Here is a 144179-nt window from a genome sequence, read left to right as displayed (position 1 = left end):
TTTTAAAAACAATCAGAAATTAAAGTCCCTTTCAAATGACAGTGTCCTGAGCAGAATAGAATTGTCAGAAAGAAGTTCTCCCCCGACAAAAGGGGTAGGCGAGGGGCATTTTTAGTGAGAAGAACTTTCTATGGAGGTTTTTTCCGTGGGACAGGGAAGAATTTTTAATTTAGGAGGGGCCAGATTTTCAGAACTATTTAAAGATGATCGTAAATTAAATAATAAAAATAGCTTAAATAAATTTTCCAGGAGGAATTTTCAGCTAGAATAAAATTGTCAGAAGGGAATTTTCCTGGTAGGCGAGTGGTATTTTGAGTGAGAAGAACTTTCTACGGAGGTAATTTCCGTGGGATAGGGAAGAATTTTTAACTGAGGAGGGGCCGAATATCTCGGCACTATTCAAACATGATCGGTAATTAAATAAAAAAATAAGTATTCTCAACCAAAATTAGGGAACAACATCAATATAAGCAAAAAATATTATGTATATGAAGGGGATCGCTCCTTCCGCAATACCTCACTCTTTACAATAAAGTTTACATATTTGTCCCCATTCTCAAAGAACGACTCCTAAAACACAGTAATCGTTTAATTAGAATAATAAGCTTTTTTAAAACTTCTAAAAACAGTTTTGTCGTAAAGAACGAGGTATTGAGGATGGGGAATTCTTAATTCTATTTTAAAGAAGTGACCTTCAGTAATGATTCTCTAAAAAATGAAATAAACTCTATCAAAATGTGCTAATATTTCATACCTCTGTTAACAGTTAATCGTTATTTTCCTATACTATAACCCAGAAAATCTATACTATTTTACTATCTTAGCAGGGCCTACTATTGTCTATATTTGTGTGCCAACTAGTCTACAGGGTTGTGAACAGTTACAATAAGATACAAAACGTTCAGAGCACGTTTATTTTAATTAAATTATTTTGAATAACTTTTATTTTCATAAATGATAGCCAGTTACGTTCAAGAAAATTTTACTCCCCATTTGATTCAAAGTATGATGCAGACAATTGGGGATAGAAAACGAACCTGCTTCAATCCTGATTTGAGAGGAAACTAGGTGATAACCTCAGTTTCTACCTTAACTGCAGCAGTGTTTTTATGGCACTTAGTATCTACCAAGTAACATATTGCTATCGCAAATTCTCTCGGTCGGTCGGTCTGTCTGTCCCAGTTCTGCCAATTTATGCATTTCTAGGTAAGCTAGGACGATGAAATTTGGCAGCGTATCAGGAACCAGACCAGATTAAATTAGAAACTGTCGTTTATCTGATTCGATCATCTGGGGGGAGTGGGAGCACGGTTAAATCGGAAAAATTAGAAAAAAGAGGTACTTTTAACTTGGGAACGGGTGATTGGATCTTAATGACATTTAATGTTTGGAAGGATATCATGTCTCAGAGCTCTTATTTTAAATCCTAACCGGATCTGGTGAGATTCGGGGAAGTTGGGCGGGGGGGACCTAAAATCTCGGAAAACGCTTCGAGTGGAGGGATCGGGATGAAACTTGGTGCGAAAAATAAGCAAAAGTCCTAGATACGTGATTAAAATAACTGGAACGGATCCGCTCTCTTTAGGGTAGTGGGAGGGGAGGGTTAGTTCCGAAAAATTAGAAAAAATGAGGTATTTTTAACTTACGAAGGAGTGATTGGATTTTAATGAAATTTGATGTTTGGAAGGATATTGTGTCTTAGAGCTCTTATTTTAAATCCCGACTGGATCCGGTGACAGTGGGGGGTGGAACCGGAAATCTTGGAAAACGCTTAAAGCGAAGAGATCGGGATAAAACTTGGTTGGAAGAATAAAAACAAGTCCAAGATATGGCACTGACACAACTGGACCGGATCCGCTCTCTTTGGTGGAGTTGGAGGGAGGGGGCAGTAATTCTGAAAAATTGGAAAAAATGAGGCATTTGTAACTTACGAACGGGAGATAAGATCTTAATGAAATTTGACATTTAGAAGGATATTGTGCTTTAAAACTCTCATTAAAAATCTCGATCAGATCCGGAGACGTTCGGGGGTGTTGGAGGGGGAAACCAGAATTCTTTGAAAACGTGAAAATCGAGGTATATTACGAATGGGTGATCGGATCTTAATGAAAATTTATATATAGGAGAATCTTATGTCCCAGATGCTCTATTTTCACGTCAAATCTGGGATCTGGGGACAGAGAGGGTTGGGGGGGGACATAAATCTTGGAAAACACTTAGAATGGAGAGATCGAAATGAAAATTGATGGGAAGAGTAAGCACAAGTCCAAGATAAATGACTGACATAATCGGATAGGAGCAATTCTCTTTGGGGGAGCTTGCGGTTGTTAGTTTGAAAAAATTAGAAAAATTGAAGTATTTTTAACTTAAGAAGGGGTGACCGGATCTTAATTAAATTTGATATTTAGAAGAAACTTATGGCTCAGATCTCTTTTTTTGAAATCCCGATCAAATCTGTTGACATTAGTGGAAGTTGGAGGGGGAAACCGGAAATCTTGGAAAACGCTTAGAGTGGAGTGATCGGGATGAAACTTCGTGGGTAGAATAAGCAAATGTTGTAGATACGTGAATGACGTAACCGGACCGGATTTGCTTTCCTTGGGGGAGTTAAGGGCAGGGGTTCAGTGCTTTGGGGCGTTCAGTACTTCTGGACGTGCTAGGACGATAAAAATTGGTAGGCGTGTCATGGAGCTGTACAATTTGACTTGATAAAGTTGTTTTCCCTGATTTGACCACCTGAGGGGCAGAAGGGAGAGGAAAAATTAGAAAAAATTAGGTATTTTTAACTTACGAGTGGGTGATCGGATCTTAATGAATTTTGATATCTAGAAAGACCTCGTGACTTAGGGTTCTTATTTTAAAGCCCAACCGGCATTAAGCCTCTGATTTTTCTATTAAATCAATCTATATATTTTTAGAATTTTGCTAGAGCTCATACCATATGAGCTCTTGGCTCTTAGAACCTCGTCACAAGTGCCATAAAAGCTCTTAGCTCTTGTTCTTGTATTTAGCAATAATCACTTTAGTGTATCTGTCTGGTACACTACACAAGAATAGGACATTCACTAAAGCTTTTCTTTCATCTGAATCAAAGCCTTTGTCATAGTCTATGAAACTGAGGACAAAAGGTTTCAATGACTAAAATACTTCTCAATTATTATTCTAAGAGTAAAACTTGGTAAACATATCCTCTACAATTACTAAACTGCACTATTCTTCTCTTAAATTGTCCATTATTCAGAATCTAGTCTAAGTGCTATTTCTTTTTCTGGGCTATAACTTCCTCGAAAGGTGCCACTGTGGGGTTACCCCGCACTGCATTATCCATTATCTTTTTTGATATGAAACTTAGCCTAGCTTACACCCCTTCACCTGTTGGTGTGCGCTGACGGATTTTCTAAGCTTCCTAGCGACAGAGGAGCAAGCTTCGTTTTCTAGAACTCTACCAGCAACAAAGCAATTTACAGTCTTATCATGTTCCCTGCTCCCATCCGAGTCAACTTTAGAAAAAAAAAATCTAAATGATATTCAAATATCTGTCTGAGGAATGGGGTCTGAGATTTCAAGTCCCAAAAAGCCGATGAATAGTGCTACAAATGCGCAAAAAGACAATTAAAATAAAAGCCAATAAAGGTAAGAAAAAAAATTTATATTAGGGAATGAATGGGTTGACTCCCTTAAACTGAGCTACTAGCAGTGTTTCAATGTTCCATATCAGATTCTGTATTTTAGTGTTCTTTTTTTTGCTAGTTTTTAGCTGCATTAATGTTTCTTTCTTTTATTTTAATGGGTTTTTCAATAGATGAGAAATAAACAAAATGAGACTTTGAAAATTTCTTATTTTATTTATGAATAAAATAGAAAGCCGCAAAATTGTGTTTTTCCAAATTTTCAAGAAACAGTCAATACATATCTGGGAAAAGAAACATGATGAAAAGTTGAACCATTCCGGCTGACAAACTTTATTAGCAGGAGCCCAGCCACCAGCTGAAGAAAAACATTTATTTTTGGCTTAACACAGCTTTTAAAAAAGAACTGACAAGTCTGATCAAATATAATGCATTATCACTATCTGTTCAAAAATAAAACCATTAAAATCACCATCTGACCTCAGGGTAGGAGTAATGTGGACGGACTTCCATGACTATGAGAAATTTCCAGAGCGAACGCACATCCGGAAAACCAATGACAAAGGTCCAGCTATTTCAGTACTGCAGAATTAAGACAAAATTTAGTATAGTGTCGGGACCTGTGGTTTCGGTCACATCAGGAAGCTGCAAAATTCGAAGGATATTAAGAGCAGAAAAGTTCATGCTATCCAGGTCACATTTTTGACGTAACAATTTAAACTAGGCATTTTTTTCTTAGACCATAATGCCGTTATATGATGAATAAAAAATTTTTTAAATGGGGATAAATCCATTTATTTAGGACAGTGAAAAAAATATATACATAAGTTCATTTATTTTGATCACATATATTGATAATACAATACTAAAATAATATAATTGAAGCTAGAATTTTTATACACAAAACATAATAACTTTTTTGGTCATTCAGAAAATAATAAACTTTCTGATTATGCACTAGTTTATTTTCAGAGAGAATACATAGACTAAGTTCATTATAAGTCCTGATTTAAGTTTTCTTCTTTAATCTGGCCCAAAAGTAAAACAAATTTCCAATGAAAGTGGCAAAGCCTTCTGTGTCTTCTAATTGAAAAACAAAATGTTGAGTTTATAGTTGTTCCCTTGGAGGGTCTCATTTCCTCATATATACGACGCATTTTCGACGTAATACCCTAAACTAAGTGTTCTTATCTTAGAGCACACTGCCTTTCTATAACGAACAAGTAAATTTTCAATTGGGGATAAATCCATTTATTTAGAATGTGAAAAAAAACTGGTACAAAAGTCCAGATATTTCGATATTTTTCAATTTTTTTTTTACTGTCTAAAAAAATGGATTTATCCCCATTTGAATATTTATTTGTTTGATCCAAGAGAGCATTGGTTCAGTCGGAAAAATTCGGAAATTCTCCGCCGTCACTGTCCAAAATTCAAGAAGACGTCCTCTTCGCTCTTTGAAAGTAGCCAACGCTTGTGCAGCTTTTGCTTTACTCGGATAGCATTCTTTTGCTGGGTGTTGAACCAAGATTTGTCCTTACTGGACATCTGGATTTGTTCTAAAGGGATATAAAGGGATTAAGGGCCCACTAGTACCTCTCTGTATCTATCTCTGGACCTTCTGCTGCTAAGATCAAAAAGCTGCTAAGATCAAAGAGCGTTTCTCAAACCGTCTCATTCACCTTTATTGTATTGCCAGATTTTTCATGCTTTATTGGAGAAGGAATAAGAAAGTTTCCACGTACTATGACGGAACTTATTTGGGAAGGTCACCCTAACCCACAAAGCTTTTTCTCCTGCTGAATCTAGTATATTTTGGCATGGATATAGTACATGGTTCTATATATAAACAGCAACATCTCCTCCGCCATATTTAGCGCCACTAATACTTTCATGATTTCCCCTGAGGAGCATGTATCCCTGAATGGCGATATTAAAAAAAAAGATTAAGTGAATTAACATTTACCATTCCTGGATCACCTACAAATTGTCTTTTCTTGTCACTGGAAAAATTCTTTCAAAACATTTCCTTGTAAGCTTTTGTTTACTTTGTGCTGCTCTCTGCTCTCTATTAGATTCCAGCTATTGCTGCAACCATGACTTTTCTACAAAAAAAAACAAAACAAAACAAAAACAAAAACGGTTAGCTTATGGTTTCATTTGTGCGTCTCTTCTGTCTGTATCTTTTCATTCATTTTAAACTAGCAAAACCTAGTAAATATAAACTATTGATTTTGTATTTAGTTTGATGTGCCTAGCTCTCCGCTCATACCCCTCCTTACGTTTTTGTCTAAAAAGTTATTTACTGTGGAAAGAAAATGCACCTAAGTACGCCTTTGTCCTCAAAACATTGTCAAATCATTTGTAAAAAGCAGTATATAGTACTGGGGAAGGGACAATCCCATTAATGTTTTAGATAGCCTTGAATATAAGACACAGAGAATCCCAACTGACTTTGGTTGAAATAGCATCCTGGAGAAATACTGTCTTCAGCTATTCGTTGTATAACCACGCGTGATTGGCTTTTTGTTACGAATGCTTACCAATTACATAAAGTGAGATCATTAACATGTATATATTGTATTATTCTGTTTATTCTATTAATTATCGATGTGGTTATGAACTATTTTGACAATTTTTGCATTAGATGAGTTTATTGAGTAAAAATTCGATGCAAAACATGAAACTATAAGTTCATATTTCATAAGAAAATATGTATATATAAATGAACTTACATTAAAATGTGAGAATTAAAACTAATAATATTTTTTAAAAACTTTTTTAAAAACAGCCCTAGCATTCTTACTTCAACGAAGTTCAACCAGGACTGACAAAAAGAATGAAGTGAGATCATAAATTCATTGAAACTAAAGAGAACAAAGTGATTAAATGCAATTTCTCAGAGCCAACCTTGCTTTTTTAGCAGCCTATCTCAAAGACCTTTTCGTAACTGGAACAACACTATTATAAATCGGTTTGGTAAAATATTTTGTTAGATCATTTTTAATTAAATTTGAGTAAAAAGAATTTAGTGAGTACTCCCCTAAGTCCCTGTTCAAAGAAATATTATTATTTATTTTGAGACTAATTTCGATTGATTCGCGATCCACCTGTTATATCCCCAAATCATTACTGATGAGTAAAGATTTTTCAAAAAGTATCTTGTGGGAGGGATTATTAAATATATGCCAACCTAAAGCAGAATCAAAAGAGTTGTTGGAAGTATTTGAAATTAATGCCTTGTCTATGTCTTTTTTATGCTGTTGTAACCGTTTTTCTAGATTCTGATGAGTCCTGCCAACATTGTAATTTTCACAATCACAAGGTATTTGATAGACCCTTCTTTGGCGAGTAACTGGGGTCTTATCCTTACCGGAATTTAAGAAATTAATGATTTTAAAATGATTAGTAAAAACTACGTACAGATTATTTTTGTGCAAACATTTTTTAATTTTGTTGTTATTTTTGGGATATACGGAAGATAGACAATATTAGAAGGCTTATCAGTAGCCTCACATTGTGAAATATCTTCTTCGATTTTACAAGATTGTCGTTTTATTCTACGGTTAATTATTTTATTGACAAAAGGAATAGGGTATCCGTTACCAAAAAGAATATATCTGATAAAGTTTATTTCTGCATTTTTTATACGAAGTGGAGCAAATATTCAGGGCACGATCAATGAGGGAATTTACAACTGCTCTTTTAACTTGTGGGAGGTGATTTGAATTAAAGTAAAGATATCAATTGTTTTGTGTTGGCTATCGATAGATAGTAAAATCCAGTTTATCAGAATTACGAATAATTAACACATCCAAAAACGGTAGTTTATTTTCAATTTCGGCTTCTTGGGTGAACTACAAATTTCGATCAGACGTGTTAAGGTGACCTAAGAAGCCCCGAAGTTCAGCTTCCCCATAATTCCAAAGTTAAATTACGTCATCCATATAACGACCCCAATAGACGTGTTTTAAAAAATAAGAATTTAATGCCCAATTTTCAAGGTTCTCGACATAAATATTTGCCAGTAGCCCGGATAAAGGTGCCCCCATGGGTAACCCGTTTTTTTGGTGATAAAAAGAGTCGCAAAATTGAAAATACATAGAAAACTTATTACAACTTTTAACCATAGTCATTAAAGCTTCACAATCAATTCCCGTAGCTGAAACCTCGATTAAGTGGTAATTTTCTTCTATTTTGTTTTTTAATAATTCCTCAGAAATAGTTAAATCTATATTTGTATACATGGAAACAATGTCAAAACTACTTTGTGTTTTCTGAAATACTTGTGTTACTAAGTTTTTCAACCAAATCTGCCGAATTACAAATAAAGTAATTTTGGAAATACAATAAAGGTTTGAATGCTATGCAAAGCCATTTCCCAATATTGGCAGCGGGGGCTTTAGTACACGCTACGATAGGTCTTAAGGGAATAACCTGTTTATGTATTTTTGGTAAACCGTAGAGTTTGGGACAGAAACTTCCACGGGAAAAAAATTATTGTATAATTGTAGGGTGATTTTACCATTTTGTTTTAGCTGCTTTAATTAATTTATAATATTATTAACAAACTGATCAGTAGGATCATGAGTTACTGTTTTATATGTAATTGTGTCATTTAAATGCGAAGGAATTTTGTTGTCATAGTCTGGCGTATTCATGACAACAAATAAATTGCTTTTGTCTACTTTAGTTATTATAATAGAAGGGTCTTTTCGGAGATTAGATAGTATTTTTATGTCGTGCAAATTTTTCGGTGTGGAAGTGGTAGGAGGCTTAACCTTTTTTTGGCTTTTATAAAGGGTATCAAGCAGTTCGCGGTAACGAACTGTAGTTAGGAGCGACCCGGCTCAATAGTAACCAAAACTCTAAAAAATTGAATTTTGATATCAATAGCTACATCAGAAGAATTGCATTTTAATGCTGATTTTAAATATATAAGTTTCATCAAGTTTAATCTTAACCATTAAAAGTTACGAGCCTGAGAAAATTTGACTTATTTAGGAAAATAGGGGGAAACACCCCCTAAAAGGAGTAGGATCTTAACGAAAATGACACCATCAGATTCAGCGTATCAGAGAACCCTACTGTAGAAGTTTCAAGTTCCTATCTACAAAAATGTGGAATTTTGTATTTTTTGCCAGAAGACAAATCACGGGTGCGTGTTTATTTGTTTGTTTTTTTTTTCCAGGGGTCATCGTATCGACCAAGTGGTCCTAGAATGTCGCAAGAGGGCTCATTATAACGGAAATGAAAAGTTCTAGTGCCCTTTTTAAGTGACCAAAAAGATTGGAGGGCATCTAGGCCCCCTCCCAAGCTCATTTTTTTCCCAAAGTCAACGGATCAAAATCTTGAGATAGCCATTTTGTTCAGCATAGTCGAAAACCATAATAACTATGTCTTTGGGGATGACTTACTCCCCCACAATCCCTGGGGGAGGGGCTGCAAGTTATAAACTTTGACCAGTGTTTACATATAGTAATGGTTATTGGGAAGTGTACAGACATTTTCAGGGGGATTTTATTTTGTTTGGGGGTGGGGCTGAGGAGAGGGGGCTATGTTGGAGGATCTTTCCTTGGAGGAACTGTCATGGGGGAAGAAAAATTCAATGAAAAGGGCGCAGGATTCTCTAGTATTACTATAAGAAAACAATGAAAAATAAACATGAAAACGTTTTTTCAAATGAAAGGAAGAAGTAGCATTGAAACTTAAAACGAACAGAGATTATTACGCATATGAGGGGTTCTAAAAATACTTTAGCATAAAGAGCGAGGTATTTAGGAGGAGATAAATACCTTGCTCTTTATGCTAAAGTATTTTTAGTAATTTCAACTATTTATTCTATGGCTTTTCTGATTCAGGGGTCATTCTTAAAGAATTGGGACAAAACTTACGATTTAGTTTAAAGAGCGAGGTATTAACGAGGGTACAAACCCCCTCGTATACATAATAAAAATATAAGGTTATGAAAGTGTGTTACGAAAGTTAATTCTCAAATTACGTATATTTTTTACTAATAAAAACGTTCGTTAAAAATTAAAAGTTTTAGTTGCCTTTTTAAGGAACCGAAAAATTGGAGGGCAACTAGGCCTCCTTCTCCACCCCTTATTTCTCAAAATCGTCTGATCAAAACTAAGAGAAAGCCATTTAGCCAAAAAAAGAATTAATATACAAATTTCATTTTAATAATTTATGTGCGGAGAGCCAAAACCAAACATGCATTAATTCTAAAACGTTCAGAAACTAAATAAAAAAAAACTAATTTTTTTAGCTGAAAGTAAGGAGCGACATTAAAACTTAAAACGAACAGAAATTACTCCGTATTTGAAATGGGTTGTCCCCTCCGCAATCCCTCGCTCTTTACGCTAAAGTTTGACTCTTTGCCACAATTCTACTTTTTAAAACAATTAAAAGCCTTAGCATAAAGAGCGAAGGATTGCGGAGGGGACAACCCATTTCATATACGGAGTAATTTCTGTTCGTTTTAAGTTTTAATGTCGCTCCTTACTTTCAGCTAAAAAATTTTTTTTTTTTTATTTAATTTATAAGACCAGATCCAACTTCATCAGGGTTAGAAATAGATGGATAGTGTTTATGCAAAGCGGACTCTAGAGAAAAAACTATATCTGCCACAGGAACCTGTTTCGGTAGAAAGGAGAATTTAGGACCTTTTTCCAGTGTTTCGATTTCCTGGGGCTCCAATGTCTTAGAAGACAGGTTAACAATAGCATGTCCAGGAGTGAATCCTGGAGAATAAATATGGTTTCTCATTGAAGATTCATTTCTCAAGCCTTCCAATTTTTTATAGAGGCGTTCCATGGACAAGCGAAAATCATGGCTAAACAAATTCCTTTCTAATCTAACAACTTGAGCAAAATCAACAGTGGACAGGTTTTCCAGCAAAAAAGTTTCCAAGGATTTTCTCTCTGAAGAAATTATATGTCTAGACTATTTTCGTCTAGCCTATGGGGAACAGTTGACATATGATATCTTTTATTTTATTAGTCTAGGTAAAAAACATGCTAATATTATGAATCAACAAAAATTTCTAGAATCCTGTAGAAATGAAAACCTTATTCCCAAGTCTTTAAGATATAAATATAATGTCTTATATAGTCTTAATATAATATAGTCTTAAGATATAAGTAAATGTAAATGAAATTATAAGTTACTGAAATTTACGAATATGATTTTTGAAAAAGAGGAAGTACCTAGCATTTTTAGGAAATTCTTAATTAAAGCACTGAATAAGAAAAGTGATAAGAGTGATTTTCGTAATTATCGAGGCATTAATCTGGTCTCTGTAAGTAGCAAATTACTTAGTAATATGATACCTTTTAGACTGAAAGATGCTGTAGACAAACTCTTAAGAGAAGAACAGTGCAGCTATAGAAAAGGTAGAGGATGTGTCGACCAAATTTTCACTTTTTAGGTTAATAATTAAGAAGTGCCTCAGTTGTCAAACGCCGTTGGTCCTCAGTTTTATAGATTATGAGCAAGCGTTCGATTCTGCTGATAGATGAGCTTTAGAATAGGTCTTATCCTTATATGGTATACGAGACAAATACATTAAAGTGATTAGTATTGTGTACAAGAATAATACTGCTGCGGTTAAGGTAGGAAGTGAAGTTAGCAGCCGGTTTTGTATTAGATCAGAAGTTAAGCAGAGTTGTGTTCTATCCCCTTTTATATAGATGATTTTGACGTACTTTGTCCTAAGAAGTGCAGGAAAAGCAATGGAAGACAACGGAATCAAATGGGGAGGAAAGTGGACTTAGATTATGCTGACGATTTAAGCATACCAGATGAAAGTGTAAGGGAAACGATTGAACTTTTAGAGGTTTTGCGAGTTCAGGGTACTAGAATAGGGTTGAACATTAATGTTAACAAGACTCAATCACAATGGCTAAAAATAAGTTAAGACGAAAAGTGGACATTGGGTACCGATTAGATTGATCTAGTGGGCAGTTTCACTTACCTTGGTAGTATTATTAGTAAAGACGTTGGGATCAGTGAAGATATTAAAAATAGAATAACCGAGACTCAGGATTTTTTTCTTAGTTAAAAAATAGTTTGAAAGAATAGGAAGATAAGTCTGCAAACATAGTTTAGAATACTGGAAGGTATTCTAATACTGGAAGGTAGTGGTCAAATATGGCTCTGAAAAATGGGCGCTCTGAAAAGCGTATGAAGATTTACAATACGTTTTCCAGAGAAATTGCCTACGGATTGTTCTGGGTACCCGTCTTACTGACCGTAGTTCAAACAGTAGGCCTTGCAAAGAATGTGGTTCAATCTCGCTTTCTATGGCTATAATAAAAGAAAGGTTGAGATGGCTAGGCCACGGTCTGCGGATAAAGGATGACAGATTGCCGAAGATTTTCCTTTTCTGCCAACCATATAGGGTTAAACGGAAAGCAGGTCGTCTGCGTCTGGGGTGGGGTGTCATAAAGAAGAATTTAAAGGAAACAGGAGCTTCCTTGAAGGGTTTAAATAGGGACACTTTAAATTAATTAGGATTGAGGAGGAGCGTACATAACTGGGTTTGCCTCAGGCGACTTGGTGCGGCGGTGAGTTGTTAGCAGTAGTAGCAGTACTTTTAGTTTACCTTCTAACAAATTTGCTGCCTTTACCATGAAAAACGCGTTCCTCATCAGGCAACAAGCTCCTAATTATTTGAGTTTGAGGTTTGAAATGAATTTATCTGGAGATTGCCTGTCTGATTTGCGTTTTGTGTGACGATATTGCTCTGATTCTGTTGTTACACGTCTTTGGGAATCTATATTGCAGAGTTGCCAATTATCGCAATTTTTTGCTTTTATCGCACTTTTTGGTCATTATTGTACTGTAGTATCTACGACACAGAAAACCGTAATTTTCCTTGAAAAGCCAGAAAGTGTCGCACAAAAGTGCTACGGTTTCTTCGTCTATTAGAAAATTAACTTTAATATGCGTAAGAAAATATAAATTGGCAACAACGACTTTTTTGTGGTCGAAATTTGACTAGAATATAGCGTCACCTCTAATTTTTTGCTCCTAAGTAAGGAGAGACCCGGCTCAATAGTAACCGAAAATTTAAAAAAAAGGAATTTTGATACAAATAGACACATCAAAAGAATCGAATTTTTATACTGATTTCAATTATATAAGTATCATCAAGTGTAGTCCAACCTTTCAAAAATTACCAGCCTAAGAAAATTTGCTTTATTTTCGAAAAAAAGAAGGAAAAACCCCTAAAAGTCACAGAATCTTAATGAAATGACAAAGTTCAATCCAGCGTATCAGAGAACCTTGTTATAGAGGTTTCAAGCTCCTATCTGCAAAAATGAGGAATTTTGTATTTTTTGCAAGAAGAAAGATCCTTGTTTTTTTTTTTTTTTTTTTTTTTTTTTTTTTTCAGGAGATCTTCCCATGGAGGAATTTTTCACGGAGGAAGAGAATTACAAAGAAAGGGGCGCTGGATTTCTCAGCATTATTTAAAAGACAGTCAGAAATGAAATTGAAAAAAAAAAACAATTTATTTTTTCAACTGAAAATAGGCATTCACATTAAAACTTAAAACGAACAGAAATGATTACGCATATGAGAAGGTTTGTCCCCTCGTCAATACCTCGCTCTTTCTTCTGAGGTATTTTAGTAATTTCAAAAGAGCTATTTAATCTAATTAAATTGCTTATGGGATTCAGGGAGCATTCTTAAAGAATTGGAAAAAAAAATTTCAAACTTCAGCGTAAAGGGCGAGGTATTGACGAGAAGCAGAATTTATTTGTAAATTATACAAACAATACTTTGTCTATGTCTATTTTTCGCACCTTCTTAACTAGATTTTTTGACTAGCTTCTTAACTAGATTCTTAACTAGATTTTTAACTAGATTTTTATGTGATATTAAACCAAAGATATTGCATGTCTTAACCTTGTGGTTTTTTTTTCCAACTGCCCCATTCTCAATACCTCATGCTTTGCGTTAATGTTTGACTTTTTGTTCCTATTATTTAAGAATTAATCCTGACATACACAAGAACCGTTGAATAAGATTAATAGGCTTTTTACTAATTCACAAAAACTTTTGCGTAAACTGCAAGGTACTAAGGAGGGGGCAACTCCCTCATATAAGTAATAACAACCAAAAGATAAATTTGAGAAAATTATGGTTCAAACAGTTCGTGGTAACGAACTGTAAGTAAGGGGCGACCTGGCTCAATAATAACCGAAAGTCTAAAAACAGTTTTAAAAAACGGATCTTGATACCAATAGATATGTTTAAAGAATCGACTTTGTATGCTTATTCCAAAATTTCATTAAGATTAGTTCTACCCATCAAAGGCTACGAGCCTGAGAAAGTTTTCCCGATTTTCGAAAAAAGTGGGAAACACCCCCTGTAGTGTAGGAAAAGTTAAATGATCTTATTGAGAATAAACACCGTCATATTCAACGTATCAGAGAACCCTTTTGTATAGGCTTCAAGCTCATATCTCTAAATATGTGAAATTTGTGTTTTTTGCCAGAAGAAAAATCACGGATGCGTGTTTATTTGTTGTTTTTCTTTTGTTTTTTTTTGTTGGTTTTCGTCAGGGGTGATCATATTGATCAAGTGATCCTAGAAAATCAGAAGAGGGTTCATTCGAACAGAAGAAGTTCTAGTGCCGTTTTTAAGTGACAAAAATTTGGAGGGCAACTAGCCACATTCCTTGCCACTTTTTTCCAGAAATTGTCCAATAAAAATTTTGAAATATCCATTTTGTTTATCATAGTTGAAAGGCCTAATAACTATGCCTTTGGGTGTAACATGACCCTCTCCCCCACATCCCCAGGAGAAAGGTCTTTAAGTTATAAAATTTGCCCATTGTTTACACATAGAATTTTTTATTGGGATGCATGCATACATTTTCTTGTCGGGGAAGAGAGCACATTTTTCTATTGTTTTTTTTCACGGAGGAATTTTTAATGAGGAGGGAATTTTCCAGGGAGTAAGTTTCTCAGAGGAAATCGTATACTGCGGGAATTTGCCAGAATTCTTTTTATGTATCTTGCTTTTTCCTTTCCGTTTCAGTTTTACGTGCGGAGTGGTTAAGAGTATTTGTCCGGGGTAAATTTTCACAAGGATAGAATTGTATAGAGAACATTTCCGTGGAGAGGGAGTTTCTCCGTGGAAGTGGGTTCAGATATCCTGGCATTATTTAAAAAACGATCAGAAATTCAATAAATAAACAAGTTTTTTCAGCTGAAAGTAAGGAGAAACGTTAAAACTTAAAACGAACAGAAATTATTACGTATATGAAGGGGATTTCCACCTCTCAAAACCTTGCTCTTTACGCAAAAGTTTGAATTTTGTCCCAATTCTTCAAGAATGACTTCTTAAACAAAAGAGCCGTTTAATTAGAGCAATAAGATGCTTTTTCAAAAGTACTTGAATTCTGTTTTCGTTTTAAGTTTTAATGTTGCTCCTTACTATCATTTGAAAGAACTAGTGTTTTATATAATATAAAATGAAAAAACAAGTTTTTTAGCTGAAAGTAAGGAGCGACATTAAAACTTAAAACGAACAGAAATTACTCCGTATATTAAAGGGGCTTTTACCTCCTCAACGCCCCACTCTTTACGCTAAAGTTCAACCCTTTCTGTCAACTTTACTTTTTAAAACAGTAAATAACTTTAGCATAAAGAGCGGGGCGTTGAGGAGGGAAAAGCCTCTTTAGTATACGGAGTAATTTCTGTTCGTTTAAGTTTTAATGTCACTCCTTACTTTCAGTTAAAAGACTCCTTTTTTTCATTTTATTTCTGAACATTTTTGAATTAATATATATTTTTTTATTTTGGTTGTCCACAAAATGAATAATTAAAACAAAATTTACATATTAATTTTTTTTGGGTAAATGGGTTTCTCTTCTCTTAGTTTTGATTGGAAAATTTTGAGAAAAGAAGGGGCGGGGGGGGAGGCCTAGTTGCCCTCCAATCTTTTTATGTGCAAAGAGTATGGAAATTTGCAAGTAAGTCAACCTGCGTGTGTTCCCCAGCGAGAACCTCCAACAGGTACGACTCTAGTTTGGCATTTGTGAAGGGACACGAATGCACGGAGAGGTGTAGCATAAATGGGAGACAGCAACAACGGCAATCAAAGGGATAAAATTAACCTTGACTGGGCTGCCCACTTAATTGAACAATCTGTCTTGGCTTTTTTCTACAATTGGCCACGACTTTGACTTTTCCCACAACTATTCCCTTTTTTTGTTAAATTCAAAAATCAACTTGCTTTTTTTCCATAATTATTTTTTCATTGTTTTTTTTTTGTAAATAGAAATTTTAATTTCTTACGAACGTTTTTATTAGTAGAAAATATATGTAACTTACGTAACAAAATTCTTTATTTGTATATTTTTTTTACGTAATATGAGGGGGTTTGCCCCCTCTTTAATACCTCGCTCTTTACATTAAAGCTTAAATTTTGCCCCAATTCTTTAAGAATAACCCTTGAATCGTAAAGAGCGAGGTATTTAGGAGGAGATGAACCCCGCATATGTGTAATAATTTCTGTTTGTTTTAAGTTTTAATCCATACTTTCATAATTATTTTTTCATTGTTTTTTTTTTGTTTTAAATAGTGCTAGAATATCCTGCGCCCCTTCATGGAAATTATCTTCTGCCATGAAAAATTCCTCCATAGAAAGATCTCCCCATTTAAACCCCTCCTCTACCCCTCCATAACCAAAAAAAATCCCTCTGAAAATGTCTGTACACTTTCCAATAACCGTTACTATACGTAAACATTGGTCAAATTTTGTAACTTGCAGTCCCTTCCCTTGGACTGTGAGTGAGTAAGTCGTCCCCAAAGACATTGTTATCAGGTTTTTTGACCATGTTGAACAAAATGGCAATCTCAAAATTGTGATCTGTTGACTTTGGGAAAAATTTAAGCGTGGGAGGAGACCTAAGTGCCTTCCAATTTTTTTGGTCACTTAAAAATGGCACTAGAACTTTTAATTTCCGTTTTAATCAGCCCCCTCACAACATTCTAGCACCACTGAGTCGATACGATCACCCCTAAGAAAAAATAATAAGAAAAAAAACTGGAGCTAAGGGCTCATATGGCACTTGTGACGAGGCCAGAAGAGCTAAGAGCCAAGAGCTCATATGGTATGAGCTCTAACAAAATTTTAAGAATCTATAGATTGATTTAAAAGGAAAATCAGAGGCTTAATGCATCTTGGGATTTAAATTAAGAGCTCTAAGTCACGATGTCCATCTAAATATCAAAATTCATTAAAATCTGATCACCCACTCAAGTTATAAATAAGTTATAAATACCTCATTTTTTCTCATTTTCCTTTCCCTTTTGCCCCCCAGATGGTTGAATCTGGGATAACGACTTTATCAAGTCAATTTGTGCAGCTCCCTGACACGCCTACCAATTTTAATCGTCCTAGCACGTCCAGAAGCACCAAACTCGCCAAAGCACTGAACTCGTCCCCTTGACTCCCCCAAAGAGAGTGAATGCAGTACGGTTAGGTCAAGCACGTATATACGACATTTGCTTATTCTATCCACCAAGCTTCATCCCCGATTACTCCACTCTAAGCGTTTTCCAAGATTTCTAATTCCCCCTCCAACTCCCCCCAATGTCAACTAATCTAGTAGGGAATTGAAATAAGAGCTCTGGGACGTGAATTACTTCTTAATATCAAATTTTATTAAGATCCAGTCACCCATTCTTAAGTTAAAAATACTTCAATTTTTCTAATTTTTCCAAATTAACACCCCCTAGCTCCTCCAAAGAAAACGGATCCCTTCCAATTATGTCAATCATTTATCTAGAACTTGGGCTTATTCTTCCCATCAAGTTTCATTCTGATCTCTCCACTCTAAACGTTTTCCAAGATTTCTGTTTCCCTCCTCCAGCCCCCTATGTCCCTGGATCCAATCCGAGTCAAAAATGAAGCATCTGAGACATAAGATCCTTGTATATATCAAGTTTCATTAAGAGCCGATCAACTATTCGTAAGATAAAAATACCCCAATTTTCACGTTTTCCAAGAATTCTCCCTCCAACTCCCCGTTTTCCGGTTTCCCCTCCAAATCCCCCCAATGTCACAGGATCTGGTCAGAATTTAAAATAAAGAGCTTTAAAGCACAAGATCCTTCTAAATATCAAATTTCATTAAGATCTGATCATCTGTTCGTAACTTACAAACACCTCATTTTTCCGCATTACCCCTCCCCCCTTCCAGCTCCACCAAAGAGAGCAGATCTGGTCCGGTTACGTAAGTCACGTATCTTAGACTTGTTTTTATTCTTCCCATCCAGTTCCATCCTGATCTCTCCGCTTAAATATTTTCTAGGACCCACCCACCCCCCCCCCCCCAATGACGCTGGATCCGGTTGAGATTTCAAATAAAAGATCTGAGTGACGAGATTCTTCTAAATATGAAGTTTCATGATGATCCGATCACTTCTTCGTAAGTTAAAAATACGTCATTTTTTCTATTTTTCGGAATTAACCCTCCCCTCCAATTCCCCCAAACAGAGCGGATCTTTTCCAGTTATTTCAATTACGTATATTAGATTTCTGCTTTTTTCCCACCAAATTTCATCTGGATCCCTCCACTGTAAGCGTTTTCCATGATTTTGGGCTCCTCCCAAACTCCTCCCATGTCACCAGATCCGGTCGGGATTTACAATAAGAGCTTTGAGACACGATATCCTTCTAAATATAAAATTTCATTGATATCCGATCACCCGTTCGTAAGTTAAAAATACGTCATTTTTTCAAAATTTTCAGAAATAACTCCCCCCAGCTATCCCAAAGACAGCGTATCCGTTCCAGTTATGTCAATCATGTATCTAGGACTTGTGCTCATTTTCCCCACCAATTTTCATCCCGGTCCCTCAACTCTAAGTGTTTTCCAAGATTTTGGGATTCCCCCTCCGAATTCCCCCCCCCCCAATGTCACCAGATATGGGTGGGATTTAAAACAAGAGCTCTGTGACACAATATCCTTCCAAACATCAAATTTCATTAAGATCAGATCAACCGTTCGTAAGTTAAAAATACTTCATTTTTTCTATTTTTTCCGAATTAACCAGCCCCACCACTCCCCCCCAGATGGTCAAATTGGGAAAATGAATATTTCTAATTTAATCTGGTCGGGTTCCTAATACTCCTGCCAAATTTCATCGTCCTAGCCTACCTTGAAGTGCCTAAAGTAGCAAACCCGGGACCGACAGACAGACCGACAGACGGACAGACCGACAAAATTTGCGATTGTTATATGTCACTTGGTTAATACCAAGTGCCATAATAAATACGCACCTGTGATCAGTCTTCTGGCAAAAGAAAATACGAAATTCCACAATTTTGTAGATAGGAGCTTGAAGCTTCTACAGTAGGGTTCTCCTATACGCATAATGGATTGTAGGAGTTTTAGGGGGTTTGTATTTCCCAAAATAAGGCAAATTTTTTCAGGTTCCTAACTTTTGATGGGTAAGACTAAATTTGGTTAAACTTATATATATATTTAAAACCATCATAAAAATCTGATTCTTTTGATCTATCCATTAGTTTCAAAATTCCGTTTCTCAGAGTTTCGTTTACTATTGAGCCGGATCGCTCCTTACTTCAGTTCGTTACCACGAACTGTTTGAAAGAACATAGAATCCTCGCCAAAAAGAAAAGAACCTGAATGTTTGGAATTTAGTTTAATCAGTGCTCAGTGAACTTCGTCCAATTTTAACTTTCTGTTGAGTCATGAAACGACATAAGCACCACCAAAAAATATAAGCTAAGCAACTAGTGTTTCGTGTTAGCTGCGGGGAGTTGAGTTTTTTTTTTTTTTACTAGGCAAACATACTAACAAAGGGCTGATACTTCCGGTAAGTATGCAGTCTTCGGCATAAACTAACTAGAAGGAAATTGAAACAATCACTTGATCCTCTTTATTCTTCATAATCGTTTTTTGAGGAAATTACAGTTTGAGCGTTAAAGGGACTAAGAAGATTCAAAATAGCGCATGGTAACCACAAGTCTAAAAAGAAGTCTTTTAAAGAAAACTCTCGGGGCAGAAAAGTGTTTTAGTACTTTTAAAATGTGTTTTATTGTTCTAATTAAACGGCCCTTGTGTTTCAGGAGTCATTTTTAAAGAATTGGACAACATTAAAAACTTTACTGTAAAGAGTGACGTGTTGAAGAGGGGAAAACCCCCTTTATACGTAATAATATCTGTTCGTTTTAAGTTTTAATTGTAACTCCTTACTTTCAGTCGAAAAAACATGTTTTCTTATTCAATTTCTGATCGTTTTTTGAATAATGCCAGGAAATCTGATCCCACCTCCACGGAGAAACCCCCTCACAATGGAAATAGTCTCTAGACAATTCTATCCTGGTGAAGTTTACCCACGACAATTACTCTCAACCACTCCGCGCCTAAAATTGAGACGGAAAAGAGAAAGCAAGACATAGAAAAAAGAATTTATTATAAGAATTCTAGCAAAGTCCCCCAGTGTGTAATTTCCCCTGACAAGTTCACTCCTTGAAAACTCCCTCTATGGAAAAACTCCCATCAGAAAATTAGGGAGGCTTAGTTGCTTTCCAATTATTTTGGTCACATAAAAGGGGCATTAGAACTGTTAATTTCCGTTCGAATGAGCTCTCTTCCTATATTACAAGACCACTGGGTCAGTACGATCACCCCTAAAAAAAAACAAAAAAAAACACACGTATCCGTGATCTTTGTTCAGGCGAAAACTACAAAATTCCACATCTTTGTAGATACGAGCTTGAAACCTGTAAACAAGGGTTCTCTGATATGCTGAATCTCATGGTCTGATATTCGTTAAGATCGCTTGATTTTTAAGTTGTGTCTTCCAATTTTTTTGAAAGCCAGAAAAATCTTCTAAGGCTCGTAATGTTCGATGGATAAGACTAACGTCAGACTTTGAAATATACCTTATAAGGCAGTTGTGATGATTAGGACAGGATAGACACGAGGAAACAATGTTACTGTGTTACCGAGGAAACCTATTACGTTTATCAGGTACATAAGCAGAAAGAGAAGAGGGGTACTTTGAGTCCATCTCATAATCTAAATCGAGAGACTGAATTTCACTTTCCATATAAGGAGTTAGTTTGCCATTTTTTTGCTATTTTTCGAAAATGCCGAATTCAGTTTCGGTAATTCTTAGTACGCATAGTCCAATAAAGACAAATGACTTCTTGTCAGATAGTTATGGGCAAGGTAATGGCACTTGGTATTTACCAAGTGACATATAGCCATCGCAAATTCTGACGGTCTGTCGGTCCTGGTTCTGGTTTAGGCACTTCCAGTTAAGCTAGGATGATGAAATTTGGCAGCCATATCAGGGACCAGACCAAATTAAATTAAAAATAGTTGTTTTCTCAATTCGACTATCTGGGGGGGGGGGGATTGGGGGCACATTTAATTCGGGAAAATTGGATAAAATGAGGTATTTTTAACTTAGGAACGGGTGATGGGGTCTTAATGAAATGTGAATTTTAGAAGGGTATCTTGTCACAAAGCTTTTTTTAATCTCGACAGGATCCGGTGACATTGGGGGGGGGAATTGGAGGGGGAAACCTAAAATCTTGGAAAACGCTTAGAGTGGAGGGAGCGGGATGAAACTTGGTGAAAAAAATAAGCACAAGTCTTAGATACGTGATTGACATAACTAGAACGGATCCGCTCTTTTTAGGGGAGTTGGGGGGGGGAGGGTTAATTCTGAAACGTTAGAAAAATGAGGTATTTTTTGCTTACGAAGGAGTGATCGGATCTTAATTAAATTTCATATTTACAAGGACCTCGTAAATAAGATCTCTTATTTTAAATCCCGACCTGATCCAGTGTCATTGGGGGGGAGTTGAGAGGGGGGAATCCTGTAAGAGGCTGAGAGTGGAGAGATCAGGATTAAACTTGATGGAAAGAATGAGCAAAAGTCCAAAATACGTGACTGAAATAACCGGACTGGATCCACTCTCTTTGGGGGAGATGGGGAAAGGGTGTAGTTCGGAAAAATTACAAAAAATGAGGTATTTGTAACTTAGCCTACAAACGTAGATAACTTCGAAGACCACACTGCCTTTCCATGACGAAAGTAAAACAGTTCAAAATAGGGATGATACCTTTTTATTGACAGTGAATAGATATAAAATTATATAACTGGATATTTCGAACACATATACAGTGTTCATCATCACTAGTAAAACTCTGGTGTCTGATGTCTTCATCATCAGAGTTTTACTGCTGATGATGAACACTGTATACGTGTTCGAAATATCCAGTTAAATAATTTTATATCTATTCACTGTCAATAAAAAGGTATCATCCCTATTTTGAAATGTTTTACTTTAGCCTACAAACGGGTCATATCTTAATGAAATTTCATATTTAGAAGAATCAAGTGCTTCAAAACTCTCATTTTAAATCTCGACCAGATCCAATGACATGGGGGGAGTTGGATGGAGGAAACCGAAAATTTTGAAAACGTGAGAATTGAGGTATCTTTTTCTTACGAATGGGCAATCGGACCTTAATTAAACTTGATATATAGAAAGATCTTATGTTTCAGATGCTCCATTTTCAATTTGAATCGGATCCGGGACATAGGGGGCTGGAAGAGGGAAACAGAGATCTTGGAAACCGAAAATCTTGGAAAACGCTTAGAGTGGAGAGATTCAGACGACACTTGATGCGAAGAATAAGCACAAGTTCTAGATACGTGATTGATATAATTGGAACAGATTTGATCTCTTTGGGGGAGTTGGAAGGGGATGTTAATTCGGAAAAATTAGAAAAATTGAGGTATTTTTAACTTGAGAACAGGTGACCAGATCTTAATGAAATTTGATATTTAGAAGGGGTCATGTCTCAGAGCTCTTATTTTCAATCCCGACCAGATCCGGTGACAGTGTAGGAAGGGGGAAGGGAAACCGGAAATCTTGGAAAAACGCTTAGAGTGGAGAGATCGGGATGAAATTTTGTGGGTAGAATAAGCAAATATTGTAGATACGTGATTGACGTAATCGGACTGGATCCACTGTCTTTGGGGGAATTGTAGGGGGTCCAGTGCTTTGGCAAGTTTGGTGCCTCTGGACGTGCTAGGACGATGAAAATTGGTAGGTGTGTCAGGGAACTCCACAAATTGACTTGATAAAGTCGTTTTCTTCGATTCAGCTAAACTGGACTGAAGGGAGAGGAAAAATTAGAAAAAATTGGGCATTCTTAACTTACGTGTGGGTGATCGGATCAGAGTGAATTTTGATATTTAGAGGGACTTCGTGTCTCAGAGTTCTTATTTTAAATCCCAACCGGCATTAAGCCTCTGATTTTCCTTTTAAATCAACCTATTGATTCTGAGGATTTTGCTAGAGCTCATGCCATATGAACTCTTGGCTCTTCCGACTTCGTCACAAGTGCCATATGAGCTCTTAGCTCTTGTTCACTATAAGAATCCAGATTTTGGTTTACTTAAGGTCAATCTCCGAGGTTTGAAGCCAATGCTATTTTCCTATAGCAGTGAAATGCGTATTAACAACAGACACGAGCAGATTCTTTGATGAAAAAATTCCTGTGGCTTCATTGAAAGCTTTACCATGAATAGGTCTAACAAATTTGCATTTTTTTTTTCTTTAGAGCTTCATAAAAAATTAATTAGTGGGGACACCTCTAATTTTTAAAAGTAGTAATAAAATTAATTTTAGAAGACGTAGAGAATTGTAAAGTAGCCTCTCGATTTGCCACGAGATTTCAAAATTTTTGGCCGTGAATTTTTTTTTTTTATCATCAGTTTCCTTTAAAATTTGCCATTTAAGATATTCTTCCTTTACTATTTAAAAGGGTTGTACTAATCATACAGCCTTGATTTTTGTGTCGTTTTGTAGATCTTATACCGATAAATAATCCCAAAGATTCTCAAGTTTGTAGTTATGTGGAATGATTTTTAGCAATAATTCTTAGTATTCCTCCTTTCTCATTGGCTTAACCACTCCTTGAGGGGTTTGCCAGAATATCATTAAGAATTTTGACATTTCCTTAGCATTGCGACCAGATTTAAAAGGAAGTTGAAAACATGTATAATTGGCAACAACACCTTGAGGCAATATCATATTTAACACTTCATATGAATTGGTATTTTTTAGGTTACAAAGCTGTTACAAAGCAGATAACATTATTGGCCTTTAAAAGTAAAGAAACACCGATTGTAGGCCTATAAAATGTATGAACATTATTTTTAAAAAGAACATTATTCTTAAAAACACATCATTTTAAATATTATTGACCTTTAAAAGTAAAGAAACACCGATTGTAGACCTATAAAATGTATGAACCTTATTTTAAAAAAGAAAATTATTCTTAAAAGCACATCATTTTAAACATTATTGGCCTTTAAAAGTAAAGAAACACCGATTGAAGACCTATAAAATGTATGAACGTTATTTTTAAAAAGAAAATTATTCTTAAAAACAAATTATTTTAATTATTATTGGGCTTTAAAAGTAAAGAAACACCGATTGTACGCCTATAAAATGTATGAACGTTATTTTTAAAAAGAACAATAACCTTAAAGACACGTTATTTTAAACATTATTGGCCTTTAAAAGTAAAGAAACACAGATTGTAGGCCTATAAAATGTATGCACATTATTTTAAAAAAGAATATTATTCTTAAAAAGAATATTATTCTTAAAAACACGTTATTTTAAACATTATTGGCCTTTAAAAGTTAAGAAACATGGATTTTAGGCCTATAGAATGTATGAATATCATTTTTAAAAAGAACATTATTCTTTAAAACACATTACTTTAAACATTATTGGCTCTTAAAAGTAAAGAAACGCCGATTGTAGGCCTATAAAATATACGAACATTATTTTTTTTTAATCTAAAGTTGTAGGATATTCGTCCATTTTAGTTCCACGGGATCTCATTTCATTCCTAATAGTGCTGTATCTTAGAATATTTTGGTTTTTCCCCATCATCTCATACAGTTGACGATTTATAGGCTCGTTCATAAATGATTGATTACCCCGGTTTGGAACCGGGGTAATCATATACTTTGCTTTACGGAGTAATGCATATACTACTAAATTAATGTCATTTAAAGTAATATATTCGTGAAGGTACATAATAAACATTGGGCACATTTGCCCTGGGGTCATAAATACAAGTAAGAGAGGAAGGAAACCCCTAGGGGTGTTTTATAAATTTTTGAAGCTACTTATATTTATATACTATTCGTCAAAAACAAAAGCTAAGAGCTCATATTGCACTTGTGACGAGGTCAAGAGGAGCCAAGAGCTCATATGATATGACCTGTAGTAACATTCTAAGAATCAATAGATTGATTTAAAAGGAAAATCAGAGGCTTAATGCCAGTCAGGATTTAAAATAAGAGCTCTGAGTCAAGAGGTCCTTCTAAATATCAAAATTCATTAAGATCCGATCACCCACTCGTAAGTTAAAAATACCTCAATTTTTCTAATTTTTCCTTTCCCTTCAGCCCCCCAGATGGTCGAATCGGGGAAAACAACTGTAACGAGTCAATTAGTGGAGCTCCCTGACATGCCTAACAATTTCCATCGTCCTAGTCGTCCAGAAGCACTAAACTCACCAAAGCGCTGAACCACACCACCTAACTCCCCCAAAGAAAGTGGATCCAGTCCGGTTACGTCAATTACGTGTCTACTGCGTTTATAAGCGTTTTCCAAGATTTCCGTTTTACCCCTCCAACTCCCCCCCAATGTCAACAGATCTGGTCGGGATTTAAAAGAAGAGCTCTGAGACATGAGTTTCTCCTAAATATCAAATTTTATTAAGATCCGGTCACCCACTCTTAAGTTAAAAACACCTCAATTTTTCTAATTTTTCCAAATTAACAACTTCCAGCTCCCCCAAAGAGAACAGATGCGTACCAATAATGTCAATCTCGTATCTATAGCTTGTCCTTATTCTTCCCATCAAGTTTCATCTCGATCTCTCCACTCTAAGCGTTTTCTCAGATTTCCGGTTTCCGAGGTTTCTGTTTTTCCCTCAGCCCTCTATGTCCTTGGATCCAATTCTAATTGAAAACGGATTATCTGAGACATAAGATTCTTTTGCATATTAAGTTTCATTAAGATCTGATCACCCATTCGTAAGATACCTCGATTTTCACGTTTTCCAAGAATTCCAGTTTCCCCCTCCAGCTCCCTTCAATGTCATCGGATTTCGTCAGGATTTGAAATGAGAGTTTCAAAGCACAAGATCCTTCTAGATATCAAATTTCATTAAGATTTGAACAGCCGTTCGCAAGTTACAAATACCTCATTTTTTCTAATTTTACCGAATTACCCCCCCCCCCCCTCCACTCCACCAAAGAGAGCGGAACCGAGCCGGTTATGTCAGTCACCTATCTTGGACTTGTGCTTATTCTTTCCACCAAGTTTCATCCTGATCTTTCCGCTTTAAGCGTTTTCCAATATTTCCTGCCCCCCCCCCCCCCCCCAAGTGACACTGGATCTGGTAGGGATTTAAAATTAGAGATCTGGGTTTCGAGATCCTTCTAAATACGAAATTTCATTAAAGTACGATCACTCTTTCATAAGTTAAAATACTTAATTTTGTCCAATTTTTTAGAATTACCCCCCCCCCCCCCCAACTCTCCCAAAGAGAGCAGATCCGTTCTGGCTATGTAAATCCCGTTTCTAGGACTTGTACTTATTTTTAACACCAAGTTTCATCCCGATTCCTAAACTCCAAGCATTTTCCAAGATTTTAGGTCTCCCCCCAACTTCCTCTTCAACAGATCCGGTCGAGATTTAAAATAAGAGCTCCGAGACATGATATCCTTCCAAATATCAAATTTCAATAAGATCCAATCTCTCCTTCGTAAGTTGAAAATACCTTATTTTTTTAATTTTTCAGAATTAACCCTCCTCCTCCCAACTCCCCTGAAGAGAGCAGATCCGTTCTAGTTACGTCAATCTCACATCTAGGACTTAAGATTATTTTTACCACCAAGTCTCATTCCGATCCCCCCACTCTAAGCGTTTTCCATGATTTTAGGTTTCACCTCCCATCTTCCCCCCAATGTCACCAGATCCGGTCGGAATTTAAAATAAGAGCTATGAGACACGATATCCTTCCAAACATCAAATTTCATTGATATCTGATGACTCTTTCCTAAGTTAAAAATACCTCGTTTTTTTCTAATTTTTCAGAGTTAACCCTCCCCCCAACTCCCCCAAAGAGAGCGAATCCAGTCCGGTTTTGTCAATCATGTATCTGCGATATTTACTTATTCTACCCACCAAGTTTCATCCCGATCTCTTCACTCTAATCATTTTCCAAGATTTTCGGTTTCCCCCTCCACCTCCGCCTACTCTCACCAGATGTGGTTAGGATTTGTAATAAGAGTGCTGAAGCACAAGATCCTTCTAAATATTAAGTTTCATTAAGATCTGATTACCCGTCCATAAATTACAAATACCTCATTTTTAATTTTTCCGAATTACCCCCCCCCCCAACTCTCCCAAAGAGTGCGGATCCGGTCCAGTTATGTCAGTCACGTATCTTGGATGTGTGCTTGTTCTTGCCACCAAATTTCATCCTGACCTCTCCACTCTGAGCGTTTTCCAAGATTTCTGATACCCCCCCCCCACAACTCTCCCCAATGAAACTGGATTCAGCCAGATCTAAAATTAAAGATCTGAGCTGCAGGATCCTTCTAAATATGAGATTTCATTAAGATTCGATCACTCCTTCGTAACTTAAAAACACCTCATTTTTTCGAATTAACCGTCACTCCACTCCCCCCCCCCACAGACGGCCGAATCGGATAAATGACTATTTCTAATTTAATCTTGGCTGGTACTGATTTTTATCATATTTCAGAATTAACCCTCCCCCAAACTTCTCCAAAGAGAGCGGACCCGTTCCGAATATGCCAATCACGTATCTAGGATTTATGCTCATTTTTACCACCAAGTTTCATCCCGGTCTTTTTTTCGAATTAACCTTCTCCCCACTCCCCCCAGATGATCAAATTGGGGAAACGACTAGTTCTAATTTAATATAGTCTGGTTCCTGATACACCTGCCAAATCTCATCGTCCTAGCTTATCTGGAAGTGCCTAAACTAGTAAAACAGGGATAGACAGACAGACAGACCGACAGAATTTATGATCACTATATGTCACTTCGTAAATACAAAGTGCCACAAAAACTTGTTAATGCCACAGAAATTTACGAAACTTTTTCTAAGACCTTTTAAGCCCTGAAAGCAAGAGATAAATTATGGTCTAACTCGGTGTCTTCAAGTATCGCCCCGATTTACGAACAATTAGCTACAACTGAAGCCCAGCAGGAGAAAATAAAAAGTCATCTGCTGGAAAATATAACCAATCAAACAGTTCGTGGTAACAAACTGTAGTAAGAAGCGACCCGGCTCAATAGCAACCGAAACTCTATAAAATGGAATTTTGATACCAATAGTTACATCAAAAGAATTACATTTTAATGTTGATTTTAAATATATAAGTTTCATCAAGACCAGTTATACACATCGACAGTTACGAGCCTGAGAAAATTTGCCTCATTTTAGAAAATAGGGGGAAACACCCCCTAAAAGTCATAGAATCTTAACGTAGAACCTTGTTGTTACCTTATTGTTCCCGTTACCTTATTGTAGAAGTTTCAAGCTCCTATATGTGGAATCTCGCATTTTTTTTGCCAGAAGACAGATCACGGATGCGTGTTTATTTGTTTTTTTTTGTTTTTTTTTTCCCAGGGGTGATCTTATCGACTGAGTGGTCCTAGAATGTCGCAAAAAGGCTCATTCCAACGGAAATTAAAAGTTCTAGTGCCCTTTTTAAGTGACCAAAAAATTGGAGGGCACCTAGGCCCCCTCCCACGCTCATTTTTTCCCAAAAGTCTCCGGATCAAAATTCTGAGATAGCCATTTTATTCATCATAGTCGAAAAACCTAATGACTATGTCTTTAGGGACGACTCACTCTCCCGCAGTCACCGTGGGAGGGGCTGCAAGTCACAAACTTTGACCTGTGTTTACATATAGTAATGGTTAATCGGAAGTGTACAGACGTTTCAGGGAGTTTTTTTTTGTTTAGGGGGGGGGGGTTGAGAGGGGGGGTTACTTGGGAGGATATTTCCATGGAGAAACTTCTCATGGGGGAAGACAATTTCAATGAAGGGGACGCAGGATTTTCTAGCATTATTTGAAAAAACAACAAAAAAACAAATATGAAAAGTTTTTTTCTACTGAAAGTAAGGAGCAGCATTAAAACTTAAAACGAACAAAAATTATTACGCATATGAGGGGTTTACCTTCTCGTTATACCTCACTCTTTACTCTAAAGTATTTTTAGTAATTTCAACTATTTATTCTACGGCCTTTGTGATTCAGAGGTCATTCTTAAGGAATTGGGACAAAATCTAAGCTTTAGTGTAAAGAGCGAGGTATCGACGAGGGTTTAATCCCCTAATATACGCAATAAAAACATATTAATGTAGAAGTTCCTTACGTCAGTTAATTCGAAAGTTACGTATATTTTTTACCAGTGAATACGTTTGTAAAAAAATAAAAGTTCTAGTTGCTTTTTTAAGCAATCAAAAACTTGGAGGGCAACTAGGCCTCCTCCCTCGCTCCTTTTTCTCAAAATATTCCGATTAATTGCAATTAATTAATATGCAAATTTCGTTTTAATTATTTATATGCGGAGAGCCAAGATCAAAACATGCATTAATTCAAAAATGTCCTGAAATTAAATAAAAAAAAACAAGTTTTTTTAAATGAAAGTAAGGAGCAACAACAAAACTTAAAACGAACAGAAATTACTCCGTGTCCGCTCTTTACGCTAAAGTTTCTTACTGTTTTAAAATAGAGTTAAGAGAAGAGTCAAACTTTAGCGTAAAGAGCGAGGCGTTGAGGAGGAAAAGCCCCTTTCATATACGGAGTAATTTCTGTTCATTTAAATTTTAATGCTGCTCTTTACTTTCATTTACTTTCAGTTACTGAAAAGTTCAATGACCCAAATTCATTGAACAAAGAAGGTACTGAACTGATAATCAGCCAGGTTTATGATTCAATCACGCTCGAGTTTAATCCAAAGTTTGCAAAAATTGAGCAGGCTCTACTAGGTAGTCTGAGACTTCAAATTGAAAATTTGGAGGAGAGAATTGGTCGAATAGAAAAAAAGCTTGATAATTATGATCAAGGGTCCATGCTTGATAGCCTTGTATTTCATGGGGTAAAGTAGTTTCCTGGTGTAGACACTCATACGACAATATCTAACATTATCAATAGCAAAATGTATGTGCTGGACCCGTTACATTATTTAGTTTCCGTGAACCTGATGCGCGTTTATCTAAAGGATACATATATTACTAACATTATTGCTAACAAAATTTCCAAAATCCGCAGATAATTTGATAGCAAGAGCTCGTATTACTCTCAAGAGATTAGAGATGTTTACAAGTGTAAGTTTGCTGTGTGTGAATGTAAAGAAAATTTTTTACTGACATTCTGTAGAGTGGGTGATTCTGTTGATGTAAGTAGTAAAGTTCTATTTGGTGAAAAGCCTATTTTACAACTTATATCACTGCGGTACCTGGGTTTCCATAATGCTTCTAATCTATCGTAGAAGCATCATAGCGACATTATCTCCACCAAAGTTGCACGTGGAGTTGGCATCGTCAAAAGATTGAAGCATATTCTGGCGGAAAGTATTCTTCGCACGATATATTTTTCAATAGTCTACCCATATATCATACGGATGTTTAGTCTGGAGAAGCAATTTTTATGTTAATTACAAGCTAAATGGCTTTCTCATAGTTTTGATCGGACGATTTCGCTAAAAAAAGGGGGGTGGGAGAGGAGGCCTAGTTACCTCCCATTTTTTGGTTACTTAAAAAGACAACTAGATTTGTTTTATTTTTTTTTAAACGTTTTTGTTAGTAACAAATATACGTACCTTACGAATTAACTTATGTAACGAACTTATATATTTGTGTATTTTTATTACGTATATGAGGGGGTTTGCTTCCTCGTCAATACCTCGTTCTTTACACTAAAGCTTGAATTTTGTCCCAAATCTTTCAGAATGACCCTTGAATCACAAAGGTCGTAGAATAACTAGTTAGAGTTACTAAAAATACTTTAGCGTAAAGAGCAAGGTATTGTGGAAGAGACGAAACCCCTTATATAAGTAATATTTCATGTTTGTTTTTAAGTTTTAATGTTTATCATTACTTCCAGTTGAAAAAAAATCTAATTGTCTTTTTTTAAATGATGCTAGAAAGTCCTGCGACCCCTTCATGGAAATTCTCTTCCCTTATGAAAAATTGCTCCATGGAAAGATCTTCCCACGTAACCTGCCCCCCCCCCCCCCCCGACCCACCCTAACCCCAACACAAAAAAGTCCCCCTGAAAACGTCTGTACACTTCATAATTAACAACTACTATGTGTAAACAATGGTCAAAGCTTATAAGTTGCCACCCCTCCCCCGGGAACTATGGTGGATTTAGTCATCCCCAAAGACATAGTTATTAGGTTTTTGACTAAGTTAAACAGAATGGCTATCTCAAAATTTTGATCCGGTGACCTTGGAGAAACATTTGCGTTGGAGGGGGCCTCGGTGCCCTCCAATTTTTTGGGCACTTAAAAAGGACACTAGAACTTTTACTTTATGTTAGAATGAACCCTCTTGCGACATACTAGGACAACTAGGTCGATACGATCACCCCTGAGGAAAAAAACAACAACAAAAAAACAAAAAATACGTACCCGTTATCTGTTTTCTGGCAAAAATACAAAATTCCACCTTTTTTATGATAAGGGCTTGAAACTTTTACAGTAGGGTTCTCGGATACGCTGACTCTGATGGTGTGATTTTGTTAAGATTCTCTGACTTTTAGAGGGTATTTCCGCCTATTTTCTAAAATAAGGCACAGTTTCTCAGGCTCGTAACCTTTGACCGGTAAGACTAAACTTGATGAAACTTATATATTTAAAATCAGCATTAAAATGCAATTCTTTTGATGTAACTATTTGTACCAAAACTTCGGTTTTTAGAGTTTTGTGTTACTATTGAGCCTGGTTGCTCCTTACTGCAGTTTGTTACCAAGAACTGTTTGAAAATGTAACTTGTAAATGAATAAAAGTAATATGTTCTACTATAACGTTGAGATAGAACTTACTAATGTCTCAGGTTTTCCTGTCCCTTATTTGTTCTTCAAATGCTAAACTGTTATCTGACTTGTAACCAACCAAATTCCAATGGTCAGCTGTTGCCAATTAGACATGTGAAAAATTTAAATTCCCTTTAAATCCGGTCGTAATATCTCAAGGAAGTCAACAGAGTTTAAATATTCTGGTACAACCCTCAAGAGAGCAATTAAGCCAATGAGAAAGGAGGAAATCTCGGTACGTATTTCAATGCTATCTTAATAGAATTAGCTTTCAACCTAGGAAATTGACCTTAATAATGATAGATGGTAATAAGCTTACCTAGGCTATGGAAGTCAGGTGATTGATTTTTCTTCTAACGATAACTTCGACAGGACCTGTGCCTGTCATCATCAAGTTAATTCAGGTCAAGGTCAGGTTGGCCTCAGAGAATATATTTGGTTTACTTATTTTTAACAAAATTGTTTTCACTCGGTATTTACCAAGAGACATATAGCGATCGCAATTTCTGTTGGTCTGTGTGTCCCGGTTTGCTAGTTTGGGTACTTCCAGATAAGCTAGGACGATGAAATTGGGCAGGCGTATCTGGGACCATACCAGATTAAAATAGAAATAGTCGTTTCCCCAATTCGACTATCTGGGAAGGGGAGGGGGAGAGTGGGAGGACGGTTAATTCGGAAAAATTAGAAAAAATGAGATATATTTAACTTACGAACGGGTGATCGGATCTTAATAAAATTTGATATTTAGAAGAATATCTTGTCTCAGAGTTCTTATTTTAAATCCTGACCATATTTGGTGATATTGGGAAGAGTTGGATAGGGAAACCTTAAATCTTGGAAAACGCTTAGAGTGGAGGGATTGGGATGAAACTTGGTGTGTAAAAATCACAATTCCTAGATACTTGATTTACATAAGCGGAACGGATCCACTCTCTTTGGGGGAGTTGGAGGGGGAGGGTGAATTCGGCAAAATTAGAAAAAATAAGGTATTTTTAACTTACGAACGAGTGATCGGATCTTAATGAAATTTGTTATTTAGAAGGACCTCGTAAATCAGAGCTCTATTTTAATTCCTGACAGGACCCAGTAACATTGCGAGAAGTTGGAGGGAGGAAATCTTGAAATCTTGGAAAACGCTTAGAGTGGAGAAATCTAGACGAAACTAGGTGGGAAGGATCAGCACAAGTCCTAGATACATGATTAACATAACTGGATTAAATTCGCTGATTTCGGGGGAGTTGGAGGGGGGCCTAATTCGGTACTTCGGAAAAATTCGAAAAAATGAGGTATTTTTAACTTACGAACGAGTGATTGGATCCTAATGGAATTTGATATTTAGAAGAACCTCGGATCTCAGAGCTCTTATGTCAAATCCTGACTGGATCTGGTCTTATTGGGGGAGTTGGAGGAGGAAACCAGAAATCTTGGAAAACGCTTAGAGTGGAGAGAACGTGATGATACTTGGTGGGACGAATAAGCAGAACTCCTAGATAACTGATTGACATAACCAGAGTGGATTGGCTCTCTTTGAGGGATTTGGAGGGGGGGGGTTAATTTAGAAAAAACAGGTGTTTTAACTTACGAACGAGTGATCAGATCTGAGTGAAATTTGATATTTAGAAGGATCTCGTGTCTCAGAGCTCTTGTTTTAAATCCTGTCTGGATCCGGTGACATTGGGGGGGGGGGGGGGGGGAGTTGAAGGGGGAACCGGAAATCTTGGAAAACGCTTAGAGTGTAGAGATTCGGGTGAAACTTGGTGGGAAAAATAAGCACATGTCCTAGATACGTTATTCACATAGCTAGAACGGATCCACTCTCTTTGGGGGAGTTTGGGGAAATCGCTAGTTTGGGCACTTCCAGATAAGCTAGGACAATGAAAGTTGGCAGGCGCATCAGGGACCAGACGAAATTAAATTAGAAATAGTTTCTTCTCTGATTCGACCATCTTGGGGGGGGAGAGCGAGTGAACAAGATAGTTGAGAAGAATTTGTTTGCTGATAAAACAAATGATTGTTCTTCTTAAGTATGGCGTAGTCTATTGTAGTCTAGGGGGGGGGGTATGATTCTTGCTTAGAATCCAAGAGGTATCAGGTTCGAATCTCGGACCAGCCCAATTTTTACATGAAGAAGATCAGAAAATAGACACATGATCAATATAGCGATCGTTGAATGTTGGCAGGCGTTTCAGGGACACGACTAGATTAAATTAGAAATAGTAACTTCCCCGATTTGACCATCTGGGGTGGGGAGTGGAAGGTTAGAAGGACCTCGTGTCTCAGAGCTCTTGTTCTAGATCCGACCGGATCTGATGATATTGGGGGAGTTGGAGCGGGGAAACCGAATATCTTGGAAAACGCTTAGAGTTGAGAGATCGCAATGAAACTTAGTCGGAAGAAGCTCTTTGCTCTTCCAACCTCATCACAAGTGCCATATGAGCTCTTGACTCTTGTGTTTTTAATACTATTTGAACTATATACTTTTGATGCATAGGTACAGGGGAAAATATACAAATATATGGCTTGAGAATCTGTCAAATATTTGGGGTTCTATAGGGCTGACGGAGTTTTAACACTAATCTTGTTACACCCTTTAGTATAGACAAGTACTGTTTAATCCTTCCCATCTACATGCCCGACAGTTTCATCTTAATTTGCTTATCCTTTCCTAAGATATCGCAGATGCACCATTTTGACAACCTTGGATGCAAGTACTGCATTTTTATTTATTTCAATATCCCACACGTTGCCCTGTTAACCCTAATCCGTTACTGAGATTTTAAAGATTTTTTTTATGCAATAAAGAAGTGTTTCCAAACTTTTGTTGCTATTTGATTCACTCCAACCGTGTTGGTGAACCCAGGCGCCAGTCAAACTCTGATGACAGCCTAGTTGTCTTCGATGATGACAGTACGATAGGTACAGTCAGATTCGATCAAGTATAATTGGAGAAAAAATTTCTTGCTTTATTTGAGAGACCTCTTTCATGGTTTATTGTGAACTTGGCTCTTAATGTTTCAAATTCTTTTTTATTTTCTAGAATTCTACAGCGGTTCCGAGTATTTATCTGATACATACGTCATCTGGTACTCTTCTTAGATCTTAAAGTGACCATATCCTATTCCTTGGAATCTTTCTTGATGAGAATCAGTCTTACAAATTTTACATTAACGCTTTAAAGGTTAAGATTGCCAGGAATTTTGGTATATTACCTATACTGAATCGCACATCCCCTTGATCTATATACATTTTCTTTTCTTTATATTGATTCAATCATATATTTCATATTGTCCTATTAATTGGATGTTGACTTACCTATCAAATTTGCAAAGTTTAGTATCTCTATGAAAACCCCAGACTAGTTGTAAAGCTTGAAAATCCATCTACTGTTAAACCCTTCTTAAGTATTCGTTCAGTGCACACGTGCTTCGTTTACTTTTGCACTGTTACATGGGACTCTTTCAAATGTACTTCAACCTCCTATTTTCGTATCTCAAAGTTCTTCTATCTGTGATGTATGGATAATATAGGAGTCCTGGCCAGACCCTGCATTCGGTCTGATTTTAGCTCTTTCGTTGAATGGAGAGATGTATTTTTTTTTTACAGCTTATAATCTTCCGACCCTTTTCAGGAAAATACACAATCGGTTCTTTGTCCCTCTCTTTCTCTTAAATCTCTATTTTTTTTTTTGTCAATATCTTCTATTTTTCATAGAAATCACCTATTGTGTGCGTTCACTAAAATTCATACCCCTCTCCCTCCACAAAATGTCATGTGAGCCTTTTCCCCCCAGTTCGGGAAATGGCTTCTAAGTTTAAGTTTATTAAGTCACGTTTATAATGCACTAAGTACCATTAAATCTTAAAGCATGGGTGGAATCTAAGTTAAGATATAAAATCCATAAGTGATTTATTGCTCCATTAGAAGGGACACAATTTTAGGAAAAAAATCCACGGCCAAAAGAATTGATTTTCTAGTGTTTTAAAAAATGAAACTTCCTCTCCAAGCTCTTGGACCTCTCCAGAATCCTTACTTCTCCAGTCAGTGGCTGATCTGGGTGGGGCTGCCCCTCCTCCCTAACATAACGGTGGATTTGGGGATAATATCATCAAATATTAAAATTAAATTCTTTTACTGTGAAGTGTGAAGTTTTTTTTTTTTTACGGCTGGCTTGTTTTTATAACTTACCATTTATTTGTATAAATGTTTTAATATCATTTTAATTTCAACAGATTTATTATAACTTTAACCCTTCAGAAGATTTTTGATTAAATTTAAAAACATTTCTGCAACCAGTACTTGTGCACATAATGGTGGACACTCGAGAAGAAACCGGTTTAATATGTCTGTGTTAAGGGACAATTAGCTTACGCTCAGTGGAAAGCAGGTGACAGATTATATTAGATTTATATAATTTGGGCTATTTATTTGCGTATAAAGGGGTAGGGGTTAAGTGTTGGGACAACGTGAAGCTAGAAAACAAATATTACTTCGTATGCAAAATAACTGTAGCAAACGCATTTTGTGTGCGGACTCGCTATAATTTACCCCTACACCCTAACCCCCCTCCTAATGCACAAATATAAAACCCAATTTGTTTTAAAGTATTATATTTTCATCATATTTTTGTATATATCATTAGGATTAACCAAACTTCATTTTTCGTGTGTACGCCATTATGTACACAAGTACCCCACTACCTACCTTCGACGTTTAATCGTTGAATTTCACTTTAAATTGCTGGCATTTCTTTGTTCGCTAGTTTATCGGAGCGACCTATTCCCCCTTTCCAAAAAAAATAATCTTGGATCCGCCCTTGCCTCCAATCCACCACAGAAACACTTCAATGACTGGAAAATATTGATATTATTCAGTATAAGAGTCATGTAAATTTAAATACAGGCAGTTGGCATATCCAAAAAATTATAAAATCCAATGATGAATTTGTGTATTTGATTAGCCTGACAAGTATGCCAAACGACTTTTGAACTTTAAGTGAAAATAATGACGAACAAACTTTGATGGTAACCATTGAATTTCGCAATAAAAATGAACTTGACTAAAATCCCAGATCCGATTGAATGAAAAAAAAACTTGACTTGTCCTATACAATTTTCTGATTCAGTTTAGTTTGAATTTTCGTAAAGTCAACATCAGTTCAGGTACATTTTATTTCTTGATTTTCTATAATTCTGAATTTTTTGTAAGGATTTTTTCGTGGGTTTGTCGATTTAGATTGATCATTAAATGAAAAAAAAACAAGTTTTTTAACTGCAAGTAAGGAGCGACATTAAAACGAACAGAAATTATTCAATTTTCAGAGGGGTTGTCCCCTCCTCAATGCCTTTCTCTTCTGAAAAAAAAAACAAACAAAAAAAAAACAACAAATAAACACGCATCCGTGATCTGTCTTCTGGCAAAAAATACAAAATTCTACATATTTGTAGATAGGAGCTTGAAACTTCTACAGTGGGGTTCTCTGATACGCTGAATCTCATGATGTGACTTCCGTTCTTTGACTTTTACGGGGGTTTTCCTTCTATTTAACCTAGCCTAACCTAGGTATATTCTTTGACTTTTAGAGGGTGTTTCCCCCCATTTTCTAAAATAAGGCAAATTTTCTCAGGCTCGTAACTTTTGATGTGCAAAAATAAACTTGATGAAACTTATATATTTAGCATCAGCGTAAAAATGCAATTCTTTTGATGCAACTATTGGTATCAAAATTCCAGTTTTTAGAGTTTTAGTTACTATTGAGCCGGGTCGCTCCTTACTACAGTTTGTTACGAAGAACTGTTTGAATAGCATTGACATCAGTGAGTCAAAGTTGAAACTAAAATCACTGGCAGCCCTGTGTAAGTAAAGGTATAGGATAAATCTAAGTTTTTACACAGATTGTGAAACATTATATTATGACATATTCCCCACATTTAAATAGCGACCCTATCTTAAATTTGACAGTATTCAAAAAATAAAGTTAGAATTATTAACTTATCCATTTTGCATTGTTTGACAATGAATATCCAGAAAACCTGAACAATTCCTGGTAGCACGGTGGCAGAAACCTTAAATTAAAGAAAAATTGCCAGGGGCGCTAATTGGAAGGGAAAAGTGATTCCTAGAGTTTGAAAATTACAATCCCCTTTGTATCTTTCTAAAAAAATTTTGAATTCTATAAAAAATAAACTGGAGTTTTCTTTGGTAAATCAGGGTATGGGAGTATAAATTTCAGGGGGTTACACTGAATATCGTTTTTATGTCTCCAATTTCTTCACAAACAAAGTACGGTCTCCTAATGCTGCATGATGAAACTAATGACAATAGAAAAGAGAATTGATTGGTATCGTTTATGCGTGCCCATAAAATTTCTAAGTTGTGAGAAAAATATGCATATTTTGTTTAAATTCACTTTATTCTATTCTCAAGAGATATTTCATACGGTATGCAAATTCAAAGACAAATGTCCCATAAGCAGCGCTGGTGTTGTGCGAAATGCGAATAGATCCAGTCACAATTCTTAGCACATTTACGGAAGGTCTTTTTTTGGAGCCGGTTAAAAGAAATATTAAGAAAAGTGAAAATATTGACAAGTCAGCATGATATTTTACATAGAGGCAGTTCAATATTAATGCGTTATTATGTGAACCCAAAACGCAAAGAATAGGACTTTTATCAGGGCTTATTAGGAACTTCGAGACAAACTAGAGTATTGGAGTTTCAATTATAATCTGGAAATAAAGATTAAAACAATTAAATGATTCATGGAGCCGATCTCCTTCTACCAAATTCCCTGACCAAATTACAACTGATTTGGCCTGTCTTGTTATAGTGTGAAGATACGAAAAATTGAGTAAAGAAAAAACGGGTTTAATTTCTATAAAGCAGTGAACAAAAATAAAATATATAAATGAAAGACAACATATTTCAACGTATAACTCTAAACATGTCCCAGGACCAGGTGTAATTAATTTAAGCAAAAAGGAGTTAACCAAAGAACAAAAGGAAATCCTTGAAAAGGTATAAAATTTGGACTATCTCCTTAGTGTCGGTTTGTAATTTTTTTTCCATTGAGAATGGCTCCCAGACGTGGGGTCGAAATATTTGGAGTATTTCTATTTTTTATTCCGTTAATTAGAGTGTAGTTAATATATTTTATTTTTGTTCACTGTTTTATAGAAATTAAACCCGTTTTTTTACTAAATTTTTTTTTTGTAAATGGAAAAGCAGTGTTGAGTGAGAAATTATTAAGTGCGAATATCATTATTAAAAATCTCTAAAGCCTTAGTTTCTTTTTCAGTGATTTCTTTATCATTTAGAAAATTACTGTGATTGTGACAAATTTAAAAATTTTCCCGGAACTCAAGAGGGGTTAAATATTAATTTCACATATTTGGTGCGTTTCTTCGTGATTTTGTACTAATCCCCAACGCTGAAAAACATCAACAAAAATCCTGAATACGACCCTAAGAATTGCACATTAGTTTCCACCTCCACCTTCCCCTTGTTTATCTTGTAAGCCAAAATACTTTAAAGGTTTAATCAAACCTCACTATCTTAGGTATATTCTCTGCTGTTTTACCGATCCAAATATTTGCATATAAGGTCATTAAACGTCTACAATGGGGCTCTACTTCTTTCGCAGTTAGGAAGTTTGAGGCATCAGTTCTTTTGATGCCTCAAATGGTGATGGTTTATGCCCAAAGATTTCAACTCTCATTGAGCCTTCGGATAAACCCAGAATTTGTTCTAAGGGAGAGACGATGGGAGGGTGGAAGTGAAATTTACATATAATCCTCAGGGTGGTTACAAGACTTTTTCTTGTAGGTCGGGGAATTTTCTGTGGGAGGGAGTGCAAAAACTTCAAAATACGTCAAAATTATAAAATCGATATTTAACCCCTATTGGTTTCTGAGAATATTTCTGATCTACGCTGTTTCTATGAGATTAAAGAGTAACATTAAACCCAAAAAATTATCAAAATTAATTCCAAATAGGAGGGGAACTTCCCCTTCCTCGACCCCACGTCCACCTCATGGTCGTAGAAACTTAAGAGGATGCTCATTACGTCAGAAATTGAATGTTAATCTTTTTGTATGAGTCGAAACTGATTGACTGTATTCCAGGGGGAAGGATTAAACACCGGCTTCCATTTTTGATATCTTAACTTGTTTGACCATACTAAAAAAAAACTTGTTTGAGGAAGTAGGATGCTCTGACCCTAGATTTGTCGGTGGAGAGAGGAGGAATTTCTTTAAGTGTTGTGTAATATTCATTGTTTTCTTATTAATTTAAGTTGTAGAAGAAGTAAAAATTACAACAATTACAAAATACTCATTTTGATTAATTAGTAACTTTACAGTTGTCAGTTATCTTCGTCAAGAAACAAATTGCACTTTGAAAAATGGGCAGATTACAGATTAGATCTGTATGAGTTATGATACTTTTTGTAAAACCAAGTTTTACTCGAGAGAATGGGGGCTCATAAATCTCTAAGTAATTAAGTAAGTTTTCGATTAAACGGAGTTCATTCCACCCTTTAGGGTTATAATGAAACACAGGTTAAAACAGTTACACCACCTTTTACAGATGAGGGATGTTAGATTCTCTAACTGCTTTTCGTTAATTTAGATGGAATTAATTGGTGTAAGTGGTGTAAATTGGGGTATTATTGCGCCCCCCTTGACATTCCCCTTCCTAGGTTTAAAAAATACAATTTACGAGATTTTCATTGGAAATTTTCTTTTCGGTACTTTCAGTGAAAAAAAAAATTGTCACTCCCCCTAGATTTTGAAAAATGTATTTTCTACTCCAAAATCTAATTTTGAGTGATGGACATCACTGGCTTTGATTGCCAGACATATATGTACAGTCATCAGATGGAGAGGGAAGGGGTATAAAAAATATTATAAAGCAGTAGCAAAATCATTGTGCCACTCCTTAGCATTTAGGAGGGATTGGGGGAGTGGCTACCAAATGTTTTTTTGTGAGAATTTGTGTTCATTTAAATTATTGCTTCATTGTAAATTTTGTTCTTCTTATCGTCTCAATTGTAATTTAGCATATAACGACAACCTAAGAGAAATGACAAGACTTTAATATTTTGTCAAACTAATCAAAAATTGAACAAAATCAAAAATTGTAAAATAAAAAATTAAAATAAAATGGCAAAACGAGCTTTTTTTGGGAACAGCGAAGCAAGAGTTATGTACCTTTCACAATGTGTCTTAAAACCTTTGAAACTAGCATAATTTAAGAGTTTAGGCTATGCTATGTAATCTTAAGGAGCAAAAATTATCCTTACCATAAGCAGTTTTAGATAGACTCGAGCTCTAAATAGAATTTTATGCTACAGAAGTTTATATTGCGTTATGGAAAAGTAAACATATTAGTAATATAATAAGATAATATACATAGTAGCATAGTAGCAACATAATGAGTAAAAAGTAAAATATCTTGATGAGTAATTAAAAAAATTTACAGAAATGAATAGCAAAACTTTTTCTAAAATACATACACCTTTTAATCTCCATTCCATGTACCTAATTTTTTAATATAAAAGTAAGTAAGTAAGTATGGCAGAAAACCTGGATTCTTTAAAATGTTTCTCATCGTAAAAATGGTTCTTAACGTAAAAATGGGTTATTAGCGTAACCAATTAGATTAGAAAGCTACATACAAAGAGTATTTGAAGGGCTGGTGGGTGGTCACCGAATGATGCACGTAGGGAGGAGTTTTCATTCAGGGTTCTACAATATAATTGTGGGGAAAAACTTCGAGAAAACTCAGCAATAGGCGAATATACTAAATTTGTAAGGACTAAATCACAAGATTATGAGGAAATACGGAATAAAATCCTACCTACCTACGACTGCTCCCAACACTGGGCATATGTCTGAATGAAACCTTCTCTCCCTGTCATTTACTAGTTCCATGTCGATCTCCAAAATCTAGTATAAAAAGCTTATTTTTCTATTCTTGTTTAGTTTAATCATTTTTCACTCTCGTGTCCATTGGATCGCAAATTGATTTTTTCATACAAACCTCATTCATAATCAAAATTTATATAAATCCTTGTGATTTGAGATAGCAATACAATTTTAATGGTAATAAAACTTATTTATGAGTCCAAAATAAATTTTCTTCCAAACAAGGGTGTTAAATTCATAAATCCCAGGGGAAATTATACTCAAATAATTAGCTGTCAAATCATCCAAGTACTGTTTTGGAAAGTATTTTCAATAAAAGTCCGTAGGGAAAACAAATAAATAAATAATCCAAGTTTAAATATTTTCAAGTTTAAGGTAAATTATGAACTCTCCATAGCGAATCACAATTGAGTCTTACTATATAATGAGATTATATCCAGATTACATTCAATAGAGGTACTTACAGAATGAACTCTCAATCTAAACTGATCATCCAAGGCTAAGTGTGACACGTAAGCTAAACTGTAAAAATAGGTTGGAGGTATATTCAGAAGGATTGCCGGGGTTTAACCCCCCCCCCCCCAGGAACCCCCCCTGGAAAACAACCCCCCCCCCTTGGAAAATACCCCATGTGAAAAATAGGACTTTCCAAATTTGGCAATTTTATTTGAGTTTTGTTTTTCATTTTCCTCAGGCGGAAGGAATTTTGGAATTTATGTACTTTACGCTATTCACTCAAGTTTACACTGTGTAAAACTCGCGAACAAACCAGTTTCTTCGTTAGTTTCTTTCAGCTGACGGGAAATCCGGAAAAGCTGGATTTCCCGGAATTATTTAAATACGATCAGAAATTAAATTAAAAAACAAGCTTTTTCAACTGAAACTAAGGAGTAACATCAAAAATTAAAACAAACAGATATTATTACGTATATGAAAGGACTTGCCCCTCTTACAAATTCTGGTCTTTACGCTAAAGTTCCGACTTTTTTTCCTAATTCTTTAAGAACGATTCCTGCAACACAAAGACCGTTTAATTAGAACAATTAGCTTTGATCTAAAATTCTATAAAAAAAAGTTTTAGCGCAAAGAGCAAGGTCTTGAGGAGGAAGCAATCTCTTTCATATACGTAGTAATTTCGGTTTATTCTAAGGTTTGAGGTTGCTCCTTACTCTCAGTTGAAACACTTGTTGTTTTCTCGATTTAATTACTTACATATAGTACTTACTAAAGGGAAACTTACGAAATAAGTTTCTTATAGAAAAGTAGATAGCCTCATAAAACCAAAAATGAGCAGAAATTAAGTCAAATAATCTTTTTAAAGTAATAACTATGGAGTCTAATAGAAAAAAAAACAAGGGACATAAAATATTTATCTGCTAAAAAGACTGCTAAATGTCAATAAAAAATGAACAGTAATTAATTTCACAAACTTTTTCTACCAAATAAGTTTGTCAAAGAATAGTAAAGAGCATCGTTAAGCAAAAATGAGTAGAAATAAATTCAAATAATTTTTCAAGCGAATAGAAATTACAATAAATAACCGATTCAAACTCAAAACCAGTAAAAATTAATATGAGTAGAGCTGACAACCCCCACACCTTCGCAAGACCAAAAACATAATTTGCATTTTACTGAAAACGCAATACATTTTAAATGTTTTCACTTTTTTTACTTTAAAAATACAGAAGTAATAAAACTATAAAAAACATTGACTTGTCTCACGATAGGTAGACCTATTTTCTTGCACAGTAGAAACGAATAAACTGATAGTCAATATACTGAAACCAGAACAAAAAAAGGCATAGGCGAATAAATAGAAACATTAAAACAGGAAAGTTTTGTTTTTGATCAGCGGAAATCTCTAGGATGAACTGACTGAGTGATCAGCTACTGAACAATGTGATGTATGTTAGGTCGCCAACCTATTAATTGTTTTCTTGAATATGTCCTTAAGCTCTCTTTTAAAAAGAGAAAAAGGACAAAACAAGGTTAATTTCCAGCCAGTGAACAAAAATTCGGCCATTGGCTAAGGATTATTGTCGTTCTTTCGTCCTTCCGTTTCTTCATTTTCTTTCCGATTTTTTATTTTCCGTTCATCTTGTATAGCCTATGCAGCCTAAGAATCTTTTCAAAAAAAGAAGAAAAAACAAAATAAAAACGCTCCTCTTTAAAGCATGCACTGCAAAATGGCAAATGCGTATTTTTCCTTCCTATATTCTCTCATTAACTTGAACGTTTTTGTTTTGGTTTCGGGAGGTTGGGGGGGAGGCTACTGATCACTCTTAATCAAGTTTGAAGGTTGGTAATGAATTTTGTTCAAAAAATTCCTAAGTAGAGCATCGCCTTTAATGTTGGGAAAGAAAAGAGGAAAGGGCTCTGGAAATAATGCTATCAAAACTCTAAAAAAAGATTTTAGCAGCCTAATCGATTTTGGATTACTTTACTAAATTTTGAATTTATTTTATTTTTGGATTCTGGCATTTCATGTGTTGAAGAGTTATGAACTCCTTGCGTCTTCAAGTATAGTTCTCTTTAATTAGTAACAGTTATGTATTTAACGATAAAATATTTTATAAGAATGTTAATTTAGTTAATTTATATACTCAAATCATTTAAAACCTGCAAAACTATGGGGAAGCAGCTGAAGGCCCCCTCCTCACTGTCTGCTTTTGTGGGTATACTCGGAAAAGCCAAGGAAGGCTAGATTGTTTGTGACGTTAGCCAAGAGAAGAGTAATTTTTGTTATTTACCGAGATTTATCAAGTCCTCGTTCTGGTTCAAGTTTTTCGTTCTCACTAGTATGAATTCGTGGTCAGTATTAAGTTGGCAGCAATATTTTCATACTACAGTATCTAATTAGTAATTCAAGTTGTATTCTTAAAGTTTTGGTGAACATGTGACCTCAGCATTCCTATTTTCAAACCATCTTTTACAAATTTGTCATGTAGAAAGAAGAACAAGAAAAAAATATTGAAACCAGAGTTGAGATGTTAAAATAAATTTTTGAATCATAATTTCACGGTTTTCAAAGACACGTCTTGACCAGTCTTGTTCTTTTCAAGCAAAAACAAATTTTCCATTCTTTCCAGATCAGAATATGTATCTAATAGTTTCTTCTAAAGTAAAATGTCTCCGTGATCAGATGAGGATGGTCACCCACTGCATTCATGCTCCAGTCAGCATTCGTGATAGGTCCAATGGATGAAATACTGCTTGTATTTTAATTTTATAGGCTGGTCAAAAACAACGAAGAATGTTTATGACTGCAAAATACAAGCAGTTTTTTTTTCACTGAAACCAGCCGAAGAGGAGCGAATAAAAGAAGTTATATTTCCATGCTTTGTACGTGGAAGTGAGCGAGGAAGCCTAAAAATCAATTTAGATTTTTAAAATGTAGAAATTTGGCCAAAGAGAAGAGGGATTAGAAAGAAATCAAGAAGAACCTGGGGAATGCCCAAATGGGGGCAATTGTGTAATAAGAAAAAAGAGTTTTTATCGCTATTGAAGAAAGCGTAGAGTAAAATACTTACGCAACAAATGCGAATTTACTAAATGCAAATGCAATCCTCAGGTTTATCTTGATTAAGTTTATTATTTGAGTTAAATTTGTTTATTTTAAATTTATTGCTGTTTAAATAGTTTTTTTTAACTTTAACAAAATTTTGCTTATGGCAAATGCTTAGTGTTTTACTTAATGACTGTTTGAAATTTGCAACAGGATAGCTCTTTCAGGTTTATTCTACTTCAAGCTGAATTTAATAGGATTTTCTGCTTATTTACGAAAAACTTTGTGTTTTGATCCGACTCTGTTTTAAGGAGTTCCTAGCTACGGCTGCAACCCGGACATATTATCGAAAAGTCATCCATTGGAAATTTACAACGAATTTTGAATGGTTGTATATCATACCAGGAACAACATATATGATTTTTGTGCACTTTTAAATTTCTTGACTGCAGACAGGGGCTAGGATTTTTTTTTAGGTAGGTAATTTTATTCAAAAACAATACTTTCATTCATCAGCTAATTTTTTACCCAGCAAAACATCAGTTAAATTTTTAACCCCTGGTCCTGGAAAAGAAGGAATATTGGTTTCTTCAACGTTTACTATGAATCTTACTATTCATTTCTAATTCTTAACAGTTCAATTTAATGTCTTGGCTCTTTCATTTTCTTTAAAAAAATTGTCCATGTTTCTATGTTATTTGTATGTTCGAAATAAAAATGTATCTTAATTTCATGGATCTTCAATTTTCTATGGTATTCGTATGTTATTGTCTACGTTTTTATATTATTCATTTGTTTGACCAAAAATTCATTCTGATTTCTTGGCTCTTTAATTTAGTTTAAACAATTATTTTTTTAATTTCTGTTATTTTGAAGTTATGACAACAATTTCTTTTGGTTTTATGAACCGAACTTTTGAATATTCGTCTGGTATTTTAGAAAAGCATATAAAGGATCCTACTGTTTTATTTTCAATATTCCACTGCTCCAGAAAAGATACCAGTAGTTTTTCCCTACAATAGCCTTATGCAAGATCATCTCCCATGAGTTGACATTTTTCAGGCACCTTGCTTCCTGCAAGGGGCCATTGGAAAACTATCACGTAATCTCACTTTTCACTACAATTTGCAAAGTATTTATAATATTTCTGGGTTCTTGATTGGGCATTTTTTTTTAGCACTTTGAAGTTGATTTGTGAATATTCGTCTGGTATTTTAGAAACGCATATAGGGAGAAATAGGAAATAGATTAAGGGATGGGCCTTACAGTTGGCCTATGTGTGGAGAGATGGATGAGTTTTTGTATCATTTTCTAAGAGAATGTAGGGAGTTGAAGGAATTGCGCTTGGAAATTTTTGGTTGGGAGGTCAGGGGAGGATTTTATTTTAGAAATTTTGAGAAGTATCTGTTACTTAAATATAAACAATATTGGAAAGTTCGTCTGTGTAGGTATGAGGTATCCACATAATTTTCTTAAATAATTAGTTTTAGTATTTTTTCAGTATCCACATAATTTTCTTAAATAATTAGTTTTAGTGTTTTTTCAGTCTATGTTTTGTTTCTATATTTCTTCTTTTTTTTTGTGTATATCACCATGGCCTAAATGGGCTTTCGTATGAAAAAATCTATCGATTTATCTATCTATCTATAAAGGATCCTACTCTTTGTTTTTCATTGAGGTGTTTTTCATAGAGGTATGTGCTCCAGAAAAGATACCTCTAGTTTCGCCCTAAAATAGCTTTATGCAAGATTATTTACCATGAGTTGATATTTCTCAGACACTTTGTTTCCTTCAAGGGGCTAACGGAAAAATATCACACACGCTCGTACTTTTCTCTACGATCTGCAAAGTATTTATAGGATTTCTGGGTTCTTGATCGAGTTTTTTTTTATTTTTTCAAGTCGACCTGTGATTATTTGTGTGGTATTTTAGAAACGTATATAAAGCATCCTCCTGTTTTTCTTCCTGTTTCATTATTCCACTACTCCAGAAAAGATACCTCTAGTTTATCCCTAAAATAGCTTTATGCAGGATCACCTCACATGACTTGACATTATTAAGACGACTTGCTTCCTTCAAGGAGCCGACGGAAGATTTTTGTTCAAGCATCAGTCGACCTTCTAGAACCGCATGAATTAATGAAAATAAAGTTGTTAGTTTTCTAAATAACTATATAAGTAATGAGTATTAATTATTTTCTCAGGATATACCTCTCTAAACCACCTATCAAGTCAGAAATCATCAATTCATTCAAAGAGGCTATTGACAAGGTTAGAAAAAAGTTGAAAAAACTGGGATATAGTGTAAACCTAAGAATAATGGTACCTCACATATAAAGTGGTTACGGGATACTTAACAACTCCATATATCCCACTTAGGACCGTCAGATGTCTAAAACCCTAGATAGGGCAGGATATTCCATCTTGCTGAAAAGTGTAATTAAAAGAGCACAAGTGCACTCTAGCGTCGGAGCCATAAGCCGGGAGTGCACTTACAAGTTCATTTCGTAAATGGTAAAAGTAGAAAAGCTTCGGTTTGAACTTGATGTTCTTAACGGATGATTCTAGGTAGCCTAATTAATTTACCTCTTTCAGGTTTATTCTACTTCAAGCTGAATTTAACAGAATTTTCTTTTTATGTACGAAAAACTTTTCAACTGGTATTTATATAGGCTGTGCTCAGAGGACTGAAGCTTATTCTGCCGGAACGTACTCTTTGTACGATATATTTTGCAATAATCTACCCGACACCAGAAATTGAGCCCCTGTGTTCAAGGACAAAGGATTTTCAGTCTAGCGTGCTAACCACTTGGGTAATGTTAAAATTTCAACTTTATTCTAGGCAAAATGTTGCATTAGCATTTCACACCACATCTCAGTTTCAGAGCAATGAAAAGCTCCATTATTTTCCCAACTTAATAATTTGATACATAAAGCTTTTGATAGAAGTATTTTCTTGATATATATATACTTATATATATATATATATATATATATATATATATATATATATATATATATATATGTATGTATGTATATATATATGCATATATGTAATCATTTTCTTATGTATATACTTTTCTAATAAGTATTTTGAAAAAATTAAAGGCTTCAACAGCGACCCAGAACCCAAAGGCGCGAGCAAAAGTCCTGGAAAGCTGCATGGAAAAAAAAAACAAGAACAGAAACAAGCTGCCATTAAGCCACGCACAATGAGACCTTAATGCATAAAAAGATTAATATTCTTCTACAGAGTTTCTTTGAGACATTCAATTTATCTAAACAGATCAAGTAAGGTAATACAGGCGAACACTCAATGCCAAACACTCAGCACTAGAATACCAACTATTTGGGTTAACAAATTATTTCAACATCTGCCTTTCACAAATTATCATTAGCAAATTGTGCAAAATTATGCTAGTTAAAAAAAGTTAGAAATTAGGATTCGAATGTTTAAAATCGCGTGCAAATTTCTTATGTTTTCTTAGCTAATAATTTGTCAGATTTGTTTCAGTCTTGTTCAGTCATCCATCTTGCCACAATTACTCCATTTTAGCTCTAAACAATAAGACAAGGTTTCAATATTCGGCATACTACCCTGATTGCCTGGAGACCATTGGATTTTAAACTTAAAATTCTCAAAAAGTGTTAATGGTTTTAAAACAATTCTTTATAAAAAAAACTCATTTGTTTTTATAATTTTGTATGTGTGGTAATTATTAATATCAATAAGTGTAGTGCTCAGTTTTATTCTTGGCATTTGCGCATTATAAATGTTTTGTTGTTAAATTGTGTGGTAATTAAATAGTATTTATATTTTATCAAGTTATTCTTTGAAGTAGATCAAACTTGCTCAAATTATCAGTTTGAATCATACAAGAATGAATAAAATATGCTGATGAATAAACATACGTTAAAAAATATAAATTAATAAGTTATTTATGAAAATATAAATACCTTACACCTAAAGAATAAACTTAAGAATTAATAAAATATACCTCAGTATTAGCGTCGTCGATGCATTTGAAGCCTTCCATGAGCTTTCTAAAGCTATCCACAGTTTGGTAATTCCGTTCAGTGAATTTAATTTCCACATCCACAAGATTAAATTTCTTACAGAGTTCAGGAAGTTCTCCTATAAACAATCAGCAATAAATGAATGAGGTAATGAAAAATTTGATAGCCTGCAACATTAGAAGATAAGATGGTATGACAGCAACTTTTTTTTATGGTTCAAACTCTGATTAAAATATAACCCAACTGTTGAGGCGCCAAGCAAATATCTACAATAAACTGAAATTTTGTATTTTTCGCTATCAAATTAATAAATAAATCAAACGTATTGTATGCAAGTTTTTGGCATTGGCTCGGAGTCTAGGATTATTGCTGGAAGCTTTGCCCCCTTAAGCAGCCTGGCTATGGCTTGGCATATTACAATCAAAGTTCGTAAGCCAAACTGGCCAGACTTGACAACAAAGAGAGATAAGATTCAACAAAAAACCTCAAACGAGACTACGGCCAGTAGAGAGAAAAGAGATGAAAGACTAAAATAACGCGGATATTTCGGCTGTAGCTAAACTAGGCGTCCTTAGCAAAAGAAAAAAAAGAAAAAAACAGTAAACTAAAAACAAATAAAACCACCACCAATAATAATAAATACAATTGTCACTACTGATCCACGTAGGGAAAGGAAACTATTAGATTTACATCAGTGAGGACATCAAAGCAACTAAGGAAAAATTATGAAAATTGAAACTAAGTTAACTATTCTGTTGCGAAATTATCTTCTCGTTAGCTAATATTGAAGCAACTCTTTTTGTTGGGTAGTCTTGCAACTCTTTTCCAGTAGGTAATCTTGTCCCCTGGTGATTATGTAAAATTTTGATTCTCTTATTGATAATTGGTTCTTTTTTCAAAAGGCAATCATAAATTGGGTCAATATTTAAATGCTCCGTGTCTCTATTTATTGGAAGATTAGCAAACATATGTTTCTTAATCTCTATAGCCTCCCTCGCCCATTGAAAAAACCCCTATCATTATAAATAGCTGTATCCTCATCAAATTGTATAAAATGTTGAGGATGAAAGAATGTATGTTCAGCCAGTGCCAAAACAAAAGTGTCAGGAGGCTTTCTCAATTGTAGAGTTTTTTCTATTGAGTTGCGATGCTCAATAAATTGTTGGTGAGTCCTACCAATATAAAACTTTCCACAAGAACAAGGAATCTTAAACACCCCATTAACTAAATCTCCCTGGGTTAAATCCCTCCCAGAATTAAAGACACTCTAATTTTGAAGCAAGTATCAATGTTATGTTTACGCAAAATTCGTTTAAGCATTTCCCCTAAAATAGGTACATAAGACAAAGAAATGACTTTTCGGCATATTTAATTCTGTTCACTATGAAACTCCTATAACCCTATGGTTATGGTTAATGCGCATATTTTTTATTATTTTACCAATGAATTTAATCGGGTAACTTCTAAAATAAAATATTCCTTAAATACAACAATTCAGAACTTAAAAATTCCTGAGAACAAATTCTGAAAGCTATTCACCAATGCAATCACAACCCTTCGTTTCACAGAAATAGGGTGGCACAAATCAAAGTTCAAATACCTATCACTCTGTGTAGGCTTTCTATATACTGAGAACAGTAAATGGAAATTACTTAGAATCAATATGCTATCAAGAAAAGGTATTTTGTCATTATCTTCAAAGTACACTAATTTTACATTTTTATTAAAACTATCTAAATGTTTATGGAAAACGTCTAAGGACTCTAAATCGTGTTTCCAAATGCAAACCACATCCAAAAATCTGCCCCAGAAACAAGAGGAGAGCCTAAAACTGTGTATAGCGGAGGTTTTAATAGAGTCCATGAAGAGATTTGCTAACAAAGGAGAGAGAGATGCCACACATAGCCAAACCAAACACCTGTTTGTAAAATTCGCCTCTAAAGCCAAAATAAAGAGAATATTCATTTGCAAGGATGACCAACTTCATAATGACTTCAGTATCCAAACTAGCGATGGTCACATCTTCATATCAAATCAAATTGCTTTTGTCATTTAATCCTTAATATATCTTTGGATTTTTTCATATTAAAATTTGAATACATGAAAACCACATCAAAGCTAGAGAGAAATGAATTCTCCTCCAATATGAAAATTTTCAACTAATTGGTAAGATCAGTAGAGTTTTTCAAATACCATTTTTGTGTTCCTAAGAGTGGACGTAATGCCACCAATAATCACTTTCCTAATTTTGCCGATGCGTCACAGAAGACGCCTAGTTTAGATACAGGCGAAATATCCACGTTATTTTAGTCTTTCATCTCTTTTCTCTCTACTGGCGGTAGTCTCATTTGAGGTTTTTTGCTGTTGAATTTTTTCTCTCTTTGTTGTTTATTATCATGTCTGGCTAGTTCGGCTTAAGAACTTTCATTCGTCAAACTTAAGGGCAACAACTAGCCGCTTCTGTCAATTATTATTTTTCTTTGGTAAAAAAACACGCAAATTTTCTTAAAAAATTGCAAGAAGAAATCAGTGATTTCTAAATCTTTTAGAATCAATGCCCATTTTGGTATACTGAAAATGAATCAAAATTAAAAAAGAAATTCAGCCTCATGGCTTTCAATCACGTGACTTCCGAATAAAAACAAAGACGTTTTAAGATGTCCAAAAACTTAAATTTTGTCGAAAGCCTTTTTAAGAATAACCTTCGATCTGACATGTTTCTGAGAATTAAGGAAGTGGCTGTTAGATCTTTTCACCATGGTTTCTATTTCTCAAAAAGTTCGTTTGGTTCAATAGACTTTTGTCCGGGGGAGGGGCTGCAAGTTACAAACTTTGACCATTGTTTACATGTAGTAATGGTTATTGGGAAGTGTATAGACGTTAAGTGGGACTTTTTTGCGTTGAGGAGGGATCGGGAGCAGTGAGTTATATAGGAGGATATCTCCATGGATAAATTTATCACAAGGGAAGAAAATTTGCAAGAAGGGGTTGCAGGGCTTTGCACGGATAGAAAATCACAATAATATTCAAATCTGCCTGTTAAATTCTAGCGATGAGTTTCAAGGCCTTACTGAAATAATAGAACTTTGTGGAACGTATAAATGTGCATAAATCTGACGTTTCAAAGGAAAAATCTGGACTCTCTTTAGCTCTTGCTGATCCAGATCTTCCTTTAGTGTTACAAATATAATCTTTGAGGGATTTGGTAGATCTTTATTTTACAGGTATTCACTCATAAAAGTGATAAAAAACCAACTAGATCCTATCTATCACGCCCATTTATATGCATGAGTTGACACTTTTTTTTAAATCTAATTATATAAAAAGGATTTTTTTTTCTTAAATCTGTTTTTTATGAAAACCTCACGCAGTCCCGTTTGATCAGCACAGTCCTTAATATGTATTTTTAATTCAATCCCCAAAATACACAAAATCGCATTTAGCCACATTTTGATCTCCGAGGGGGGGGGGGATTTTCTGGAAAAATATTAGGCCCAGTTTTATCCTAGATCTCTCCTTTCATCCTCCATACGTGGGCTTTTACTTAAACATAACTGCATGTGGCATCTATTGTATAATTTCACGCTACTCAATTAGAGTATTCGAATAAACCGTGAGCATATTTCAATCCAAGTTAAAACTAAATCAATCATTGGTAATTTCTCATATTCGAACAAAATAATCTTCAAAAAATATTTATTCATCTATTAACAATTTTTACTAGCAATTGCTCCTCACTTTAAACTAGCGTTAAAACTATTCTAAAACATTAAAACCTATATTTAAAATGCTTCGAAATATCTAAACTGCTTTGAATGTGCTAGATCGTTAAAAAGCATTCAACCGGAGAAAAGTCTTATCAGCGCTGTTCTGTATTCTACTCTTTTGAATTCCTTAAGTGTTCAATTTTCTCTTAATATAGACTTTAAGTACAGACATGTTTTCTTTTACGTATGGAAATTTCAAATAACCCAGAACACGTATACTGTGTAATGCAACTCTTCTATTACTTCCTTAAAGGGGTTTAACGCTATATGTAATTACCGCTCTTGTGGGTATTGCTCTTGTAAGTGTTTTCCTTAATTACCTAAATCTTAATTTGCGATTACACCATTTTGTTGTTACAGCCCAATTTTTTATTACAGCACATATCACCGATCCCAAAATAATGTTGTCATTATTTTTATAGGTTATTCACTTAAAATGATCATTTCTTACTCATTTTGCTTTACTTCTGTCGAGATTAATATTAATATAATGGTCTCCAGCACTAATAATAAATTAAAAACTTAAAATATGGATTTATAACATCTCGGCACCAACATTATAAATGGAAAAACACACTCAATACTATTAGAACCAAGTATGAATTGTTTTTGTCAAATTATTATGCTTAATTATGCTGCATAATTATTTTGATCCTTGTTTTTATCATTAAAGTAATTTAACAATTGATTCGAAGTGTAGTTAAACTTGAAACACAACAAATTCAACAATCGGACGAAAATATAAGATTTCGCACTTAAATTGTCACTTTCGATTGATTTGCCTGGTATAATAACTGCTCTTTGGTTAGGGTTTAATCTTCACAATCTATTTTCAACAGATATATTCACGTCCTGATACCCTTATATAACTAATTCGATTCGAAAGTTTGTTAATTAATTGTGTACTCAATTCAGGTAATAAGTTTTATCGATATTATAATTTTTTCCCCTCTTAAGCTGTGATTGTTCTCCTTTTTTTGGCGGGGGGGGGGGCTTATTTATCAAATTATAAAGTGTGGGGTCAAGCTATAAATAAGTGTACACACAAATGGTCGTAAAACCAGAGGGAGACCCTCGGGTGGACTTGATTGCCTAGTTAAACGATCCTTGCCTGTCACTGCTGTATTGTACTACTCTAATTTTTTGGCTATTAGAATTAATAATCTTGTATTGGTAAATGTTTACTTTCCTCTTAACAAAAATTCACTGTCTTCTCTGATGAACTTTGCGACAGTGTGCTCCTCCATCAGCAGTCTGATCAAAAATATTGAAATTCATGGGTAAGATTGGGTTCTAATGGGCGACTTCAAATGTGATTTATGTAATTAGTCAACCCGCACTGAACTTATTTTAGATTCTTTACCTGCTGTTTTCTATATTGTCCCGAAAGATACTAGACACACGTACACTCATAACGGTAGAACTCTGCACAATATTGACCATAGTGTAGGCTCTGCTACAGTGTCTTCCTTGGATGTACATGTGGACGAGGATGAGCGTGATTACGACCATATCCCCATATTCTTAGCCTCTCCATTTCCTTTCACAATCCCGGTTGCCCTAGCTGGTAGCAAGCTTGATAAGAAGCGATGCTATAACAGTGAATTGAAGAAATTGACATTCCATTATACATTTCCACCTTTGCTGCTTTCCTCTTAAAGCATTTTCACTTAAATATTCTCTAAAGGCGAACTATGTAATAAGTCAAGCCGAGTCTTTACCTGCTGTTTTCTGTATTGTCGCAAAAGATGCTTGACACACGTACACTCATAACGGTGGAACTCTGCACAATATTGTTCATAGTGTAGACCTTGCTACAGTGTCTTCCTTGGATGTAAATGTGGATGAGGATAAGCGTGATTGCGACCATCTTCCGATATTCTCAAGCCTCTCCATTTCCTTTTCACAATCCCGGTCGCCCTAACTCGCAGCAAGCTTGATAAGAAGTGGTGCTATAAAAGTGAATAGTAGAAATTGATATTCCATTATACATTTCCACCCTTGCTGCTCTCCTCTCAAAGCATTTTCACTTAAAATTTTCGCTTAAAGCAACCCCCTCCCCGCCGTAGAATGATTTCCTCTTCATTTGGACTAATTTCCCATTTTCTAAGTTTAGTTGACTATTTTAAGAAATTTAATTTTTTCCCAAGGTTTGTTTATTGTTTATTAATGTTTTAAATTTACTTATATTATCCTTCACCGTGGAATTGCTATTGATTTATATCTACAGTACGATATTCTTTTATGTTCTATTATTTTTTGTTCCTGCACCCAGAACTATGGTACTTAAAGTAATATTCAATGATCATGTTAACGTTAAAGTTTATTGGGTTAAAGCGTATATTGCCACACATAAGATTAATATAATGCACTTTAACATAATTACAAATTTATACTGTGAATACCAAGTTACGATTGCGTTTTTCTAATTGAAACCTTTTTCTTATTCGTATTGTTACGATATTCTTTATAGACCACGCATCCTAGGCAGTTGATTTTTTAGTTCATTTCAACCAGATTATTCTATGCCACCCACACGAGTGACAAAACGGCACTCTAGTGACACAATTGCCCCCCTTTCGGCATTTCCCACGATCTTCTGGATTTCTTTACGGCAGGCCTGACAAAATTTTGCTTCTAGTGCTTTTCTCTCTCTAGGTAGATGTCGTTGATTATTGAAAATTATTTATTTGCCATAAACAAAATTTTATTTATGTTATGAAAAAAACATTGACAAAATGACAAATTAAAGAAAATTCAAAAATAAACTTAATCAAGAGACTGGATGAGAGACGCGAAAATAGCTGCGGAAATATATATAAACTCTAAGCAATTTATACGTTGATTTTCCAGTTCATACATTTGAAGAATTTTATGGTATGCCACCTACATGGTTGAGAAAAATGCACTCTTTAATGACACAATTGTCCCCATTTGGGCATTTTCCAGGATCATCGTTTCTAGTAGTGGCTATGTTTATTAATTGATTTTGTTTTTGTGAATTTAATAAAGCTTCTCTCTCTAGGAGTTTTAATGTTTTATATATTCTTATATTTTCTTCTTATATTTTAGAATATTTTTATATATATTTTATAAAATATATATTTTATTATATTTCTTCTTATATATTCTTATATTTATCATTCTTATATTTTCTTTCACTGCGGAATTGATTTCCGCATTGTAATTTCGCATTGATTTCCGCAGTAAGCTACTGAAATATTAGCAGGCTACCATACCATCGTCGATAGATTATAAGCTCAATTACAAGCTATTGCTTATAATTTTACAAGCTATTACAATTTTGCAAAGCTATTACAGCAATTACAAGCTATTGCTTATAATTATAATTCACTATGTTTTTTACTAATTCTACCACCTATTAGATTTCACAGATTTCAATGTCATCTAGTTTCTTTGCAGAATCATGGTTGAAGCATTAGCTACAACCTAGTAAAGAGCGAACCATTGACGACCAGAGCCCATTGTTACTAAAAGTTAAAAAACGTTAAAACGGTCTTTTTTTTCTTCTTCTTTGTTTTCCAAGCCTAGTGGGTCACTAGAACATCATAGAGAGATGCTTAAGAGCTCATTCAAAAGCTATTTCTCGTATCTACGTGGTTTATATAAATTCCACCATCCGCAAGTGTCATATGGCACGAAAAAGGGTGGGGCTAGCGGGCTGCCAGAACATCGTAGATAGATTTTTGCCAGACTGTAAAAGACATTCAACAGTCTCTGTGTGTCCTTCCTGAGCTGCAACATGAAGTGGACGTTCACCTTCTACATTTTTTATATTAAGATCAGTCCCAGACTGTAAAAGACATTCAACAGTCTCTGTGTGTCCTTCCTGAGCTGCTAAATAAAGGGGAGTTTCACCATAATTATTTCTTATATTAACATCTGCACCAGACTGTATAAGACATTCAACAGTTTGCTTGTGTCCTTTCCGAGCAGCTAAATAAAGGGGAGTTTCACCATAATTGTTTCTTATATTAACATCAGCGCCAGACTTTAAAAGACATTGAACAGTCTCTGTGTGACCTTCCTGAGCTGCAACATGAAGTGGACTTGCACCTATCTCATTTTTTATATTAAGATCAGCGCCAGACTGTATAAGACATTCAACAGTCTCTGTGTGTCCTTCCATAGCTGCTAAATAAAGGAGAGTTTCACCATAATCATTTCTTATATTACCATCAGCGCCAGACTTTAAAAGACGTTCAACAGCCTGTGTGTTTCCTTTTGAAGCTGCTAAATAAAGTAATCTTTCAAATGGAATGGGCATGTTATTTTATTATTTTTCTGTAATTTAAATGGATATGAGCCGCTATTTCATATCATTGCTAATATATAGGGATGATGACGTCATGACTCCTGCACTCGTATGATGTGCATGCCCTCCGTAATGATTTTAACTAAATTACATCATTAGCCTAGGTTACGGGTAACACAGGAGCATTACATCATACCATTTAAATTGATGAACAAACTGTTATTGTTGTATTGAGCACTATGGTCACATATCAGTATACTCATTAGAATTCCTATTAGTTTTGATAAATGTGGTAACGATTATGATCTGAAAAGTGAGGTTTTCTAATGAAGATACTCTTTCTAAAATATTTAAATTAAAGATTTTGTGATGTTGTATTTAAAATTTACTACTCTGACACCTTGCTTTAGAGTTTGGAACTAATTGTTTTGTTTGCTAATTGATTTTGTTGTTGTGAATTTAATAAAGCTTCTCTCTCTCTAGGAGTTCATTAATGTTTTATATATTCATTCTTATATTTTCTTTCACCTGCGGAATTGCTATTGATCTAAATCTACAGTACGATGTTCTTTTGTGTTCTTTTATTTTTCGTTCCTGCACCCAGAACCATGGTATTCAAAATAGTATTCACTGAGCATGTTAACGTTACAGTTTATTGAGTTAAAGCTTATATTGCTACACATAATATTAATATAATGTTCTTGAACATAATTACAAATATATAATGTGAATACCAAGTTACAATTGTGGTTTTCTTATTGAAACTTTCTTCTTTATCGTATTGGTATGATATTCTTTATAGACCACGCATCACAGGCAGTTGATTTTTTATTTCATTTTAACTTGTTTATTCTATGCCACCTACATGAGTGACCCAAATGGCACTCTCTAATGACAGAATTGTCCCCCTTTCGGCATTTCCCAGGATTTTCTGGATTTCTTTCAAGTCATTTACTGCAGTTCTGATGAAATGTGCTTCTAGTGCCTTTCTATCCTTTCCAAGGACAGAACAAGGATATATCACTATTTATTCTTTAGGATCATCTTGATTTTGTTGTTGTGATAAAGCTTCTCTAGAACCAAATCTCTGGTACGACGAGCCAAAATTTATTTCTAATTTACCTCTTTCATTTCTACATAAAATACTATAAACTTCCCATATAAGCTGCTTATATTTTGCAGTCTTCAGAATCTGCTTGATAGTATTGTTTTTGAATAAAGTTACCTACCGAAAAAAGAAACTTAGCCCCTGCTCCAGACAATGAACATTGCATGAGCATCGTATGAATGTACATTTGCTGCTTAAGAATTCCTTTCTCTGTCACCTACAATGGCGACAAAAATCTCTCTTTGATGATACAATTGTCCCAATTTGGAAATTCCCCAGGATCATTTTGATTTTGTTGCAATAAATCTTCTCTATAGCCAAATTTTTTGCAGGATACAAATTTTTTTTTATAATTTCCTCTTTCATTTCCACAAATAAAACATGGAAATACAACAAATTCCTTTTTAGGCTCCTCTTCAACTGGCTTGAGTGCCAAAAACTGCTTACATTTTGTAGTCGTCAGAATCGTTGAAAGTATTGTTTTTGAATAAAGTTATATATCTAAAAAAAAACCTAGCCCCTGTCTGCAGTCAAGAAATTTAAAATTGCTCAAAAATCCTATATGTTGTTCATGGTATGATATACTTTCGTCTACAATTCATTAGAAAATTCCAACGGATGATTTTTCGATAATATGTCAGGGTTGAAGCCGTAGCTAGCAACTCCCTAAAACTGAGTCGGATCAAAACACAAAGTTTTTCGTAAATAAACAGAAAACCCTATTAAAGTCAGCTTAAGTACCTGAAATAGCTATCCTGTTGCAAATTTAAAACAGTCATTAAGACAAATAGTAAGCATTTGCCATAAGCAAAATTTTATTAATGTTATAAAAAAACCAATTAAGCAGCAATAAATTTAACTTAAAATAAACAAATTTAACTCAAATAATAAACTTAATCAAGATGAAACTGAGGATTGCATTTGCATTTTGTAAATTCGCATTTGTTGCGTAAGTTTTTTACTCTACGCTTTCCAATAGCGACAAAAAGTCCTTTCTCTTATTACAAAACTGCCACCATTTGGGCATTCCCCAAGTTCTTCTTGATTTCTTTCTAATGCCTCTTCTCTTTAGCCAAATTTATTACAGGAATAACAAAAATTGATTTTAGGCGTCCTCACTCACTCCCACATACCAAACATGGAAATATAACTTCTTTTATTCGCTTGTCTTTGGTGGGCTTCAGTGACAAAAGCGGCTTGTATTTTGCAGTCATATAAAGTCTTCATTGTTTTTGCCCAGCCTATAAAATTAAAATGTAGGTAGTATTTAATCCATGTGACCTATTATTGGTACAGACTGGAATATGAATACAGTGAAAATGAATTTCTTCTAAAGGCACATTCCTTTGTTCTTAGCTTTTGTTTTGACTGATCCTGATTCTTTCTTGCTCGCTGCCACTCGTCTTTTAATCGCAAATATTTTGCTCTTTAATTTCCGTTTTGAATCGTAGTAACTGTTGTTTTGACAAGTATTATTTCCAAACATTAATTTATTCTTTTTTATATATTGTTACTTCAGATATTATTTTAATGCCCTTTACTCTAGCTAATCGAATTAATTTGTCACATTTCATGGTCTAGTTTGTTCATTTTCACTCGTGAAATTACGATCTTCTGGTCGTTTTTGTCCTGTCTCTTTTGCTGTTCTATTTTGTTGATTTTTAGCAATTGTTCATTTTCATTTTCGTCCTCCAGGTATTATGGAACTGCTTTAAACACCTTCCCTGTTCATCACTTCGAGTTTTGATTCGTTCTGATCCTCGTATTTGCATATCTTGTAACTGCACATTTCTTTGTTCTGCACTTCTGTTTTGGACTCGTTGTAATTTTTGCTCCCGCTTATCTAATAATCGAATATTTGAATGTTCTTCTCTTTTGCTGTGAACCCGTTGTAATTTGTGGATTTCTCAATAAATATTAATTTGTGGTTTTTTCCTCTTGTTATTATGAAACTGATGAAAATATCTTTCCTAAATATGCTCACTATGCTTAACATTTTACACTCAGATATGTTTGTTGTGAATTTCTGGCTAAATTAAAACTATTAATGAAAGCAATATTATCGTTACACAAGCATTATTAAAAATCGTCATATTTTCCCGAAAGTCGCATTGGATCCTACGATAGTTGGTTTGTTGTATATATATTCTATCAATAATTTTTTCATTCAATTTTATACAAAGATGTTATACAAGGAGATCTATGGTTTGGCGACGGTCAACTAGGAACTTCAATGCTGATTATTTTTGCGCAAAGCATTGTAGCTAGTTTTCTTTCTTTTTTTAAATTCTCTGACTTGTCGTTTTGCTTCAATTTTGTCTCGCTTTAATTCACTTGCCTCATTCTAATTACAACACCTCCTCATTCCATTTTAGTTCTTGTATGTGACATAGAAATAATCCCTTCGAAAAGCCGAATCTTGTCTTTTCAAACGTGATCCCAATACTGGGCCTTCAGGACGCTATAAGGAGTTTGATCTTTTCTCTAATAACAGAAAGCACAAAAAATAAATGAAAATTGACCTTGTAAGAAAATTGAGACAAGTAAAACTAATTTTTCATGAAAATTCAAATTTAGAACACGGCAAGCTTCAAGATTAGGGCCCGACGGTTAATATATCAGCCGGTCAATATTTAGGTCAATGTTATTATCGGATAACGGAGAAACAGGTAAACCAAATGAAGTTCTTGTCTTGACAGTAAAAATATTTTAAGCCGGTTTAGTTACATGAACAGAAATATAGAAAAGTATGATTAGAAAAGTTGAAGATATAGATAGATATTCAATATTCAAAACCATAATTTACATTGTTATTAAATGGTTTCTTACTGACAAATCCATGCTAGGCACAATGGATACAGGGATGCAGCTAGGGTTTAAAGTTTGAAGGAGGGATCTAATAATCACATATCTTTTCCCATATAATTTACTATGCCACCCTGTGAAATTATGGCTCCTGGAAATGGGAAACTAATTTTTTATTTAATAGTATTTTAGCCTGCTCTTGTATAAAGTTGTTCCTTTGGGGGTTAAAAGTGCCACTTCCATAGCTACAATTTAACTGTGTAGCATAATGTATTAATTTCACATGCCTACCGGCAAACAGACATAAAAGTTGAGGTGTGCCCTCAAGAGCCTTGGCAAGGTCTTTACTAGGGGGGGGGGGTTAAATTCTTAAATACATGACACATTTGAAAACAAATCTACAAAAAATTTAAGAATTAGCCAAAGGAATAAATGATTTTAGAATCCAGAAAACTAGAAGTTTGACTTTTGATTTTTCCTACTGAATTATTATTTTCTTTTTAAGAGAGAGAGGGAGAGAATTTATTTTAAAAAATCAGAAAGAAATACAAAGAAGAAAAATTTGCCAAAAAGCCTAATGGCTTGTGCGGCCATTCTCGAAACTACAAAACAAATTAATTATCAATGGATTCCCCTAAAAAGCAAAAATAAGCAAAACAAAAAAAGCAAAAAAAGTCACCGCTTGAGATCCTGTACTACACTAGCCTAATATAACAACACTCTTATGCACTATTTCCCTACTTTATCTATATATAAAGAAATAAGAATTATAAATCATAAATAACAAAACAATGGTCCCTAAGCAATCCACAAAAAGTCGGCCTATCAGTCTCTTAAACTACATCATAACAAAGGTGTTCCCATATAGAAGCACGAACATGTTGAATGGAAAATGTAGTTCTTGTAGAATTTTTAATCAGTTTTGAAATCGCTGACAAATTCCTTGTCTCATATTCAGGCTCATCTGTCTCAAACCTTCAAACCAAATATTCAGGTGCATTTCTGTGCAATATATCAAACATAAATAGAGCCTTATAAAAATGAAAAAGACCTGAAACTGGTAAAATACTAATTTTCTACAACCATCTCTAACTGATATACGATTATCACAACCAAAAAGAACCAGAATCGCGGAATTTTAGAAAGCACGTAATGACTTCAAATGTGTTTGAAAAGTAGATGACCAAACCGAACAAAAATCAATCAAATAAGGGTGGACAATAAAAAAATACACCAATCTAAGTATATTATCTGGGATGTAATATTTCAACCTCCTAAGAATCCCTATATTCCGAGAATTTTAGATTATATACATTTTATATACTTCACAGACGGTATTTCAAGATATTTCACAGGCGGTACACGCGCAATACGGTAAGATCTGACATTTAACTCCTTTAACCAAGGATAATAATCGGGTGGTCTAGAAAAAATTACCCAAAGAGATTTCTGATATTTTACCTTAAGGTGATTAACACTTATCTACTTTTCTTTCCTTGATATACTACCTCTATTCAGTTAATAATCCACTTTCTGTTCTTGCTGCCACCGTAAGACATGTATCATCCGCAAACCGCAATAAAGCTTGATTAGGGTTCCGTTGTATTTGGGCTCTTCCAACATCAAAATACAGTCCACCAAGTGCTAAATATAGGTCATTTACATATATCGTAAACAAAAGTGGTCCCAAGGGGAACCTCTGTGGGACTTCACATCTTAAGTTATGATATATTGATGTACCTTTGATTTCACAAAAAAGGACTCGATCATTAAGAAGCAAACAGTCGGAACACATTCCTGCGTACACAATATCTCAATCTTCTAATTTCTTCAATAAGATCAAATGGTCACAAGTATCAAACGCGTTGGGTTTATTTATAGGGGAATGTCATTTTTAAGACGGTTTATTTTATGGATGTATTAAATACGGGGGTTAAGTGAGTTATTAAGGTAGTGATAAACTGTAGATAATATCTAATATTTTTGACAAGAGAATCATATTAAAGGTGGAACGGGCCTTATTATGTTAACTTCGATGCAGATTCCCTACTGAGCGTTCTAAGGGATTACGAGAATAATACTTGGTATCTGGATACATAAACAAACGTGATATGACAAACAGTTAATTTATTTTAGTGCTTCCATACCATTTTTTCCGATAAATGCACTTCAATAGACTGAGTATACAGACTAGCATAAATTCAGGTTTAAAGATATGTCTATATATTATTTCAAAATACTCTCAAGACTAAAACTTGACTGAGTATCTAAAGCTTTCTGTCCTTACGTATATATTCCGCCCTTTTGCGTTGTATGACCTCCGTCTAAACAAGATATCACGACTCTGTAATATCGCAGGTATTTTCATCTTGATAAGATGTTGGCCTTTTATGGAATTGACAAGACATAGATTCATATATATTCAAATTTATGCAATTAATATTTGTGTTATTTCACAACATTGTTCTTTTCATCTTGATAAGATATCCCTTACTTATGGAGTGCATTTAAATTTATGCCATTCACGACTTGAGCAACAAAAAGTTGCTTAATTCTAAAAGGCTGGCTTTTTTTCATCATATTTATTAACGAATGTATTGAATACTTAAAGAAAGAATGTTTTTTTTCAATATTTCGAAATCGGATTGCAAAATAAATTTTTTGAAATCCATGGATTTTATAGAGGGAATTATAGGGCTGTATTTTACATATCCCAATTCCCGTCGTAGAATGATGTTTTCATCATTCAGACTAATCTCCAATTTTTATGATAGTTTATGTTGAAATTCATTTTTTGAAGTGTGATTTTGTTTTTAAATGTTTTAAAACTCATCCTTATATTCCCTTCATCGCGGAATGGTTATTGATCTACATCGATAGTACTATATTCCTTTGTGTCTCTTATTTTATTCTTACACCTAGAACTATGATAATTTTGGTAATATCAATGACATAATTTAACGTCCTAAAGCTTATAATCCTTCTCCTTACATAATTATGATACGCTTAAACAAAACTACAGGCTTACACTTTGAATGCCTAGTTTCAATTTCTTTTTTCTTAAGTCTTACTTATTTTTATTAAAAGGGAAGTTAATTCAACTTTCTTTTCAATTTATTCAAGGTATTAAAAAATATTAAAGCAAAATAGTCAGGTTACCTCAACAATTAAAAACTTTTATCAGTTTTATAATATTCTGCAAATCAATACTGGCACTTTTGTCATAATTCTTCACTAAGTTAGTTTTATAACATATTGCAAACCACTACTGGCATATTCCAATTATAATTTTCTCTAAGTTTGTTATGTCTTACTTTAACATCTATGCCATAATTTGTCGTGTCTCTGCCCATTTAACTTTTTCATTTGGTCAATTATTGTTTGTCCTTATTAAAGTAAGTGTTTAGTTCTTTCCTATCCCAATTTCACCTCATACCACTTCTAATATTTAAACTTTTCACTAGATTTGTTAAACTCTTCTCTAGATTTGTTAAAGGCTGTAATGTTTCTTAAAAATTCGTTAAATTATCGAAAAAGTTTCTTCCAATTTTCATCTTTGAAAGGTTGTTTGATTTAAAAAGTGATCAAAACCTTACTTGTATTTGTCGATGTATGTATTTGCATATATATTACATATATATTTACATACATATATATTTGTTTATATATATATTCGTTATAACATTGCAGCTTATGTCGAGAATTTTTTAACTTCATGATTGTTGATGATTTGGCCAATTTTAGTTTTTTTATAGTTCAAATTGCAGGCGATCTGTTGGTTTGTTCATGGTTTTTGTCAGAGCACTACCATATTTGTGGTTAGTTTCATGTGTCTTTGGGTTACTATTTCAAGTGTTACATGATATCAAATCAATTTCAGTTTTGGTGTATTTTTCAGCTTTATACCTCTTCTTCTTAGGTCGACTTGGTCTTGCTGTCCACTTATTAAAAATTTTGATTGAAGGTAGCTATTGAACAATTATAGTTGAAATTTTTCTGCTCTATGACTATAATTATGAATGAATGAATTTTATTTATAGCCCGCTAAACAACAAAAGAATGAGTGCAGTAAATTAACAACGAAAGAAAAGTAAAATTAAACTGACAAAAAAACCACATTAACGCATATTTAAAACACGAAATCAAACATTTAGCAATTTGCACAGTAGATCAAATATGTACACACACATTTAGAAAGACTGCTTAGAGCTTTTAAGCGAGCATGATCTTCAAGCTCGGGCACGTGAGCTAAAATTTTGCATAACTCACTCATTCTCCAGGTATTTATTTTTGGTATGAAGAGGGAGTCGGAGGAGAAACTTCAAGTATTTGAAAAAACGCTGTTCTAATCTTAAGTTTATCTGTAATAGATAGCCATTTCCACATTGGCAAAACATAATAAATAACTGGTAAAGCAACTGCTGAATAAATACGCGACAAAATTTTTCTATTTAAACTGAATTTGAGTGAAGCCACTTTAGAGTAACTTATCCTTAACTCCGTTGTGACTATCAATTGCCATTTTTTCGCTGTTTTTATATTAGATCCACATGTAGCACCAAGATATTTCAGAGATTGACTTGGACGTGCAACATGGGTCATCTACAACTACAACAGCACTTTTGTGTAACCCGCATATACGGAAAGGCTCATAAATGAGGAACTCCGTCTTAAAAGCTTAGACTTACAACCCAACAGATCTATACCCTCCTAAAAGTAACTTGGGATTTATTTGAAGCGTGTGAACATCCCTGCTAATCATAAGTAAGTCGTCAGTATAACATATAAGGTTTAGGTCAAAAACTAATCCTCCGGTTATTCTCTTCGTAATAGTTTGAATCAGGGTATTATAAAGCAAGGCACTCAGAACCAAACCCTGCCTTACACCTTTGAAAAGGCGTAAAGGTGATGATAAACTTCCATCTTACAGTTTTATGCGAGTTGAACTATATGTGCTAGAAAAAGTTTAAAATGTACAACGGAATCAAGAGTGGTGGTATCGACACTGCATAAAAAAAAGATTTTGAGCATGATCTTTTGCTATAATTTTTTTAATTAGCCTCTACAAAAACGCAAAACACATTCTTTTACGAAAACTGAACTGGCGTTTTCCAACTTTTCATTTAGGCACCAATTCAGAGAGTAACATGCGTTCTAAAACCTTACTTAAAGTTCCCACACTGTAATGGGGCAATAACTAGTGCACAAATTCAGGTTTTCCCCCTTTTTTCAAAGTGTTCTTAACAACATCGCAACAAAATAATTTAGTTACAGCTCCCGAATCAATACACATCTGGAGGAGCACAGTGATGTGCTCTAGGAGTAGTGAAGATGCAATGCGAAAGTGTTTGCTAACAACTCCATCAATACCAGGCACTTTTGACACATTCTGATACTCTCTTGCTCACTGCCTCTCGTAATTTCAATCAAAAATATGTTGCTCTTCAGTTTCGGCTTTGAATCGTTGTAACTATCGTTTTAACTAGTATTCTAACCTCACATTTCTTTGTTCATTTTTGTATATTGTTACTTCAGACATTTATTGAATACCCTTTACTACTGCTGCTCGAATTAATCCTGTTACATTTTTTGGTCTAGTTTGTCCATTTTCACTCGTGAATTTACAATTTTCTGGCCGTCCTCTTTATCTTGTCTCATTTGTTATTCCAATTTGTTGATTTTGGGCAATTGTTTATTTGCATTTTCGTCCTCTAGCTATTATAGAGCCGCTTTAAACACATTTGTTCTTCCCTTCGAATTTTGACTTGCTCTGATCTTCTTTTTGCAAGTCTTGTAACCGCACATTTCTTTGTTCTGCACTTTTGTTTTTGAATCGTTGTTATTTTCGCTGTCACTTATCTAATAATTGAATAATTGTATGCTCTTCTTTTTTTTGTCAACTCTTTGTTATTTGCTATTTTTGCAATAAATAATTATTAAGGTTTTTTCCTCTAGTTATTATGAAACTGTCGAAACTTTTCTTTCGTAAATAGGCTCACTATGCTTGACATTTTATGCTTAGCTATGTTTCTTGTGAAGTTCTGTATGTTTAGTTGATACCAGTGCTGCAACAAGTACTCCAATTTTTTACTTAAGTATCAAGTATTAAGTACTCATTGTTTTTTTACTTAAGTATCAAGTAATAAGTACTCTTCCAATTCTTACTTAAGTATCAAGTATCAAGTACATACCAAAATTTTACTTAAAGTATCAAGTACTTACTCTAGTATGACATAGCTATATATATATATATATATATATATATATATATATATATATATATATATATATATATATATATATATATATATATATATATATATATATATATATATATATATATATATATATATATATATATATATATATATATATATATATATATATATATATATATATATATATATATATATATATATATATATATATATATATATCAAGCCCATGCTACCTTTTTGTTAAAGCCATTCTGAAGGCTTCTTAGCCCTTTCCCTTGCCTACAACATGTCCCCCCCCGCCATTCATCTCCTGAAAATCTTAACCGAGGAACCAGACTTTCAATTTTGTCGTTTTTAACCATTTTCTTCGTTTGGCAACACACCCAACAAAGTTCAAAAATAATCTGAACCGATTTTCAACACAACGGCTTGAAATACAAAAGACTGTCAAAACAATTAAGTGTAGCCAAAAAAACTTCTGGTGATTAGTGTTCAGTCAAATCTGGCGTATTTGAAGAAATACAGGGTTATTTTGAAACGTTTGGGAGTGGTTGAAAAAATCGGGAAAATAGAAAAACAAACTTAGGATTGGCTTTAAAACAGATAAAAGGTAATAACGTAGTCCATTCTTCAATAAGCGAAAACCTTAGCAAAAAAAAACACAAATTTAAAAGTAAGGAGTCAATTGAATCAGTTGCAGACTTTTTTAATTAGAGAAATCAAAGCTCAATAAAAAAGAGCAGTGAAAGTTCACACTTTCGGCAACTAGCTGAAGGTCACTGGCTGTCAGCGTGCTGAAAGAAAAGAACAGTACGAAAATGAAGTCTTGATTCATATGACTTCAGCTTTGCTGTACATATCGAAAACGTGATTAAAAGTGCAAATGCTAGTCTACTGACTTTAAACGGTATGCTTAGGTTCAGTGCGAACACAGAGAGTATCAAGTATGCATACATAAAGTACGTCCGCCCCATTCTGGAATATACTTGCCCTGTTTGGGCGCCTTCAGCACTTAGAACAGTGTATCTTTGTCAGGAGCTTAAATTGGTTCAGAAGTGAGTGGTATCGATCATCTTGGGCCGCCGTGACATCCCGTACGAAAAGGTTCTGAAAGTGCTTGGACTGTCGTGACTCCAAAATCGGTATGAAACACTAATAATGAGTTTTGGAAAGTTCTTGCTTTCTAAATCTTAGAACCGTGACATTCTACTTGATCAACCTCTACCATCAAGAACGAGAAAGCAAATAAGTTAGCTCCCGTTAAAGCAAGAACAAACTGATATGATAATTCTTTCGTCCTGGTTTTCGTCGATATGTACAATAAGAGTCAATGTTTATAGTTTGATTTATATTGACAAGTGTAGCTTAATTTTGAATATGTTTTAAAGAAACGCAAATCATCGGTAGCTGTCAAGTTTTGCTATTGAACCTGCCTACTACTACTACTATTTCGGTGACATTTATCACCCTCGGCGCCTTTGCAAGGAAACTGCCTCAAGTTTTCAAGTTACATTTCAGACGCGCAATGAAAATGTATGGCATCTACTTCCTACATGTCTGGTTTTCAATCAAGCAAGCCGCATGCTGCGTAGTCAATTCAGATGGTCAGTAAAACTCTCTACAAACGTATATTGGTAAATCACTGGCCTGCAGCAAGCCCGCTGATTCAGACGCATTCCATACGGTTTGTCAAACTGCAGAAGTTGCAACTTATCTATTTCTAGGAGTAGTTTTCACACTACGAAGTGGCAAAAGCCATGAAATTAAATCGAAAATCTCCCGAGAAAAAAAGAATAAAAAAGTAGTCCTTCTCTGGGGATGGAATATTCGGTTGAAGGTTGGCTTCAGTATGGCTCATTTTGGAAAAGGATTATTTCTAGGCTTTGGGCAAGCCCTGGGTAGAATTAAAAGTCATGAAATTATGAGACCCAGACTAAAAAATCTTACAGCTTCGCTACAGCTTTTCAATTCTGAAAAAGGGATATTTTTTGCTTCTGATTTTCCAGATTATGGGTAAACTGTATGTAAGATAATAAGCCTTATTCTAGAAATTGGGAATCTACTGACTGAATCTTTTCTGACTAAGACAGTCTAATTTTATTGACACATCTCAGGTAATCCCCTGTTTTCTAGTAGTGCCAAGTCTTTATTGAAAGCCGGCATACAGATATTTCTTTAGTACATGTATCTGTTTTTCAGAAACTAAACACAACCCCGTGGTTAATACTTGAGCCGAGCGAATCAGGAGCTCTTCTTCAAGTTTAACCCCACCTATTTGTATAAACGAACGTAAGAGGTCAATACCACAATAGCCCCTCTGTCAACTGAGAAATCTTTAACACTGAAAAATTTTAATGCAGAAGGAATAAAAAGTTGGCACATAACATTTAAATTTTTAGGCTCCTATTAGCTTTGAGAAGAACCAGGCTTTCGAACCTGTGATCTGCCAAGGAGCTACGCCTTGGACAGAGAATCACTCTCCCCTTCGAAAAAAGACGCTCCACTGGCGCTGATGTAGGTGGTATGCAGTTGAACTTCCGAAAAACCAACTCCACCATAGGATAGTGTCTCAAAACTGACACATCTTGTCTAGAGTCACTTAGATAACGCAAGACTTCAACTCTTGTTGTTTTCATTTCATCCGACTGAATGGTGGCTTCCTCTTCGTCAGACATTTCAAAGAAATTCTGTGGAGATCTCAGTAACTCAGATCCAACTATGTCTTTGCTGGTACTCTGTTTACTTCCTAATGCCTTTGCCTCGTTCACAAGCATTCTCACAACAGTCTCCTTGTCTTCATCTCTTACAAATTTATCTTTAAAATAGGGATGAGAACTGGTGGCCAGGTGGTAGTCAGCATAAAGAGATGGAGGTCCACAGAGGAATGGAAACCTTTGCTTAAGTCCTTCTAACAGGGTCCCAGCCAGTGCCTTTGTATACTTGACAGATAGCTGGAGCTTTTGCAGCTTTCTTTCCAGTGACCGAACAGTAGGGAAAATTATCCCGAAAAAAGCTTTGTCTTCTACCTGGAGCATGTCAAGGGCTATTGCTATAGGTTCCAGTACAGAGACATATACGATTAGAAAGTCTATCTCATTTTGCTTAAATCTTGGTTTCTTTAGTACGTCGCAAACCGTGGTCAGTTTTCCAGCTTGTTGGCATTCAAGAATTCTTTTCAGTGCATCATATTCAGAGTTCCATCTTGTAGCATTAGGGCGTATCAACTTTTTCTCAAAAACATCCATGACAAGATCGTTATTCTTTGAGCTGTGGCTTAATGAATTCCACACTGACTGACACTTTGCTCTGACGTTTAACAGTGCTCTCCTGAAGTTAAGGTCTTTTTCTAAGGCGTGCTTTGCATCAGTTGTTGCCAACAGGTTCAGCGTGTGGCTGCAACAGCGAAAATGCTGTGGCAAATACATCTCCAGCTCGTACTCAGACCCTTCACCTGGAAACTTATGAACATGGTCACTGTTGTCACTCAAAGTTTCCGTTCCTGGTTTATTGTCAGAAGCTAAAGCGTGATTCACACTGCCACTATCTTCACATACAAGAGAAAAAGTTGTGGTAGCAGATTCACTTATGTTGACTGATGGTGACACTAAACCGACACGTCCATAAGTATCAAAAATTTCGTGCAAATCAGTTGTCTCGATATTATCTGGCTCTCCCTCTTGAAAATCAATGTCTGTATCCGAGTCACCTTCTTCAATCTGTGGCTCAATGGTAAGCTTTGCATTTTGTTTGAATGCTTTTACAAAATTTGATGCATTGTCCGTCACAATAGCTCTCACTTTTTCTAAATTGGTGTCCAAACCGTACTCTCGAAAAATGCTGAAGATCATTTCAGTTATTCTGTCAAACGTATGTGAACCTTTAAATCTTCTAACAGCAAGAATCATTGGCAAAAAACGATTGTTACCATCTAAGACATGAGCAGTAACACCCATGAAACTCCGGTTGCTGCTAGACCAGATATCGCAAGTCATTGTGACGTAATCGGTTTTCTCCAAAATCTCAGTAATTCTTTTCTTTGTATCGAACAGCGATTGGTCGATCTTTTTTGCTAACGTCTCTCTAGACATTATTGGGCCAACATACGGATTGAGACCTAAAATCATGCTTTTGAAAGCTTCACTATTCACAGTGCTTAATGGTCGCATATCTGTCACAACATAGTCCATGATCAACTGGTTAGCTTGTTCTTTCGTGGATCTTAGCTTCTTTCCAAAGAATTCCCCTTTTACAGTTTCATTTTCAGTTTCATCAGATACATTTTCCCGAATTTCATTTTGTTTTCGCTTCCCTGATTTTCTTGAATTTGTAGCTATAAACTCAGTGTATGCGGTGGGATGACCAGCCTGAAAATAAAAGATTCTATAGAGCAAGAACAACAGGTCTGGTGAATTCTAGCGGGACCCAATGCGGTGGTATTGTGTCAAATTCATTCCTGCAAATTCAGTTATTCAGACGAATCTGATTTCAGATTCGTCACTCCATCCATAAGTTATAGGCCCTAGTAAATTGAAGGTAAAGTCAACTTTCTTAAAACTTGAGACCGCCGCCCTCGCCCTGTCTGAAATAGGGTTTGTGATATCAGAATTCGGTATAATCCTAATCTTAGGCATCTTTGGTCTAGCTTTCATTTGGATCCGTTGCTCCATTTGCAAGTTATACTAAATTAAACAAAAACCTCAATTTTTCAGAACTTAAAAACCACTCACCCTCGTTTTATTTGCGCTAGGGTTTTCATCTCAAAACTTGATGCGTCTCATGGTTTTGGGCATCTTTGGTTCAATTTTCATTGATATCCATCATTCTATTCGCAAGTTGCACTGAATTAAATGAAAAACTCAACTTTTTTTTAGCACTTAAAGCCCCCTACCCCTCGCCCTAATTAAGCTAGGGTCTTCATCTCCAAGTACCATGTGTCTTATGGTATTTGGCATTTTGGCTTATCTTTCATTGAGATCCATTACTTCATTCGCTAGTTAAACTGAGTTAAACGAAAAATAACTTTTTTACCACTTAAAGCCCCCTCCCTCTCCTCCTATTTAAGCTAGGGTCTTCATCTTCAAACTTAATGTGTCTTATGGTCTTGGGCACCTATAGTTCAATTTTAATCCAAATCCAACTGGCGGTTCTCTTGATTTCGCTATAATCGATTGCCCAGACAGACGGACAGACGGATCCCAAAAACCTATCTTGATGGATTTTTTCCACCATCCAAAAGTTGACAAGATGACAAAAATTAAACACTAATGGACTACAGTATTTAGGCAACATTTAGCACAAAACAAGGGATTTTAGCTCACTGACGACCAGTGAACTGTGAAATAATAAAAAAAAATATTATATAACTTTTAAATAAAATTAAACTGAGTGATAATCATACTATAATTTTTCTGTCATAAACAATTACCTTATTTCACATCCAAAAATAGGACATGGAGCTATATGTGAGTTTACTCTAAATCCAGAGGCAGACTTTGGCAGTTCAGACATAATGAGGATTGATTTTATCTTAAATTTTTGTCCACAAAATCTCTTATGAGTCAAAGCTTTATTTGAACACCACCAATTCCCCATTAAGAAGTCATTATCAGATTTTTTTTTAGAAGGAAGAAGCTGAATCTTAGATATAAATAAAGATTGGATCACTGTATCATAAACACTGTATCATGAAGAAGAGTGTGAAAAAAATGTTTTATGACACAAATACCATCTGTCTGAATGCAATATTTTCAGTGTGAATCATCAGGAAATCTGCATAAACTGTTGGTGCAATTTGATAAGTTTTTACTCATAACAAGAGCTAATAGCTCATATGGCACTTGTGACGAGGCGAGAAGAGCTAAGAGCCAAGAGCTCATATGGTATGAGCTCCAGCAAAATTCTAAGAACCAATAGATTGATTTAAAAGGAAAATCAGAGGCTAAACCTCGGTCAGGATTTAAAATAAGAGCTCTGAGTCATGATATACTTCTAAATATCAAATTTATTAAGATCCGATCACCCACTCATAAGTTATAAATACCTAATTTTTTCTAATTTTTCCTCTACCTTTAGCCCCCCAGATAGTCGAATCTGGCAAAACGACTTTATCAAGTCAATTTGTGCAGCTCCCTGACACGCCTACCAATTTTCATCGTCCTAGCACGTCCAGAAGCACCAAACTCGCCAATTACTGAACCCCTCCCCCCAACTCCCCCAGAGAGAGCAAATCTGGTATGATTACGTCAATCACATATCAAGGACATTTGCTTATTCTAACCACCAAGCTTCATCCTGATTCCTCCACTCCAAGTGTTTTCCAAGATTTCCCCCTCGAACTCCCCGCAATGTAAAAAGATCTGTTCGGGATTTAAAATAAGAGCTCTGAGACATGAATTCCTTCGAAATCACCTATTCGATCACCTATTCGTAAGATAAAAATACCCCAATTTTCATGTTTTCCAAGAATTCCGGTTTCCCCCTCCAACTCCCCCCAATGTCACAGAATCTGGTCGGAATTTGAAATTTGAGCTTTAAAGCTTAAGATCCTTCTAAATATCAAATTTCATTAAGATCTGGTCACCCTTTCGTAAGTTATAAATACCTAAATTTTGAAAATTACCCCCCCCCCCCAAAAAAAAATTCCACCAAAGAGAGCAGATCCGGTCCGGTTATGTCAGTCATGTATCTTAGACAGGATTTTTTTCTTCCCATCCAGTTTCATCCTGATCTCTCGGCTTTAAGTATTTTCTAAGATTTCTGGTCCCCCCCCAACTGCCTCACCCCTATGACGCTGGATCAGGTTGAGATTTAAGGTAAGACATCTGAGTTACGAGGTTCTTCTAAATATGAAGTTTCATGAAGATCCGATCACTCCTTCGTATGCTAAAAATATATCATTTTTTAATTTTTCAGAATTAACCCCCCCCCCCAATAGAGCGGATCCGTTCCAATTATGTAAATCACGTATCTAAAACTTCTGCTTATTTTTCTTGCCAAGTTTCATCCCGATCCCTCCAATCTAAGCGTTTTCCATGATTTTAGGTTCCCCCACCCCAAACTCCCCCCAATGTCACCAAATCCGGTCGGGATTTAAAATGAGAGCTCTGAGACACAACATCATTCTAAATATCAAATTTCATTGATATCCGATCACCCGTTTGTAAGTTATAAATACCTCATTTTTTCTAATTTTTCAGAATTAACCCCCCCCCCCCAACTACCCCAAAAAGAGCGGATCCATTCTGGTTATGTCAATCATGTATCTAGGACTTGTGCGTATTTTTCCCACCAGTTTTCATCCCAATCCCTCCACTCTAAGTGTTTTCCTAGATTTTAGATTCCCCCTCCCAACTCCCCCCCCAATGTCACCAGATCCGGTCGGGATTTAAAATAACAGCTTCGAGACACGATATCCTTCCAAACATCAACTTTCATTAAGATTTGATCAACCGTTCGTAAGTTAAAAATACTTCTATTTTTCTATTTTTCTGAATTAACAGGCCCCCTACTCCCCCCCAGATGGTCAATACTGGAAAAAGACTATTTCTAATTTAATTTGTTCTGGTCCCTGAAACGCTTGCCAAATTTCATTGTCTTAGCTTACCTGGAAGTGCCTAAAGTAGCAAAACCAGGACCGACAGACAGACAGACTGACCAACTTTGCAATTGCTATATGTCACTTGGTTAACAAGTGCCACAAAAAAGGCATCGAGTGGTATGTTCATTTTATTGGTAAGTCATTTACATGAAATGTCATATTTTTTTTGAAAATTTGTCATTTTTAAGAGCTCAAAAAGCGCTTCAGTTTGAATTTATGGTAGAAGCAATTATTATATTCGTAAAGAGCATAAAAAAGGCATAGTGTGGTATGTTCACTTTATTGGTAAGTCAGTTAGGGTAAGACAACTGGTACTGGGACACTTTGATCACTCTGCCTATTCTGGGACAGAAGCTTTGATTGGATTACAACATGTCCAATACTGGGACAAAAGAATTAATCTTGGACACCCAATGTATACATTTTTCTGGGTTGCTTCCAAAAAACCTGTTGTCTTTTGTCCCAGTATTGGACATGTTGCAATCCAACCAAAGATTCTCTCCCAGAATAGGCAGAGTGATTTAAGTGTCCCAGTACTGGTCATCTTACCCTATATGAACTGCCATAAATTTACCACAAGCCTACTTTACGTATTTTTAGTTTTGTTGGAGGGGGATTTTAGAAAGCAAAAAAATGGATGCGCTTCTGTAATAATGACAAAGAAACAAAATGAGAATCTTGCTATGTGCAGTAATACACACTTTAGAGCACTTGGAACGAAAGTTGACATTTACCAATGGGCCATCAGTCCCTGGAGTGATGGAGTGGCCCATTAATTGATGGAATAAGGCTAAGTATGACACTAAAGAAAAAAGACACATGACATAAATACAAATAGGCAGCAAATAGGAGTTATTTACCTTCAAATGCTTGTGGAAGTTGGTCGTTGCATGTACGTGTCCCTTTACAGTTTTGTTGGGGCAAAACTTGCAGGATGCATTCACAGACCCGTCTTGGTCAATTTCCCTCTTCACAGTAAAGTACCTCCCTTGGAGTATAAATGGAACCTGTTTGGCCATGCTGACTTTTCAGTTAGTTTGAGATTAAAGACGCTTATAACATAAAAGGTCCTGCTTCTTCTTTAAACATGCTGTCGGGAATTCGGTTTATTCACCACCATCTGTTCTCAGCAACTTGTTACGGTTTTTAATAATAGATGTCTCTATTACGCAATGTTTTTTGTACATTGCCAAAGCACTCACACACAAAAGTATTTGAAAAGTATTTGAAAAACAAGTACATTAAAAGTATCTTAAGTAATAAGTATTTCGTAATCTTACTTAAATATCAAGTAATAAGTACACCCTAGAGTTTTTACTTAAGTACAAGTACAAGTATTGGAAAATTTTACTTAAGTAGTACTTCAAGTAAAAGTACTTCAAGTAAGTGACAGCACTGGTTGATACAAAAAACGATACAACCACTCCTGTGGTGAAAATTATGTGTCTTATCTTTCAAAATTTGCCAATATAAATAATTTCACTGTCATTATTTATTTCCCAATTTAAGCTCTTAATGAACTTTTTTTCTAATTCATGATCCATCTAGATTTTTTAGGCTCGAAAATTTAATTTAAACTTGTGAAATTTAGTGCACTTTTATATTTTTTTCTGAGTTTTGTGCCACAGTTTATTGGCGTCAAAGATTACGACTGATTCGTTGTGATTCTTGATGTTGCTTGTCTTCTAAAGGCATATTACTTTGTTGTTAGCTTTCATTTTAGACTGATTCTGATTTTTTCTTGCTCGCTACCGCCCGTCTTTTAATCACAAATATTTTGCTCTTCCATTTCTGTTTTAAATCATTGTAACTGTCGTTTTAGCCAGTATTCTTACCACACATAAATTTGTTCTTTTTGTATTTTTCTATTTCAGATATTATTTTAATGCCCTTTAATCCAGCTACTCGAATTAATTTGTCTAAAACTAAAACTACATGACCCCAAGAAAGAAAAACACTAATCTAATCTTAGTTTCAAACGAAGAAAAAAAAAGAAAATGGAGAAAAATATTACACAACGAATGATCACCGGCTACGAAATTTCTAATCTCCTAATTCTTAAAAAAAAAACAATAACAAGGTTTTTTAACCTACTTATTACTCACTATTAACTTCAAATTAAAAGGAAAGCCAAGACCTACTTCAGATAAACACAAAGACACAAACATTCTCTGGGTATAATTTAAAGGACATTTAAATAGAAGATGGCTCCAAGTTTCAGAAATTTGGCAACAATGGCAGAAGCTTGAAGGAACTTTACCAATTCTATACAGTAAACTATTAAGACGATAATGGCCGGTAATAAATTGTGTCAACTTGTATTTTGGCTCAAAAGAAGAAGCAGCAGTTAAATCAGGTGTACTTGAAAAGAAACAGCTTGGCCAATTGCTAATTGAGCTTTGAAAATCACTATACTAGATTTCATATAGCTTAAATTTAAGAAACTGACGGTTTAAAATAAGATTATTATCAAAAATACTTTGTCCAAACAATTCAGAAAGAACTTCATCTGTTAACATACTTTGAAGAGATGATCTTTGAACCAAAGGGAAAGAAGGTGGAGTAAACATCGGCCAATATTGAGCGCAGTCTTTGTGAGCATATCTTAATGTGGTCAGTTAAAAAGCTCTAATATGAATAGGTAACGTACTAGAAATTGCTGTTATTACTTCTGACTGTGCGCTACGAAAAGATTTGAAAATTGCCAACATCGAAATTCTTTGAGCTGATTTTAAATTTTTAGAATATGATTTTTCTTAAGAGCAGCAATCCAAACTTGAACAGCATTTAAGACTACTTTCCACAATCGACTTATACAATTTCCTCAATGCAAAAGGTTAAAGGCGTCAGGCTGTTTTTGTCGCACATAAGAGACGATCTGAGCATTGTTTAGCTAAATTAATTCTACCAACAACCTGGTCTGTCCACAATAATTCTCTATCCAAAATAACGCCCAAATATTTAACTTTTTCTTTCACTTCAATTATATCACCACCGAATCTTAGAGTTATTTTTGACATTTATGATTATTAATAAATAAAAAAGCTTCAATTTTATTTTTATCCAATTCAAGTTTATTTTTAACAGCCCAGTGCTTAAACTTTGTAAACGCTTTCTGAGCTATGTTTTCCAGTTGGCTAATACTTTCTGAACTTATTATCACACAAATATCATCTGCGAAAGCTTGTATAATACAATTTTTATCAATTTTCTCATTCGAAAAAAATCATTAATGTTAATTAACCATAACAATGGAGATAAAATCAATCCGGAGGACAGAATTTTTCCATAGCCCTTGAAACTTCACTTTGGTATATTACTACACGGTCATTAAAATAACTTTGAACTAATTTTATCAAATTTCCCGGACATTCTTTTTCTATCAATTTGTTAAATATTTTAGGATGCCAAGCATTTTCAAAATCCCTTTTATGTCAAAAACACATAAGGTAAATTTCTTTTTTAACTTGTTATTGTAAACAATAGTAACAACATTGTCTACTGCATCAACTGTACTTTTCCCCTTACAAAATTCAAACTGCAAAGAAGAAATCCAATTCTTTCAGAACTTAAATTATTCAATTTCTGCATTTTACTTTTTCAAACACATTATCGAAATTTGAAAGTAAACTAAAAGGGTGACAAGAGCGGGGACTCGTATTATTTTTCTTTCCTTTTATCAAAATAGTTATCACATTAGCGTTTTTCTATTCCCTAGGAAAATAACACAAGTTTAAACATGCATTTATGATTACTATAAAATCGGTGTTATTAGATTAATATTCTTTTAAACAAGATTTAAGATTCTATCTCGACCTGGAGCTTTCATTGATCTCAGAGTATTTGCAGTATCTTTTAAAACATCAGCATTAATTTTATCTTCTCCAGATTTAACATTTTGAACGAAATTTATAATTTGTTGTCTCACATCAGAATGGAACATTTTATCGTTAACACTATCATCTTTTTGAAACCATTTTCCAAAAAGTCATAGCCTGCTTCATCTAGTGATGAAGTTCTGCTACCGTTATCTTTTAACACATGCAAAGGCTGAATACATCCGTCATCTGACCGACATATGTTATGAATAGTTTAGTATGGATCTAAGCTAGCTCTTTCTTCACGAAAACCTTTTCAAATCTACTCTCTTAGCTCTTACAATTTAATGTTTATAATATCTAAGGGAATTTTTCATATTTACTTCACTTTCTGAATCATCTAAATTTTTTTTAATTCCCAAATTTCCACTATAATCTTGTCTTAATCTTGTCAATTTCAAATTCCACCACCATGCATACTTTTTTGATCTTTCATTACCAAAAACTGGGGTCAAATCAGCCGTGGCATCAGAAATCAACTTTCTAAAACTTTCAACAGCCACATCTATCTCTTGTACAGACGACAAAGGAAGCAAATAAACATTATCTATTCTGCTTAGTAAAATTGAACTAAATATTTCCCAATCTGTTTTACTATAATCATACTTTTGAGGGAAATTTTCGACGCCTTGCGTATAACCTAATACTATTACAAAAGAAATATACAAATGGTCAGACTGTGACGGGGAATCCGAAAAAAACGATCAATTTCTTACATATTTACATCACAGCTAATACATCGGCTACTGACTGCTTTGACGGGGGGCAATATTTTGACGAAACAACAACTTTATGACTTGGAAAATAAATAAACACAGTTACACATTCATTACACGAATCATCAAAATTAATATCCGCACGAAAACATTTTTTTTACTAAAACTGCTGCACTAAAAACCTCTTATCGTAATTAATTCTTGAAAAACAACCATATTCTCTTGGAATACACGGAAGCTTTCCGAACTTATTAACACAGGGTTCCTGTAGCAGAACAACATCTGGCTTTCTTTCTGCAAAGGTTTGTTGCAACTGCACCATTTCATGGAAAGAATGCTGCAAGTTAATCTGGATGAAAGACAATGATTTATTTATATCATTTACACTGCCTGATTGGAACATTATTGACCGTCGTCATACAGAATTTTATCTTTCAGTTCTCGTATGACGCATGCGGGCTTCCATTGGTCTTACTATGGTGACAGGAACATGATGGGCGATCAGAAAACGATTTTGGGAAATCATCAAATGAATAGTTACCCAGACGAAAAGAGCAGCAATGCATACCTCTGCACTCAGTTGCTATGTGGCAATAATGGCAGAATTTTGAACACTTTATGAGGAACAAATAGTCTTCACAGCGCTTCATCAAAAAGTCAAGTTTCACATGACCGTTTAACAGGATGGACTGGTGGAGTTGTGGGCTAACTTCAAGTACGACGTTAGCAAAGTTTCTATCTTTCCTCAATACTGTGACAGCTTTCAGTAGCTCAAAATAATCAACCATATCTTTAACATTATCGTTGCTTCGTAAGAATTCTGTGCGGAATGAATCGGGATCTTCACACTCCGTGACTTCATATACGATTATTCTCGGCATCTTTTTCTTCACTTGGTCAGCTTTATACTTTGCCACCTCTGCTTTCTTTCTAAATGCTTAAATGGCGTCTTCTGTATTGCACTCTGAACCCAGTTGAAGTAGAATTTCGCCATTCTTATCTGGTACTGTAATTTTCACCCCCAAATTTTCGCTGGCTTCGTCAATAGTCCGGTAAAAACTTTTGGTAAGCTTTTCTAAATCATTTCATCCTAGACATGTATCACTACTTTGTCATATTTCATTGGTTCTAGAATGACCGAATAAACGCTTGGGCCACGTACCGCTAATGCAAACGAACAGAGCGAGGTTGCAGTTGACTGTGCAACCCCAAACACAGATATCCGTGTTTTATTCAGGTCACCAATACAATCTTGCAGTTTCACCATTGTTTGCAGTTGGGGATTCTCGTTACAAAGTAGTTCTGAGTTCTCTTCCATAACATTCTGATGTAGAAGGAGGATCTGGTTGCATATTTCTTTGACATTCTCCTTCCCGCCGGGGACTTTTTACATTTCCGAAAACTTCTTTCAGCAGGCCTAATAACCCAGCGACACTTGTGCTATTCGACGGGACATAGAATCTCGTCATAATTTGGATTGGCTGCATGAATGCCCGAAGCCATTGTCACTGTCAGCAGTAACGGTGCTCATTTCTCAGATTGCCAATATTCACTAGATTGTTAACAATTTTGTTTATGATTTGTACACAGATTAGTCCGAATAATGTGACAGATCTCTAGCTATGCTGTTCTGTATTTAATTGCATACAGTGTGATATAATTCAAAACACTATTCGCTGCTGAATAACAAATGCACACGCTTTTTCTCAAATCTTGCAATGATAGCTATAACAATTATTGAGTGTCCAATGAAAACAGGTTTATCCTCAGGTTCTTGGATGTTCACCCTTTCAAGTATCAAATGAGACTCCAGGGTTATAAGGCCCATTCAGAAAATAAAGAGAAAGCTGGCCTTCACACATGGGCTATGCATGACTTTCGAAGGCAGTCTATTGTGAATCGAGATTGTCAGCATTGCACTTGTATGATGGCTGGGAGATTTTCATGACTTGAAACCGTGTTGAATTCTTTTATTTATAGTTTATTTAAAGTCCAAACACTCAAAACTCTAGTGCTAAAAAAAACTTTCAGTCGTCATATTTCAAAAATGTTCCAGTAAGATCTATTTTTATAATTATGCGCTCATTTCATGCTCTAGTTTGTTCATTTACACTCGTGAAATTATGATCTTGTGGTCTTCCTCTTTGTCCTGTCTCTTTTGTTTTTCTAGTTTGCCGATTTTGAGCGATTTTCGTCCCCCAGGTATTATGGAACTGCTTTAAATACCTTCCTTGTTTTTAGCTTCGAATTTTAGTTCTTTCTGATCCTCGTATTTGTATGTCTTGTAACCCATTGCTTTAAAATATTGACAAAAGGAGTTTGATTGAGTAATAACCAAATTTAATTTAGAAGTTACAAAAAGAATTAGTTCCTAGTAGATTTAAGCTGTGGTAAGCATAAGATACAACCAGTAAATCCTCTAATGTTCACCCATGCGGTCCCCTGTTGCTGTTTCAGTTCCCTTTTATTCCTAGAATGCCGTAATAATTTGGATCGACAACTAGCATCCAGTGATCTATCCAGTTACTTCCTGATGCAATACCAATGATGCATTTATAAGTGACATCCAACTCTCCATCTTCGTCTCTCACTTTCAATTCTTGCATCATCACTAGTGAGCCAAGAAGAAGAAGCCAAAGTACCTGAAAATAGGAGGCTGTAGTTCTTAATTTGCAATGTAAAAAACAACAGAGTTGGTGAACACAGAAGTCTTGCGTGCTTATACTTCTTTACCTAAGCTACTTAATCGTCTCAGCGAACATCTTAGAGAGTTGCAGACACCAAATTATGCTGTAAGTAACCTATATGCGTCTTTTCTTTGAGGACAGAATACATCTTATTAGACAATGTTCGCGAGCTGGCTTGTTAAGAGCCATTCACGGTGAGATATTACAAATGCCGAGATTTACCTAGCGCTAACATGAACCAATCATAATATTCCATATAATTTTGACTTTGTTTAAGAGGTTAGGTTTCAACGACTCCATACCTCTAAACAGAATACCAAATTTGCGGAAAATTGTTATCAATGCATATTAAATTTGTCTCCGTCACTATTTGGCTTTTACTTATAGCCCAGGTAAATCCTTTTACTTTTTCATCACAATGACCATGTAGTAGGATCTCTTCCTTATCGGTTTCCGAATCTTCTTCCGAATTGGTTTCCCACTCGGTTTACAAAACTTCTTTCGAATGGTTTTCCCATTCGGTTTCCGAGTCTGCTTCCGAGTTCTGTCCGCTCGGTCCTGCTGCTATAGTTTGCTGACCAATTGTCAGATATTTGCAGACCTTTGTCAACTGATTATAGCGACGAAGACCACACTGCCTTTCGATAACAAACAAATACAACGTAGAGACAATAGGGAAAATTTCAAGACAGTGGTAATTATTTCTGTAGATATTTCGGCCCTATGTCCAAGGGCCGTCTTCAGCACAATACAAGAATAAGAGAGAAACTATATATATATATATATATATATATATATATATATATATATATATATATATATATATATATATATATATATATATATATATATATATATATATATAAAAGAACTTACATCAAATTGTGAGGATTAAAACTGAATAATTAAAAACACTTTTTAAAACTTTTTTTTAAAAAATAGCCCTAGCATCCTTACTTCAACGAAGTTCAACCAGGACTGGCGAAAAGAATGAAATGAGAATATAAGCTCATTCAAACTGAAGAGAATAAAATGATTAGATGCAATTTCTTAAAGCTAATCTTGCTTGTTTAGCAGCCTGTCTCAAAGGCCTTTTCGTAGTTGGTTCAGTACTATTATAAATCGGTTTAGTAAAATATTTTGTTAGATAATTTTTAATTAAATTTGAGTATGAAGAATTTAGTGAGTATTCCCCCAAGTCCCTGTTCAAAGAAATATTATTATTTATTTTGAGTTTCGATTGATTCTCGAACCACCTGTTTTATTCCCAAATCATTACTAATGAGTGAAGTTTTCAAAAAGTATCATGTGGGACGGATTATTAAATATATGCCAACCTAAAGCAGAATCAAAGGAGTTGTTGGAACTATTTGAAATTAAGGCCTTGTCTATGTCATTTTTATGCTGTTGTAACCGTTTGTCTAGATTCTGATGGGTCCTGCCGACATAGTATTTTCCGCAATCACATGGTATTTGATAGACCCCTCTTTGGCGAGTAACTGGGGTCTTATCTCTACCCGAATTTAAGAAATTGATGATTTTAAAATTATTAGTAAAAACTACGTACAGATTATTTTTTGTGCAAATATTTTTTAATTTTGTTGTGATCTTTGGGATATGCGGAAGATAGACAATATTTGAGGGCTTATCAGTAGCCTCACATTGTGAAGTATCTTCTTCGATTTTACAAGAATGTCTTTTTATTCTACGGCTAATTATTTTATTTACAAAAGGAATGGGGTATCCATTACCAAAAAGAATATCCCTGATAAAATTTATTTCTGCATTTATATATGAATGGGAGCAAATATTTAGGGCACGATCAATGAGGGAAGTTACAACTGCTCTTTTAACTTGTGGGGGGTGATTTGAATTAAAGTGAAGATATCTATTGTTTTGTGTTGGCTTTCGATATATAGTAAAATCCAGTTCATCAGCATTGCGAATAATTAATACATCTAAAAACGGATGTTTATTTTCAACGTCTAGGGTGAACTGCAAATTTCGGTCATAAGTGTTAAGATGATCTAAGAAGCCCCGAAGCTCAGCTTCCCCATAATTCCAAAGTGAAATTACGTCATCCATGTAACGACCCCAATAGACGTGCTTAAAAAAATAAGAATTCAATGCCCAATTCTCAAGATTCTCGACGTAAATATTTGCTAGTAGCCCGGATAAAGGTGCTCCCATGGGTAACCCATTTTTTTGCTGATAAAAAGAATCGCGAAATTGAAAATACATAGAAAACTTATTACAAATTTTAACAAGAGTCATTAAAACTTCACAATCAATTCCTGTCGCTGAAGTCTCGATCAAGTGGTAATTTTCTTCTATTTTTTTTTTAATAATTCCTCTGAAATAGTTACATCTATATTTGTATACATTGAAACAATGTCGAAACTACTAACTATTGTGTTTTCTGAAATACTTGTGTTGCTAAGTTTTTTAACCAAATCTGCCGAGTTACGAATATAGGAATTTTGAGAATACAATAAAGGTTTGAAAGCTGTACAAAGCCATTTTCCAATATTGGCAGCGGGGGCTTTAGTACAAGCTACGATAGGTCTTAAGGGAATACCCTGTTTATGTATTTTTGGTAAACCGTAGAGTTTAGGACAGAAACTACCACGGGGAAAAAATTTATTGTATAGTTGTGGGGTGATTTTACCATTTTGTTTTAGCTGCTTTAATTCATTTATAATATTATTAGTGAACTGATCAGTAGGATCATGAGTTATTGTTTGATATGTAATTGTGTCATTTAAATGCGAAAGAATTTTGTTGTCATAGTCTGTCGTATTCATGACAACAAGTGAATTGCTTTTGTCTGCTTTAGTTATTATAATAGAAGGATCTTTTCGGAGAATAGATAGTATTTTTATGTCATGCAAATTTTCCGGTGTGGAATTGGTAGGAGGCTTAAACTTTTTTTGGCTGTTATAGAGGATATTTATAAGACCAGATCTAACTTCATCCGGGTTAGAGACAGAAGGATAGTGTTTATGCAAAGCGGACTCTAGAGAGGAAACTATATCTGCCACAGGAACCTGTTTCGGTAGAAAAGAAAATTTTGGACCTTTTTCTAGTGTTTCGATTTCCTGGGGTTCCAATGTTTTAGAAGAGAGGTTAACGATAGCAGGTCCAGGAGTGAATAAGATTCATTTCGTAAGCCTTCCAATTTTTTATAGAGGCGTTCTTTGGACAAGCGAAAATCGTGGCTAAACAAATTCCTTTCTAATCTAACAACTTGAGCAAAATCAACGGTGGACAGGTTTTCCAGCAAAAAAGTTTCCAACGATTTTCTCTCTGAAGAAATAATATGTCGTTTCTGTTTTTTGTCCTTAATACTATGGACTAGGGTTTTTAACTGTAGTGTGTGGGCAAATTGCGTTTCTTTCCGGGTATTTAAATGTAATTTATATCTTAAAGACTTGGGAATATTCCCTATTGTCCCTGCGTTGTATTTGTTTGCAACTGATTATGCAAAGATCTAGAAATTAAGGAACAGTTATAGAAGATTTTGTAACATTTTATCTTAACAACTAGGCTGGCTGGCATAGATGATTAAGTTAGACCTATTAATAAAAGCAATATTACCATTACACCAATAAAAATATCATTAAAAAATCGTCATATTTGCCCGAAATTCATATTGAATCTAACGATTGTTGGTTTGTTGTATGTATTTTCTATCAATATTTTTTTCATTTAATGTTATAAAAAGATGTTATACAAGAAGATCTATTGTATACTGACGGTCAAATTAGGAACCTCAATGCTGATTTTTTTTTGCACTAAGCATTGTAGCTAGTTTTCTTTCTAGTTTTCCTATTTTTTTGAAGTTCTCTTACTTGTCGTTTTGCTTCATTTTTGTCTCCTTTTAATTTTCTTGTTTTTTTGATCAACACCCTTCCTTCAGTTTTAGTTCTTGTATGCGAGCTAAAAAATAATCCATTCCAAAAGCAGGGACCTCGTCTTTTCCAAAGTTGATCCCAATACTGGGCCTTATTAACCTAACCTTATGGGGGGATGGTGGTTGACTACTAGTTCTTTGAATATGGTAGCGTGCCACCAGTAGCCGCTATACGTATAGATTCACTTCTCTATCTTGTTTTGCAACAGTCTATCTGTTTCTGAAGACCTATTAAAACTCGAGATCTCTCCAGACAAGGAATTTTGCTTTAAGAAGTGTGTAAAAAAAGTAGGTGAAAGAAATATGTAGTGAAAAGAAGTCACAATGGAGAGTTCTTCCTGGATGAAGCAATGTTGTTACTTGGGCCAAGAAGTATAAATCTGGAAATGAAAAAAATTACGTTAACTCTTGTAGACACGCACGATAGGCTGTTCCAGGTATTAATAGAAATGCTAGTATTCAAAAAAAGAATGTTGATCCAATAAGAAAGTAGATAAACCAAATTAGAATTGCAGGGTTCTTATCTCTATTTGTCGTCCACAAATTGTGACTCAGAACTCCCCAAACATTGTTCGAAAATTTGCTTTTAAGGGGTGTCCTCTTCGATCTGTCTTTGTGATAAATTAGAGATTTGAGTTTGACCGTCGGGGTAAAGGTTACCGGTCAACGGCCGAGGAAAATAAAATTGGTAAATGAGAGCAGATAAATAAGATGTGAAAATAAAGATATGAGGACGTCAACCTGTCTTATAGTAATAAGGCAATAAATAAAACAAAGGGACTTCTCCCATACTCTCCAGCTTCGAAAAAGCACGGCTCCTTGCTACGCCAACAAGTCACCTTTGTGTTTTTGAACGCTGTTTGGGCGTAGTTTGTGTCATTTAGGTATCTACTATACGAGAAGAATCTGAAGCAAAGAGGGTTTATAACATTGAACATTAAACATTTGAGCTAAAGATCGCACCGTCTGGAAAAAAATCTTTATAGCACCCTAACCCATCAGGTTACAGGATATGAAAAAATTCATGGAAAAAATGTGAAAAATGATAAAAACATGACGAAAAATGATTTATTATTTTTATTTTTATTTCGTCCGAAGGAATTCAATGTAGTTTTCGAATAATTATAAGAGATGTAAGATATGTTAGTGAAGCGATTTCAGATGTAATCAAGTTTATCCATTTATTCTCTTAAAATTCTTTGTTCTAAAAGCTATTCACTTTGATTTTTGTGTGAACTAGTGTCAACTTCAGAATTTCAACCTGTGTCGAACAAAAGCTCATTTCACAACATATAATATATGATTATATAATGATAGCTGTGTATCATCATTAAGGCAAACCTGCGAAAAGCATTGGTTCTTGTCAAGTATTAGTCTTGACGAAACAGTGCAAAAATGAATGAAGTGAATACTACTGAATCTTTGACAGAACAAAACCTCTCACAAGGAATATCAAGAAATACTTGAATTAGATGATAAAAATATTTATTTTACTTACCTAACCTGAAGTTATCATTTTTTCCAGTCTTGTTTTTTTTCTCTTCTCTTTTTTTTCAGTTTCTATTCTTTTCTTCAAGTATTCTTCGTTTTTTCCTTTTTAAAAACGGGTCACCACACAAATTATTTTAACGTTAGCGGTTATTCAAAGCTGAATTTTAAATGAATCTTTTCCTGATGCAGTACCCCAAAAACCTTTACTGATATGCGCTTTTCTTTAGAGTTTGAAATACTTCGGTAACAAAAAGTGATTCTACGAATATATTTCTAGTTCTAAAAATTCCTGATTGTGGTATATATATACTTACGTAGTATTCTTCAATGTCGACCCCTTTGTTTTGTCATACATGCTCTACAAGTCCAAGCAGACAGAAAGGTTTTTATGCGAAGCTTTAGTTAGTATCAAAATATAGGGTTGAATTACCATTTATAATATATCGACTGCTTTGCTGAGGAGTGCATTTTTGTTTGCAAGGTAATTGCAGCATATCCGTTATTGCAATAAGGTTGTTGAATAACCCTTAATTTTCAATCACTCGACTTCGAAGAATGTGAATACCCTTCGTGGGAAATCTAATAACTGAAGCTAAGAAGAGCAAGTAATGAATGCTGGGAGGGGGGGAGGAGATATTACTGAAGTAATTGTTTTCTCTGCTCCAAAGTCCTCCCAAAAAATCCAATTTGTCTTCAATTTTTATCAGATCTTTGAGTATTTAGTCACAATATAACTTTTTCACAAGGTTGTCTCTTCTGGAGGAATTTCTCCTTCAGATTTGAGATAGGCATAAATATTGTATCTGAACATTTATTTGGTTGTCTGTTTAAATCCACAGACATACACATACTTAAAATAACTGCAATTGTTAATATAGTTAAGAGTATCAAAATTGGTGTTACTGACGATGAATGAATACTGGTTGGTTCTTCCGTCAAGAAGAGTTCGAGCGGAAGTTCAGGGGTCGTATGAATTCTATTAGCTTGTGATATTAGCTTTTCTTGACAGTACTCATTCAGTTCTTTAGTGGTAAACTTTGTCGTAACTTGATCTAATGGTAGAAAAAGCTTTTCTACTTCTGATACGGGCGAAAATAAGTTGACACGAAATGAAGTTTTTGGGCTATAAAAATATTGAATTATAAAAGATAAATGACTAATTTTACTCTCACTGCTGATATAAGTAACTTGGGCATCACTAACGTTGATTGAATAATGTTTATAAGTTTGATTATTTAAAAATAAATTTGATTCAGGACAGACAATATTCAGGGTAACTGGTCCTGACGAAGGGCTTGCAAAGACAAAGGTTTATTGGTCTAAGACAACCGCAAATGGAGAGGAGAATGTTGTAGCCTTCCTTTCGCATAACTGATTAATTGCACTTGCATCTTCCGTAAATACAGGATCTGAGCATGATGTGAAGCTAGCTCTTCTCAGAACTATTTGGCTATCACAAATGATTTTGATTTTATAGGATACATACTTAAATTCTAAATCATAGCGGTTTTAATAGCAAGTATCAATCAGCATCGTTTGTTACAGCAAAAAAGTCGGAAGAAGGTTGAGGTTTAATATAATGTTGGGAGTCACTTATTCTGTACAGCACTGATATTGATTCGTATAAGTTAAATTCACTGCCTATTTGATTCAATGGTAAATAGAACACAATTATTAACTGTTCTGAAGTTGACATGAGTTCACATTTTTAAATTTTAACCAGGTCCAAAAGATATTCGTTAGAAGAAATGGCGAGCGTATAGGGATTTGGGAGGGATTGGACAATGTTAGTCAGAATTTGACTTAACTTGGACGGGTCTAATAGCTGCACTGGAAAACCTTCTAGAGATGTACTCATAAATGCAGTTAAAATTTCGTATAGCGATATACGTATAACGATGTTATAGGTTGCGGATTTCTGCAGTCAAATACCACGAGACACGTTTTGTGTTGGTTTAGAGTGATGCAACTCCAAAAACCAGATTGCGAACTGCTTCTTTTTGGGTGTCTATTATTGATTTTAAAAAGGCTAGGAGAGATTCATTAAATATATTAAAAGTGTCCTCCTGAACCCTTGCCATATCCTTATCTAAGTTGCGTTTGATCTGACTCCCGGAAGTTAAGTCAAGAGTTGACTTTTTCCTCTGCTGCCGTTTTATTTAGTAAGAAGTCGACCAAGCAAGTCAACAGAGAATTGCCAATCGAACGCTTCTCTGGCAAAAAATCCAAATGTCTTCCAAGTTGCTTGAAGGAAGGAAGGGATAAACTAGCTTACTGTATAATTATAGTTGACTCTTAAGGTGAAACAGACAGAAGGTAATTTTAACACCTTTGATTGAATAGGACACTGTAGCACTTCAGCATGTTTTTTTTGTTTATGCCTGCTATGAACGTACAGTAGAGGAACGCTTATTTGAACACTTTCAACTGTTCCACTAGTCCACTAACTTGACTTTTTTACTTGCCTGTAAAAAAGTCAAATCGAAAGGAAAAATAACAAACTTAATATCTTTTTAAGTCTATCTTAGTGCAACCCACCCAAACAAGAAAAAAGCAAGCTCAATAAACTCACCACATTGGTACACAAAAGTGGTGCCTTCATCTTAGATCCATCTTAAGATATACTTCATGATTTGCTATAATTGAAACTTCTGCCTTCTTTCTTGGTTAACTTGAGACAACTGACAATTTCACCCCGTAGTCGAAAGTCAACTTTTCGCCAACCTTCAGTCAACGTTTGACAAATCTAACGCTCCCAGTTTACCAAGAATCTCAAATAAAACGTCAGACTGACGATCTCAGTTAACTTGAAAAGTAAAATGAACGCGGCTCTGAAGAATGAATATTGCTAGTAGCTGAGGTTAAAAAATGTTAAACTTTGTCATTTGTAATCTTTATGACGTTTAGTTTTTCTTGTACCTCCTGAACCTGACTATCAATGGCTAATCCAGCGACATAACCTATTATGTTACAATGACCAGGTATTAAACTTCTGGGAATTTTATTTATTTTCACTTGCATCCAATGCTATTTATTACTTTTTCAGCCAGCTGGACCTCGACCAGCAAAGAGTTGCGCTTTGCGATGACCCTCTGTGTAAATTCATTGCGAAATCCATGCCAACTTTCGTGGAATTGCTTGAACAAGTGTTTGGCCGTTGGTGTAGATGATTGTAATCCTTTTAGGGTTCAATTAAAGGATAATTGTTCCAAATTTCGTTTGTACTTTTAGCTATTTTATTTCCGATTTCGTCTAATCCTTCATTAATTTGAGAGATATTCACGTAAATAATGAGTCTATAATTTCCACCAGTAGGGGTTTATTTGCCTATCTTATAGAGAGCCATTCCTTGCGACAAAAATTTTTTAATTCGATCCTTGACAGAGCCGTATACCTCTGAGAAGAGAAAGATAGAGCCATTTTGACCACATTACACAGAAAAGAGTATGTGATTGCCGGAGTCCTGCATTTAAGGAAATCGTTTTAAGGTCCCAATAAACTAGGTAACGACTTAACCTTTTCTCCAAGAGGGTTGACTACAAACATATCAGTTCAATTCTAAACCTGGTTGAGGGAAAGACAACTGATAAAAGGATTTTAAGTGCGAAACCAAGTCAGTAGATTTCGAAAATTTAGTATTATGGGACTGAATGAACAATTTTTTGTACAAATGACCTTATTGAGTATTTGGACTTCTTTTTAATCATGGTCTGAACAATTGACTAGTGAACTAATACGAAAAATTAACAGAGCTTTTTTCTTTTACCAATTACCTACCCCTAACATACTAATAAATGATGTGAGAGTAAAACAACAACCAAAAACTATTTCTCAGAATTGACGACCTCGTATTGAGACAGGACTAAGCTTGTAGAAGCCAGCTGGTTTATGTGTACCTCGCTTAGGTCGATTAGGGGCGAAAGTTCCTCCCGGATCGTCCATTTTGACGATGGATGACGTTTCCTCGTGAAAGATAGTGGGCTCATCTGGATCATCCGCAGAGTTGTCTTACTATCCTCCTTTTTCATCGCACATATTGAGGAAAAGACGAGTTTAATAGTGGACAGCATTCAGGATGCGTTGGAGTTGTCTACTGTTCTCTGGCTCTCTTAACAATATAGTTGCAGAGCGTAGCGCGAATTTACTCATTGTTGGATTTGTTGTAGATCTGTCAGTAGACTACTCGGCTCCATCTGACTCGGGAAACCTTTCTCCATCCCTTTAGAAAATATTAGATGTCTGGAGAGGAACATTTGACTGTCACCAACGGCCTTACGTAACCGGATATTGACCATTCTTCTTTTATGAGGTTTCTGTAAGGACTGCAAAAGAAATACATGTTTATGCATTTCTTGCAAAACATAGGACCGACCGATATAGCGGAAACTGCCACCTTTTGGGGTCCCAGGTTTAATCGTGTCATCGTTGATGTAGATTACGCTTCCAATAGATAATAAAGGGATGGTAAAGAATGTGATTGAAGGCTCTTTTCCTATGTCAAAAGTTTTAGTTTTCGAGGGTAATAGCAAAGGGATTATGGTGCAACCCTTGTTAAACTGCTCTGCTTGTTTTCCTCGCTCTTGTTGGAGAACCTCACTGAAAATATAATAGGTTGTAAAACTTCCTTCAAAAGCTGGACTGCTTAGTCTTCGTCATGTTCATAAGGCTGGAGTCGAGTACGTGAGATCTGCATACCAAGGAGACTAATTGGTTCATGAAAAAATTATAAGGTATAGCGAGAGAACCCTCTTGGATGATTGATCGAACTGTTTAGAATAAATAGATATAGATAAATAAATTCACTCCAGGATCCTGAAATTACATCAATATATTTGAAGATTAGATGTTTGCAGAGTTTGACCTTATTCTCTGCTGCTCCATTCATCGAAGGAGTCCAAGGATTGGTGAAGACATTCCTAACCTTCAAGAAACTCATGAGTCCTTTGTAAAGACTTCAGCAGAAAGCTGCGTGACAATCTGTCAATAGAAAACAAAACATTCCAAAATAATGCAACGCAGTAAAAATTTACAAATAGACTCGGCAGTAATATCAGGTATGGGTTCTAACACAACTAAGGAAGAACGGTCATCTACCCAGACAACGACATATTTGTTGCCTCCAGACAAAGGTAAATTACCTAAAGTGTCCAAACACCATGTTTCAATGCTTATTTCAGCGGAAACATTCTTTTGTAGCTCGGGTACAACTTTGGGGGTAACATTTCTACGCATGCAAATATGATAATTCTGAGCCTCATTCTTCATATGTGTCGATGTATTGTCAAAATAGAAGAAATTTCGTAGTTTAACTAAGCTTTTCTCCGCGTTATGGTGGGCGGCCATGAGGACATTAGAAACCGACAGTTATAACACCAGAAATCTGGCACCTATGAATCATTAGTTGTAAAATTTGTGCGTTTGGTTTTCTGCATTCTTTCGGTGGCAGCATCCGATACAAGATCCTCTCCCACAACATGAGCGTGTCAACTTCCTTCTGTATCTAAGGCACAATAGTCCACTTTTTCAGTAACCTTTCAAAGTTTCCTGGATTCATTTGTGGATCTATAAATATACATTCATTACCTTTCATATCATACAGTTTTTCATTTCTATCCCAAGTATCAATATAATCAGGCTGGTCTTTGAGACTAGCAGTCTCTTCTAAGAAGTCATGGTCTTGTGGCCTAACTGTAATATGGCTATTTTTGCAATTTCTATCTTCGGTAAATCTCAACCTGGTGTCCCGGTCTTCCTGTCTTTGCAAGGCATCCCCATTTGTGCTATTAAATCCAAATTTCGTGTAATCACATGTCCCGTACTGAAGCATTAGGCTTATAATTGGTGCTAATTCTACGTCGTTCATCTTGTACTTCCTAATTTGTTGAAATTCCAAACCTATAAAGTCAAAAATTTCTTTTGGGGAAGTTGAATTCAATGTCGTTGAATCTGTCTGTACTGTCGATGCCAGAAACTCTGCTTCTTCATTCGTGAGTGAGGCCGGTCGAGTTTGCAGAAGTTTGTCGTCTGGTGGTCGGCTTAATACATCAACTGGGTTGAGCTTCCCCTTAATGTAGAGTCATTTTATATTTCTGTCTGATAAAATCACACTGACTGTATAAAGTTTTGAGTCAACATCTCTTGACTTCTGAATATAAGTGATGGCTTTGCAGTCCGTCAGTATATAAGTTTCTCGTCCAAAATTGTCGTAAGAAAATCTCTTTAATCCATCAACGATTGTCAAAGTTCTCTAGTGAAGTCACAAGATCGACGCATCGCTGTGCTATGTACTCTTAACTGTGTGTCAATCAGTCGCCTTTTGTTGTCTTCTTCCTTTTGTTCTAAAGAGCTAGCGAATACATCCTTGCTACTTTCAGTAATGATGTAGTATGGTCTACAGTCATGGTAAGGGAACTTCAAGAAGAGTGATTTAGAGATTTCTTCGTTCAAAAGATTTAAACAGGATTGTTTCTCTTCCCATCCTAATTTTGTGTCCTTGCGAGGCAGCCGTGAAAAATAGAACGTCAATTGAGCATAGTTCAGGAAATTTTTTCGGTAAAATCCAGTGAGTCCGAGGAATCTGCAAAGTTCCTTGATGTTACATGGTGGCTTCAACTTTACAATTTCTCTGATTTTGCTCTCCTATGGTTTCACTCCTTCTGGAGTGAAGACGCAACCCAATAAGGAAACTTTCTTAGTGAGAAATTGACATTTTGTGCTTTTTTTCGTAAGTTCTGTTCCCCTAGTCTCTTAGATACCTTTTCCAGGTGAGTGACATGCTTGTTATTGGATTGGCTGAGGCTTACCAGATCATCGAAGTAAAAACAAAAAAAAATTGCATTCTCTTGAACAGAATAGTGATAAATTCCTGAAAAATCTGTGGAGATGGAGCCACTCCTTGCAGAAGTCGCTGAAAGATCATTTGTTGACCTGTAATTGGAGAAGATTAGCTGAAATATTTCTTGCTCTTTTCGTGAAGATTTACATTTTAGAATCCATGTAACACGTTGGTAATAGAAATGGAATTAGCTCCAGACAAACCTAGGGTGCTAAAGATGTCATCTGCCCTTTTCAGAGTTCACACTGATCGACGTATAGCCTTGTTAGTTGCAAGACATCAATCAGGAATCTAGAATTTGTTATGTCCAGCTGACTACGCTCTGGAATGACGCCGTTCACTGATTTTGCGATGATGAAAACTGGAGATTGGTAAAGACTTCTTCCTGGCTTGATAATACCTGCTTGTAAATTCGCCTGAACATGGGACTCTAAAGCCTTTTGGTGTAGCAATGGGAGGTTGAACTGCCTTCCCTTGGGTATTGGTATGTCTGGGTTGATGTCAATTTCTGAGTCCATAATATTGTTTTGACCAACGTTGTAGGTTGATTGCGTGAACATTCTCCCGTACATTTTCAATTCCCTCCATAACTTTTCCTTCTGTGTCTGATTCAAATTTTCCAATTTCAACTTGCCAGTTTGTTCTTCTATTTTCGATGTATTTTCAGAACTTATGGAAGCTGCCAGAATAGCGTCTCCCTTCTTCTAAAATTCGTCCAGTGGAAAACCTTGGCTACGGCTATTTTCGTTGATTTCCTGAAAGTAACCAGGAACCTCCTAAAAATTTCTCTAACGTCCCAACTATTGTTGAAATACGGAATAAGAAACATACTCCCGGAGAAATCGAGAGCATAATGATGTAATCGTGATTCTTCTTTTGCAGGAGTGAAAAGCACTGCTGCACATGCAGGAAGCTCTTCACCCATTGACCTAGCACGACAATCTAAGAGGACCATAGAGCGAGGAGGTATAGATGTCACCTTAGCCAAGGTAATACGACCACGTGCCAAATTTTCAGAACTGAAAAATGCAGTCTTTTTCATCTGGGAGAGAAATCGAAGGATCATTAGAAAGATTCGTATGAGTGGCCATGTTAAAAGCAATTTAAATGATGCAAAAGATAGTACCCTAAAATTACATAGAATGATAATCTAGCCATTCCATGATCTAGCACCATTAGTGCTAGCCAGTGAATTGGGCAAAAACCTGGTATAGTCATGAAAACTTCCGTTTCTTCGGTGACATAGAAATGCTAGTATCCAAAGAAACAATGGTGATCCAATGGGCAAGAAGATAAACCAATTCAGAGTAGCAGGGTTGTTATCTATTTATGTCACCCACAAATTGTGAATCAGAACTCTCCGAATATTGTTCTAACAATCGCTCTTAAGAGGCGTCTTCGTTGATCTGGTTTTCCGATAAATTAGAGATTTGAGTTCTACCGTTAGGATGAAGGTTACCGGTCAACAGTCGAGGAAAATAAAATTGGTAAATGAGAGCAGATAAATAAGATGGGTAAATAAAGATATGAAGACGTCAGCATGTCGTATAGTGATAAATCAATAAATAAATAAAACAAAGGGACTTCTCACATTGTTATCGGATAACGGAAAAACTGTTAATCCAAATGAAGTTCTAATCTGGACAGTAAAATAATTTTACGATTGTTTTGATGGTTTTGAAGGTTTCCTTTTTTATGTCCGTTACCTTTGTTCCGGTTAGTAACCATTGTAGCTATTTTAACTTTTGAAAATGAATTGGGCAGCCCAACGACAAATGCTTCAATGACTCAAGCCGTTTTCTTCAGCAGACAAAACACTTTCCTCAACTGATTTTTCTGCAATCTCATTTATAATTATGTTCACAAGTTCTTTTTCTTGGTAGTCAAAGAGATTCACGAGAATTTCGACTACTGACATGGTCTTTAGTACTTAATTTTCGGTTTTAAAGTCCATCCTCTTAGAATCATTGTACTTGCTGGAGCTATCCATTCCAGCTAATTTACAAAGTGAAACGTTCGCACAGATAGGCTAGGTGGATGACAATTTTTTATTCTAATATATTTTTTAAACCTGGGATATTGCAGATACTAGGTTCTCGTGGAGCTTTTCGACTCTGATGGCCAACGTTTCCAATTGCCAAAACCTAGTATTTAGACAGTTGGAAGTTTAAAAAAAGGAGTTATATTACAAAAGTAACAACACTAAGAATTCTCACTTGCTCGCTATATAATTTTTCCTCCTCTTCATAGGGATTATTCTCGTCGTCAATGAGATCCAGGGATTCTGAAACTGGCAATAATTCCCAAAACAACTGCCTGATTTAGGCATCATGGGGCACAACTTTTTGACCATTGCATCCTTCTTCTCTTTGAATATCCTTCTTGGAAATCCGCTGACCTCCGGCAAACGTTTTATGTTAAACTTTGGTTGCATAGAGTCGCAAGCCTCCATATCTTTGTCAAAGTCTATACGATAGTAAAGTAGGCGAGACTCTTTTTCAAAATTTGGTTTCAACAATGTTCATTAACTGTGGCAGCACATACTTTTTGTTCTGTGCTCGTTTTTGTAAAACCCATTGTCTAAATTCACGTAGCTCCACAGCTGAGAGTCCTTTTCTTGACGTTGAAACGCACTCTACAAAATCTGGAAAATCGTATACTTTTCCTTTTTTCCACATCTTAGTTTCAATATTGCCATGGACCATATCAGCATAGTTGTGAGTATAACCTCTTGTCAAGTACTTCAGTGTCACAGTTTGAGGTCCGTTCGAACTGTTTACAATACGGAGAAGGGAGGTGTGCAAAATCCAGTTATTATTATGACTGGCTCAGTTGTTCATCCAAAATATAAATTCCTGAATTTCACGCTCTGAAGTAGATGAAATAACAGCATAAAAGGCATAAACAATGTTTTCAGCTGTCCTGTCTTTCATTGCTTCATGCCATACAACCAGTGAGAAAGACCTTTCCCTGCCGATGCTGGGTCAAATTGGTTCACACCTGCAAAGGTCTCGTTGAACACAACCAGTCGACTAAGAAAAATAACTCCAGGCATATCAGAAAAAAGAATAAGCTTTTGTAAATCTACTGCAAAGATACTTTTCTCAGAATCGCTGCTGTAGCTTGATGCGTCTGATTGATAGACAGGTGTAGCTTTCCTAGCACGTTCGATGCGTTTCTCCCAGTTTTTTTCTTCGATACTTTGTGATTGTCAGAATCTGTCTGATCCTTGTCATTTCCTAGACTGTCAGCCGTACTGTACTATTCACACTCAGCACAAACATCATATGCTGGCATTTTCAATGATATGTTCATTCTCTTTACCTACCATCTCTATGTCTCAAGAGAGACCTTCAAAGTTGAAAATTTCACACTGAAATCTTGATGCGTGTTAATGAGAGTCAAGGAAGATTGCAAATATTTGATGTTCAGTGTAATTTCGCGACAGTAAGGGGGTGTAGAAGGACCAAAGCTATTGTTATAGATCTCAATCTTATCAAGGTGTTCTGAAGTCACCTTGCCACGAGGTGCTTTGTTTCCTCTATTATCCACAACATGCAGGATGGCAAGACCACAGTTTACTTTTCTTACAGAGTTCAGTCAAATGAGAATCAGTTTTGAATCCAAAGGTATTCATTAACATCTTCTTGCAAACCTCTGACTTTACTACAACGTTCTGTCCCATTTTTGGTAGGTAATAATGCCCACTAGTGTGAGTGGTTTAATTTATTTTTTCTTATTTTTCGTGTATTGGCAATACTTAATTACCAAAAAAAAATTATTTAAAATGTTTTTGAATATGATTTTTGTGTGGCATCTAATGAAGTTTCTTTTACTTAGAATTAATTCGGCTAGGGTTATTAAACTGGTGTTTTGAAACACACATATCCATTCATTCATTAACACAAACAAGAAGCAAAACATAGTTTTGAGTGAAAATCACTGGACAATGCTTGACTTTTAAAATTAAAAGAAGATAGGCTTTTAAAAACTGGACTAGTTTTCTGGATTAAACAGTACTTGTTTAATCAATTAAGCAGTTTCAGTTTCGGCAAGACCTCCCCCTCTCCAATATGATATTCTTAAATTTAAGTTGGAATAAACTCGCAATGGATGCTCTTCTCAAAATCATTTCGAGATTTTTTTTGGGGAATGAACGAAAAGACTAATTAAATAAATTGTATTAAAAGAAACGTGCTCACTTTTCTCTATAAACACTAGAAATTCCATAATGGATCTAGCTAAGTCTCAGATGCTAATTAAAGAACATATGTGTCATTTTGTTTTCAAGAAGGATATATATATATAAATATATATATATACATATATATATATATATATATATATATATATATATATATATATATATATATATATATATATATATATGCATATATATATATATATATATATATATATATATATATATATATATATATATATATATATATATATATATATATATATATATATATATATATATATATATATATATATATATAATGAAAAGAGAAATCACCAATGCTACAGCACAAACACACGAAAAAAAAAAAAAAAAAAAAAAAGAGACAGAAGGAGAAAAGGAAGACTGTTTTCCTAAATTAGTGATTAATATAGACCAGCACTTGAATGAGGCCTTAACCCTACTCATCCATACAATCACATAGGTCAAACAGCATAGCCACACACAATCAACCATAAAGAATAATCCATGGACAGGCAGTCATGTCGTCAATAAGTATAAGTTCTCATTTACCAAACAATAGAAAAAATAATATAGACAAATAATTCAGAGGCAGCACCCAACATAAGGGCTCATAAGGAGAATACACTGGCCTATATAGGAATTCGCCACTCTAAATTCTCTACCCAGCACAGTGTTGTGGCTACCACAGAATATCCATGGCATCCCCGCGTCAGGTATCACCCCCAAAATACATGCCTATGAAAAAAAAACCAGCAAATGTAAAACAACCAAGTAAAACCAAAAACAAGCTTATCCTGTTAATATATCCCTCCCTTTAGCAACAATAGGTAAACTAAATATTATAAATTTTACCAAATCACAAATATTAACACATTGCAAAAACCCTGAATGAACTAAACAATTATAGAATTCATCTTTACCATGTGGCTAATTTTTCAGAAAATCCGCTCAATTAGAAACACAATTCAAAATAAATGGCGCTGTGACAACATTTCTCGAACCTCCGAAATTAGTTAAAAATTTCTTTAAGTATTTCTTGATAATTCTTTTGATATTTATTTAAAAGTTCGTTATAATGAAAACTAAATTTTTAAAATTACCAAGTTAATTTATTTGCAGAAAAACCTCTTGATATCAATTTTTGGCTTAAGATTTTACATCTATTTTTAAAATCAATATAATTACTACAAATCCTTGCATAACGAAGTAACTGTGAGAAAAACGCTGAATATGTGATATTTGAGTGTATATTACTTTCAGGGAATGGGAAACTAATCACTTCAAAATCAAAATCATCCGTTTTATTATACATTTTAAAACTTAATTTATAATTATCACAAATATTAATATTTAAATCTAAGAAATGATCTTCATGACCAGCGCCATGACTAGGCTCAAGAATAAGCTCTGATGGATATATATTTTTAGAAATATCAATGAAATCCTTACAATTTAAGACCAAAATATCATCTAAATATCTTTTATTATTTGACAAAGCATGTTTTAAATTAATTGGATTATTCTTATCCATCATATATTTATATTCTAGTTGACTTAAAAACAAGTCAGCTATAAATGGGCTGGCATTCCCCCCCCCCCATGGGAATTCCCATAATTTGCTTGTACAAATCACCCCCAAATCTTATATAAGTATTGTATAAAACAAATTCCAATAACTCAAAAATCATATCCAAGCTGAAACATCTCAAGTTAACTGTAGTATTAAAGCAGTTTGTCCATATAGCTTTTTTATTATAAATGTCTATTTTTAAGAACCTTTTACTAGACCTTCACTTTTACTAGAACCTTTTACTTTTAAAAACCTTTCCTCTTGGATAAATTATTTAGACACTTTATTACAGAAATCATACCCCTAGATTCAAGTAGCTGGCGTAGATCTATAGAAAGCATATGTACATCTAATTCATTTTTTCTATTATTTTTCCTATGTCCTCGATCGTTTTTTACGATCGAGAGGATCCCTCTCGGATAAATTATTTAGACACTTTATTACAGAAATCATACCCCTAGATTCAAGTAGCTGGCATAGATCTATAGAAAGCATATGTACATCTAATTCATTTTTTCTATTATTTTTCCTATGTCCTCTCGATCGTTGTTTACGTTTAGTAGGACAAGTAAAAGAAGGATGGTCCATAAAACCATCAACACATTTAACAACAACATGAGACATGTCACCATATTTTGCTACACGATCAATTAGCCCAAAAGGATAAGCTGTACCAAGAGTATGGATCCAGAAATCCTCCTGTTTACGTAGTCTATTATTCTTCTCTTCTTTATTTAAATTTTCTAATTCTAAATTTTCTAAAATTGTGACAGTTATATCTGATATGGAACATTTACCATTATTACAATGTTGAACTAGATAGTTATTAGTTTTTTCATTATTAACTGTTGTCTTATGTCCAGAAAATCTTTTATATATATTATTAGTTGTTTCCCCCACATATTGTAGGCAGCATTTATTACATTCTAATAGGTAAATTACATTGGTTGTTCTACAATTAACATTATCACGTAACTTGCATACAAAATTTTTATTATACAATACTTTTAACAGAAGTCCGTTGGACAAAATGATCTTGGCAAAGAAAACAACGACTTTTACACTTACTAACTTTCAAAATATCGTTCCGAGTTCCGAGGCTCTGATTCATTCTTGCCGTCATTGCTATCAAATTGTCGACCACAGGCCCGTTTGCATACCAATCCGGTCTCTTAATAGGGAATTGTGCCATCTCTGAAAGCTTGAGAGTCCTAGCTTTGAGATATGAATAATTGTTTTGATTAATCACCTTGCCAAGCATAATTCCAAACAAAGCACCTATGATGGTTAGTGTTGCGCCTGTCTCATTCAATTGTGCTGAATCGATAAAATTTTCTTCAGCCCACATAATATCAGGCTGTGGATTCAACTTTGAAAAATCTTTTTCAACAACAGTCCAACCTTCTTTTGTTGCTGCATCAACAAGGAGGTCTTTCTTCATATCTAATAAGAAGGCAAGGCTAGACCATGCGAGATCGGGAGAAGCATCCTTGACATTGAGTATTCCAAATAGGTCAATAGCATTTGACTCTCTAGTTCTGTCATCTGGTCCGAGATTGACTAATACCCATTCTCGATGTACAGAAAGTTTTGGCGGGTTCTTCAGTGATTGGTTCGATCTAAGGATCTTACCTATCCTGTTTGCATACGTCTGACCAGCATCCACTAGCTCAGTTGCTAAGGGAATTGCAGCTGGAGCCCTATTCCTGTTTTTGGATGAGTGATAAGCCATTAGGAAAATAAGGAAAAACCCCTCACTAATAGGAATATCGAGATATTTCAAATCAATCTTTAAAGGATTCTCTTATTTATAGTTTGATTACATTTTCTTGGATAAATTATTTAGACACTTTATTACAGAAATCATACCCCTTGATTCAAGTAGCTGGCATAGATCTATAGAAAGCATATGTACATCTAATTCATTTTTTCTATTATTTTTCCTATGTCCTCTCGATCGTTTTTTACGTTTAGTAGGACAAGTAAAAGAAGGATGGTCCATAAAACCATTAATACATTTAACAACAACATGAGACATGTCACCATATTTTGCTACACGATCAATTAGCCCAAAAGGATAAGCTGTACCAAGAGTATGGATCCAGAAATCCTCCTGTTTACGTAGTCTATTATTCTTCTCTTCTTTATTTAAATTTTCTAATTCTAAATTTTCTAAAATTGTGACAGTTATATCTGATATGGAACATTTACCATTATTACAATGTTGAACTAGATAGTTATTAGTTTTTTCATTATTAACTGTTGTCTTATGTCCAGAAAATCTTTTATATATATTATTAGCTGTTTCCCCCACATATTGTAGGCAGCATTTATTACATTCTAATAGGTAAATTACATTGGTTGTTCTACAATTAACATTACCACGTAACTTGCATGCAAAATTTTTATTATACAATACTTTTAACAGAAGTCCGTGGGACAAAATGATCTTGGCAAAGAAAACAACGACTTTTACACTTACTAACTTTCAAAAAATCGTTCCGAGGCTCTGATTCATTCTTGCCGTCATTGCTATCAAATTGTCGACCACAGGCCCGTTTGCATACCAATCCGGTCTCTTAATAGGGAATTGTGCCATCTCTGAAAGCTTGAGAGTCCTAGCTTTGAGATATGAATAATTGTTTTGATTAATCACCTTGCCAAGCATAATTCCAAGCAAAGCACCTATGATGGTTAGTGTTGCGCCTGTCTCATTCAATTGTGCTGAATCGATAAAATTTTCTTCAGCCCACATAATATCAGGCTGTGGATTCAACTTTGAAAAATCTTTTTCAACAACAGTCCAACCTTCTTTTGTTGCTGCATCAACAAGGAGGCCTTTCTTCATATCTAATAAGAAGGCAAGGCTAGACCATGCGAGATCGGGAGAAGCATCCTTGACATTGAGTATTCCAAATAGGTCAATAGCATTTGACTCTCTAGTTCTTTCATCTGGTCCGAGATTGACTAATACCCATTCTCGATGTACAGAAAGTTTTGGCGGGTTCTTCAGTGATTGGTTCGATCTCAGGATCTTACCTATCCTGTTTGCATACGTCTGACCAGCATCCACTAGCTCAGTTGCTAAGGGAATTGCAGCTGGAGCCCTATTCCTGTTTTTAGATGAGTGATAAGCCATTGGGAAAATAAGGAAAAACGCATCACTAATAGGAATATCGAGATATTTCAAATCAATCTTTAAAGGATTCTCTTATTTATAGTTTGATTAAATTTTCTTGGATAAATTATTTAGACCCTTTATTACAGAAATCATACCCCTAGATACAAGTAGCTGGCATAGATCTATAGAAAGCATATGTACATCTAATTCATTTTTTCTATTATTTTTCCTATGTCCTCTCGATCATTTTTTACGTTTATTAGGACAAGTAAAAGAAGGATGGTCCATAAAACCATCAATACATTTAACAACAACATGAGACATGTCACCATATTTTGCTACACGATCAATTAGCCCAAAAGGATAAGCTGTACCAAGAGTATGGATCCAGAAATCCTCCTGTTTACGTAGTCTATTATTCTTATCTTCTTTATTTAAATTTTCTAATTCTAAATTTTCTAAAATTGTGACAGTTATATCTGATATGGAACATTTACCATTATTACAATGTTGAACTAGATAGTTATTAGTTTTTTCATTATTAACTGTTGTCTTATGTCCAGAAAATCTTTTATATATATTATTAGTTGTTTCCCCACATAATGTAGGCAGCATTTATTACATTCTAATAGGTAAATTACATTGGTTGTTCTACAATTAACATTACCACGTAACTTGCATGCAAAATTTTTATTATACAATACTTTTAACAGAAGTCCGTGGCACAAAATGATCTTGGCAAAGAAAACAACGACTTTTACACTTACTAACTTTCAAAAAATCGTTCCGAGTTCCGAGGCTCTGATTCATTCTTGCCGTCATTGCTATCAAATTGTCGACCACAGGCCCGTTTGCATGCCAATCCAGTCTCTTAATAGGGAATTGTGCCATCTCTGAAAGCTTGAGAGTCCTAGCTTTGAGATATGAATAATTGTTTTGATTAATCACCTTGCCAAGCATAATTCCAAGCAAAGCACCTATGATGGTTAGTGTTGCGCCTGTCTCATTCAATTGTGTTGAATCGATAAAATTTTCTTCAGCCCACATAATATCAGGCTGTGGATTCAACTTTGAAAAATCTTTTTCAACAACAGTCCAACCTTCTTTTGTTGCTGCATCAACAAGGAGGCCTTTCTTCATATCTAATAAGAAGGCAAGGCTAGACCGTGCGAGATCGGGAGAAGCATCCTTGACATTGAGTATTCCAAATAGGTCAATAGCATTTGACTCTCTAGTTCGGTCATCTGGTCCGAGATTGACTAATACCCATTCTCGATGTACAGAAAGTTTTGGCGCGTTCTTCAGTGATTGGTTCGATCTAAGGATCTTACCTATCCTGTTTGCATACCTCTGACCAGCATCAACTAGCTCAGTTGCTAAGGGAAATGCAGCTGGAGCCCTATTCCTGTTTTTAGATGAGTGATATGCCATTAGGAAAATAAGGAAAAACCCCTCACTAATAGGAATATCGAGATATTTCAAATCAATCTTTAAAGGATTCTCTTATTTATAGTTTGATTAAATTTTCTTGGATAAATTATTTAGACAATTTATTACAGAAATCATACCCGTAGATTCAAGTAGCTGGCATAGATCTATAGAAAGCATATGTACATCTAATTCATTTTTCTATTATTTTTCCTATGTCCTCTCGATCGTTTTTTACGTTTAGTAGGACAAGTAAAAGAAGGATGGTCTATAAAACCATCAATACATTTAACAACAACATGAGACATGTCACCATATTTTGCTACATGATCAATTAGCCCAAAAGGATAAGCTGTACCAAGAATATGGATCCAGAAATCCTCCTGTTTACGTAGTCTATTATTCTTCTCTTCTTTATTTAAATTTTCTAATTCTAAATTTTCTAAAATTGTGACAGTTATATCTGATATGGAACATTTACCATTATTACAATGTTGAACTAGATAGTTGTTAGTTTTTTCATTATTAACTGTTGTCTTATGTCCAGAAAATCTTTTATATATATTATTAGTTGTTTCCCCCACATATTGTAGGCAGCATTTATTACATTCTAATAGGTAAATTACATTGGTTGTTCTACAATTAACATTACCACGTAACTTGCATGAAAAATTTTTATTATACAATACTTTTAACAGAAGTCCGTGGGACAAAATGATCTTGGCAAAGAAAACAACGACTTTTACACTTACTAACTTTCGAAAAATCGTTCCGAGTTCCGAGGCTCTGATTCATTCTTGCCGTCATTGCTATCAAATTGTCGACCACAGGCCCGTTTGCAAACCAATCCGGTCTCTTAATAGGGAATTGTGCCATCTCTGAAAGCTTGAGAGTCCTAGCTTTGAGATATGAATAATTGTTTTGATTAATCATCTTGCCAAGCATAATTCCAAGCAAAGCACCTATGATGGTTAGTGTTGCGCCTGTCTCATTCAATTGTGCTGAATCGATAAAATTTTCTTCAGCCCACATAATATCAGGCTGTGGATTCAACTTTGAAAAATCTTTTTCAACAACAGTCCAACCTTCTTTTGTTGCTGCATCAACAAGGAGGCCTTTCTTCATATCTAATAAGAAGGCAAGGCTAGACCATGCGAGATCGGGAGAAGCATCCTTTACATTGAGTATTCCAAATAGGTCAATAGCATTTGACTCTCTAGTTCTGTCATCTGGTCCGAGATTGACTAATACCCATTCTCGATGTACAGAAAGTTTTGGCGGGTTCTTCAGTGATTGGTTCGATCTAAGGATCTTACCTATCCTGTTTGCATACGTCTGACCAGTATCCACTAGCTCAGTTGCTAAGGGAATTGCAGCTGGAGCCCTATTCTTGTTTTTAGATGAGTGATAAGCCATTAGGAAAATAAGGCAAAACCCCTCACTAATAGGAATATCGAGATATTTCAAATCAATCTTTAAAGGATTCTCTTATTTTCCTCGAATACATATATATATATATATATATATATATATATATATATATATATATATATATATATATATATATATATATATATATATATATATATATATATATGAAAACAAAGAAAGGAAATAACAAATGAAAAGAAAAGAATCAAATAGGTGAAAAACGAGGATTTTATCAGCCAGGTGAAAAATATGAAAAACTAGCAAATATTTCGAAAAGGACCTCCACCTAGTCGTCCTCAGTGCAAAAAAAAATAAGAAAGAGGAAAAAGAAAAAAGAAGAAACAAAGAAGATACGACAACAAAATCTAACCTTTTTAAGTGAACTGTACGAGATGATAAAAGACACTGAATCAAACAACAAAAACCAACTTGAAATCAATGACAGAGAAGTTACCAATTAGATTGAATAAGTATCCTTTGCCTTGCAACAGATTTCGCCTGTCTCCAATTTCGGTTTTCATTAGATATGCGTACAGGTTGTCTTAAATTTGACTGGGCGAAAATATTGATAGTCTTTTATATATATATATATATATATATATATATATATATATATATATATATATATATATATATATATATATATATATATATATATATATATATATATATATATATATATATATATACAGGGGAGTGTTATATGCAGGGATGGATTTTGGAAAACCTCCAAAATGTATGGTTAACATTGGAGTAGAAAAATGGTTCACTGCTCAAATGAAAGCCCCAGAACTGCTGCATAAACTGTGATTTTTCCAGATTTTTCTTGTATAGGTAGAAAGAAAAAAGGGGGGTTGTCCCTGCTTATACCATTTGTCCCAATAAATACTGGGGATGGTATAACTTGGGACATGAGGTGATATACTCTGGGACATAGTAAAAAGATTCATGTATTGGTAGAAAACCGTGACTATTCTTTGTATAAAAACTACAATAAAAATTCAACTTTAAAAGTAAAAATATCTTCAGCATAAGACTGGACTACCAGTCAGCAAACACGAAGTATGACGCTTCTCTGGAAGCTGTACCAGGTGCTGGGGTAGGAGGCAACAACTTTTTCAAAATGTCTTCCCTTGGATAAAATATCAGGTCTTCTTGGTCCAGCCACTTCCACTTCCTTAGGCCAGTCATGCACGTGACACTCACTCTGACACTGTTCTTGTTTTTCTGTTGGACAGACCCAGGAAAATACTCTCCTTTGTAAACAACTTTGACAAAATCTCCTGTAGAGACACTGTCAAAGATCTCTTCCTCTTTCTCACTTTCATCTTCCAATTCACCTAGTTTCATGGAGTCATAATTATCATCATCAAGAATCATTTTTTCATCATCACTTCCTTCTGAATCCACAAATAGCTTTTTTTCGTTGTCAGGTCTTTGTTTGCTTTTCCAGCTCTTCCAACAGTCCTGACTTTTCCTCTAGCCCTGTCACCATATGCTTTCTTATCTTTTCTTTTGGCTTCATGTTCTTCAATCTGTCTTTTCACAGGAGTGTCAGTAAGAATCTTTGTAGAGCCTTTCTTGCTGCCTCTGCCACTCAGTACACGTGGCTTGGCTTTAGGGTATGGCTGAACTTGTTATGGCGTCACATTAACTGAAATGGTTGTAGAGGATTGTTCAGGCCCCCTTGTACTTGGGGTTTTGGCGAAGCTGTTTTAAAGTCCAACTGGATCCAAAGCATCAGGTGCAGGTCTGTCAATTACAGCAGAGTTTAGAAAATCATTTTCTGTAAAGATGTCTGGCTTGTAAGGCCATATCCGTGTCTTCTCAAAGCCCCTCATTATGTTGTTTGGCGTGAAAGATACAGGGAAGCTTTCACCAACAAGAAATGCAATCTCGTATATTGTCACAGTCTTCCCTGGGTTGTCTTGGCCTGCCTTGTTGTATTGGCGCTTGAAGGGAAAATACACGCTAATGTCCAATGGCTGCAACCTGTGGCTGCAGTGAGGTGGTATTGTTAGTAAAGTGATGCCAAACTCTTTCACAAACTGCAGAACAGATGCGGGTCTTGTCATTGTCCATTATCAGAAGCTTTGAGCTTTCAGTGGAAGCATGCGAGTAAGTCTTGAAATGTTTTATATATTCCAGAAACAGTTCTTGGTTTACCCATCTGGAAGGCGAGGCTCCTCCAGCAGAGTTAGCAGGAGTATCAGTCAGCATGTGAGGCTGAAATTTCTTTGTGGGAATATAAGGTAGGGGGGAAGGTACTGCCTGCTGGCAGAGATGGTTCCGACCATAGTCACAAGCACGCCATGCTCAGCTGAAGTTACTTTGCCCACTATTTTCCTACCCTTTCCTACACTAAAGCAGATAGTCCAATTGAGTGATAGGCAATTTTGGCATTAATTCCTTCCTTATTAGAATTGTATAAAAATGATGTTAATTCATTTGTTAATAGATATGTCTATCTTTTATCTGTCCATGCGTCATTCTTAGGGCAGTTGAACTAAGGTAGATATTCATTGAGCTAAGATAGTCACAGAATCTATATTTGTCCAAGTGTTTGGTTAAATGGTATGAATAAACGGCAGGGTTAAGTGTGCCTCTTTTATTGGACCAATATTTGTATGCTATCTTTTAGCAAGTCATGTCTGCCTAAACTCTCAGGCATGTTGAACCAAGAATTTAGATATTTTAAAGCAATGGGTTACAAGACATACAAATACGAGGATCAGAAAGAACTAAAATTCGAAGCTAAAAACAAGGAAGGTATTTAAAGCAGTTCCATAATACCTGGGGGACGAAAATGTAAATGAAAAATCGCTCAAAATCAGCAAACTAGAAAAACAAAAGAGACAGGACAAAGAGGAAGACCACAAGATCATAATTTCACGAGTGTAAATGAACGAACTAGAGCATGAAATGAGCGCATAATTATAAAAATAGATCTTACTGGAACATTTTTGAAATATGACGACTGAAAGTTTTTTTTAGGACTAGAGCTTTGAGTGTTTGGACTTTAAATAAACTATAAATAAAAGAATTCAACACGGTTTCAAGTCATGAATATCTCCCAGCCATCATACAAGTGCAATGCTGACAATCTCGATTCACAATAGACTGCCTTCGAAAGTCATGCAGTGCCCATGTGTGAAGGCCAGCTTTCTTTTTATTTTCTGAATGGGCCTTATAACCCTAGAGTCTCATTTGATGCGTGAAAGGGTGAACATCCAAGAACCTGAGGATAAATCTGTTTTCTTTGGACACTCAATAATTGTTATAGCTATCATTGCAAGATTTGAGAAAAAGCGCGTCCATTTGTTATTCAGCAGCGAATAGTGTTTTGAATTATATCACACTGTATGCAATTAAATACAGAACAGGATAGCTAGAGATCTGTCACATTATTCGGACTAATCTGTGTACAAATCATAAACAAAATTGCTAACAATCTAGTGAATATTGGCAATCTGAGAAATGAGCACCGTTACTGCTGACAGTGACAATGGCTTCAGGCATTGATATAGCCAATCCAACTTATGACGAGATTTTATGTCCCGTCGAATAGCACAAAAGTGTCGCTGGGTTATTAGGCCTGCTGAAGGAAGTTTTTGGAAATGTAAAAAGTCCCCAGCGGGAGGGAGAATGTCAAAGAAATATGCAACCAGATCGTCCTTCTACATCGGAATGTTATGGAAGAGAACTCAGAACTACTTTGTAACGAGAATCCCCAACTGAAAACAATGGTGAAACTGCAAGATTGTATTGGTGACCTGAATAAGACACGGATATCTGTGTTTGGGGTTGCACAGTCAACTACAACCTCGCTCCGTTCGTTTGCATTAGCGGTACGCGGCCCAAGCTTTTATTCGGTCAATCTAGAACCAATGAAATATGACAAAGTAGTGATACATGTCTAGGATGAAATGATTTAGAAAAGCTTACCAAAAGTTTTTACCGGACTATTGACGAAGACAGCAAAAATTTGGCGGTGAAAATTACAGTACCAGATAAGAATGGCGAAATTCTACTTGAACTGGGTTCAGAGTGCGATACAGAAGACGCAATTTAAGCATTTAGCAAGAAAGCAGAGGTGACAAAGTATAAAGCTGACCAAGTGAAGAAAAAGATGCCGAGAATAATCGTATATGAAGTCACGGAGTGTGAAGATCCCGATTCATTCCGCACAGAATTCTTACGAAGCAACGATAATGTTAAAGATATGGTTGATTATTTTGAGCTACTGAAAGCTGTCACAGTATTGAGGAAAGATAGAAACTTTGCTAACGTCGTACTTGAAGTTAGCCCACAACTCCACCAGTCCATCCTGTTAAACAGTCATGTGAAACTTGACTTTTTGATGAAGCACTGTGAAGACTATTTGTTCCTCATAAAGTGTTCAAAATTCTGCCATTATGGCCATATAGCAACTCAGTGCAGAGGTATGCATTGCTGCTCTTTTCGTCTGGGTAACCATTCATTTGATGATTTCCCAAAATCGTTTTCTGATCGCCCATCATGTTCCTGTCACCATAGTAAGACCAATGGAAGCCCGCATGCGTCATACGAGAACTGAAAGATAGAATTCTGTATGACGACGGTCAATAATGTTCCAATCAGGCAGTGTAAATGATATAAATAAATCATTGTCTTTCATCCAGATTAACTTGCAGCATTCTTTCCATGAAATGGTGCAGTTGCAACAAACCTTTGCAGAAAGAAAGCCAGATGTTGTTCTGCTACAGGAGCCCTATGTTAATAAGTTTGGAAAGCTTTCGTGTATTCCAAGAGAATATGGTTCTTTTTCAAGAATTAATTACGATAAGAGGTTTTTAGTGCAGCAGTTTTAGTAAAAAAATGTTTTCGTGCGGATATTAATTTTGATGATTCGTGTAATGAATGTGTAACTGTGTTTATTTATTTTCCAAGTCATAAAGTTGTTGTTTCGTCAAAATACTGCCCCCCGGTCAATGCAGTCAGTAGCCGATGTATTAGCTGTGATGTAAATATGTAAGAAATGGATCGTTTTTTTCGGATTCCCCGTCACAGTCTGATCATTTGTATATTTCTTTTGTAATAGTATTAGGTTATACGCAAGGCGTCGAAACTTTCCCTCAAAAGTATGATTATAGTAAAACAGATTGGAAAATATTTAGTTCAATTTTACTAAGCAGAATAGATGATTTTTATTTGCTTCCTTTGTCGTCTGTACAAAAGATAGATGTGGCTGTTGAAAGTTTTAGGAAGTTGATTTCTGATGCCACAGCTGATTTGACCCCAGTTTTTGGTAATGAAAGATCAAAAAAGTATGCATGGTGGTGGAATTTGGAATTGACAAGATTAAGACAAGATTATAGTGGAAATTTGGGAATTAAAAATTTTTTAGATGATTCAGAAAGTGAAGTAAATATGAAAAATTCCCTTAGATATTATAAACATTAAATTGTAAGAGCTAAGAGAGTAGATTTGAAAAGGTTTTCGTGAAGAAAGAGCTAGCTTAGATCCATACTAAACTATTCATAACATATTTCGGTCAGATGACGGATGTATTCAGCCTTTGCATGTGTTAAAAGATAACGGTAGCAGAACTTCATCACTAGATGAAGATCATAATCGTTACCACATTTATCAAAACTAATAGGAATTCTAATGAGTATACTGATATGTGACCATAGTGCTCAATACAGCAATAACAGTTTGTTCATCAATTTAAATGGTATGATGTAATGCTCTTGTGTTACCCGTAACCTAGGCTAATGATGTAATTTAGTTAAAATCATTACGGAGGGCATGCACATCATACGAGTACAGGAGTCATGACGTCATCGTCCCTATATATTAGCAATGATATGAAATAGCGGCTCATATCCATTTAAATTATAGAAAAATAATAAAATAACATGCCCATTCCATTTGAAAGATTACTTTATTTAGCAATTTCAAAAGGAAACACACAGGCTGTTGAACATCTTTTAAAGTCTGGCGCTGATGGTAATATAAGAAATGATTATGGTGAAACTCTCCTTTATTTAGCAGCTTTGGAAGGACACACAGAGACTGTTGAATGTCTTATACAGTCTGGCGCTGATCTTAATATAAAAAATGAGATAGGTGCAAGTCCAGTTCATGTTGCAGCTCAGGAAGGTCACACAGAGACTGTTGAATGTATTTTAAAGTCTGGCGCTGATGTTAATATAAGAAACAATTATGGTGAAACTCCCCTTTATTTAGCTGGTCGGAAAGGACACAAGCAGACTGTTGAATGTCTTATACAGTCTGGTGCTGATGTTAATATAAGAAATAATTATGGTGAAACTCCCCTTTATTTAGCAGCTCAAGAAGGACACACAGAGACTGTTGAATGTCTTTTACAGTCTGGGACTGATCTTAATATAAAAAATGTAGAAGGTGAACGTCCACTTCATGTTGCAGCTCAGGAAGGACACACAGAGACTGTTGAATGTCTTTTAAAGTCTGGCGAAAATCTATCTACGATATTCTGGCAGCCCGCTAGCCCCACCCTTTTTCGTGCCATATGACACTTGCGGATGGCGGAATTTATATAAATCACGTGGATATGAGAAATAGCTTTTGAATGAGCTCTTAAGCATCTCTCTATGATGTTCTAGTGACCCACTAGGCCTGGAAAACAAAGAAGAAGAAAAAAAGAAGACCGTTTTAACGTTTTTTAAATTTTAGTAACAATGGGCTCTGGTCGTCAACGGTTCGCTCTTTACTAGGTTGTAGCTAATGCTTCAACCATGATTCTGCAAAGAAACTAGATGACATTGAAATCTGTGAAATCTAATAGGTGGTAGAATTAGTAAAAAACCTAGTGAATTATAATTATAAGCAATAGCTTGTAATTGCTGTAATAGCTTTGCAAAATTGTAATAGCTTGTAAAATTATAAGCAATAGCTTGTAATTGAGCTTATAATCTATCGACGATGGTATGGTAGCCTGCTAATATTTCAGTAGCTTACTGCGGAAATCAATGCGAAATTACAATGCGGAAATCAATTCCGCAGTGAAAGAAAATATAAGAATGATAAATATAAGAATATATAAGAAGAAATATAATAAAATATATATTTTATAAGAAATTCTAAAATATAAGAAGAAAATATAAGAATATATATAACATTAATGAACTCCTAGAGAGAGAGAAGCTTTATTAAATTCACAACAACAAAATCAATTAACAAACATAGCCACTACTAGAAACGATGATCCTGGAAAATGCCCAAATGGGGACAATTGTGTCATTAAAGAGCGCATTTTTCTCAACCATGTAGGTGGCATAGCATAAAATTCTTCAAATGTATGAACTGGAAAATCAACGTATAAATTGCTTAGAGTTTATATATATTTCCGCAGCAATTTTCGCGTCTCTCATCCAGTCTCTTGATTAAGTTTATTTCTGAATTTTCTTTAATTTGTCATTTTGTCAATGTGTTTTTCATAACATAAATAAAATTTTGTTTATGGCAAATACTTTTGTTTATGGCAAATAAATAATTTTCAATAATCAACGACATCTACCTAGAGAGAGAAAAGCACTAGAAGCAAAATTTTGTCAGGCCTGCCATAAAGAAATCCAGAAGATCGTGGGAAATGCCGAAAGGGGGGCAATTGTGTCACTAGAGTGCCGTTTTGTCACTCGTGTGGGTGGCATAGAATAATCTGGTTAAAATGAACTAAAAAATCAACTGCCTATGATGCGTGGTCTATAAAGAATACCGTAACAATACGAATAAGAAAAAGGTTTCAATTAGAAAAACTCAATCGTAACATGGTATTCACAGTATAAATTTGTAATTATGTTAAAGTGCATTATATTAATCTTATGTGTGGCAATATACGCTTTAACCCAATAAACTTTAACGTTAACATGATCATTGAATATTACTTTAAGTACCATAGTTCTGGGTGCAGGAACAAAAAATAATAGAACATAAAAGAATATCGTACTATAGATATAAATCAATAGCAATTCCACGGTGAAGGATAATATAAGTAAATTTAAAACATTAATAAACAATAAACAAACCTTGGGAAAAAATTAAATTTCTTAAAATAGTCAACTAAACTTAAAAAATGGGAAATTAGTCCAAATGAAGAGGAAATCATTCTACGGCGGGGAGGGGGTTGCTTTAAGCGAAAATTTTAAGTGAAAATGCTTTAAGAGGAGAGCAGCAAGGGTGGAAATGTATAATGGAATATCATTTTCTACTATTCACTTTTATAGCACCACTTCTCATCAAGCTTGCTGCGAGTTAGGGCGACCGGGATTGTGAAAAGGAAATGGAGAGGCTTGAGAATATCGGAAGATGGTCGCAATCACGCTTATCCTCATCCACATTTACATCCAAGGAAGACACTGTAGCAAGGTCTACACTATGAACAATATTGTGCAGAGTTCCACCGTTATGAGTGTACGTGTGTCAAGCATCTTTTGCGACAATACAGAAAACAGCAGGTAAAGACTCTAAAATAAGTTCGGAGCGGCTTGACTTATTACATAAATCGCCTTTAGCAAAAATTTTAAGTGAAAATGCTTTAAGAGGAGAGCAGCAAAGGTGAAAATGTATAATGGAATGTCAATTTCCTCAATTCACTTTTATAGCATCGCTTCTTATCAAGCTTGCTATCAATTAGGGCAACCGGGATTGTGAAAGGAAATGAAGAGGCTAAGAATATCGGAATATGGTCGTAATCACGCTTATCCTCGTCCACATGTACATCCAAGGAAGATACTGTAGCACAGCCTACACTATGGTCAATATTGTGCAGAATTCTACCGTTATGAGTGTACGTGTGTCTAGTATCTTTCGGGACAATATAGAAAACAGCAGGTAAAGAATCTAAAATAAGTTCAGTGCGGGTTGACTAATTACATAAATCACATTTGAAGTCGCCCATTAGAACCCAATCTTACCCACGATTTTCAATATTTTTGATCAGACTGCTGATGGAGGAGCACACTGTCGCAAAGTTCATCAGAGAAGACAGTGAATTTTCGTTAAGAGGAAGGTAAACATTTACCAATACAAGATTACTAATTCTAATAGCCAAAAAATTAGAGCAGTACAATACAGCAGTGACAGGCAAGGATCGTTTAACTAGGCAAGCAAGTCCACCCGAGGGTCTCCCTCTGGTTTTACAACCATTTGTGTGTACACTTATTTATAGCTTGACCCCACACTTTATAATTTGATAAATAAGGCCTCCCCCCGCCCAAAAAGGAGAACAATCACAGCTTAAGAGGGGAAAAAATTATAATATCGATAAAACTTATTACCTGAATTGAGTAGACAATTAATTAACAAACTTTCGAATCGAATTAGTTATATAAGGGTATCAGGACGTGAATATATCTGTTGAAAATAGATTGTGAAGATTAAACCCTAACCAAAGAGCAGTTATTATACCAGGCAAATCAATCGAAAGTGACAATTTAAGTGCGAAATCTTATATTTTCGCCCGATTATTGAATTTGTTGTGTTTCAAGTTTAACTACACTTCGAATCAATTGTTAAATTACTTTAATGATAACAACAAGAATCAACATAATTATGCAGCATAATTAAGCATAATAATTTGACAAAAACAATTGATACTTGGTTCTAATAGCATTGAGTGTGTTTTTCCATTTATAATGTTGGTGCCGAGATGTTATAAATCCATATTTTAAGTTTTTAATTTATTATTAGTGCTGGAGACCATTATATTAATATTAATCTCGACAGAAGTAAAGCAAAATGAGTAAGAAATGATCATTTTAAGTGAATAACCTATAAAAATAATGGCAACATTATTTTGGGATCGGTGATATGTGCTGTAATAAAAAATTGGGCTGTAACAACAAAATGGTGTAATCGCAAATTAAGATTTAAGTAATTAAGGAAAACACTTACAAGAGCAATACCCACAAGAGCGGTAATTACATATAGCGTTAAACCCCTTTAAGGAAGTAATAGAAGAGTTGCATTAAACAGTATACGTGTTCTGGGTTATTTGAAATTTCCATACGTAAAAGAAAACATGTCTGTACTTAAAGTCTATATTAAGAGAAAATTGAACACTTAAGGAATTCTAAAGAGTAGAATACAGAACAGCACTGATAAGACTTTTCTCCGATTGAATGCTTTTTAACGATCTACCACATTCAAAGCAGTTTAGATATTTCGAAGCATTTTAAATATAGGTTTTAATGTTTTAGAATAGTTTTAACGCTAGTTTAAAGTGAGGAGCAATTGCTAGTAAAAATTGTTAATAGATGAATAAATATTTTTTGAAGATTATTTTGTTCGAATGTGAGAAATTACCAATGATTGATTTAGTTTTAACTTGGATTGAAATATGCTCACGGTTTATTCGAATACTCTAATTGAGTAGCGTGAAATTATACAATAGATGCCACATGCAGTTATGTTTAAGTAAAAGCCCACGTATGGAGGATGAAAGGAGGGATTTAGGATAAAACTGGGCCTAATATTTGTCCAGAAAATCCCCCCCCTTGGAGATCAAAACGCGGCTAAATGCGATTTTGTGTATTTTGGGGATTGAATTAAAAATACATATTAAGGACTGTACTGATCAAACGGGACTGCGTGAGGTTTTAATAAAAAACAGATTTAAGAAAAAAATCCTTTTTATATAATTAGATTTAAAAAAAAGTGTCAACTCATGCATAAAAATGGGCGTGATAGATAGGATCTAGTTGGTTTTTTATCACTTTTATGAGTGAATACCTGTAAAATAAAGATCTACCAAATCCCTCAAAGATTATATTTGTAACACTAAAGGAAGATCTGGATCAGCAAGAACTAAAGAGAGTCCAGATTTTTCCTTTGAAACGTCAGATTTATGCACATTTATACGTTCCACAAAGTTCTATTATTTCAGTAAGGCCTTGAAACTCATCACTAGAATTTAACAGGCAGATTTAAATATTATTGTGATTTTCTATTCGTGCAAAGCCCTGCAACCCCCTTCATGCAAATTTTCTTCCCTTGTGATAAATTTATCGATGGAGATATCCTCCTATATAACTCACTGCTCCCGATCCCTCCTCAACGCAAAAAAGTCCCACTTAACGTCTATACACTTCCCAATAACCATTACTACATGTAAACAATGGTCAAAGTTTGTAACTTGCAGCCCTTCCCCCGGACAAAAGTCTATTGAACCAAACGAACTTTTTGACAAATAGAAACCATGGTGAAAAGATCTAACAGCCACTTCCTTAATTCTCAGAAACATGTCAGATCGAAGGTTATTCTTAAAAACGTTTTCGACAAAATTTAAGTTTTTGGACATCTTAAAACGTCTTTGTTTTTATTCGGAAGTCACGTGATTGAAAGCCATGAGGCTGAATTTCTTTTTTAATTTTGATTCATTTTCAGTATACCAAAATGGGCATTGATTCTAAAAGATCTAGAAATCACTGATTTCTTCTTGCAATTTTTTAAGAAAATTTGCGTGTTTTTTTTACCAAAGAAAAATAATAATTGACAGAAGCGGCTAGTTGTTGCCCTTAAGTTTGACGAATGAAAGTTCTTAAGCCGAACTAGCCAGACATGATAATAAACAACAAAGAGAGAAAAAATTCAACAGCAAAAAACCTCAAACGAGACTACCGCCAGTAGAGAGAGAAGAGATGAAAGACTAAAATAACGTGGATATTTCGCCTGTATCTAAACTAGGCGTCTTCTGTGACGCATCGGCAAAATTAGGAAAGTGATTATTGGTGGCATTACGTCCACTCTTAGGAACACAAAAATGGTATTTGAAAAACTCTACTGATCTTACCAATTAGTTGAAAATTTTCATATTGGAGGAGAATTCATTCCTCTCTAGCTTTGATGTGGTTTTCATGTATTCAAATTTTAATATGAAAAAATCCAAAGATATATTAAGGATTAAATGACAAAAGCACTTTGATTTGATATAAGATGTGACCATCGCTAGTTTGGATACTGAAGTCATTATGAAGTTGGTCATCCTTGCAAATGAATATTCTCTTTATTTTGGCTTTAGAGGCGAATTTTACAAACAGGTGTTTGGTTTGGCTATATGTGGCATCTCTCTCTCCTTTGTTAGCAAATCTCTTCATGGACTCTATTAAAACCTCCGCTATACACAGTTTTAGGCTCTCCCCTTGTTTCTGGGGCAGATTTTTGGATGTGGTTTGCATTTGGAAACACGATTTAGAGTCCTTAGACCTTTTCCATAAGCATTTAGATAGTTTTAATAAAAATGTAAAATTAGTGTACTTTGAAGAAAATGACAAAATACCTTTTCTTGATAGCATATTGATTCAAAGTAATTTCCATTTACTGTTCTCAGTATATAGAAAGCCTACACAGAGTAATAGGTATTTGAACTTTGATTTGTGCCACCCTATTTCTGTGAAACGAAGGGTTGTGATTGCATTGGTGAATAGCTTTCAGAATTTGTTCTCAGGAATTTTTAAGTTCTGAATTGTTGTATTTAAGGAATATTTTATTTTAGAAGTTACCCGATTAAATTCATTGGTAAAATAATAAAAAATATGCGCATTAACCATAACCATAGGGTTATAGGAGTTTCATAGTGAACAGAATTAAATATGCCGAAAAGTCATTTCTTTGTCTTATGTACCTATTTTAGGGGAAATGCTTAAACGAATTTTGCGTAAACATAACATTGATACTTGCTTCAAAATTAGAGTGTCTTTAATTCTGGGAGGGATTTAACCCAGGGAGATTTAGTTAATGGGGTGTTTATGATTCCTTGTTCTTGTGGAAAGTTTTATATTGGTAGGACTCAGCAACAATTTATTGAGCATCGCAACTCAATAGAAAAAACTCTACAATTGAGAAAGCCTCCTGACACTTCTTTTGTTTTGGCACTGGCTGAACATACATTCTTTCATCCTCAACATTTTATACAATTTGATGAGGATACAGCTATTTATAATGATAGGGGTTTTTTCAATGGGCGAGGGAGGCTATAGAGATTAAGAAACATATGTTTGCTAATCTTCCAGTAAATAGAGACACGGAGCATTTAAATATTGACCCAATTTATGATTGCCTTTTGAAAAAAGAACCAATTATCAATAAGAGAATTAAAATTTTACATAATCAACAGGGGACAAGATTACCTACTGGAAAAGAGTTGCAAGACTACCCAACAAAAAGAGTTGCTTCAATATTAGCTAACGAGAAGATAATTTCGCAACAGAATAGTTAACTTAGTTTCAATTTTCATAATTTTTCCTTAGTTGCTTTGATGTCCTCACTGATGTAAATCTAATAGTTTCTTTTCCCTACGTGGATCAGTAGTGACAATTGTATTTATTATTATTGGTGTTGGTTTTATTTGTTTTTAGTTTACTGTTTTTTTCTTTTTTTCTTTTGCTAAGGACGCTTAGTTTAGCTACAGCGGAAATATCCGCGTTATTTTAGTCTTTCATCTCTTTTCTCTCTACTGGCCGTAGTCTCGTTTGAGGTTTTTTGTTGAATCTTATCTCTCTTTGTTGTCAAGTCTGGCCAGTTTGGCTTAAGAACTTTTATTGTAATATGCCAAGCCATAGCCAGGCTGCTTAAGGGGGCAAAGCTTCCAGCAATAATCCTAGACTCCGAGCCAATGCCAAAAACTTGCATACAATACGTTTGATTTATTTATTAATTTGATAGCGAAAAATACAAAATTTCAGTTTATTGTAGATATTTGCTTGGCGCCTCAACAGTTGGGTTATATTTTAATCAGAGTTTGAACCATAAAAAAAGTTGCTGTTATACCATCTTATCTTCTAATGTTGCAGGCTATCAAATTTTTCGTTACCTCATTCATTTATTGCTGATTGTTTATAGGAGAACTTCCTGAACTCTGTAAGAAATTTAATCTTGTGGATGTGGAAATTAAATTCACTGAACGGAATTACCAAACTGTGGAAAGCTTTAGAAAGCTCATGGAAGGCTTCAAATGCATCGACGACGCTAATACTGAGGTATATTTTATTAATTCTTAAATTTATTCTTTAGGTGTAAGGTATTTATATTTTCAAAAATAACTTATTAATTTATATTTTTTAATGTATGTTTATTCATCAGCATATTTTATTCATTCTTGTATGATTCAAACTGATAATTTGAGCAAGTTTGATCTACTTCAAAGAATAACTTGATAGAATATAAATACTATTTAATTACCACACAATTTAACAACAAAACATTTATAATGCGCAAATGCCAAGAATAAAACTGAGCACTACACTAATTGATATTAATAATTACCACACATACAAAATTATAAAAACAAATGAGTTTTTTTATAAAGAATTGTTTTAAAACCATTAACACTTTTTGAGAATTTTAAGTTTAAAATCCAATGGTCTCCAGGCAATCAGGGTAGTATGCCGAATATTGAAACCTGGTCTTATTGTTTAGAGCTAAAACGGAGTAATTGTGGCAGTAGATGGATGACTGAACAAGACTGAAACAAATCTGACAAATTATTAGCAAAGAAAACATAAGAAATTTGCACGCGATTTTAAACATTCGAATCCTAATTTCTAACTTTTTTTTAACTAGCATAATTTTGCACAATTTGCTAATGATAATTTGTGAAAGGCAGATGCTGAAATAATTTGTTAACCCAAATAGTTGGTATTTTAGTGCTGAGTGTTTGGCATTGAGTGTTCGCCTGTATTACCTTACTTGATCTGTTTAGATAAATTGAATGTCTCAAAGAAACTCTGTAGAAGAATATTAATCTTTTTATGCATTAAGGTCTCATTGTGCGTGGCTTAATGGCAGCTTGTTTCTGTTATTGTTTTTTTTTTTCATGCAACTTTCCAGGACTTTTGCTCGCGCCTTTGGGTTCTGGGTCGCTGTTGAAGCCTTTAATTTTTTCAAAATACTTATTAGAAAAGTATATACATAAGAAAATGATTACATATATGCTTATATATACATACATATATATATATATATATATATATATATATATATATATATATATTATATATATATATATATATATATATATTTATATATGTATATATATATATGTATATATATATACATACATACATATATATATATATATATATATATATATATATTAATAAGTTTCTTCAAGAAAATACTTCTATCAAAAGCTTTATGTATCAAATTATTAAGTTGGGAAATTAATGGAGCTTTTCATTGCTCTGAAACTGAGATGTGGTGTGAAATGCTAATGCAACATTTTGCCTAGAATAAAGTTGAAATTTTAACATTACCCAAGTGGTTAGCACGCTAGACTGAAAATCCTTTGTCCTTGAACACAGGGGCTCAATGTCTGGTGTCGGGTAGATTATTGCAAAATATATCGTACAAAGAGCACGTTCCGGCAGAATAAGCTTCAGTCCTCTGAGCACAGCCTATATAAATACCAGTTGAAAAAGTTTTTCGTACATAAAAAGAAAATCTTGTTAAATTCAGCTTGAAGTAGAATAAACCTGAAAGAGGTAAATTGATTAGGCTAACTAGAATCATCCGTTAAGAACATCAAGTTCAAACCGAAGCTTTTCTACTTTTACCATTTACGAAATGAACTTGTAAGTGCACTCCCGGCTTATGGCTCCGACGCTAGAGTGCACTTGTGCTCTTTTAATTACACTTTTCAGCAAGATGGAATATCCTGCCCTATCTAGGGTTTTAGACATCTGACGGTCCTAAGTGGGATATATGGAGTTGTTAAGTATCCCGTAACCACTTTATATGTGAGGTACCATTATTCTTAGGTTTACACTATATCCCAGTTTTTTCAACTTTTTTCTAACCTTGTCAATAGCCTCTTTGAATGAATTGATGATTTCTGACTTGATAGGTGGTTTAGAGAGGTATATCCTGAGAAAATAATTAATACTCATTACTTATATAGTTATTTAGAAAACTAACAACTTTATTTTCATTAATTCATGCGGTTCTAGAAGGTCGACTGATGCTTGAACAAAAATCTTCCGTCGGCTCCTTGAAGGAAGCAAGTCATCTTAATAATGTCAACTCATGTGAGGTGATCCTGCATAAAGCTATTTTAGGGATAAACTAGAGGTATCTTTTCTGGAGTAGTGGAATAATGAAACAGGAAGAAAAACAGGAGGATGCTTTATATACTTTTCTAAAATACCACACAAATAATCACAGGTCGACTCGAAAAAATAAAAAAAAAATCGATCAAGAACCCAGAAATCCTATAAATACTTTGCAGATCGTAGAGAAAAGTACGAGTGTGTGTGATATTTTTCCGTTAGCCCCTTGAAGGAAACAAAGCGTCTGAGAAATGTCAACTCATGGGAGGTAATCTTGCATAAAGCTATTTTAGGGCGAAACTAGAGGTATCTTTTCTGGAGCACATACCTCTATGAAAAACACCTCAATGAAAAACAAAGAGTAGGATCCTTTATAGATAGATAGATAAATCGATAGATTTTTTCATACGAAAGCCCATTTAGGCCATGGTGATATACACAAAAAAAAGAAGAAATATAGAAACAAAACATAGACTGAAAAAACACTAAAACTAATTATTTAAGAAAATTATGTGGATACTGAAAAAATACTAAAACTAATTATTTAAGAAAATTATGTGGATATCTCATACCTACACAGACAAACTTTCCAATATTGTTTATATTTAAGTAACAGATACTTCTCAAAATTTCTAAAATAAAATCCTCCCCTGACCTCCCAACCAAAAATTTCAAGCGCAATTCCTTCAACTCCCTACATTCTCTTAGAAAATGATACAAAAACTCATCCATCTCTCCACACATAGGCCGACTGTAAGGCCCATCCCTTAATCTATTTCCTATTTCTCCCTATATGCGTTTCTAAAATACCAGACGAATATTCACAAATCAACTTCAAAGTGCTAAAAAAAAATGCCCAATCAAGAACCCAGAAATATTATAAATACTTTGCAAATTGTAGTGAAAAGTGAGATTACGTGATAGTTTTCCAATGACCCCTTGCAGGAAGCAAGGCGCCTGAAAAATGTCAACTCATGGGAGATGATCTTGCATAAGGCTATTGTAGGGAAAAACTACTGGTATCTTTTCTGGAGCAGTGGAATATTGAAAATAAAACAGTAGGATCCTTTATATGCTTTTCTAAAATACCAGACGAATATTCAAAAGTTCGGTTCATAAAACCAAAAGAAATTGTTGTCATAACTTCAAAATAACAGAAATTAAAAAAAATTTGTTTAAACTAAATTAAAGAGCCAAGAAATCAGAATGAATTTTTGGTCAAACAAATGAATAATATAAAAACGTAGACAATAACATACAAATACCATAGAAAATTGAAGATCCATGAAATTAAGATACATTTTTTATATCGAACATACAAATAACATAGAAACATGGACAATTTTTTTAAAGAAAATGAAAGAGCTAAGACATTAAATTGAACTGTTAAGAATTAGAAATGAATAGTAAGATTCATAGTAAACGTTGAAGAAACCAATATTCCTTCTTTTCCAGGAACAGGGGTTAAAAATTTAACTGATGTTTTGCTGGGTAAAAAATTAGCTGATGAATGAAAGTATTATTTTTTAATAAAGTTACCTACCTAAACAAAATCCTAGCCCCTGTCTGCAGTCAAGAAATTTAAAAGTGCACAAAAATCATATATGTTGTTCCTGGTATGATATACTACCATCCAAAATTCGTTGTAAATTTCCAATGGATGACTTTTCGATAATATGTCCGGGTTGCAGCCGTAGCTAGGAATTCCTTAAAACAGAGTCGGATCAAAACACAAAGTTTTTCGTAAATAAACAGAAAATCCTATTAAATTCAGCTTGAAGTAGAATAAACCTGAAAGAGCTATCCTGTTGCAAATTTCAAACAGTCATTAAGTAAAACACTAAGCATTTGCCATAAGCAAAATTTTGTTAAAGTTAAAAAAAAACTATTTAAACAGCAATAAATTTAAAATAAACAAATTTAACTCAAATAATAAACTTAATCAAGATAAACCTGAGGGTTGCATTTGCATTTAGTAAATTCGCATTTGTTGCGTAAGTATTTTACTCTACGCTTTCTTCAATAGCGATAAAAACTCTTTTTTCTTATTACATAATTGCCCCCATTTGGGCATTCCCCAGGTTCTTCTTGATTTCTTTCTAATCCCTCTTCTCTTTGGCCAAATTTCTACATTTTAAAAATCTAAATTGATTTTTAGGCTTCCTCGCTCACTTCCACGTACAAAGCATGGAAATATAACTTCTTTTATTCGCTCCTCTTCGGCTGGTTTCAGTGAAAAAAAAACTGCTTGTATTTTGCAGTCATAAACATTCTTCTTTGTTTTTGACCAGCCTATAAAATTAAAATACAAGCAGTATTTCATCCATTGGACCTATCACGAATGCTGACTGGAGCATGAATCCAGTGGGTGACCATCCTCATCTGATCACGGAGACATTTTACTTTAGAAGAAACTATTAGATACATATTCTGATCTGGAAAGAATGGAAAATTTGTTTTTGCTTGAAAAGAACAAGACTGGTCAAGACGTGTCTTTGAAAACCGTGAAATTATGATTCAAAAATTTATTTTAACATCTCAACTCTGGTTTCAATATTTTTTTCTTGTTCTTCTTTCTAAATGACAAATTTGTAAAAGATGGTTTGAAAATAGGAATGCTGAGGTCACATATTCACCAAAACTTTAAGAATACAACTTGAATTACTAATTAGATACTGTAGTATGAAAATATTGCTGCCAACTTAATACTGACCACGAATTCATACTAGTGAGAACGAAAAACTTGAACCAGAACGAGGACTTGATAAATCTCGGTAAATAACAAAAATTACTCTTCTCTTGGCTAACGTCACAAACAATCTAGCCTTCCTTGGCTTTTCCGAGTATACCCACAAAAGCAGACAGTGAGGAGGGGGCCTTCAGCTGCTTCCCCAGAGTTTTGCAGGTTTTTAAATGATTTGAGTATATAAATTAACTAAATTAACATTCTTATAAAATATTTTATCGTTAAATACATAACTGTTACTAATTAAAGAGAACTATACTTGAAGACGCAAGGAGTTCATAACTCTTCAACACATGAAATGCCAGAATCCAAAAATAAAATAAATTCAAAATTTAGTAAAGTAATCCAAAATCGATTAGGCTGCTAAAATCTTTTTTTAGAGTTTTGATAGCATTATTTCCAGAGCCCTTTCCTCTTTTCTTTCCCAACATTAAAGGCGATGCTCTACTTATGAATTTTTTGAAAAAAATTCATTACCAACCTTCAAACTTGATTAAGAGTGATCAGTAGCCTCCCCCCCCCCACCTCCCGAAACCAAAACAAAAACGTTCAAGTTAATGAGAGAATATAGGAAGGAAAAATACGCATTTGCCATTTTGCAGTGCATGCTTTAAAGAGGAGCGTTTTTATTTTGTTTTTTCTTCTTTTTTTGAAAAGATTCTTAGGCTGCATAGGCTACACAAGATGAACGGAAAATAAAAAATCGGAAAGAAAATGAAGAAACGGAAGGACGAAAGAACGACAATAATCCTTAGCCAATGGCCGAATTTTTGTTCACTGGCTGGAAATTAACCTTGTTTTGTCCTTTTTCTCTTTTTAAAAGAGAGCTTAAGGACATATTCAAGAAAACGATTAATAGGTTGGCGACCTAACATACATCACATTGTTCAGTAGCTGATCACTCAGTCAGTTCATCCTAGAGATTTCCGCTGATCAAAAACAAAACTTTCCTGTTTTAATGTTTCTATTTATTCGCCTATGCCTTTTTTTGTTCTGGTTTGAGTACATTGACTATCAGTTTATTCGTTTCTACTGTGCAAGAAAATAGGTCTACCTATCGTGAGACAAGTCAATGTTTTTTATAGTCTTATTACTTCTGTATTTTTAAAGTCAAAAAAGTGAAAACATTTAAAATGTATTGCGTTTTCAGTAAAATGCAAATTATGTTTTTGGTCTTGCGAAGGTGTGGGGGTTGTCAGCTCTAATCATATTAATTTTTACTGGTTTTGAGTTTGAATCGGTTATTTATTGTAATTTCTATTCGCTTGAAAAATTATTTGAATTTATTTCTACTCATTTTTGCTTAACGATGCTCTTTACTATTCTTTGACAAACTTATTTGGTAGAAAAAGTTTGTGAAATTAATTACTGTTCATTTTTATTGACATTTAGCAGTGTTTTTAGCACAAAAAAATATTTTATGTCCCTTATTTTTTTTTCTATTAGACTCCATAGTTATTACTTTAAAGATTATTTGACTTAATTTCTGCTCATTTTTGGTTTTATGAGGCTATCTACTTTTCTATAAAAAACTTGTTTCGTAAGTTTCCCTTTAGCAAGTACTATATGTAAGTAATTAAATCGAGAAAACAACAAGTGTTTCAACTAAGAGTAAGGAGCAACCTCAAACCTTAGAATAAACCGAAATTACTACGTATATGAAAGAGATTGCTTCCTCCTCAAGACCTTGCTCTTTGCGCTAAAACTTTTTTTTATAGAATTTTAGATCAAAGCTGATTGTTCTAATTAAACGGTCTTTGTGTTGCAGGAATCGTTCTTAAAGAATTAGGAAAAAAAGTCGGAACTTTAGCGAAAAAGACCAGAATTTGTAAGAGGGGCAAGTCCTTTCATATACGTAATAATATCTGTTTGTTTTAATTTTTGATGTTACTCCTCAGTTTCAGTTGAAAAAGCTTGTTTTTTAATTTAATTTCTGATCGTATTTAAATAATTCCGGGAAATCCAGCTTTTTCCGGATTTCCCGTCAGCTGAAAGAAACTAACGAAGAAACTGGTTTGTTCGCGAGTTTTACACAGTGTAAACTTGAGTGAATAGCGTAAAGTACATAAATTCCAAAATTCCTTCCGCCTGAGGAAAATGAAAAACAAAACTCAAATAAAATTGCCAAATTTGGAAAGTCCTATTTTTCACATGGGGTATTTTCCAAGGGGGGGGGGTTGTTTTCCAGGGGGGGTTCTTGGGGGGGATGGGGGGTTAAACACCAGCAATCCTTCTGAATATACCTCCAACCTATTTTTACAATTTAGCTTACGTGTCACACTTAGCCTTGGATGATCAGTTTAGATTGAGAGTTCATTCTGTAAGTACCTCTATTGAATGTAATCTGGATATAATCTCGTTATATAGTAAGACTCAATTGTGATTCGCTATGGACAGTTCATAATTTACCTTAAACTTGAAAATATTTAAATTTGGATTATTTATTTATTTGTTTTCCCTACGGACTTTTATTGAAAATACTTTCCAAAACAGTACTTGGATGATTTAACAGCTAATTATTTGAGTATAATTTCCCCTGGGATTTATGAATTTAACACCCTTGTTTGGAAGAAAATTTATTTTGGACTCATAAATAAGTTTTATTACCATTAAAATTGTACACTAAATATGACACGAACCAGAGCTACTTACATCTGCCCTGGATTTGAAAGGTGGGAAAGGTGTGAAGATTCAGTTCTTGAAATATCTTTCATGGTTCCAGCCCCCCCCCCCCTGTGCAGGAACCACACCAGTATTTCGGCAAAAAAGCAACTGGAAGCACAGCTTATGTGTAATGGCTGTTGTAACTGAGGACCCTGAGGCTGATACTCCTACATACTCTATAGTTAACCTCAATAACACGTTTTCGCTACCTTTGGAGAAATCGCTCACTCAAAATTGCCCCAGTAGTTGTGAGAGTGGCCTTTCAAAAGATAATTGAATCCTACAACTTGAAAAACAGATTCACAGCATAGAAGTAGAATGTCATGCCCGACCCCTGTCGAAGAAACAGACCAAAATCAACGCTCAGAATTTGCAGCTATTCAAAAAAAGTTGTGTTATGAAAATTGCTGAAGGACTAGGAATTACCGGAAGACGTAAAACTAATAATGCGTTTTTTTTTATGTCAAATGGTGCATGCAAATTTGGTGAACAATGTCCGTTTATTCACTAAGGCAAAAATGGTACTGTGTTTTGAAGAAACAACCAAATCAACGAGAAAATTTCCGTGTAAATAAAGTATGCAAGCATTTCGAAGGAGGTTCTTGCAACAAAAAAGAGAAGTGTAATCTCCTACACATATACCGAAAATACAACCTGAAGAAGTGCAAAGCAACACTTGTCCCATTAATCAAGTGCCTTTTAAGAATTTTGACCGTTTGACTCATTTCAATTGTTATAACCGTGTTCCAGTATTCGATTATAATATGAAAATGATGATAGAAGGTAATCCACAAAAAACTCCACCCCTTTCCTAAAGGCCCAACCTCTTTAAGATCCACTAGGACAGCAGCCATCAACGCCTCTACCAAAATTCGGGCCATGGCACAACAATAACTCCAGGTTCGGCTCATCATTAGTGTTGTTCAGTGTTTTTAGTTTTATTTATTTAGTGATTTTACTTTCTGGCAAGAAATTTGAATTAACCTGATGATGACAGGCACAGGTCCTGTCGAAATTATCGTTAGAAGAAAAATCAATCACCTGACATCCATAGCTTAGGTAAGCTTATTACCTTCTATCATCATTATGTATGAAAGTCAGGTTGGCCTCAGAAAATATATTAGATTATAATATACTAAGGTTGCTTATGGGGGAATGCTTCAAGCAATAATCCTAGACCCCGAGCAAATGCCAAAAAACTTGTCGAGACGAAGGGGCCAACAGCTGAGTAAAAAAACCCCTTTTCGAGTCCCCTTCCCCAAATCGCGCCCGCAACAACCTTTTCCAATACTGACATCGCGTTACTAGATCCCTTCTTCGTGGTCACCGCTGGTCACACGGGCTCAGCGTATCTCTCCGGTTTCCCTTGAAGCTCTCCCCTTCCTCCTTCCCCATTAACCCTCCCCATATCTCTAGATCTATCCTTGCTTAAAAAATGAGCCTCCCGTGTTTCGACTATAAGTCTGTTACATCTCACTTAGTAACATGTTTTCGCTATAAGAAGAAACTGCTCTTACAGAATCGTTGGAGCACCAGGAGACTTTTACCCCCGGCTCTCTCAATTTACCCACAACTTTTAGAATTGAACCTCTTGTCTTCCCATTTCATAACCGGTTTAGTAATCTGTCGGTCCACGGTGGTGAGTTTCAGCCTTACGACGAACCTACCTCCAATAACCAAAATGATAATATTTCAGTTTTAGATGATGTTCTCCCCACTTCCAGCATTAACTTATTACTTTCACCCCACCAAAGCTACCTTAGAATAAAATTGTTTTGAAGATATATGTTGTTAAAGAGTTTGATAAAAAAAAAATAAAAGTTATTTCTTCCCCGTTTCCTTCCTACGAAGGCCGAAAGTTTGAATTTTGAAAATTTGAAACAGCTAAATTGAAACATACTGAAGTCCAGGCTCAAAATCCAGATCTCCTTCAAATGACTGGTTTCCAAGATTTTGTAAAGCTACGCAAGGTCTACTACCAACTGGGAAAAAAGGAGGAGGAGCAATGATTTTCGAAAAGGATTGACTCTCTCCTACTCTTATCAAAATTCCTGGTCTAGGGGATAGCGATGAAATCATTTAGATATCTACTAAGCCCAGACGCTTGTCTCGGCCTTACACTAATTTAATCATTTGCTCATTTTATTATTCACTCGGACAGAGTGCTTATTCTCGTCGTTATTTTCATGATAGGCTATAAGCAAGCCTTGACTTCATGACGAAAAGGTACCCATTTTATAGCAGGAGACATAAACGAACCAAGTCTTAATTATCTTTGCAAAGATCGGAAGCTTAAGCAAATTGTTGATTTCCCTACTAAAAAAGGTGGAACCAATTTGGATGTTATTCACACCGACCTTAAAACCTTTTACAATACTCCAACTACCCTTCCCTCCCTCGGTGGTAGCTACTGTTTCTACTGTTTCCTATTACAATTGAAACCACTGCTAGTTTTTAAAACAAATTACTCAGACTCTGAATTTTCATTCCGGCCAATAACAAGTCAAGGTCTTTTTTATTTTGGATCTTGGATTATGTCAGAGAGTAGGGATGATGTTTTGTCGTGTTTAAATCTAAATTTAGAGGTTAGTTTGTTCAAACAAAATTAATGAAAAATTACCAGAATAGTATGCCAGAGGTTACCAAGAAGGTATATTCCACATATTAACCCTACATTAAAAATAAAATAACAGGACTAGTCCAATTGACACTAAAACTTTTTCGCCTTGGAAAGAAATATGAGGCCTTAACCCTCAGTAAGCAAATAAAGAAAGAAATACGTCGAGCTGTTTCTCGTTCTGGGAAGAATACATTAAATTACTTAAAAAAGAGCAAACCTCAGCAACGATTTAAGAAAGAGAAAGAAAAAGCAGGTCGCTTGTGCAAGAACCTCGATTTTCTTCTGTATGAACCACCTGAACAGACAACCAATGAGCTTAATAAACACCTAGCTAGCATTGTGCAAACAGTCCTCCAGTCTCGGAAAACCGTCTAATCCCTGAAACTCCAGAAGACAAAATCCCAGAAATTTCAACAAAGCAAATAATAAAAAAAATACACAAACTAAAAAAACTAGTATTTGTCCCATTGCCATCCTAAGTGATCAAATAAAAGCATTCACTGATAAACTATCAACACCCCTTGCTTGTATTTTTAATGATATTATTAATTACATGTTACTTGGTACTGTTACTTGTTACATGTTACTGTTACATGTCACTAATTACATGTTACCCGTCGTGCTTGAAGCTGGACTATATTACTCCTATCCTGGACTATATATATTGAATGATTTCACTGGAGTACGAGCAATAACCTTAACCACATTTTTCTTAAGAATATACAACAAGTTTTTTTTAGCTAATTGGTTAAAGGCAGAGATCCTTGAACTTATTGGTTTAAAATAGATTGGCAACCTGAAGGAGACATCTAATTCACACTACCTTGTGAGTCTTCTTGACCCCATTCTTGAAACCCTTGAAAACCCTGATACTTGGTTGAATCTTTTATTAATTAATCTCCAGAAAGCGTTTGACATAATTAATCACAATATTCTTGTAAATTAACTGCTGACTGAGTTTCAAGTGGGTCTCTTCTTATCTAAAATTGTTGCCTCGTTTTTAACAAATCGTTCTCAAGTGCTTAAATAAAAAATATTTATTCCGATCCCCTTCCTAATTTTGTGGGGTCCCCCATGAAACCCAAATGGGTACAATTTTATTGTTTATAATGGTTAGTAGCCTCATAACTGACAACACAGTGATGGAAGTATGTGGACGTCCTGTCTGCACTTAAGGTTTGTCGACGAAATTTTAAAAGCTCAATTATGAATTACTTGACGATGTCACACAGGAGGCTTCTTTTTTGGCACTAATAAATAATAAGCTATAACAGTTAATCTTTTAAAATCATCCCCTTCTTTCAAAAATTCAATTCCTCCCAAAATATCTGTCACATGCATTAAATTACTTAGGGTGACAATTACTGCTGACTTGGAGAGGGATGCCCATGATAAAAAGAAAATCCTAAAACAAGCTTCTCCTTCGGTTTCCCTTCTAAAATTTTTGCTAAAATTTTATCTCCCCCCTCCCCAAGTTTCTTCTCCAACTTTATTGTTCTTTTATTCAGCCAATACTGAAGTTTGCGTGTCCAGTGTGGCGTTTCGGTCTTCCTTCAGAGCATATTTATAAGATTGAAAATGTCCAAAAACAAGCACTTAGAATCATAATTGGTAAAGGGAAGATTCCATATCGTCATGTACCTGGTAAGTTCAAGCTCACCACGTTGGCCGACAGAAGTGGCCTCCTATGCCTTCGTTTCGGTACCAATACCCTGTTTATTCTTGATTATCTTCCATCATCCCAGGACCCTACCTTCCCGCCCACAACAGACCGTCCCGTGTAAAATCTCAAAAAAATCCTCATACTGACTTCCATCCCAGCTAAACATGAAAGATTCCGGAAGAGTTTTGTTCCAAGTTTAGTTGAGTTACATAATAGCCAGTAAAATTAGTCATTAATTTTATAGTTATCTATTTATGTTCATTTTGAATTTTTAATGAAGTTTTGAAAAATTAAATTTGACTTATATTTATTTTCATTAATTTTATTTTTATCTATTTATTTTTTATTTCTGACTTCTTAACTAAGTGTTGGCTTTTTTACGTATTTTGTTCAATGAATTATGTTTTACGTGAACGTCAAGTTCTTATAACTTGACGTTATGTCAAACAAAATTAATTGTACAAAATACATAAGAAAACCAACTCTTAGTTAAGAAGTCAGAAATAAAAAATAAATAGATAAAAATAAAATTAATGAAAACAAATATAAAATATGGTGAGTATATATATATATATATATATATATATATATATATATATATATATATATATATATATATATATATATATATATATATATATATATATATATATATATATATATATATATATATACATATGATAAAAATTTTTAGAATAAAATTCTATTCTATCTTTTAGTTATAGTTAGATAAAAAAAAAAAGCCCTTCAAGATCACTATTGTTTATAAGCCAAACTGTTGCACGTATTGGCCTTTAAGATAATGTTAATGTATGTGATTACCTTTTCAGTTGGTTCTCTCCCTCTTATCCGTCGTTATCCTCTCAGTTATCCGTCACTTCCCTCTCATCTTTTTTAGGGTTGGACTTACGTTATTTCAGTTCACGCCCAACTTTCGATTTCAGGCTGATGAGTAGTTACTGAAAGATCCTAATCATTAGAAAGTAATATTATTTTTTAAATTAGTTTTTAATTTCAGTGATGATCCAATTTTGTGTCAAATTTTTAACAAGTTTCACTGACATTCTGCAAAGAATTATTACTCCTTTATTCCATCATGGTATCGTAATAAGAGGAGATGGTATTAATCATTAAAAACCTGTCATTAAAATCATAAAAACCTGAATAAAATTTGAACAACATACAAATTGGAACAAATCATTGTCGGTAAAATTGAAGAAAGTAAAAGTCTGTGAAGATATTAACGTAAGTCAATTGCCTTTTCATGATTTTGAATCTATGCTCTTTCCATGTTATTCCTCTCTCTTCTATAGTTCTAGATTGGGGGCTATTGAGCAGGGAACATTTTAGGAAAACAATTTTTACTTCATGAAACACAAAATAATTGTAGTTAACACATCTTAACATGCAGCTAAATTTCTTCTCCACTTCATTAAGTTTTTTTTTCCGTTTTTATTTATCAACAAATATTGTGAGGAATTTGTGTTTTGTCTGTGAAAATGATATATTCAACTGAGGAGGACGCAAGACAACTATTGATAAACCGTAAAGTGCTGCCAAATTAAGTCTTCATCACACAAATAGTTTGTTTAAATTTTTGAAAATAGAACCGTGCGTAAAAATATTAGAGTCAAGGAAATAGACTGCGACTTTAAACAGTCTATTCACAAAGGGACTTGGTGTGAGAACTCTAATCTTAAGTCGTTGTGTTTCAGAAATTTTGCTGATTTTTCAAGAGGTCAAGATTAAGCAACAGGTATAAGAGTTCTTGACGGGCGAGAATGACATAGCGAGACATCCTGAAATACAAAGACATTCAGTTTCTTGCTTTTCAAAAAAAAATTGTCAAATGAACCCATATTTTAGGTCGCTTTCTATTATTTCAGACGTGTAATGTATAAGCACCCAGAGTAAAAAATAAAAAAACTTGTACGCTATTGTCTCGGTTTCGTCAGAAACTTTTGACATTTTTCCTAGGGAAGGGGATATTTTACATGTGGAGGGGTGGGGTTAATAGCCTGAACCCAACGAAACTACCTTGTAAACTCAATAATAAATGAAATGTATTTTGGTTTGAAAATAATCTAGTTTTTCTTGGCAGTGATACACAACCAATTGCTCAACAATTCACAAGGGATATTGTGAAATTCAATCATTTTCATCACTTTTGATACATTTGTTGCTATCTCAAATCACAAGGATTTATATAAATTTTGATTATGAATGAAATTTGTATGAAAAAATCAATTTGCGATCCAATGGACACGAGAGTGAAAAATGATTAAACTAAACAAGAATAGAAAAATAAGCTTTTTATACTAGATTTTGGAGATCGACATGGAACTAGTAAATGACAGGGAGAGAAGGTTTCATTCAGACATATGCCCAGTGTTGGGAGCAGTCGTAGGTAAGTAGGATTTTATTCCGTATTTCCTCATAATCTTGTGATTTAGTCCTTACAAATTTAGTATATTCGCCTATTGCTGAGTTTTCTCGAAGTTTCTCCCCACAATTATATTGTAGAACCCTGAATAAAACTCCTCCCTACGTGCATCATTCGGTGACCACCCACCAGCCCTTCAAATACTCTTTGTATGTAGCTTTCTAATCTAATTGGTTACGCTAATAACCCATTTTTACGTTAAGAACCATTTTTACGATGAGAAACATTTTAAAAAATCCAGGTTTTCTGCCATACTTACTTACTTACTTTTATATTAAAAAATTAGGTACATGGAATGGAGATTAAAAGCTGTATGTATTTTAGAAAAAGTTTTGCTATTCATTTCTGTAAATTTTTTTAATTACTCATCAAGATATTTTACTTTTTACTCATTATGTTGCTACTATGCTACTATGTATATTATCTTATTATATTACTAATATGTTTACTTTTCCATAACGCAATATAAACTTCTGTAGCATAAAATTCTATTTAGAGCTCGAGTCTATCTAAAACTGCTTATAGTAAGGATAATTTTTGCTCCTTAAGATTACATAGCATAGCCTAAACTCTTAAATTATGCTAGTTTCAAAGGTTTTAAGACACATTGTGAAAGGTACATAGCTCTTGCTTCGCTGTTCCCAAAAAAAGCTCGTTTTGCCATTTTATTTTAATTTTTTATTTTACAATTTTCGATTTTGTTCAATTTTTGATTAGTTTGACAAAATATTATAGTCTTGTCATTTCTCTTAAGTTGTCGTTATATGCTAAATTACAATTGAGACGATAAGAAGAAAAAATTTACAATGAAGCAATAATTTAAATGAACACAAATTCTCACAAAAAAACATTTGGTAGCCACTCCCCCAATACCTCCTAAATGCTAAGGAGTGGCACAATGATTTTCCTACTGCTTTATAATATTTTTTATACCCCTTCCCTCTCCATCTGATGACTGTACATATATGTCTGGCAATCAAAGCCAGTGATGTCCATCACTCAAAATTATATTATCTTATATTATATATTATCTTATTATTATATAAGTATATTATCTTATTATATTACTAATATGTTTACTTTTCCATAACGCAATATAAACTTCTGTAGCATAAAATTCTATTTAGAGCTCGAGTCTATCTAAAACTGCTTATAGTAAGGATAATTTTTGCTCCTTAAGATTACATAGCATAGCCTAAACTCTTAAATTATGCTAGTTTCAAAGGTTTTAAGACACATTGTGAAAGGTACATAACTCTTGCTTCGCTGTTCCCAAAAAAAGCTCGTTTTGCCATTTTATTTTAATTTTTTATTTTACAATTTTCGATTTTGTTCAATTTTTGATTAGTTTGACAAAATATTATAGTCTTGTCATTTCTCTTAAGTTGTCGTTATATGCTAAATTACAATTGAGACGATAAGAAGAAAAAATTTACAATGAAGCAATAATTTAAATGAACACAAATTCTCACAAAAAAACATTTGGTAGCCACTCCCCCAATACCTCCTAAATGCTAAGGAGTGGCACAATGATTTTCCTACTGCTTTATAATATTTTTTATACCCCTTCCCTCTCCATCTGATGACTGTACATATATGTCTGGCAATCAAAGCCAGTGATGTCCATCACTCAAAATTAGATTTTGGAGTAGAAAATACATTTTTCAAAATCTAGGGGGAGTGACAATTTTTTTTTTCACTGAAAGTACCGAAAAGAAAATTTCCAATGAAAATCTCGTAAATTGTATTTTTTAAACCTAGGAAGGGGAATGTCAAGGGGGTCGCAATAATACCCCAATTGACACCACTTACACCAATTAATTCCATCTAAATTAACGAAAAGCAGTTAGAGAATCTAACATCCCTCATCTGTAAAAGGTGGTGTAACTGTTTTAACCTGTGTTTCATTATAACCCTAAAGGGTGGAATGAACTCTGTTTAACCGAAACTTACTTAATTACTTAGAGATTTATGAGCCCCCTTTCTCTCGAGTAAAACTTGGTTTTACAAAAAGTATCATAACTCATACAGATCTAATCTGTAATCTGCCCATTTTTCAAAGTGCAATTTGTTTCTTGACGAAGATAACTGACAATTGTAAAGTTACTAATTAATCAAAATGAGTATTTTGTAATTGTTGTAATTTTTTACTTCTTCTACAACTTAAATTAATAAGAAAACAATGAATATTACACAACACTTAAAGAAGTTCCTCCTCTCTCCACCGACAAATCTAGGGTCAGAGCATCCTACTTCCTCAAACAAGTTTTTTTTTAATATGGTCAAACAAGTTAAGATATCAAAAATGGAAGCCGGTGTTTAATCCTTCCCCCTGGAATACAGTCAATCAGTTTCGACTCATACAAAAAGATTAACATTCAATTCCTGACGTAATGAGCATCCTCTTAAGTTTCTACGACCTTGAGGTGGAGGTGGGGATGAGGAAGGGGAAGTTCCCCTCCTATGTGGAATTAATTTTGATAATTTTTTGGGTTTAATGTTACTCTTTAATCTCATAGAAACAGCGTAGATCAGAAATATTCTCAGAAACCAATAGGGGTTAAATATCGATTTTACAATTTTGATGTATTTTGAAGTTTTTGCTCTCCCTCCCACAGAAAATTCCCCGACCTACAAGAAAAAGTCTTGTAACCACCCTGAGGATTATATGTAAATTTTACTTCCACCCTCCCATCGTCTCTCCCTTAGAACAAATTCTGGGTTTATCCGAAGGCTCAATGAGAGTTGAAATCTTTGGGCATAAACCATCACCATTTGAGGCATCAAAAGAACTGATGCCTCAAACTTCCTAACTGCGAAAGAAGTAGAGCCCCATTGTAGAGGTTTAAAGACCTTATATGCAAATATTTGGATCGGTAAAACAGCAGAGAATATACCTAAGATAGTGAGGTTTGATTAAACCTTTAAAGTATTTTGGCTTACAAGATAAACAAGGGGAAGGTGGAGGTGAAAACTAATGTGCAATTCTTAGGGTCGTATTCAGGATTTTTGTTGATGTTTTTCAGTGTTGGGGATTAGTACAAAAACACGAAGAAACGCACCAAATATGTGAAATTAATATTTAACCCCTCTTGAGTTCCGGGAAAATTTTTAAATTTGTCACAATCACAGTAATTTTCTAAATGATATAGAAATCACTGAAAAAGAAACTAAGGCTTTAGAGATTTTTAATAATGATATTCACACTTAATAATTTCTCACTCAACACTGCTTTTCCATTTCCAAAAAAAAATTGAGTAAAAAAACGGGTTTAATTTCTATAAAACAGTGAACAAAAATAAAATATATTAACTACACTTTAATTAACGGAATAAAAAATAGAAATACTCCAAATATTTCGACCCCACGTCTGCGAGCCATTCTCAATGGAAAAAAAATTACAAACCGACAATTAGGAGATAGTCCAAATTTTATACCTTTTCAAGGATTTCCTTTTGTTCTTTGGTTAACTCCTTTTTGCTTAAATTAATTACACCTGGTCCTGGGACATGTTTAGAGTTATACGTTGAAATATGTTGTCTTTCATTTATATATTTTATTTTTGTTCACTGCTTTATAGAAATTAAACCCGTTTTTTCTTTACTCAATTTTTCGTATCTTCACACTATAACAAGACAGGCCAAATCAGTTGTAATTTGGTCAGGGAATTTGGTAGAAGGAGATCGGCTCCATGAATCATTTAATTGTTTTAATCTTTATTTCCAGATTATAATTGAAACTCCAATACTCTAGTTTGTCTCGAAGTTCCTAATAAGCCCTGATAAAAGTCCTATTCTTTGCGTTTTGGGTTCACATAATAACGCATTAATATTGAACTGCCTCTATGTAAAATATCATGCTGACTTGTCAATATTTTCACTTTTCTTAATATTTCTTTTAACCGGCTCCAAAAAAAGACCTTCCGTAAATGTGCTAAGAATTGTGACTGGATCTATTCGCATTTCGCACAACACCAGCGCTGCTTATGGGACATTTGTCTTTGAATTTGCATACTGTATGAAATGTCTCTTGAGATTAGAATAAAGTGAATTTAAACAAAATATACATATTTTTCTCACAACTTATAAATTTTATGGGCACGCATAAACGATACCAATCAATTCTCTTTTCTATTGTCATTAGTTTCATCATGCATCATTAGGAGACCGTACTTTGCTTTTGAAGAAATTGGAGACATAAAAACGATATTCAGTGTAACCCCCTGAAATTTATACTCCCATACCCTGATTTACCAAAGAAAACTCCAGTTTATTTTTTATAGAATTCAAATTTTTTTTAGAAAGATACAAAGGGGATTGTAATTTTCAAACTCTAGGAATCACTTTTCCCTTCCAATTAGCGCCCCTGGCAATTTTTCTTTAATTTAAGGTTTCTGCCACCGTGCTACCAGGAATTGTTCAGATTTTCTGGATATTCATTGTCAAACAATGCAAAATGGATAAGTTAATAATTCTAACTTTATTTTTTGAATACTGTCAAATTTAAGATAGATTCGCTATATAAATGTGGGGAATATGTCATAATATAATGTTTCACAATCTGTGTAAAAACTTAGATTTATCCTATACCTTTACTTACACAGGGCTGCCAGTGATTTTAGTTTCAACTTTGACTCACTGATGTCAATGCTATTCAAACAGCTCTTCGTAACAAACTGTAGTAAGGAGCGACCCGGCTCAATAGTAACTGAAACTCGAAAATGAAACTCGAGAAGTAACTGAAAATGGAATTTTGATACCAATAGTTGCATCAAAAGAATTGCATTTTTACGCTGATTCTAAATATATAAGTTTCATCAAGTTTATTTTTCCACATCAAAAGTTACGAGCCTGAGAAAATTTGCCTTATTTTAGAAAATAGGGGGAAACACCCTCCAAAAGTCAAAGAATATACCTAGGTTAGGCTAGGTTAAATAGAAGGAAAACCCCCGTAAAAGTCAAAGAACGGAAGTCACATCATGAGATTCAGCGTATCAGAGAACCCCACTGTAGAAGTTTCAAGCTCCTATCTACAAATATGTAGAATTTTGTATTTTTTGCCAGAAGACAGATCACGGATGCGTGTTTATTTGTTTTTTTTTGTTTTTGTTTTTCAGAAGAGCAAGGCATTGAGGAGGGGACAACCCCTCTGAAAATTGAATAATTTCTGTTCGTTTTAATGTCGCTCCTTACTTGCAGTTAAAAAACTTGTTTTTTTCATTTAATGATCAATTTAAATCGACAAACCCACGAAAAAATCCTTACAAAAAATTCAGAATTATAGAAAATCAAGAAATAAAATCTACCTGAACTGATGTTGACTTTACGAAAATTCAAACTAAACTGAATCAGAAAATTGTATAGGACAAGTCAAGTTTTTTTTTCATTCAATCGGATCTGGGATTTTAGTCAAGTTCATTTTTATTGCGAAATTCAATGGTTACCATCAAAGTTTGTTCGTCATTATTTTCACTTAAAGTTCAAAAGTCGTTTGGCATACTTGTCAGGCTAATCAAATACACATGCTCTAACATTATGCTTTATTCTTCAAATGCCTTTTTTATAAGAATTCATCATTGGATTTTATAATTTTTTGGATATGCCAACTGCCTGTATTTAAATTTACATGACTCTTATACTGAATAATATCAATATTTTCCAGTCATTGAAGTGTTTCTGTGGTGGATTGGAGGCAAGGGCGGATCCAAGATTATTTTTTTTGGAAAGGGGGAATAGGTCGCTCCGATAAACTAGCGAACAAAGAAATGCCAGCAATTTAAAGAGAAATTCAACGATTAAACGTCGAAGGTAGGTAGTGGGGTACTTGTGTACATAATGGCGTACACACGAAAAATGAAGTTTGGTTAATCCTAATGATATATACAAAAATATGATGAAAATATAATACTTTAAAACAAATTGGGTTTTATATTTGTGCATTAGGAGGGGGGTTAGGGGGTAGGGGTAAATTATAGCGAGTCCGCACACAAAATGCGTTTGCTACAGTTATTTTGCATACGAAGTAATATTTGTTTTCTAACTTCACGTTGTCCCAACACTTAACCCCTACCCCTTTATACGCAAATAAATAGCCCAAATTATATAAATCTAATATAATCTGTCACCTGCTTTCCACTGAGCGTAAGCTAATTGTCCCTTAACACAGACATATTAAACCGGTTTCTTCTCGAGTGTCCACCATTATGTGCACAAGTACTGGTTGCAGAAATGTTTTTAAATTTAATCAAAAATCTTCTGAAGGGTTAAAGTTATAATAAATCTGTTGAAATTAAAATGATATTAAAACATTTATACAAATAAATGGTAAGTTATAAAAACAAGCCAGCCGTAAAAAAAAAAAAAAAACTTCACACTTCACAGTAAAAGAATTTAATTTTAATATTTGATGATATTATCCCCAAATCCACCGTTATGTTAGGGAGGAGGGGCAGCCCCACCCAGATCAGCCACTGACTGGAGAAGTAAGGATTCTGGAGAGGTCCAAGAGCTTGGAGAGGAAGTTTCCTTTTTAAAACACTAGAAAATCAATTCTTTTGGCCGTGGATTTTTTTCCTAAAATTGTGTCCCTTCTAATGGAGCAATAAATCACTTATGGATTTTATATCTTAACTTAGATTCCACCCATGCTTTAAGATTTAATGGTACTTAGTGCATTATAAACGTGACTTAATAAACTTAAACTTAGAAGCCATTTCCCGAACTGGGGGGAAAAGGCTCACATGACATTTTTGTGGACGGAGAGGGGTATGAATTTTAGTGAACGCACACAATAGGGGATTTCTATGAAAAATAGAAGATATTGACAACAAAAAAAAATAGAGATTTAAGAGAAAGAGAGGGACAAAGAGCCCATTGTGTATTTTCCTGAAAAGGGTCGGAAGATTATAAGCTGTAAAAAAAATACATCTCTCCATTCAACCAAAGGGCTAAAATCAGACCGAATGCAGGGTCTGGCCAGGACTCCTATATTATCCATACATCACAGATAGAAGAATTTGAGATACGAAAATAGGAGGTTGAAGTACATTTGAAAGAGGCCCATGTAACAGTGCAAAAGTAAACGAAGCACGTGTGCACTGAACGAATACTTAAGAAGGGTTTAACAGTAGATGGATTTTCAAGCTTTACAACTAGTCTGGGGTTTTCATAGAGATACTAAACTTTGCAAATTTGATAGGTAAGTCAACATCCAATTAATAGGACAATATGAAATATATGATTGAATCAAGATAAAGAAAAGAAAATGTATATAGATCAAGGGGATGTGCGATTCAGTTTAGGTAATATACCAAAATTCCTGGCAATCTTAACCTTTAAAGCGTTAATGTAAAATTTGTAAGACTGATTCTCATCAAGAAAGATTCAAAATCTCAAAATCTCAGTAACGGATTAGGGTTAACAGGGTAACGTGTGGGATATTGAAATAAATAAAAATGCAGTACTTGCATCCAAGGTTGTCGAAATGGTGCATCTGCGATATCTTAGGAAAGGATAAGCAAATTAAGATGAAACTGTCGGGCATGTAGATGGGAAGGATTAAACAGTACTTGTCTATACTAAAGGGTGTAACAAGATTAGTGTAAAAATTCCGTCAGCCCTATAGAACCCCAAATATTTGACAGATTCTCAAGCCATATATTTGTATATTTTCCCCTGTACTTATGCATCAAAAGTATATAGTTCAAATAGTATTAAAAACACAAGAGTCAAGAGCTCATATGGCACTTGTGATGAGGTTGGAAGAGCAAAGAGCTTCTTCTGACTAAGTTTCATTGCGATCTCTCAACTCTAAGCGTTTTCCAAGATTTTCGGTTTCCCCGCTCCAACTCCCCCAATATCATCAGATCCGGTCGGATCTAGAACAAGAGCTCTGAGACACGAGGTCCTTCTAACCTTCCACTCCCCACCCCAGATGGTCAAATCGGGGAAGTTACTATTTCTAATTTAATCTAGTCGGGTCCCTGAAACGCTTGCCAACATTCAACGATCGCTATATTGATCATGTGTCTATTTTCTGATCTTCTTCATGTAAAAATTGGGCTGGTCCGAGATTCGAGCCTGATACCTCTTGGATTCTAAGCAAGAATCAAACCCCCCCCCCCTAGACTACAATAGACTACGCCATACTTAAGAAGAACAATCATTTGTTTTATCAGCAAACAAATTCTTCTCAACTATCTTGTTCACTCGCTCTCCCCCCCCCCCCCAAGATGGTCGAATCAGAGAAGAGACTATTTCTAATTTAATTTCGTCTGGTCCCTGATGCGCCTGCCAACTTTCATTGTCCTAGCTTATCAGGAAGTGCCCAAACTAGCGATTTCCCCCAACTCCCCCAAAGAGAGTGGATCCGTTTTAGTTATGTGAATAACGTATCTAGGACATGTGCTTATTTTTCCCACCAAGTTTCACCCGAATCTCTACACTCTAAGCGTTTTCCAAGATTTCCGGTTCCCCCTTCAACTCCCCCCCCCAATGTCACCGGATCCAGACAGGATTTAAAACAAGAGCTCTGAGACACGAGATCCTTCTAAATATCAAATTTCACTCAGATCTGATCACTTGTTCGTAAGTTAAAACACCTGTTTTTTTCTAAATTAACCCCCCCCTCCAAATCCCTCAAAGAGAGCCAATCCACCCTGGTTATGTCAATCAGTTATCTAGGAGTTCTGCTTATTCGTCCCACCAAGTATCATCACGTTCTCTCCACTCTAAGCGTTTTCCAAGATTTCTGGTTTCCTCCTCCAACTCCCCCCAATAAGACCAGATCCAGTCAGGATTTGACATAAGAGCTCTGAGATCCGAGGTTCTTCTAAATATCAAATTCCATTAGGATCCAATCACTCGTTCGTAAGTTAAAAATACCTCATTTTTTCGAATTTTTCCGAGGTACCGAATTAGGCCCCCCTCCAACTCCCCCGAAATCAGCGAATCTAATCCAGTTATGTTAATCACGTATCTAGGACTTGTGCTTATCCTGAACACCTAGTTTCGTCTAGATTTCTCCACTTTAAGCGTTTTCCAAGATTTCAAGATTTCCTCCCTCCAACTTCTCGCAATGTTACTGGGTCCTGTCAGGAATTAAAATAGAGCTCTGATTTACAAGGTCCTTCTAAATAACAAATTTCATTAAGATCCGATCACTCGTTCGTAAGTTAAAAATACCTTATTTTTTCTAATTTTGCCGAATTTACCCTCCCCCTCCAACTCCCCCAAAGAGAGTGGATCCGTTCCGCTTATGTAAATCAAGTATCTAGGAATTGTGATTTTTACACACCAAGTTTCATCCCAATCCCTCCACTCTAAGCGTTTTTCAAGATTTAAGGTTTCCCTATCCAACTCTTCCCAATATCACCAGATATGGTCAGGATTTAAAATAAGAACTCTGAGACAAGATATTCTTCTAAATATCAAATTTTATTAAGATCCGATCACCCGTTCGTAAGTTAAATATATCTCATTTTTTCTAATTTTTCCGAATTAACCGTCCTCCCACTCTCCCCCTCCCCTTCCCAGATAGTCGAATTGGGGAAACGACTATTTCCAATTTAATCTGGTCAGGTCCCAGATACGCCTGCCCAATTTCATCGTCCTAGCTTATCTGGAAGTACCCAAACTAGCAAACCGGGACACACAGACCAACAGAAATTG

At 34.7% G+C, this 144179-nt stretch overlaps 2 protein-coding genes and 2 long non-coding RNA genes across 4 annotated transcripts; 1 reads left to right on the top strand and 3 right to left on the bottom strand.

Annotated features, from left to right (window-relative positions):
• Positions 1–44351: 44351 nt before the first annotated feature.
• LOC136033119 (uncharacterized) lies at positions 44352–63810 on the bottom strand. Its single transcript, XM_065713750.1, has 4 exons — positions 63364–63810; positions 59545–59652; positions 49242–49378; positions 44352–45105 (listed from the first exon to the last, which is right to left on the bottom strand). Exons 2-4 carry the CDS (start codon positions 59636–59638, stop codon positions 45028–45030), a joined length of 309 nt encoding a protein of 102 aa, XP_065569822.1. The 5' UTR covers positions 59639–59652; positions 63364–63810; the 3' UTR covers positions 44352–45027.
• On the top strand, positions 46139–56051 carry LOC136033120 (uncharacterized). The gene is made up of 2 exons (XR_010618861.1): positions 46139–48056; positions 55881–56051. It is a non-coding gene; the product is annotated as an uncharacterized LOC136033120 (long non-coding RNA).
• Positions 63811–68602: 4792 nt separating the features above from the next.
• Positions 68603–76661, bottom strand: LOC136033118 (uncharacterized). Its single transcript, XM_065713749.1, has 2 exons — positions 75892–76661; positions 68603–71798 (listed from the first exon to the last, which is right to left on the bottom strand). Exons 1-2 carry the CDS (start codon positions 76048–76050, stop codon positions 69822–69824), a joined length of 2136 nt encoding a protein of 711 aa, XP_065569821.1. The 5' UTR covers positions 76051–76661; the 3' UTR covers positions 68603–69821.
• A 5282-nt stretch (positions 76662–81943) lies between these two features.
• LOC136033121 (uncharacterized) lies at positions 81944–133026 on the bottom strand. The gene is made up of 4 exons (XR_010618862.1): positions 132891–133026; positions 123919–124082; positions 121584–121802; positions 81944–82267 (listed from the first exon to the last, which is right to left on the bottom strand). It is a non-coding gene; the product is annotated as an uncharacterized LOC136033121 (long non-coding RNA).
• Positions 133027–144179: the final 11153 nt, after the last annotated feature.

Source organism: Artemia franciscana, chromosome 11, assembly GCF_032884065.1.
Source record: "Artemia franciscana chromosome 11, ASM3288406v1, whole genome shotgun sequence".
NCBI lineage: Eukaryota > Metazoa > Arthropoda > Branchiopoda > Anostraca > Artemiidae > Artemia > Artemia franciscana.
Note: the sequence above shows the minus strand (reverse complement) of the source record. Positions and strands in the feature narration are given on the sequence as shown.

Coding starts and splice junctions, on each gene's coding strand:
- LOC136033118 (XM_065713749.1), bottom strand. CDS start 76,050: ATGGCCAAACAGGTTCCATTTATACTCCAAGGGAGGTACTTTACTGTG. Junction 71,799..75,891: donor ACTTCCACAAGCATTTGAAG/GTAAATAACTCC, acceptor TTTTATTTTCAG/GCTGGTCATCCCACCGCATA.
- LOC136033119 (XM_065713750.1), bottom strand. CDS start 59,638: ATGAAGACTTTATATGACTGCAAAATACAAGCCGCTTTTGTCACTGAA. Junction 49,379..59,544: donor AAGTTATATTTCCATGTTTG/GTATGTGGGAGT, acceptor GATTGTTTATAG/GAGAACTTCCTGAACTCTGT. Junction 45,106..49,241: donor TCGACGACGCTAATACTGAG/GTATATTTTATT, acceptor ATTGATTTTTAG/GCTTCCTCGCTCACTTCCAC.